The 144,179-nt window shown below is 44.0% G+C and overlaps 1 protein-coding gene and 1 non-coding gene across 2 annotated transcripts; one reads left to right on the top strand and one right to left on the bottom strand.

Moving 5' to 3' along the window:
* The first annotated feature begins 67,190 nt into the window (after positions 1 to 67,190).
* LOC126102086 (chymase-like) lies at positions 67,191 to 134,083 on the top strand. Its single transcript, XM_049912325.1, has 5 exons — positions 67,191 to 67,276; positions 102,078 to 102,282; positions 117,831 to 118,126; positions 125,354 to 125,546; positions 133,925 to 134,083. Exons 1-5 carry the CDS (start codon positions 67,191 to 67,193, stop codon positions 134,081 to 134,083), a joined length of 939 nt encoding a protein of 312 aa, XP_049768282.1.
* Positions 112,820 to 112,901, bottom strand: Trnaa-ugc (transfer RNA alanine (anticodon UGC)). Its single transcript has one exon. It is a non-coding gene; the product is annotated as a tRNA-Ala (tRNA).
* Positions 134,084 to 144,179: the final 10,096 nt, after the last annotated feature.

Genomic DNA, 144,179 nt, shown 5'->3' with positions numbered 1-144,179 from the left:
CCTACCTTCCAAACTTAACAGAAGCTCTCCTTGAGAGCTAGCATTCCTGAAAAAAAGGATATTGCGGAGACCTGGCTTGGCCACAGCCTGGGGGTAGAGCACTTGCCCGCGAAAGGCAAAGGTCCCGAGTTCGAGTCTCGGTCCGGCACACAGTTTTAATCTGACAGGAAGCTTCGTTTCCGTATTGTCTGTCTGCATGATATGGAAACGTAGATGTGCATTTTCAAATGTCCTGGGATAGATCAGAGAAGTTTATTTCCCTCAGAACGTAGCGATAACAATATTCGAATTGAAGCTCCAACAGTCCAGCTCGCACTCCAGAAAAAATTTCTAGTAAAGCAGTATGGCGCGAATCCTAAGCGTTCCCGCTATCGTTTCACTCAACCGGCTGAGCTCCCTTTGCAAAAAAACGGGCATCGTCCTCAACGGACACACAGAGGCTATTTCCCTTGGAGACACTCTTTTAGCAGGCTTCGAGGTGTGAGTACAGATATTTCCCTGGAACATGGTCTTGATATAAGTTGAGATGCTTTTTGTGAGTTACGATGTTACTAGGCAGGAACGTATCAGCATTTTCATGGTCAGTTAATGACCAATAATGCCTCTTCAAGAATATTCGCTTTTGGATATAGATAGATTCGTGTTTAACATAAGATCTTGTACGCATGCTTTGCTCTTCATCAGTATCCATCTATGTAATCCTCTAATGCAACCTATTGATAAGCTCCGTGTTACATGAGTTGTTTGATTATCCAGTGCTGTTGGTCTCTAGAAGTGTTAACTGAGCGAAATACTTGATGATATCGAAATTTTACCATTGTAGACGATATGGCGTCTTTCTCGAGTGGTAGTCTCACATGTTGTTTCTTTGTAACTTTTAGTTCTGATTATTACTTCCTCTTCCCATCGCCGTCAGTGAGCCTAACTATTATAGTTCAAATTGCCCCTTTTAATTATTGTCAAGGCAATATTTTTAGAAGAATCATGCCTGTTCTTTGTTTGACTTTGGACACTACGCGGCGTCGAACCCATCCTTTTCGGTTAATAATCCCAACGAGAATTCTATGAGCATATTGAATACAACCATCAGCAATATCAATTTCTTATAACGAATTTTACAGGAATTAACGTATTTTACTTTTGTCATTGGTCCTGTTCCTTTATCAGCTCTTAGCTCGCAATCTAAACACATACTACTACTCATTGTGAGTAAATTGAATGCTCACACGTATGATAATATTTCCCTTGGGTAGGAGTTGTCGGAATAGTTAAATTTTTAGCTGGCACGTTAGGCTTGTATTACCTATCCCCCTACCCCACATCCCTACTTTGTGTGATCGATTGTGGGACAATCTAGCATTCCAGTGGTATCCTTCTTTCATAACTTTCAATCATATCTTCCCAAGTTTTGCCAGAGATGTGTTTGTGCTGATCCATTAAATCACTTTAACAAAAGTCTTTTTCGTGTGCGTAAGCGATCTTAGTAAACTAAAATTTGTCCCTGATGTTCAGATCATTTTTTTGTGCTGCATTGGAATTTTATGTAATAAATAATTGTTTTTATGGGAATTAATCTTTAGTTTGATTCAACCCTGAAAGGCATGCACAATGCAAAAGTATCCGCGAGATGCGCTAAATTCCGATTCGTGCAATGAATCCAATAGAATCTTTCGCCACCGTAGGCCGTACAGTTTTACAAGTGTTTTCGTTGCGTACCCTTGTTATGAATGTGAAGCACATTACGGTTTCATCCTTCATGTTACAACGATTGAATACTTCCTTTGCACGTACGGAGACCGGCTTTCCAATCCAATAAGAATTTTCAGATGTCAGATTTCTTATTACGATTGTCGGAATTACCTCGGCAACCGGACAAAGAAACATATTTGATATGGTGAAGCAGTAAAGGCCCTAGAAAATGGTTGTCGAGGACTATAGCAGTGTAAGGCCAACATTCTCGATACCCTACCTAATTATAAACGAGTAAAAGCAGATAGGGATCGTTTTGTTGCTTCACGACTGTTGGTAGCAAAGCCTTACCGAAGAAAAAATGTGTACCTCTTTTAACGTGACGCAGTCAGTTGCTGGTAACTTGACATTTATTTGGAGCCAATAAGCTGTTGTGCAACTAGTAGATTCTGCAGGTTCTACAACCACGTGAGCTCACTAGACAAAATGGACCATGCGGCGATGAACTATACACGTGCGTTCACTGACTCTTATGCTTGATAATTTCTGGAGTCATGACTCAAAACTCTGACGGAAGGGATACGGAACAGTCTTGACTGACAAGGTGGCCCCATTTAACGAACAGTCGAAAACACAACTATACTGTTTACACTAGTCCCTTACGGACACAGAATGGAAGGATGGATCACATTAGCTAGCGTGGGAATTCAGAACGAAAAACATTTGGGACAATGTCTACTAGGATGAAACCAAAGTCAGACATTTATAGAGTGCCTGATACTTTATATTATTTAAAAAGACAAGAAAAAAGTTAAAGTCTTTTCCATAATTACTGACATAAAGAAAATTCATTTCTTACAACACGACATACTGCGTGGTAGTGTAAAGCAACAAAAGAAGTTAATAGTTCACAGAGTACCATAATATTAGACTCATGAACTTAAAATGGTGAGATTTACAGAGTACGGCACCTAGCTTACATCCTTCATATCTCTATCGGGTATAGAACAAGTCAACACAGAAAAATGCAACATCTTGTTTCTTGTAATTGCATGAAACAATAATACACAGTGACATCCGAATAAGATATTGTAAATACGACAGAACGTCGTGCATTTGGCTCATGCTCATGTTGAAATATACGAAAAGTATAAGAAATGTTAGTAGGTCGCTAATAATAGGTGACAGATGTTACTTGAAGTTATTTAATACACTATGCATTTCGAGCGTAACCCGTGATCTAATGATATGTCAAAACATATTTCGCTATGTCCACATTGCAACGTAGGTAGTACAAGTCGTACGTACCAAGAAACAATGTTGATGAAATAACTTTGAACACAGATGTGACACGTATCAGATCACGACTGAGAGCTATTACTGTCAAGTGATCAAGAAAAAAGTCAATACACATTTGAAGGAAATACACTACTGGCCATTAAAATTGCTACACCAAGATGAAATGCTGATGATAAACGGGTATTCATTGGACAAATATATTATACTAGAACTGACATGTGATTACATTTTCACGCAATTTGGGTGCATAGATCCTGAGAAATCAGTACCCAAAACAACCACCTCTGGCCGTAATAACGGCCTTGATACCCCTGGGCATTGAGTCAAACAGAGATTGGATGGCGTGTACCTTCAACACGATACCACAGTTCATCAAAAGTAGTGACTGGAGTATTGTGACGAGCCAGTTGCTCGGCCACCATTGACCAGACGTTTTCAATTGGTGGGAGATCTGGAGAATGTGCTGGCCAGGGCAGCAGTGGAATATTTTCTGTATCCAGAAAAGCCCTTACAGGACCTGCAACATGCGGTCGTGCATTATCCTGCTGAAATGTAGGATTTCACAGGGATCGAATGAAGGGTAGAACCACGGGTCGTAACACATCTGAAATGTAACGTCCACTGTTCAAAGTGCTGTCGATACGAACAAGAGGTGACCGAGACGTGTAACCAATGGCATCCCATACCATCACGCCGGGTGATACGCCAGTATGACGATGACGAATACACGCTTCCAATGTGCGTTCACCGCGATGTCGCCAAACAAGGATGCGACCATCATGTTACTGTAAGCAGAACCTACATTAATCCGAAAAAATGACGTTTTGCCATTGGTGCACCCAGGCTCGTCTTTGAATGCACCATCGCAAGCGCTCCTGTCTGTGACGCAGCGTCAAAAGTAACCGCAGCCATGGTCTCCGAGCTGATAGTCCATGCTGCTACAAACGTCGTCGAACTGTTCTTGCAGATGGTTGTTGTCTTGCAAACGTCCCCATCTGTTGACTCAGGAATCGAGACGTGGCTGCACGATCCGTTGCAGCCATGCGGATAAGATGCCTGTCATGTCGACTGCTAGTGATAAGAGGCCGTTTAGATCCAGCACGGCGTTCCGTATTACCCTCCTGAACCCATCGATTCCATATTTTGTTAACAGTCATTGGATCTCGACCGACAAGAGCAGCAGTGTCGCGATACGACAAACCGCAATCGCGATAGGCTACAATCGGACGTTTATCAAAGTCGGAAACGTGATGGTACGCATTTCTCCTCCTTACGCGAGCCATCACAACAACGTTTCACCAGGCAACGCCGGTCAACTGTCGTTTGTGTATGAGAAATCGGTTGGAAACGTTACTCATGTCAGCACGTTGTAGATGTCGCTACCGGCGCCAACCTTGTGCGAATGCTCTGAAAAGCAAATCATTTGCATATCGCAGCATCTTCTTCCTGTCGGTTTAATTTCGCGTCTGTAGCACGTCATCTTCGTGGTGTAGCATTTTAATGGCCAGTAGTGTATTTCCTCTAAATCTGGACACTCGACTTGGCGTGACGACTGGTGGCGTTAAATAAGCCCATGCAGGGAATTTCCATTTTTTTAAAAAAAAAATATTCGTTACATTTGACTGCAGAATGTCACGGTTCATTACAAATAAACAAGGGAAACAACCATACACGGGTGGACGGCAAACAACTGATAGAAGAGGAAAGTAACTACAATGCTAATAGCACTCTTCGTGGCATAATCTGGATGACGGTACTGATTAGTTTAAACACTGATGTGTTTACAGAATCACATGTGGCTCTTCTGATGGTATTTATGTGGGCCACAGGCAGGGAGTCTTCAACACGATTTAAGGAGCACACTTACAAAAACAGTAGTGCTGTTGTAGCCTTTGTCGCAGATCGCCTGCAATCCAAACCTTTTTCGCATTGTATTTAACGTGCGTTGCGTCCAAGACCCATGATGCTGTTGATGCCGGTAGGATCTGATTTGTTTCTCACCTAACAATTCCGGAACACCGAGCAATTTATTACTTTCTGCACTAGGCAGCCCAGTTAAACTTCTCGTGCACAACTGTGTCCCAGTTGTCATTGTATTGTATTGTATTCTATGTTAGCCAGGGACCTAGAAGCGACGGAGAGGCTCCGTCCCCGCCGCAGCCGCAGTGGTCCACAACCCCAAGACGACTACCGCAGTCCACTGCGCCCCTCCGCCGCCCCACACAGAACCCAGGGTTATTGCGCGGTTCGGTCCCCGATGGACCACCCAGGGAACGTCTCACACCAGACGAGTGTAACCCCTATGTTTGCGTGGTAGAGTACTGGTGGTGTACGCGTACGTGGAGAACTTGTTTGCGCAGCAATCGCGACATAGTGTAACTGAGGTGGAATAAGGGGAACCAGCCCGCATTCGCCGAGGCAGATGGAAGACTGCCTAAAAACCATCCACAGACTGGCCGGTTCGCCGGACCTCGACACTAATCCGCCGGGCGGATTCGTGCCGGGGACCAGGTGCTCCTTCCCGCCCGTAAAGCCGTGCATTAGACTGCACGGCCGCAGTTGTCATGATTTTCACATCGCGATGAAAAACTTTACTATACAGAGAAATGTACCATAACTGCCGCTTATTATTTCGTGAAGTTACTCTAATCTGCACTCACACGAAATTTGACATATTCAAGAAAATATTCTTCAAATGGTACAAATGGCTCTAAGCACTATGGGACTTAACATCTGAGGTCATCAGTCCCATAGACTCAGAAGCCGGCGGTAATTCTTCCAAAAGACACACAATGCAACACACAAGCCCGACGGCATAAATCAGAAGGTAACCACGATATCAAGATTATGTGGCAGGATCGCCTTACGGAAGGAGGGTATATTTAATTGCCATCTGTAGTATCGTAGTCTATTGATAATGACGGAGCCGGCGCCTCGAAGATTTCTATGGGCGCCGCTAGCTGCGCTTTGGACATCGCCATCAACGAAGAACCACCAGACGATCGTCCAATGAAGACCGCCAGAACGGTGTTAAAAGCGGCGTGCACCTGGGCACCAGTCTTCTAGTCCAGATTACTTCGAGTTGCTGGCTGGCGTCGAATTAAACCCAATTGTTCATAGGTTACTTTACCGGCAAACATTCAGTGTACTAAGATTCATGCCCGCTTTGGGCCTCGGCTTATAGCCAAATACGTCTGGCACATGTGTCAACAGCGTGGCGTTTCTTCGCCCACTAGCTTAATACAATATATTTATTCAAAGTGCACACGGCCGGCCTTGGTGGCCGAGCGGTTCTAGGCACTTCAGTCTGAAACCGCGCGACCGCTACGCTCGCAGGTTCGAATCCTGCCTCGGGCATGGATGTGTGTAATGTCTTTAGGTTAGTTAAGTTTAAGTTGTTCTAAGTTCTAGGGGACTGATGACCTGAAGGTGTTAAGTCCCATAGTGCTCAGAGCCATTTGATCCATTTGAACCAAAGTGCACTTGTGTCGACTAATCTTTTGCTTGCCTGCCCAGATTCCTACAGCGACAGATGCTTTGGCCACCTTCCACCCATTTACCGTTAGCACCGAAGTCGTTAACATTCGGCTCCTCGGAACTTAAGTTACCAACTGGCACCATAACAACAGCTGCTTCTCATCTATATTTCCGTTTTGAAAGTCTAACAGTTTCGCTGCCAGTAAAGGAAGGAGTAGCTCGTCTTCGGCTTGGAATCTCATTGACTGAAGCAGAATTATCTTCAGTGATGAGCCCCACTTCGAACTGAGCCCTGGACAGTGGCGAGTTGCCAACCTGATTGTCGCCCGCCATACGACGCCACAACCAGTTGTATTAGTGTGGGGTGTCATTTCTTTCCATAGCTGGACTCCTTTGCTTGTGATCCGTGGCACTCTTACAACACAGCAGTACGTCGACGATCTACGCACCGTTTTATTGACCTTCATGGCTAGCCGTCTTGGGCTTACATTTCAGCAAAATAATGGCCGCCAGCACAGGTCGAGAGTTTCCGCTGCTGCCCTCGTGCCTGTCAAACCCTATTTTGGCTGGCAAGGTCGTCGTATCTTTCCCCAGTTGAGAATGTTTGGAATACTGTGGTAGGGCCCACCAAAGAGCTCAGGATATTGCCGGTCTAACGCGCCAGTTGGACAGAATTTGGCACAATATCCCTCAGGAGGACACACAAAAACTCTGTCAATCAATGCCAAGCCATATAACAGCTTGCTTAAGTGCCACAAGTGGAACATCGCCTTAATGACTTGCTCAGTTTGTGAAGCTCTTTCTATTGAATAAACCATCCCATTTTTTTGAAATTATTGTCATTTGTTTGTCTGTCCATGTACATCACATCTACAGATTTCAGTACCATTCGGATAATTGCTTCGTGGAGCGTCGTTTTCTTTTGTCTTAGACTATATGTTCAAAAGTGCATCTCTCGCGGGCTTTCCATATTTTGGTCCAGCCCCTGTATTTTACCTGCTACAAGACAATAAGTAAGCAGATTTCCAAAGACAAATTCATTACAGCGGTAATCGAGGAAGTTGCCGCGTAAATTAGTACTTCCACATAATACTTCGTTGTTACGGGATACCGAAGCTGACCGCCATTTTCTTACTAAGCTGAAACTAAAGATCGTGATTTTTATCTGCGTAGTCATCGAGCCATCGCATTCGTTTCTACTAATAGACGTGAATCCAAACAATCAATTGGTACATTGATTAAGCATGGTTAATCATGGGAAGATAGGTAAACAAAAAGGATGCGACCCCAGTCTCAACACTGGAAAGAACCAACTGTGACACTATCATCGAAATGTATTATGCGCTACAGATTTACTAGTAATTATGCAAGCAAATATTTTACGGTGAAATCCAAGACAAACAATGGAACAATATTATTTCCTTCAAGGTATCATTGGTTAGCAAAAACAGCAATTTAAAAATGGTGACTAATGTGATGATTTCGCCTTATACATCTCGTGGTTTGAAAGATGGCTGCTCTCACAGGCGAAATTGTGGCGACGATTCCCCAGGAACACACATTGGCAGTTTTATTCAGAATGTCTGACTATGTCGAAACGAATATGTGGTTTGTATCCTCTAGTCGTTGGCAGAAACGTCTTAAAGATACACTCCCTCTCATATGAATGGCTGACTACTTAATCACAAAACAGAGGAGGAGCTATACCCTCAGAGCTCATTGAATTTGTCTTTCTGACAGCTTAGGCAGACTGTCAGTTCAAAGAGCTTAAATGCGTGCTCTACAGATGTTCTTCTCAGATAGGAAGGCATCGAACCTGAAGGTTGCCCTTATATCAGCACTTAAAAACACTTGTTGTTAAATTACGTTGTACGGAAAGGCGTATCCCTCAGGGTTCACATACTGCTGGACCTGCTCATTGGAGAAGGAAACGTGTCTCAGTGGATCTTTCATTGATGTCAGTTTACTTGACCGCAGTTTGTTGTTTACCAGCTCGAGTCACTCACCTTCCTACTGGCTCGTAATCCTTCTTTAACTTCAGTCCATGACATTTAGGCTGGTGAACCGTCCAATCTTTGAGCAGATGTTCAGGAATGGATCACATCTGCGCCTACATCTGCACGGATACTCTGAAAATCACACTTAAGAGCCTGCCAGAGGGTTCATCGAACCTTTCGAAATTCTCTATTATTCCACTCTCGAAGAGGGCGTGGAAGCAACGAACACCTACATCGTCCCGTACGAGCTCCTTGTTTTGTTAAGACGATCGTTTCTCCCTATGTAGGTCGACGTCAACAGAATTTTTTCGTATTCGAAGGTTGGTAATTGAAATTTTGCGAAAAGATTCCGTCGCAACGAAAAACGCCTTTATTTCAATGATGTCCGCCCCAAATCCTGTATCATGTCAGTGACACTCTCTCCCTCTATTTCCCCATAATACAAAACGTACTGCTCTTCTTTGAACTCTCTCCATGTACTCTGTTAGTAGAGGAGATTAGTGTTTAACGTCCCGTCGACAACGAGGTCATTAGAGATGGCGCACAAGCTCGGATGAGGGAAGGGAATCGGCCGTGCCCTGTCAAACGAACCATCCCGGCATTTGCCTGAAACGATTTAGGGAAATCACGGATAACCTAAATCATTATGGCCGTACGCAGGATTGAACTGTCGTCCTCCCGAATGGGAGTCCAGTGTGCTAACCGCTGCACCACCCCTCTGGGTCTTCTATTAGTCTGTCTAGTAAGGATGCCACGTCGCGCAGCAGTAATCCAAAACAGGACGGACAAGCTTAGTGCACGCCGCCTACTAGATAGATCTGTTGCTTCTTCTAAGTGTTCTGCCAATAGATCGCAGTCTTTGGTTCACCTTCCCCACAACATTTTATATGTACTCCTTCCCATTTAAGCTGTTCATAATTCTAATTCCTGGGTGTTTAGTTGAATTTACGGCCTTTAGATTTGATTGATTTATGGTGTAACCGACGTTTAACGGATTCCTTTTCGAACTCATATGGATGACCTCACACTTTTCATTATTTGGGGTCGATTGTCAGCTTTCGAACCATACAGATATAATATCAAAATCGTTCTGCAATTGGTTTTTATCATCTGATAACTTTACTAGACGATAAACGGCGGCATCATCTGAAAGCAACCTAAGATGGCTGCTTAGGTTGTCTCCTAAATCGTTTATATAGATAAAGAACAACAGAGGACCTGTAATACTACATTGGGGAACGCCAGAAATCACTTGTTTTACTCGATAACATTCCGTCAGTTACTACGAACTGTGACTTCTCTGACAGGAAATCACGAATGCATAACTCAGACGATGTTCCGTAAGTACGCAATTTGCTTACAAGCCGCTTGTTAGGTACAGTGTCAAAAGCCTTCTGGAAATTTAGAAATAAGGAACAATTTGAAATCCATTGCAAATAGTACTCAACACTTCGTGTGAGTAAAGTGCTAGTTGCGTTTCACAAGAACGACGATTTCTTAATCCTTATTGACTATGAGTCAATAGACCGTCCTCTTCGAGGTAATTCATAATGTTCGAATACAGTAGCCCACATGTTCCAAAACCCTGCTGCATATCGACGTTAATGATGTAGGCGTGTAATTTAGTGGATTACTCCTACTATCTTTCTTGAATATTGGTGTGACCTGTGCAGCTTTCCAGTCTTTGGGTACGGGTCTTTTGTCGAACGAGCGGTTATATATGATTGTTAAGTATGGGGTTACTACATCAGCATACTCTGAAAGGAACCTAATTGGTACGCAGTCTGGACCCGAGGACTTGCTTTTATTAAGTGATTTAAGTTGCTTCACTACTCCGAGGATTTCTACTTCTAAGTTACTCATGTTGCCAGCTGTTCTTGATTCGAATTCTGGAATTTTTACTTCGTCTTTTTTAGTGAAAGAATTTCGGAAGGCTGTGTTTAGTAACTCTGCTTTTGCAGCACTGTCATCAGAGAAGGCAATGACTGTGTCTTGTCACTAATATACTTTACATACAAATCTCTTTGGATTTTCTGCCAGGTTTCGAAGCAAAGTTTCATTGTAGAAACTATTATAAGCATCTCGCAATGAAGTCCGTGCAAAATAGCGGGCTTTTGTAAAAGATCAACAATCTTGTGATTTTGTGTTTGTTTAAATTTGGCATGCTTTTTTCGTTGTTTCTGCAACAATGTTCCGACCAGTTTTGTGCACCAAGAGGGATCAACTCCGTCGTTTGTTAATTTATTTGGTGTACATCTCTCAACTGTTGTCGATACTATTTCTTTGAATTAAAGCAATAACTGGTCTATACTTATGTTGTTAATTTGGAAGGAATGGTGGTTGTCTTTCAGAAAAGCTGAAGGGAATTTTTATCTGCTTTCTTGAATAGGTGTAATTTTCGTTTATTTTTGGAGGATTTGGCAGTTACGATATCCAGTCTCGCTATGACAATCTTGTGTTTATAGCCTCTGTATACGTTTTGATGCTCCTTATTTGATCAGGATTCTTTGCTGCTAAGAGGTCAAGTGTGCTATCACAACCGTTTACTGTTCGAGTGTTCTCATGAACTATCTGCTCGACATAATTTTGAGAGTATGCCTTTAGCACGACTTCGAATTATGTGTTATGCGTACCTCCGGTTTGAAACACGTATTTTCGCCAACGTATCGAAGGTATATTAAAGCCAACATTAACTATAACTGCACGAGTCGGGTACATGTTTGAAGTTAGACTCAAGTTCTCTTTGAACCTTTCAGCAATTGCGTCATCTGAGTTGAGAGGTCGGTAAAAAGATCCAGTTAATACTTTATTCCGGTTGCCAAGAATGACCTCTACCCATACTAACTCACAGGAACTATCTACTTCAATTTCGCTAGAAGATAAACTACTTCTAATAGCAACAAAAACGCCACCGCCAACTGTGTTTAGTCCATCCATTCTGAAAATTTCGGCTGGACTTACCTCCGGCTTTAGCAACCAGGCTGTTCGGTATACACACAGAACAAAGAGACAAGGATGGAAAAAATTGCCGTTTCCAGACACGCAAAGTGGTTTAAAGTTGACAGAGTGCACAAAGATCTTGTATACCAGACCACATTTTTTAAAGTTTGTTTTCTTGAGTTTTAAGACTTCTTCCACATTTTATCGTTATACATAGGGTTTAACTATAATGGGTAGAAACAAACGGGGTGAGTAGAAGATGATGAAATAAGCAGATGATCTAAAGCAGTGGTTCCCAACAGGTGCTCCGCGGACCCCCAGGGGTCCGCCAGCTATGCCAGAGGGGTCCGCAAGATGCTATTAGAATAAAAAATATACTAAATATATTTCGTATGATAACAGATTTTTTTGCTGTGGCCGCTTCCTGCATGAAAGAGCTTTAGCGAACGCTAGCTTCTGCGTCTAGCGTCTTCCTAGAGCCAACTGACATTAGCACACTCCGACACAAAACTAGAATTAGGTATAGGTAAATAGTTCTGCTGTATGCCGTTAGATTGCGCGCGCTGCCTCTTTGCAGCTGACAGCTGACAGTCATCTCATTAAGAACTGAAAATTAAAACTAACTGTATACTGATGGAGTACTCTGTTGTAACTGTATTTTTTCAAATAAATAATACCTTGTATGAAATTATTAGTTTCTTATTTTTCACATATGTCTACTCAATGCAATCTCAAGTGTAGTACACTTGAAAGACCAATACACTCAGTTTTCATTTTTTCCTGTCATTTTCACTTCATACTCAATTTTAATTTTTTTAGGGAATTTGTTATACTAAACACTCAGATTTGAAGACAAAAATTTTGAGCAATAATCAAAAATTTAACAATAACAATTATGGCTAAATTGAAATTGTTTTAAGCTCAATATTTTTTCAATAATGAATATGTCAATGTTTTTTCTTAGTACCAAAAATATAAAACGTATAAAAAGACTCTTAATTTGGCTTTTTTAGGTACTTGATACTGTGATATGACAAGGTACCAGTCACGCTCGATGAGGGGGTCCTAGAGAAAATTTTCTTGGGAACCCCTGATCTAAAGGACTTGGAGTTACCAGAGAGGGTCATCCAGAAACTGTTACCACAAAGACATGTACTACACATATTTTTAGACTCCCCAAGGCTTACAAAGGCGGGCTGCCGTTACAACCCATTGTCAGCAACGTCAGGGCTCCAACATTTTAGCCGGCAAAATATCTGACAGAAATACTAAACACTTATGTTGGCAAATGGCGACATCAGATCCCCAGTTCTGTGAAATTTGTGAAACACCTCAACAATTTCTGGTGGAAGGACTTACATATCATGGTGAGCTACGACGTAGTTTCGTTTTTCATTCGGGTTTATCTAGGAGAATCACTAGAACAAACTGATCAAAAATTTTACGGGAAGACCACCGAATTTTCAAGTATGTCCTAACCGGACAAACTGAGGGAGCCGCAATGGGCAGCCCGCTCTTGCCAGTGGTTGTGCATATCTATAGGGAGCACTTCGAGGAAGCAGCTCCGACGTCACCCAAATGAGAACCCACTTGCTTTTACCGTCATGTGGATGACACGTTCATCATCTGGCGCCATGGTAGAGACCAGCTCATTGACTCCATACTTCCCAACATCAAATTCACTTCGAAGACCGAAGAAGAAGGAAAACTACCATTCCTGGAGCTCATGATCAAGAGAATGGCGCCCTTGACGACTGTATGCATCGAAATAAAACGCACACTATCCAATGTTTGCACATAAACAGCTGCCACCACGCGGCGCAGAGGAAAGTTGTACTAAAAACATCTCAGATGCAGAGTGTCTGCTCCAGAAAAAACTTACTCAGAATAGCAGATTAAGAGCCCTCTTTGCGCACTACTGCAGTACAGCGTGTGGAGGCGTAAGAAGTCACGGCGGAAGAGTTAGCCACAACTACTGGGAAAAGTCGGACGCTTCCTGAAAAAACACCGAGTGAGAATTGCCCAATAAAACACTGGCACTATTGGTAAATCTCAAAGAAGACATCAGTTTGCGGAAGATCGGGGCATATCGGAATACATGCCAATGTGGCATGACATGTACTGGACAAACAGTGCACACCATCGAATGCCAAGAACACCGGTGGCACAAACGACATATTTTTCCCAACAAGTCGGCGGTACCACAAGGACTGCTGCAGTATCTAAGCGTTTCGGCCTTCATCATATGGCGGATATTTCTACAGGGCAGCTATATCCATATTATGAACAAAGTGTGCACCTGATTTTAGTACCCGGGATGCCTTCTGCAGATGGATCCTTACACAATTTTGAAACGATCGGCAGTTCCTCACGCACGTGTTACATGATGCATACTTCACCGAAGACGGTGTTATGAACATCCACAATGCACGCATGTGGCTTTATGAGAACCCACATGCTAGTATTCAGACAGCATATTGGCACAGCTTTTCCGTTAACTTTTGGGCAGCTGTCTTTGGCAATGGACAGATATTTGGATGACTTTCCTTATGGTGAAAGGATGCATACGCCATACGTACATAATGGTGCACATGCAAAATTTCATGTGACTGTTTAGGAATACGTAGCACGAACTTCGACAAGAAATGCATCAGTCGTGGCTTGCCAACGGCATGGTCTCCCATGATCCATAAACTGAAATCGTTAGATCTTTTACGTGGAGATATTTCAAAATTTTGGAGTATTCCAGCCCTAATGATAGCATTGAACAATAGGAACGTATTTTTGATGACTGTCAGTGCATTATGAACATCCATAGGATTTTTGAATGCTTATGGACATCGATGAGGACTCGCGCGAATGGCTCTCCACACGAACGGTGGACAGGTGATGCTGAGGGAATTAGATTAGGTAGTTGGTTGGTTGATTTGGGGGAAGGGACCAAACAACAGTGTAATCGGTCCCATCGGATTAGGAAGGATGGTGAAGGAACTCGGCCGTGCCTTTCCAAAGGAAACATCCCAGCATTTGCCTGAAACGATTTAGGGAAATCACGGAAAACTTGAATAAGGAAGGCCAGACGCGCGTTTAAACCGTGGTCCCCCCCCCTATGCGAGTCCAGTGTGCTATCCACTGCGTCACCTCGCTCGGTAACGGTGGCCAAGCTGAACATATCTTGTAAAGTGTTTTCCCTAATGTGCCTATCTGCAGTTTGGATCCTCAGGGACTCTGTTATGAGGTGTTCACGTACTCACTCACAATACATCGTACATCATATCGGAGAAATCATTGGTTTCTGGACCTATGTTTACTAGCATTATTTTCTTGTTTCACTCTCCTCTATTCGTTTTTCAAACACCCAGTCAAACACCTAATGAAACACCCAGTCAAACACCATGTATGTACGGATGGATCCAAGCAATCGGTTGTTCAACTGTCTTTCCTGATAGGATGTTCAGAGTTCGCTTCCTGGAACACCTTATAAAGCATAGTATACTGAGTTCTGAGGTTACTGGAGTAGGTGAGGCACCATTTTCAGCGAAAGTTTCTCATCTTCTCTGACTCTCTCATTGCCATTCAGTCTCTGCAACTAGCGAGCCCAGCAGAAAAAGTTATTCACAGTGTCGTTGATACGTTTCAGGAAATGCAAAACCGAGACAAAGACTGCTTTTGTGCTGGGTACAGAGACAAATTGAAATACAGGGAATTGATGCTGCCGATAATGTAGCGAAATATGCGTTTAAAACACGAATAATATTCTTATATTTGGGAAAGCTGTACAAGTTGAGAAAAACAAGTCTGACCTGGAAAATACTGTGTTTCATGCGCCTTAAGGTAGGAAATTTACGTTATTCATTAAAAACAGTCTTGGTTGCAATTTTAGTTTTTTATTTTTCAACGACGCGTTTCGCCTTATTTAGGCGTCTTCAAGTTATCTTAATTTGGTATTTCTTAAAAGAATCCTTTAGTCAGTCTAGCCAAAGGGCATCGTCAAAAGTATCAGGCCAACATCGCCTTCGTAAACTCAGTAAAGCTTTTCTAGATGGACGCGAGTGACACCAAGATCTGCATAACGCGTTCCCGTTCACAGGAGCAACAGAGTAAGATGGGGGCTCAGATAGTAAGCATATGCTTACGGGAACGCGTTACGCAGATCTTGGTGTCACTCGCGTCCATCTAGAAAAGTGTTACTGAGTTTAACGAAGGCGATGTTGGCCCGATATTTTCGACGATGCCCTTTGGCTACAGTGACTGAAGGATTCTTTTAAGAAATACCAAATTGAGATAACTTGAAGACGCCTAAATAAGGCGAAACGCCTCGTTGAAAAATAAAAACTAAAACTGCAACCAAGACTGTTTTTAATCAATACTGTTAAACACTGATTTGCTGTATGCCACATATGGATTGGAAGAACTACTTTAGGCAACTTACATTATACGCTCCGGGAGTCGATAATGTAAGTTGTGACTATACATACGAATACCTGTATTCGATGGAGAGACCTCGAAAAACCACATTCCCCAACTTAACCGTATTCCAGTAAACTAACAAAGACTGCACGTCCTTGAGAACATCTTAAATGTTAGGTAGGACTTCGGCATCCCTGATTTAGGATAATATACAATATTATACATTAAGACCAATGTAACTTACTCGCAGGAGTTTCCGAGAAATTCCGTGGTGTTTGCCTAGGCAGATACTCTCTGGATACCGCCTTCTATTTCACCGCACCAGGGCTTTCGTGGGAGACAATGTTAACGAGAAAACATTTCAGCCTCGAACTGTTGATGGATAATGACATGCTGATCTTCTTCGAACGCAGGATTCGCGAGGGACATCGCCAGTGCGTTCAACTGCTCTTCCAAGTCCTTTGCTCTCTCCGACAGAATTACAGTGTCATCGGTAAACCAAAAAGGTTTTATTTCTTCTCCCTGAACTTTAATTCCAACTCCAAATTTTTCTTTGGTTTCCTTTACTGCCTGCTCAATATACAGATCGAACACCATCGGGGATAGACTACGATTCTATCTCATTCCCTTCTCAACCACTGCTTCCCTTTCGTGCCCTTCGACTCATAACTGCCATCTGGTTTTTGTACAAATTGTAAATAGCCTTCCCCTTCCTGTATTTTAGCCCTACCACACTCAGAATTTCAAAGAACGTATTCCAGTCAACATTGCTAAAAGCTTGCTCGAAGTCCACAAATCCTATAAAAGTAAGTTTGCTCTTTCTTAACCTATCTTATAACAGAAGTAGTAGTGTCAGTGCCTCGCGTGTTCCCGTATTTCTCGGGAATGAAATGTGTGTGTTCAAATGTGTGTCAATTCCTAAGGGACCAAACTGCTACGGTCATCGGTCCCTAGACTTACACACTACTTAAACTAACTTATGCTAAGAACAACACACACACCCATGCCCGAGGGAGGACCTGAACCTCAGGCGGGAGATGTCGCACAATCCGTGACGTAGCGTCCACGACCACGCGGCCACTCCGCGCGGCTCTCCGGAATCCAAACTGGTCTTCCCGAGATCGGCTGCTACCAGTTTTTCCATTATTCTGTAAAGAATTCGTGTTAGTATTTTGCAACTATGACTTATTAAACTGACAGTTCCGTAATTTTCATACCTATAAGCACCTGCTTTCTTTGGAACTGAAATTATCCCGACCATCTACAGCGAGCACGAAGCAAGAGAGAAAGTAAGTAAAGCATATTTTGTTGGTAATTGTTTCCTGCCAGTGACGATTAAGCAGTGAAAGAATGGTGAATACTTGCACATAAAATGCACTAATTTTGATCCATATTTAACTTTTGATTACTGATTGGGATAAAATATTAAAAAAGTGCAATATCTGTTGTGGGTTGGCAGGAGAGCCAACACCGGTATGAGAGGAAGCCGAAAGGCACGCGTTTTAGCTCACGCAGGCTGGCATGAGGTCTGGAACAGGACAAGGAAATTAGACTTTAGCAAAAAACGTATGTAGATGCTGGAATACTTAACTTTAATCCATAAATGGTGAGCGTCGCTCTTGACGGTACATGTTTTACAGCATCAATAGTAACTGGTAATGGCGCCTTGCTAGGTCGTAGCAAATGACGTAGCTGAAGGCTATGCTAACTATCGTCTCGGCAAATGAGAGCGTATTTTGTCAGTGAACCATCGCTAGCAAAGTCGGTTGTACCACTGGGGCGAGTGCTAGGAAGTCTCTCTAGACCTGCCGTGTGGCGGCGCTCGGTCAGCAATCACTGATAGTGGCGACATGCTGACTATCGTCTCGGCAAATGAGAGCGTATTTTGCCAGTGAACCATCTCTAGCAAAGTCGGTTGTACCACTGGGGCGAGTGCTAGGAAGTCTCTCTAGACCTGCCGTGTGGCGGCGCTCGGTCTGCAATCACTGATTGTGGCGACATGCGGGTCCGACGTATACTAGCGGACCGCGGTCGATTTAAAGGCTACCACCTAGCAAGTGTGGTGTCTGGCTGTGACACCACAATATCCTACTATGTCTTCTTGGTGGAAAGTCAAGTCCATCACCATTTAGGCGACGCCTGAGTTAGCAAGAACTTTCCGTTTGTAGTATATCTGCGAGCAAGCAATGCGAAGCTCCGCATTCCGGTTCAGAGGGACCAATCGCGACTGACTGACGGCCGTATCATCTTCTAGCAAAGGCGTTATTCAGAAACGATATTGAGGGCCTGGTGTCAGCATACCGCTCTCCTGGCCGTTGTCGGCTTTCTTGCCTCGCAGCCGCTACACCTTTGCAAAGTAGCTGCTCAGCTAGCATCACGGAGCCTGAGTTCGCTCCGTTACTGTCTTTCTACTAAGGAAAAATCCCTGACACCACCGGAAATCGAAACCGGTCACTCCGCATAGCCGCTAGACGCGCTGACCACTGCACTATAGAGGCGGGCGATGTACACTGATGTGAAGAAAGTCATGGGATACCTCCTCATATATTGCCGGACCTTCTTTTGCCCCACCTAATGCAACAAGTCGCCGTTGCGTGGGCTCAACAAGTCGTTGAAAGTCCCATGCAGAGGTACTGAGCCATGCTGCATCTATAGCGGTCCATAACTGGGAAATTATGAGTGGACGACCAAGAACGAAGTGCTCGGATTAAAGAGGGTGTAAGACAGGGGTGTAGTCTATCGCTCCTATTGTTCAAACTGGACATCGAAGAAGCAATGATGGAAATATAAAAAAGGTTAGAAGTGGGAACGATATCCGTGATAGGTGACAGGATATCTATCAGTGGTATGATTCGAGTGATGCCATTGCTATCCTGAGTGAAAAGGAAGAAGAATTACAGTATCTGCCGAATGGAATGGTCTGTTGAGTACAGAATACGGATTCAGAGTAAATAAAAAAAAGACGAAAATAATGAGAAGTAGCAGAAATGACAACTTCGAGAAACTTAACTTCAGGATTGATGGTCACCAAGTAAATGAAGTTAAGGAATTCTAGTGATTAGACAGCAAAATAACCAATGACAGACGGAGCAAGGAGGACATCAAAAGCAGGGTGGCACTGGCAAAAAGGGCACTCCTGGCCAAGAGAAGTTCGTATCAAACATAGGCCTTAACTTGAGGAAGAAATTTGTGAGGATGTACGTTTGGAGTACAGCATTGTATGGTAGTGAAAGATGGACTGTGGGAAAACCGGAACGGAACAGAAGAGAAGCGTCTGAGATGTGGTGCTACAGACGAATGTTGACAGTTAGGTGGACTGATAAGGTATGGAATGAGGAGGTTCTGCGCATAGCTGGAGAGGAAAGGAATATGTGGAAAACATTGACAAGGAGAAGGAGCAAGATGATAGGACATCTGTTATGACATCAGGCAATGACTTTTCATCGGTATTAGAGGGAGCGGTAGAGGGCAAAAACTGTAGAGGAAGACAGAGATTGGAATACATCCAGCGAATGGCTGAGGACGTAGGTTGCAAGTGCTACTCTGAGGTGGAGAGATTGGCACAGGAGAGGAATTCGTGGCGGCCCGTATCAAACTAGTCAGAAGACCGATGACTCAAAGAAACAAATAAAATTTGGAAAGCGTTGCCATGTAGAATTTTGTGCGCGAACTGACCTCTCGATTATGTCCCATAAATATTCGATGGGATTCATGTCGAGTGATCTAGGTGGGTGGCCAAATTATTCTCTCGCATTGTCCAGAACGTTCTGTAAAATAAATTTGGGCCTGGTGACATGCCGCATTGTCATCCATAAAAATGGTTCAAATGGCTCTGAGCACTATGGGACTCAACATCTTAGGTCATAAGTCCCCTAGAACTTAGACCTACTTAAACCTAACTAACCTAAGGACATCACACACACCCATGCCCGAGGCAGGATTCGAACCTGCGACCGTAGCAGTCCCGCGGTTCCGGACTGCAGCGCCAGAACCGCTAGACCACCGCGGCCGGCTGTCATCCATAAAAATTGCGTCGCCGTCTAGGAATATGAAGTCCATGAATGGCTGAAGATGGTCTCCAGGTAGCCGATAATAACCATTTGCGTTAATGAACTGTTTAGCTGTATCTCGGAATACTGATTTTCATGTAAACACAGCCCATACTATTATGGCGGCACCACCAGTTTCCACAGCGCCTTGTTGACAACTTGGGTGTACGGTTTCTTGGGGTCTGTGGCTCACCCAGACCCTACCATTATCTCGCACGGTTTCTTGGGGTCTGTGGCTCACCCAGACCCTACCATTATCTCTTGCCAACTGTCATCGGGACTGTTCTGGCCAGGCCACAGTTTTTCAATAGTCTAGGGTCCAACCGATATGGTCACGAGTCTTGGAGAGACGCTGCAGGCGCTGTCGTGCTGTTAGCAAATGCATTCACGTCGGTCGTCTGCTGCCATAGTCCATTAACGCCAGATTTTGCCCCACTGTCCTAACGAATAGTTCGTCTAAAGTCCCACAGTAACTGCTGCGGTTATATCCCGCTGTATTGCTTGTCTGTTAGCACCGACAACTTCATGCAAACGCCGCTCCTCTCTGTCGATAAGAGAAGGACGTTGGCCACTGCATTGGCCGTGTTGAGGAGTAATGCCTGAAATTTGGCACACTGTTGACACTGCGGATCTCGGACTACTGAATTTTCTGACCATTTACGAAATGGAATGTTCCGAGCACCTCAAATTCTATTAATTCCCGTCGGGCGGCCGTAATCACGTAAGAAACCGTTTCACATGAATCACCCGAGTACAAATGACAGCTCCGCCAATGCACTGTCATTTTATACCTTGTGTACACGATACTACCGGTATCTACATACCGCTATCCCAAGACTTTTGTCACATCAGTCTATATCTGCAGTGCATCGGAAAATGTTCGGTTGCGATGCTGACCTGTGTTGATAAAATTTTCTTATTATTAATTGGACTAAGGACTCCCCCTGGTCTGAGAACGGTAGCGCAGTGACCAAACCTCCTCACAGGATCTAGTTTCCGGTGGCTCCCAACTAATACGCAGAACTTCGTCGAAATATGGTATCTGCTTAATACATTAGCCTTGCTAGTATGACAAAGCACGTTGTATTGACTGACACTTGGCGGTTTTGAGAGTTAGGGTGCGTGGCGCGGCTCTGTGTTGACAGCTGCGCGCCGTGCGCTGAGTACACGAATGGCACGTGGGCTTCCTTCGGAGACGCCCGCTAACGAGGAGACACAACCATGCACAGTGCCGCGTGTTGTCAGACAAAACACTGCTGGCAAACACAGACCGACCGTGGCTAAGATGATGACGAGAGACGGTCGAGGAGAGGGCAAGTTTGCGTGGAAGTGGCCTCTTCACTGATCTGTGGTGTGCCCTTCCATGGCACGTTCAAACTAAGACCAGGGCGGTACCGTGGGTGTGGCGAGGTAGATCGCTGTCAAGAGCGCAGGAGTTTGAGATAGTCGTGCGGAGTCACGTTTGTGCGGAGATGGGGTGTGTTGACATTTCTGAGGAGTGCAACACACTTCAGGTAGTTTATCACTTTCGCTTTCGTCGTATTCGCCAACTCAAAGCCAAACTGCCACATAACAACCTAACCTAGACGTCGTGCTGTTACTGACCAGTCTGTCACTGCAAATACGATTTTTTGCTGACGGAATTTATTTCTGTCGTTGCAACTACAAGAAAATCAGTGGTTTTTTTTCACTTGATGGTTTTCGCTGGAGGTAAAGCATCATCAGTGGCCTGTAATTAAAGATATTTACAATTTGATTTGTTTTTAAGATCGAAAAACATTTCGATAACAATATATTGCTTTTAACTTACAGTGATTTTCGCTTACTTTCTCGGCTACGGCAGGACATGACGTCTGCTTCTTTGGTGTCTTTCTTCATTAGACACTGATACTTGTAGTCTAAATTCGAGTTTTTCTGCAAAACTATGCATTTCTTATGTTTTACACGGCACACTTTTTCGCACACCACTGTTTTCCGGTTATTTTTATACTTAGAAGTGTGTATTGTGGTTTGTGTTTTGTAATTTTGCCAACACAACATTGCCACTAGTTTGTATTTTCCCTATACTTTTTAATTTTTTTAAATTTCAGTTAATTGAACATGTCTAATTCTAATTAATTATGCTGTTCTGTATTTATATACTGTGCAAGGGTAGTGAAGGAATAGTGGTGGATTATTTTTTAGCTGGGGGGATAATGGGGGATAATGAGTGGTCATGAGTGTATGGTAGTCTGATGTGTGATGGTGCGTGAGTTGCAGGGGATGTGAGGAGTAAGAAGTAAAATTGGCAGGGGTTGGGTGGAAGAGGGTGAACGATGGAATAGGCTCTTTTCTTTTTCATGTAATTTCTCCAGTTATTTCATATTGTGTCTGGTTTACAAAATTAGAGTCGAGGGACATGAAAGGGAAGCAGTGGTTGGGAACGGAGTGAGACAGGGTTGTAGCCTCTCCCCGATGTTATTCAATCTGTATGTTGAGCAAGCTGTAGAGGAAACAAAAGAAAAATTCGGAGTAGGTATTAAAATCCATGGAGAAGAAATAAAAACTTTAAGGTTCGCCGATGACATTGTAATTCTGTCAGAGACAGCAAAGGACTTGTAAGGGCAGTTGAACGGAATGGACAGTGTCTTGAAAGGAGGATATAAGATGAACATCAACAAAAGCAAAACGAGGATAATGGAATGTAGTCGAATTAAGTCGGGCGATGCTGAGGGAATTAGATTAGGAAATGAGACACTTAAAGTAGTAAAGGAGTTTTGCTATTTGGGGAGCAAAGTAACTGATGATGGTCGAAGTAGAGAGGATATAAAATGTAGACTGGCAATGGCAAGGAAAGCGTTTCTGAAGAAGAGAAATTTGTTAACATCGAGTATAGATATAAATGGCAGGAAGTCGTTTCTGAAAGTATTTGTATGGAGTGTAGCCATGTATGGAAGTGAAACATGGACGATAAATAGTTTGGACAAGAAGAGAATAGAAGCCTTTGAAATGTGGTGCTACAGAAGAATGCCGAAGATTAGATGGGTAGATCTTGTAACTAATGAGGAATTATTGAACAGGATTTGGGAGAAGATGAGTTTGTGGCACAACTTGACAAGAAGAAGGGATCGGTTGGTAGAACATGTTCTGAGGCATCAAGGGATCACCAATTTAGTATTGGAGGGCAGCGTGGAGGGTAAAAATCGTAGAGGGAGACCAAGAGATGAATACACTAAACAGATTCAGAAGGATGTAGGCTGCAGTACGTATTGGGAGATGAAGAAGCTTGCACAGGATAGAGTAGCATGGAGAGCTGCATCAAACCAGTCTCAGGGCTGAACATTTGGTCATCGAGCAACTGTCTGTGGTAATACTTTGCATATGTTGAAATTTTCTTGGAAAGGAAGGAGGTCCTGCTTTCCTGATTCTTATGATGTTCATATCTTTTCCAGTATTGCTTGCCGCCTTGATGAAAACAAAAGAAAACGACACGCATTCTATTGCAGTTGCAACGACAAAACGAAAATACCGTCACGAATTGTAAAGCAACTACGGAAAATATGGCCACAGAAATGAAGAATCTAATGATTGTTTTCATCCACATTCGTTAGTTTCGCCAACTCACAGGTCCTGAGAGTCAAAGGGAATGAGTGGGAGGCTGCGACTGAGATAGGACTGCAGACTGTCTCCCATCAAGGCAGTAAAGGAAACCAAGAAAAAGTTTATCAGAGTTGCTAGTTAGAAGACAAAGAAAAAGTTTATCAAAGTTGCTAGTGAGAAGACATAAAAATTTTAAGGTTCATCGATGACACTGTAATTCTGTCTGTGACGGAAAAGGACTTGAATGATCATTTGACCGGAAAGGATAGTAACTCGAAAAGAAAATATGAGATGAACTTCAACAAAAGCCAAAAGAAGCGAGTGGAAAGTAGTTGAATTAAATCGAGTGTTATTGAGGAACTTAGATTAAAGAATTGGATACTAAAAAAAGCCTACGTGTTTCATTATTCCGGCAACAATATAACGGAAGATGGCCGAGATTAAATGCACATAAAGTGCACTGGCAATAACAAAACAACAATTTCTTGAAAAGAGAAATGTGTTGACATCGAATATAAACTGAAGTCCAACTTCTTTCCTCAAAGCGTCAACATGTATGTTGCAGTGATACTTATGGTACTTAAATGTTGTTCCTTTGTGAGGAGTCTTATATTGCTAATCGCTCTGATTTACCTTATATATGTTCAGGAACAGCATATTCCCATGTCTGAAGATGATCACCATTGACTGAAATTAACAACTTGATTGATGAACATTTATGGTCCATTTCTGGAATTCTACTAAAATTAATAAATTTAAGTGATATATATTTATTTCTGAAACTAAAAAACGGCGGTGGTCCTTTGTGTCGAAGTGAAAAGTGGTGTTACAGAAGACTGGTGTATATTAGATAGGTTGGTTCCAATGACTGATTAAGTTATTCAGACGGAATTTTGCTTTGTGTATCTAAGTGTTGCTTTCGTTAAAATCTTTTATGTTATCGGAAAAATGTAAATTTTATAGGTGTGTGAAGGGACATGAGTGTATAGTATGTCCTGAATAATCATGGAGACAGTTCAAGGAATACAGGACTGGGAGAGAAGAAAAATGGCACTTGTCGGATAGATTGGTGGCAAACTGTACGAGAGGCATACAATTTAACAGTAAAGGGAACTAGGAGTTAATCGTCGACGTGGAATGTGAGCGCCTGCACCGAGAAAGTATTTGAAGGAACTCTCCAGGCAACAAGACCATTGAGCCGACCTCGTACGAGGTGGAAAGATGACATAGAGAAGGACATCGCAGCATTAGGAATATCCGCAGGGTGGAGAGAGGCTGCGAGGGATAGAAGGCGGTGGAAGCAGATCGTTGATGCAGCGCGTGGTCTACAGGGCCTATGATCGCTGAGAAGAGAGAGAGAGAGAGAGAGAGAGAGTAACAAGCGACGAAAATCTGACTTGGTGGATCGGTTTCGTCATTAAAATGGTGGATCGAGTTTTTCATTTAAAGTGACACAATGTCGTTTCACCACAACCTGTAGTGGAAAAAGACCGTCATAGTTATGGGAGGGAAGCTTAGATGTTTATCTGTAGTGTTCCAGTAAGTGAGTATAGACAAGACAGTTTGGCCTGTTGCAACTGAGGTGGCGAGGGCAGATGTTACAGTGGATGACAGAAAACAATGAATTGTGTAGAGCACTGGAATGCACGGGGGGGCGGGAGGGGGCGGGGGCACGCTATGAAGAGTAAAGGTATATGGAAAGATGAAGGGAATGAGGGTGTAAGACTTACGTGGGAAGTGGTAGGGAGGGAAGAGTTCGAGCTGGTAGACTGATGAATATCACGGCGAATTTAATTTCATATGAAACAGAATTGGTGGAGAGAATATAGATTGTCTGTAGGGTTAGGGTGAGTGGGTAGCGTCGATATAGGTGCGACAACTTAGCAAGTACGTCAAAAAAATGGCTCTGAGCACTATGGGATTTAATATCTGAGGTTATCAGTCCCCTAGAACTTAGAACTACCCAAACCCAACCAACCTAAGGACGTCACACACATCCATGCCCGAGGCAGGATTCGAACCTGCGACACGAGCGGTCACGTGGTTCTAGACTGAAGCGCCTAGAACCGCTCGGCCACACAGGCTGGCTAGCAGGAATGTCGCTGACAACTTCTGGAGACCTGAAATCCGCTTAGTTAGCGAGCAGTTAGTGAGAACTCCAGACCAAAGTTGTCAGCTGCATCAGCGGAGCAGAGGTCAAACGCCGGTCGGTAGTCCTCGCAGTTTTTTGCGGCCCGCTTTATTTTGGTGCTGTGAGCCAATCAAAGACGCGTCTTGTGCGGACTTCAATTACTGGCCGAACGTATCGGGTGTGGCTGACGCACGCGCAGTATAGCGCACGCGCTGCTAACGAGCCCTGTCAGCTAGCAGACCAACAGCTGCCGGCATGAAACTTCGGATCCGTCCACACAGGCCGCTCCGTCGTGACGTAACGAGCTTCTTCAGACGGCTCTTTCATCTCGCCGCCGCGTTGGAGCTCACTTGGCGCTTCATTTGATCCTCAGGAGCCAAAAACCTCATCATTCACACCTGACTCTACACAGGGTGACTCAAAGATATGCAGATATTGTAATATATTATTCTACAAGTAAAACTAAAGTAAAAAGTTCATATAAACACTGGTCCGCAAATGTTAAGTTACTGAGTTACTGCTAATAAAAGATTTTGCCTGAAATTTAACAACTTCGCTAGTGTGAAGCCATTGGAAAACTGTACAAGGTTAAAGTGAAGCACGATTTCCATTGATTTTGTTGTTATTGGTTTGGTGAATCTAATAAAACATGTTCATACAGTAGTTTTCCAGGATATCCAGAGAAGCAAAGTTAACTATACAAGTAAATTTGTTTACTTTCCATTAAGAATGTAGAAACGTTTATGCCATTGTTGACAACCGTTAACCTTGAAACGAGTCAGTCTTCTGTATTGTTCAGTGAAAGAACATAATAACAACAGTGTACGTAAGTGAAACCACATAGTAACTGTTATAGCCGGCCGGAGTGGCCGCGCGGTTAAAGGCGCTACAGTCTGGAACCGCACGACCACTACGGTCGCAGGTTCGAATCCTGCCTCGGGCATGGATGTGTGTGATGTCCTTAGGTTAGTTAGGTTTAAGTAGTTCTAAGTTCTAGGGGACTTACGACCACAGCAGTTGATTCCCATAGTGCTCAGAGCCATTTGAATTTTTAGCAACTGTTATAGTTTGTACATAATGAAGTAGAGATGCCTTTCAAATTTACGAGACAGGAATACGCTGATATGGTGTTTATTTATGGCAAATGTGATGGTAATGCTACGGCTGCAGTTAACAAATATCGCGTACGTTATCCAACTCGGAGTATCCCGATAGCACGAACCATTAGTGGAGTTTTTCGAATGTTACGGGAGACAGGTTCTCTTCCCAGCGTACGTAATCAGTACGAGCGCTCGATACGAGAATACGATGATGAGGGTATTAAGGATGCTGTTCAACGTAGCGCGGATACCAGTACCCGACGTATCTCTCAAAGATTAGGCATTTCACAATTTAAGGTATGGCGTACACTGAAGTACAATAATCTGTATCCTTACGATAAAAAAAATGCATCATTCACATCCGGGAGATCCTGCTCTTCGCTTGGAGCTGTGCAACTGGTTAAATACTAATGGGCAGTTACACAAGTACATTTATTTACTGATGAGGCGCAATTTACTCGAGATGGTATAAACAATTCATAACGAGCTCGTATGGTCTGAAGCAAACCCACATGCAACAAACGCAATTTCCAGCAGCGATTTAGAATAGATGTGAGGTGTAGTATAATCGACACTCAATTTACTGGACCATTCACTTTCCCAGAACGTCTAACTGGCAAGACGTACTGACAATTCCTTCAAGAAGAAATGCCCCGCTTGCTCGAAGATGTTCCACTTGCTACGCGATTGCAAATGTATTTTCAACATGCCTGTGCGCCTCCACATTTCACCAACGCCGTTACTCATTTAAATGAACGTTTTACCCGGAAATGGATTGTTCGTGGTGCTATACGTCTGTGGCCACCCAGATCACCCGATTTAATAGCAATGGATTTTTGTGTATCGGGATGGATGAAAGACATAGTTTATGAGGACAAAGTCAATACACGTGAGGCATTACTTGCTCGCATTATGAATGCAATAGGCAAAATGAAGAACAACACTTGGAAACTGAAACGAGCAACAAAATCTGTTCATACACGTGTTTCTCAATGCACTGAACACGGTAGAGACATTTTTGAACATTTATTGTGAAAGTGTAAGTACAGTGTACGACTTCCTTAACACGGAGCTCTGTTTTTTCTGGTTTAACATGAATTCGCGTGTTCTATGGCATTGATATCTGACACATTCATACAGTTTCAGCTACTTTTTTATCATCATTTTTCCAAAATGAAATTCTCTACAACTTCTGTTGAAAACTTTATGCAATTGTCTGGAATTTAAAAATCAAATTCGGCCAGGTAGTTAATAAATTAAAAATTTTACGAAATTTCTTCTTTGGATGTTCTAGAAAACTGCTGCAGATACACGTCTGGGACGTGTTTTATTAGATCCACCAGACCAATAACAACAAAATAAACGGAATTAACCTCGTGCAGTTTTGCGATGGCTTCGTATTAGCGAAGTTGCTAAATTTCAGGCAAAATCTTTTACGAGCCGTAACTCTGGAAGTAAACATTTGTGGACCTATGTTGATATGAACATTTTCCTTTAGTTTTACTTGTAGAATAACGTATTAAAATCTTCGTGAATCACCCTGTATGTTAGTTCAGTAATGTGATCCACAAAACTGCAATACTGGACACAAAAGTGTTAATATTCGTAGTTGTCATAACATGCCCAGCGTGTAGACGTCAGTGGCTGTAAAAAGAATAAAAACGGATTATTACGCGAACGCAGTGCACGTGTATGCGCGTACAGACCCGACCATCTAGAATAGCCATCGTTCGTGATTCGGACTATAGCAGATGTAATTTCACCTAAAGCATGACAACAACTGAAATACAGACGCCAACCCCTATAATAAAATATAGTACGGTGAGCTTTTATCGTAATTAATGAATCATTACTGTTTCAATTATACATGAAATAGATATGAAAGGGTGAAATCAGGAATACCACATTCTCTTAGAATATTATTAATGGAAGCACGTGAACGATGGAATCTATTTTGTACTTTTGAAGATTTGCAAACAGATGGTAGTACTGTTTGATTTCGGAGTCTATGATCTGTGGCGGAGGAATAAATAAATGACGGCCAGTATCTTAAGAGTGTGAAAACAACCGAGGAATCAGGAATACCACATTCTCGTAGAATATTATTAATGGAAGCACGTGAACGATGGAATCTATTTTGTACTTTTGCAGATTTGCAAACAGATGGTAGTACTGTTTGATTTCGGAGTCTATGATCTGTGGCGGAGGAATAAATAAATGACGACGAGTATCTTAAGAGTGTGAAAACAACCGAGGATGGGGAATTGTTATCTGCATTATTTGCAGAAAAATTTCAACTGACACGGAAAAGTCGCACAACTATGAGGTTCCTTCAATAAATACTACCAGGACTGAGAGACCAGACAAAATGACGGTGTACACGCTGTCGAATGACCTGCGTCAGAGGTTCTCAAACAGTATTCATCGGGGCCTACCTTCACAAGGGAAAACAGTACGTCCCCCAGCCTATTTTATTAATAAAAGGAGTACTTTTTATATTTTCTTTTTTATTATTCTCTGCACATGATTGCTTGGCAATTCACACAGTGAACAGTTTTTAGAAACAAGTGTTGAAGCTATTAACATAAAGCTGAATGAAATGTCCAATTCTTCGCTGTAGCTGTATTTGTTCAGGTCGATTATAAACCGGTTTCACAACTTTAAAGTTGTACCTTCTGGTGCAAATATAAAAGCTGCGTGAGAGGTCACGGAATGCCGCAGAGTAACAATTGGCGTGGTTAGGTAATGTTGTCAGACCTCCCCAACCGATAAAAAACCATCGTCATTTGAGATGATGAATGTGATGTCTGTGTTAAGTCAGACTTAACGCGGACATAACATTCGTCATTCACTGAGGTCTTTTTGTCAACCTACGATGGCTTTTTAGCACCTGAGGAGGTCTGAGAACATGACCAAGCCACGCCGATCGTTAATCAGCGTTATTCTGTAACATACGACATAGAACATTTATATTTGCACCGGAACGTGCAACTTAAAAGTGCATGTACAAATACAGCTACGGTGGACCATTGGACATTTCATTTAGTTTCATTTTTCTACTTTTCACACCTGTTTTTAGAGAACTGTTCAATGCATGAATTGTCAAGCAGTCATGTGTAACTATTTTAGCTGCGGTTGCCCCAGTTTTAAAATTATCTTATTCTCTGTTCCACCAAATTCAATTTAGAAGGATTTTACGCAACAGAAATGAAAACTACATGAACTTCTAAAACGAAAATGTTACACAAATTCTTTATCTTTATCACATTTTCATTTATTCAAAAACTGTGAAATGAACAATATTAACATTTCAGCGTTAAAAATTGAAATTACAAAGTTAATTTAGATGGATGAGCTTGATTTTGAGAAGGAAGCTTCTCAGGTTGTAGTGTAATTGCAGAAACAGCCACTCGAAGCGTTGTGCTTTCATTTACCCTTCGACGGTAGTGCGACTTCATAGATGCCAAAGCTGAAAAGCCAGTCTTGTACAAGTACGCTGTTGCAAAAGGAGTCACAATCTTCGTTGCATTTTCTATCCTTCTATATTTAGACATGGTGGTAAACGAGCGTTTCTGAATGGATTTTTAATCCAGTTAAATTAATCAAAATAGTTACTGAAATGCTTTTGGAAGCGAACTTTTAACGTTTCAGGATGATGAAGAAGGCAGTCTTTCACCTCCATCGGATAACCTGTGTCCTCTAATAGTGATAGTGTATTAGGGACCATATCTAGCATACCGCTTCCCATTTGGTTTTGCCACAGCTCTAATTCCTTTATGAAAGCCTTCACTTCCGCATTCCAAGAGAGTACAGTTTCCTGATTACCTTGACGTGAAACGTTAAGAATATTTGTAAGGTCGAGTAACATAAATGTGACCACCGCCTCTGTTCGACATTAACTTGAGATGGCCACTCACAGGCGGCAGGTGGCAGCACTAAGAGTGGAGGGTATATAGGGCATGTGGAAGGGGGGGGGGGAGCGTGGTTGCACTGTAGTAGCCGTTGGGTAATCCAGAAACGGAGCGATTTATCTGACGTTCAAAAGGGCATGATCTTTGGCTTTCGGGCCAAGGGTGGAAGAATCTCCGAAAAGACTAAGTCTGTTAACTGTTCATGAGGGTACATCGTTAAAATATACTGTGCATGGCAGAATTGCGCTATCGGAAACGGGCGCCGAGGCAACTGTGGGGCAACACGGGCAAAACATGACTGGTGTGAACAACGGCTGCGGGGATATGTATCTGCAGCTGTTGAGCAACTGATCGCTCAGATGAATCAAGGAGCCATCAACACTGCCTCCTCAACGTCCGTTCAGCAAACGCTACTGCATATGGGCCTGGTTAATGCACCCATGCTACCTGAAGTCCATCAGCGACGAAGACTGGGCATCAACTGAGTGGCGACAGGTGACCTTTTCAGATGTATCACCTTTTATGCTCCATCGACATGAAACGGCCGAAAGCAAAAACCCTGCAACAATCGTCGGAAGGGTCCAGGCCAAGGGAGAAGAGTTATGGTCTGGGAAATGTTGTGACTTTCAGTGGGTGATCTCGTCATTCTGGAAACTACAATGGATCAACGCAATCATGCATCTATCCTTGGGGACATGTCCTTAGTTAGCTACATGCAGTTTGTGTTTCCTCTCCACAATGGCATCTACCAGAAGGACAGCGCAACGCCTACTCACACTGTACGTGAGTCTTTCGGAAAGCACCAGGATGAGTTTACCGAACTCCTCTGGCCAACAAACTCCCTGCATTTAAAACCTGTAGAAAATCTGTGGGACCATCTCCTCAGCCGAGAAACCTAGCGCAGCTGGCCACATCACTGGATTCGGCATTGCTCCACACCCCTATCAGTTCATTCCAGAGCCTCATTCTCTCTCTTTCTGCACGTCTTGCAGCGATCCGCTCTGCAAAAGGCGGTTATTCATTCTTCGGATAGGAGTTCACGTTAATATTTCTTGCATTTATCAATACCAAGTGAAAGGTAACAGGCTAACAGGGCCTTAGAAGTCCGAGTCATCGTATTAGCAAAGTTTTTCTGGGCAGACAATAAAACATTTAGTTTCCTGACAAAAAATACTTTTTGTTTTCTCGTTAATTCAAGATCGTTAAGCTTTATGCCACCAACAGCTACAGTCTTTAAATAATATTCACACTGCGTTACGTTCTTCAACACTGACTGTAGTTTTCGTGTTGCCCAGCAGTAGACAGTTCTCGTCATACCTTCTCGTTTTCGCCTTCTAAGTATCTCTCTCCCCTCCGCCAGTTGAGGGTCACTAGTGTCTTCATGTCTGTCGGTGACCAGGAACCGCTTCATACTGCAGTTAGGTCTCACTCGCAAACTCTGAAAGACTGTTAGAAGGCGTCGTGATACGCGACTCAAGGCCTGCACTATGTGTGATCGTTAAGAATAGTCACAGTGCAGCCGACAACAGGAGATTCTACCGTCTGCGGAAGTCGCCCAGCTCGCACGATAATTTTAACCCGCGTTAAAAATGTGACCGCGGTTTCATTGTCTTCAACCGCGTCGAAAGTGACACTGACTGTCGCGCGAAATTCAATCCATATCAACGGCTTAGTCTTTGTTGCAAACGAAAATATAAACGTTATTATTTGTAAGTAAGATTTTTATTTATTTTTATAACATACCGCGTCTCTCTTGCACGCCATCGTCCCCGACACCCCCTCCCTTGGTTGTTGCGTCTTTTCAGTGTGAGAACCACCGACGTGTATGAAGCAGCAATGACACCTAAAAAGACTGAGCAATTTCATCAATACTGACGGCCAAACAACAAAACGTACCAAATCGAGGTGTTTCTCTATGCAGAGGTTGGGTCATTTACCGCCGGATGCTAAATGAAACAAATTTGCCTTATCTCTTAGAAGATATAAGAGGTAACATTTAAAATAAGAAGTATCGATTCATAAGAAGTTCTGCACCACTGTCATACCTTCCAGAGTTACTTCAAATTGTGGGGCGGCGGGTGGATGTTAAATATTGGTCGCCGTGTTCACAAGAGCCTATTTTTGCGGCCAGAAAGAAAGCGATTGAGAACATACTGGCCATAATCTCCAGTCTGCAAGTGCACGTTATTCTTGTGTTCACTGATAGGAAATGTTCTGTCCCGCAATTTACTCAGCGGGATTAGGAGCTATGACTATGAATAAAAGTTTTTAGTTCTAACTGATTAATATATTCAGTAAACGTTCACGCATACAAACATAATAATATTCCAGATAATAATAATATCCCTATCAGAGACAGCACTATTAGCAGTACAGAGGCGACCTCTACAGTAAGTTCCAAGTAAATGGTCTGTCGCACACTTCTAATCTTCAAAGTTAATTGCTGGCAACAATAGTGGAGAATAAAATCACCAACTGCCACTCGATTTCGTCAACATTACGGGCGGCAAGTGTACAGTCCTCGCGAGTTCACTTCTACTTTTACGGAAAACGTTTCTGATAGGTGCCTAGCTCTGACTAGAGATGAGCAAACTCGTTCATGCCGGCCGGGGAGGCCGAGTTATTCTAAGCGCTACAGTCTGGAACCGCGCGACCGCTACAGTCGCAGGTTCGAAATCTGTCACGGGCATGGATGTGTGTGATGTTCTTAGGTTAGTTAGGTTTAAGTAGTTCTAAGTTCTAGGGGACTGATAAAGTTAAGTCCCATAGTGCTCAGAGCCATTTGAAGCATTTGAAACTCGTTCACGCTTGGGAACCAGTTCACTGGTGATAGCTCTTTTTTTTTTTTTTTTTTTTTTTGGGAACCTCTCATTTTTACTCGTTCACCGTTCATTTGTGCTTGGTATATGATTCATATGAAAAATTGGAATTTAGTAGCATAGGGACTGAAGATGGAAGGAGCCAAGAGGGGGCACTTGCCTCCCTCCTGGAGTACAGAATTCTTATTCGTAACAGAATTCTCACACACTTGTAATTTTAATGATTCTGCAAAACCTCTCGTTTAGCCAAGTGAAATAATATTAGGTGGCGCACGAAGAACCGGCCCCAAATACAGACTGCTCACCAATTACGGACGATTTGTTGACCGCTACGAGTAGAATAGATAAACATGTAATAATTAGGCAGTGAAGAAACAACAAATAGGCTAATGCAACAACAACTTCGAAACAATAGATGACGATTGGTAAGCGACAATGAGCAGTCTAGTACTTGGGGCCGATTTTTCGTGCGACACCCTGTGCCACTGAAATTATACTGTAGAAGTTATAATATTATCTTTACAAAATGTGACACCAGACACTATTATGGAGCGCGGGATTCATTCTGTTGATAGTCGATCTGCCTGCCATAACAATGAACATGTTCATTTACCTTGGACAAAAAAAAAAAAAGACGGAAAATGGCCACTCGTGTGTGCCGTGCCGACTTCCTTTGCATGTCTAACAACAACAAAATTTTGCCTTTTTACAAGTATTTCTTCTGCTGTTTACCGAAATAGTAAAGTAAGCTGATATGCCGTTTTGTTACCTGAGAAGATGTATATATTACATACCACGTAATTTTTATGTAATTTACTTAATTAAAAAACATTTTAATTACCGGCCATGGACGCTGAATAGAATACGAAGAGAATCAGAAATTCGCAGTTCATAAAAGGTTTGAAACAGATCTAGAATGGGCGTGCGCAGCGAACGAAACGAAGAACAAGACGATACTGAACTATAGGCAGTCGGCAGTGGAACTAGTGGAACTGCGACGAGTGGCCACGCGAAGGAGGACGAGTCCGCCCGAACGGGACCGAGAAGACGGGAACGGGACCGAGGCTGGAACGAGACCGTCCGACGTGCCGCTGCGGGGACGAGACCGAACGTTCCCGTTCCCGGGAACTATAAGTAGAAAGCCGCGACCGAAGTGGACTACGAAAGACCGTTCCTTAGAATTCGTTCCTCGCTCGTTCCGTTCATCTTTATGAACCGTTACTTTGGACCCGTTAGTTCGCGAACGACCCATCTCTAGCTCTTACGGCATCCGAGGCAGAGCGTATGTCGGCGTTTGACTGACGCAGACAGGCCGATAGCTCAGTGCGAAGTGTCTCTGTCAAATCTACGATCCAGGACGGTGTACAACCTTCTCGAGATCACTTCCTACTTTTATCGAAAACATGCGTTTGGTAGGTCCATAACTCTGACGTCATCCGAGGGCAGATTGATAGATCGGTGCGAACTGCCTCGTCACTGCCTCTGTGGCCTTATTTATACATGGGCGCAGCGGACTGCCGAACGGAACATCTGCTATCAACTGCTGTAAGCACAGGGTGCAGCATCTCAATGGCTCCTCTCACACAAGTATTAATTAATATCTCTGTTGTGTAATAATTTCCAACCTTCATAATTATTATAGAATTAAAATTAAGTTGGCTTTAGTTACTACAAAAGTTTTAGCTCTCTGAACTACCTCATTAAGAGTCCTTGTATTGATTGTTATTTACACTAAAGTCTTGAAACTTGATGCTGCTGTATTATTTAATGAATGTAATCAAGTGCTGTAATTAGGACTTCCTATCATAAATACAAATGATACTTGATATGCTATGAATAAGGATGTTTTAGTTCCAAATTTAGGTTTTAGTAAATTAGTTGGAAACTATTAGAGGTAACTTGATGGAGTCACATAGTTAATGTTTTTATGTCAAATTGAGGCTACGTACGAATTTTCATCTTTCTGAGCCTAATATTTAGCCCCTTCAAGTTTTTGTAAAATTTTGACCAAAATGTTGCACCGATCAAGTTGGGACTCGTAGCTTTTGATTTGACATACATTTGCACATTCTGAACAATTTTTGGCTTTCTAATGTCATTATTTAGCAGTACTTATTTTCTTGGTAAAATAATATATTTAGCAAAGCCTAGTCATCTGATCATTCCGAGACTTCACAGTGTGAACATTAAGACACTAAAGCATGCGCTGACACAGTTTGGAAAAGCTATTTCGGTTTTTAATTTCACTCTTAGATTATGGTGTAATACTTTGCCTGCTACGCGCAGGCGCGTTATCATGACGTGATGCTAGTAGTAGTGAACTGGGGTAAGTCCCGGCACGCTAGCTCGCCTCTATGTGTCTCACAATGATGCAGCGCTTCTTTCGACACTAAACCTTTTTCTTAATATTCCCTGAACGACAAGAAATCGCTCGCAATGGAAATAAAAGAAAGCAGAAAACCTGCATTCTCAGTGCAGTAAAGGAGAGCGAGTTTTGTGTCCAATCGGGAAAGAGGCAGTACTACTCACGCACATTGTTGAGCCTGTCACCGCGCCCCGCAGCGTGAATACAAGTTTTTACGGTGCGCACGTTTCATAAGGCCCAGTGAAATGAAAAACGAACACAGGCAACAAAGGGACCGGTTCGAATAGCTGTAGGCCGTCCTGCCTCAAGTAAATCAGGCCTTATGACACCCTACAGTTCCGAATATGTGCATTTATTCAGGCCAGAGGTAGTGGGACGTCATAAGTGAGTTGATGGAACTATTAATTTCTCGAATTTGTAATCAATGAAGTACGATCACATGGCCTCTCAATCCATGAAGATTCCTTTCGATTCCTTGTCCCTTTCTGGGAGCCGTATGTGTTCTAAGTTTGTACGAACCTGCTTCGAGCATTACTGAAATCTGAGTAACATGTAAACACATATAAGAAGAGCTATGCACGGCTGGAATTTTGCGAAGAGCATTGAATCGTTACATGCCGCATCCATTGCACTAGTGCGTGGCATGGCAAACAGGTTCAGTAATATCCTCGCCAATTACAATTTAACTGAAAAAATTCATTTTGCATCTGTGTAGCAACATACAGATATTTGAAACAATCTACACAATATAAAAGCTATAAATGGCACCTATGTTAGTGTACAGGCACTCATGGATAACACAGGAATGGAAATTTATGGCAGCAAAACAAAATAAATAAAAAGAATAAATAAAAAAATACTGAACTTCTTTTACAAATGTTCCTTCACAGAGGAACATCCAAGAGTACCACCTCTGTTTCATTGTCGCACAACTGCAAAGATGAATGGTATAGACATTAGCGTGGGTGATGATGGGAAACAGCTAAAATTCGTTAAACTGAACAAGGCCTCAGAGACTAGTGGAATCCCTGTCAGATATTGTATAGAATCTTCAGCTCAAATACTTCCTCTCTTAACTAGATAATACGCCGTAGGTTTCGTGAACAAAATCCGTGACCAGTGACTGAAAGAAACACAGCCCAGAGAACAGAAGTGGTATGCGAACTACTGCGCAATATTAGTGACACCTATCTGTTGTAGAATCTGAAAACATATGCTCAAAGAAAGTAATGAGATGTCTTAAACAAATTGACTTCCTCCATACTAATCAGCCCGTGTCCCGAAACCCAACTTGCACCTTTTTGCAAGATACCCTGAAAGACGTAGCTCAAGACAATCGGATGGAGACCAATCTCCCGACTTCCGAGAAGCAATGGTCTCGGTACCTCACAAACGTTCAGTAAAGAAAGTAGGATATCTTGAGGTGTCAAATGAGATTCGTGAATTAACTGAAGATTTGGATGAAGGGTCGTTGAGAAACTTGGAACTTACTTTAGGCGTGTCGCAGGGAAGAGTTTTGAAACTATTGCCACTCATTCTGTGTATTGATTCACTAGCAGACACTATTAACAGTGACTTCATAGTTTTCGCAGTTGATGTTGTAATAATATATAATGAATAATTGTCAGAAATAAATTGTCATTCTTTTTTCATCTTAATCTTAGTGCACTAAAAGAGTATTTTTACCAGACGCTTTTTGCTTTTATTTATAAAGCACCTTCTGCAGCCATTCTTGAAATATGGTACTGTATACATAGTTCTGTGTCCTGTCCTTATCACTGTAGGCTTTTGCCACGGGAAGTAAGGAGATGATGTTGGTTGGTGGCCCGTATCCTCTTCCTATAACACCAACTGCATGCTTATATTAACTGGGTTCTTTATTCATAAGAATAGAAAATTACTGAACTCAACCGCGGGACTGCTACGGTCGCAGGTTCGAATCCTGCCTCGGGCATGGGTGTGTGTGATGTCCTTAGGTTAGTTAGATTTAAGTAGTTCTAAGTTCTAGGGGACTTATGGCCTAAGATGTTGAGTCCCATAGTGCTCAGAGCCATTTGAACCATTTTTGAACTGAACTCAAGGTAGTCCAGGTGTTGTGGTACAAGCTCTCCGTAATAGACCACGTTGGCCTCACTGCTGGTGTAGTACAAGTCCGCTTTGTGCACTACTCTGGTCGCTATGTGCTGCCTGTGACTGTCTACGACTGCAAGTGACTGGACTGCGACTGATGACTAGATGACTCCCTGGATGACAGACTGGAACTCACTGGCTGTCTTAGACTGGTCCTCTGGTCTGCGGCGACGATCTAAATACTGGCGGCCGAGAGTGCGTTGGCAGCGCGTTTCTTGAGAGTCTGCCTTTGGCCTCTATCGATCTACTCCCAACGTCTTTGCCTCATGATGTGCTGGCGCCAACTTACTCCATCACAAGTAATATGGTCCTGTATTTTGATATTTATAAATCAGAAAAAGCATTCGTTTACAAAGTTGGTGTCCAATTTACTTACAGCAGTTTTGCGTCTTCTTACATATAAAAAAAGAGAAGAAATCTATTTTTGAACTCTATGTATCAAAATATAAAGATATACAGAAGCATATTTACAGATTAACTAAGAAGAATGCTTTATATTAAAGGCAAAATGCGCCTGGTAAAAAATACTATTTAATTGCGGTTAATCTTAAGTTAAAAGCATCAATAAAATATATTACAAAACATGCTTCTGAGGATGGTTATGCAAGCACACAATAAGAAAAATTTGCACAAACATCCCGTCATATCTTGATAATATTTCAAAGTGTTACAAATATCAGAAATTTGTTTTACACATTCAAAAACAGAACGTAATGTCCAGTGACAACAGTATTTAAGATAACCCACATGCTGGCTAGAACCCAGCCTGGTTAGAGTTCGAGATGTGGGAGGTAAGAGTTGTCTTGCGTGAGGCAGGTCGATGTGAGAGGTGACAGAAGGGACTTTCAGGGCCAGCCAAGCGTTCACCGACAAAGGGTGACCAGATGCAGCTAAACGACATTTTTTACCAAGGAAGTTATGGCCAGGATGAGCTTCTGTTTGGCCGCAGGCACAATCTGTTTTAAGAGGCGTTTACAGTGGCGGCATTTGTTACACGCTGGAAGATGATGACATTGCACTATATATTAATTCTGTAATAATTCGATGTTTAATTATAGCGTGAAGCCTATCATATCAGAGTATTCACGCTAATAAACTGGTATAAGCATGCGTATTTAAATACGGAGATATGTAGACAGGCAGAATACGGCGCTGTGGTCGGCAACACCTATAGAAAACGACAAGATGGTTCAAATGGCTCTGAGCACTATGGTACTTAACTTCTGAGGTCGTCAGTCCCCTAAAACTTAGAACTACTTAAACCTAACTAACCTAACTACATCACACACATCCATGCCCGAGGCAGGATTCGAGCCTGTGACCGTAGCGGTCGCGCGGTTCCAGACTGTAGCTCCTAGAACCGCTCGGCCACCCTGGCCGGCGAAAACGACAAGTGTCTGGCGGAGTTGTTATATCCGTTACTGCTGATACAGCGGTAGGTTATCAAGACTTACGTGAGTTTGAAGGTGCTGTAGTCGGTCCAAGAACGATGGAACATAGCACCTCCGAGGCAGCGATGAAGTGGGGATTTTCCCGTACGACCATTTCACGAGTGTACTGTGGATATCAGGAATCCGGTGAAACATTAAATCTCCGACATTGCTCTGGCTGAAAGAAGATTCTGGAAGAATGGGAGCAACAACGACTGAAGAGAATTATTCAGCGTGACAGAAGTGCAACCCTTCCGCAAATTGCTGCAGATTTCAATGCTGGGTCATCAACGAAACATCATCGATTTGGGCTTTCGGAAACGAAGACCCACTCGTGTATCCTTGATGACTGCACATGGACCCGTCAAAACCGACATTGGATTGTTGATGACTAGAAACACGTTGCCTCGTCGGAAGAGTCTTGTTTCGAATTATGTCGAGCAGATGGACGTGTACGGGTATGGAGACAACCTCATGAATCCAAGGACTCTGTATTCCAGCAGAGGACTGTTCAAGCTGGTGGAGGCTTTCAAATGGTGCGGAGCGTGTACAGCAGAAGTGATATGGAACCCTTGATACGTCTAGATACGACTCTGATAGGTGACACGTACGTAATTATACTGTCTTGTCATGTGAATCCATTCATGTCCATTGTGCATTCCCACGGATTTGGGCAATTCCAGCAGGACAATGCGACACCCCACTCGTCCATAATTGCTACAGATTGGTTCCAGGAGCACTCTTCTGAGTTTCAACACTTCCGCTGGCCACTGTACTCCCCATATATGAACATTATTAAGCATATCTGGAATGCGTTGCAACGTGCTGTTCCGAAGAGATCTCCTTCCCCTCGTACTCTTACGGATTTATGGATAGCCCTGCAGGATTCCCAGCACTACAAAGTCGAGTCCATGCCACGTCGTGTTGCGGCACTTCTACGTGTTCGCTGGGGCCCTACACGACATTTGGCTCCTGTGTGACGAACTCATCATTTTCGCATGCACAAAAATTGGAAACTACACTAAAACAATTGAGTTCCCCCTTTGTAAAAGCACTCCTGGTTTTACTCAGTGCGCTCTCCACCTGCTTACACTACCGTAAAATGGCACCGGTATCTACTGTATTGTCTGATTTTTGGACCGCGGGCCGCGTTCCCCCTCCTTAGGGCCCCTTTACACGACGCCATCTAGAAACTATACTCTGCTCATGCATTCAAACGTCCAGGCGACACATGCCGCCACTGAGATCAGGTTCAGCTGTTGCTGTGAGCAGTTTGATATTGCCGCTACTGCTGCTGTTTTCGCTGTCGTCTCGTGCGGCTACCGGCTGCTTGGACGGTCAACAGCAAGTCCCAGAGGCATCTACATCTACATCTACATTTATACTCCGCAAGCCACCCAACGGTGTGTGGCGGAGGGCACTTTACGTGCCACTGTCATTATCTCCCTTTCCTGTTCCAGTCGCGTATGGTTCGCGGGAAGAACGACTGTCTGAAAGCCTCTGTGCGCGCTCTAATCTCTCTAATTTTACATTCGTGATCTCCTCGGGAGGTATAAGTAGGGGGAAGCAATATATTCGATACCTCATCCAGAAACGCACCCTCTCGAAACCTGTCGAGCAAGCTACACCGCGATGCAGAGCGCCTCTCTTGCAGAGTCTGCCACTTGAGTTTGTTAAACATCTCCGTAACGCTATCACGGTTACCAAATAACCCTGTGACGAAACGCGCCGCTCTTCTTTGGATCTTCTCTATCTCCTCCGTCAACCCGATCTGGTACGGATCCCACACTGATGAGCAATACTCAAGTATAGGCCGAACGAGTGTTTTGTGAGCCACCTCCTTTGTTGATGGACTACATTTTCTAAGGACTCTCCCAATGAATCTCAACCTGGTACCCGCCTTACCAACAATTAATTTTATATGATCATTCCACTTCAAATCGTTCCGCACGCATACTCCCAGATATTTTACAGAAGTAACTGCTACCAGTGTTTGTTCCGCTATCATATAATCATACAATAAAGGATCCTTGTTTCTATGTATTCGCAATACATTACATTTGTCTATGTTAAGGGTCAGTTGCCACTCCCTGCACCAAGTGCCTATCCGCTGCAGATCTTCCTGCATTTCGCTACAATTTTCTAATGCTGCAACTTCTCTGTATACTACAGCATCATCCGCGAAAAGCCGCATGGAACTTCCGACACTATCTACTAGGTCATTTATATATATTGTGAAAAGCAATGGTCCCATAACACTCCCCTGTGGCACGCCAGAGGTTACTTTAATCCAAAGAAGAGCGGCGCGTTTCGTCACAGGGTTATTTGGTAACCGTGATAGCGTTACGGAGATGTTTAACATCGTGTGAAGGCCGCTATTGGGAGCAATGTTCCGCGTACTCATACGGTCTGAAACAGACTGCCATAGCTCAACAAGAAATGTCACCATGTGTACTGTAACTAACGCCGCAATAATAACTCCGACTTTGCATGCAGACAGCAAACGAACAATCACTGACCGCACCATGTGCGAAACGTTTCGAGACGATATTTTGGTCTTCGTAATGTATAAGTGCGACAAAAATTACTGTGGAGGAGTAAAATTATAGCGTAAAAATGTGAAAACGTATAAATGGAAAACTTGATAGTTGGGTAACTTTGCATGCAAAATCGAGAAAGTGTATAGTATACAACATACAAGTGCGGAAAACGTAGAGCTAAGAAACGTATAAATGCGGTTTCACTGAATTTGTTAGTAGATTCAGCGGCATATGTGTATACTGTCTGCGAAATACCTTACGAAAAGTGTTAGTAGCAATGGAGTAATAAATTTGTAAGTAGGCTGTTTATGTTTTCTTATTGGCAACGTTACGTAGCGCTCTGTATGAAAATCACTGGCTGTGCTGTGTGCAGTCTGTGGCTAGTTTGCATTGTTGTCTGCCATTGTAGTGTTGGGCAGCTGGATGTTAACAGCGCATAGCGTTTCGCAGTTGGAGGTGAGCCGCCAGCAGTGGTGGATGTGGGGAGAGAAATGGCGGAATTTTGAAATTTGTAAGGCTGGATGTCATGAACTGCTATATATATTATGACTTTTGATGATTATTAAGGTAAATACATTGTTTGTTCTCTATTAAAATCTTTCATTTGCTAACTATGCCTATCAGTAGTTAGTGCCTTCAGTAGTTTGAATATTTTATTTAGCTGGCAGTAGTGGCGCTCGCTGTATTGCAGTAGTTTGAGTAACGAAGATTTTTGGTGAGGCTGTTTGCCAGGCATAATGTTACTGAATTTGACTTTGTATTACGCTGTTAAGCCAGTTTTACTACGGATTTATTTCTCTTGTTTGCTGCACAGTGCTTTATATTAGTTGTAATATTGTTGCTTACTTTGCCAATTTAAATTTTTTGTCATTGATGTTTGTGTTAATTGTTTTGTGCTGCTGCATTGCCTCGTCCCTTAGTTTAGCATCTGAGCTCAGTAGATTTAAGTTAGCTTAAGAGGGGGTAGCCTATAAGAGAATGAGTTGCGATGAATTTGAAGAAATGCACTGAGACGTTATACGAGAAAAATACAGAAAGCATGCTTGGATAGGATTTTTTTTTGGTGGAAGCAAAGGTTGAAATAAGACGAAAGATCTATGGAATGAAGTTTTGGGTTGGACTGCAGTACCAAATGTTACACTGAAAACGAACCCTGTCCTTTCCTTTTGTGTTATCCCACTATGTGTTTGTGTGCCCTTGTGTATTTGTTTTCTTCCTGTCTCTGTGTAGTTTCATAGAATTTTTTCTTCTTCTAGTACTAAGCTACATTCACTATGATGAGGAATACTGTTATCCTCAACTATAATTGGCATTAATAATATGTTATTTACTTTGTAAAGATGTTTAGACATTATTTATTCTGTTTTGTTTTAATGCTCATGTGTGAAGTTGATGTTTCAAAATTTATTCTGATATTTTATGTATCTACTTATCTCATAATTCCTGTAACATTGATGTATATGTTTATTTCGATTCTTTTGTAAAGCCTGTATTACTACAAATGTTATCTATACTATTATGTTCTTAGTGTTGTATTTTGTACCTTTGTTATTGTATTCTTATGTTACAAAATTGTAATTGACACCAGTTCATCATATTAGTAACTTGTAAGTCACATTTCACTGCACACGTTTCTGTTGGTCATAGTATATGGACAATATGTGAGAAGTAGGGACTGTTAGTGGATAACAGCATTGCTGGTTCTAAGGACAATTCCAAAAAACTTTGTGAGTGCACAAGTGGTGGTTTATGGACTTGCTATATTCTCCGCAAGACTCTTCGATGGTGATTGTGCACCTGCACAGTCGCAACAGATGGCTGCTGGCCGTCTCTACAAGGACTACAGTGGGTCTGCATCTTTGATGGCCCACAAATACCATTATCCCTACAAGGACTACAGTGGGACTGCATCTTTGATGACTCACGAATACCATAATTTCTACAAGGACTGTAGTGGATCTACACCTTTGCTAACTCACCAATACCATACTCTCTACCAAGACTATAGTGGGTCTGCTCTGTGATGACCTACCTACCAATATTCTTCAAAACGTCGCATGACTCTGCTGTGGGTTTGGTCTGTTGTGGCCCATTACCGGTCAGCATGTCAAGAGTCAGCACTGTCTTTCCGTTGGAAGTACAACACTACTTCTTCAAGACTGCATGGAAATCCACTACTTCCGTGTGCATTGTCTTTTACTGCTCAGACTTTGAGAAAAACACTGCAATTTTACTGTAATGAACAATCTGGACTGTCTTTATGGACTGTGAGAAAATTTTAGCTTTTGACCAACATTGTATCAATAAGTGTGTGCATTTGATATCTTTGTTATTGTAATTATGAAAAATTTTATCAAATCATTATTGGCCACTGCCCAAAACAATTTGTAAAATTTTATGTGGAGAGCATGGGGGCTATGTAAGTAGGCTGTTTATGTTTTCTTATTGGCAACGTTACGTAGCGCTCTGTATGAAAATCACTGGCTGTGCTGTGTGCAGTCTGTGGCTAGTTTGCATTGTTGTCTGCCATTGTAGTGTTGGGCAGCTGGATGTTAACAGCGCATAGCGTTTCGCAGTTGGAGGTGAGCCGCCAGCAGTGGTGGATGTGGGGAGAGAAATGGCGGAATTTTGAAATTTGTAAGGCTGGATGTTATGAACTGCTATATATATTATGACTTTTGATGATTATTAAGGTAAATACATTGTTTGTTCTCTATTAAAATCTGTCATTTGCTAACTATGGCTATCAGTAGTTAGTGCCTTCAGTAGTTTGAATCTTTTATTTAGCTGGCAGTAGTGGCGCTCGCTGTATTGCAGCAGTTCGAGTAACGAAGATTTTTGGTGAGGTAAGTGATTTGTGAAAGGTATAGGTTAATGTTAGTCAGGGCCATTCTTTTGTAGGGATTTTTGAAAGTCAGATTGCGTTGCGCTAAAAATATTGTGTGTCAGTTTAAGCTCAGTCCTGTACAATTTTTCAAAGGGGAAGTTTCATATTTAAACACCAAGAATTTTGTGACAGTTTTCACACATCTCACTGTTTATGATGTCATATTGCCTGATATATTTGTCATACAATATGATCTTGTATGTATACTGTTGTCCAAATTTAAAGCAAAAAAAAAAAATATTTCCCCGCCCAGCGTCTACTTTACAGTACAGACTGTCAACCAGATGTCCATAAAATCGTTTTCTGCACTGACGATGGCATTCCAGTTAACGGACAACCATGTCAACGACGACATCAAGTCATCTATGAAACGAGATAGCGTTAGCCAGGTAGTCCCACATCCACAATCTCTGCGTACACAGTCACAGGCGGTGCACTATGGAACAGAAAGATGCCTACCAGACTCTCTGTGGTGGATGGCCATATAAACATAGGAAGCAGAACAGTCACAAACTGGCGTGGCCTGATGTGAATCGTTCTGTTGCTTCTCGGATGTGTCGAAAGTTAATATAGACCAAAACTGTATCCCGAAGACCAGGGCAGGGCCGACCACGTGTGACCTCAGAAAAGAGGACCGTTATTTGGTTGCGAGGGCATGACAGTACCTCCTTAGCACTACACGGCAACTGACTTGCGATCTTTCAGCATCCACAGAACGTGTTGTATCGAGGCAAATGGTATGCAGAAGGCTTCGGCAGTGTGGTTCTTACTGTCGGGGACCTGCTGTTTAACTATCTCTGATACGTCTTCACAGAAGGTGTGGCATCCTGCCCACTCATTTAATATTGCGTGCCTAGGAAACTGTTTTCTGAGATAGCTAGCCAACATACAAGCAAATCTTATCAATGGAGTTTTTTACAGGAAATTAAATTGACAGTACTTAATCATGCGTATTTACAAAGATGGGTCGCAAGCAAATGGCTCGTCTTGCAGTGCAGCTCTTCTAGTGCGCCATCTAGCTGGAGCTACGCTTATATTCTCTTCGTATTGGTGTCGCTCCTGTCGTGGCGCGGTCCTAGTCAGCATTCTATTGGCTGACGTCACCTCACAGCCTTCTCTGCTGTATCTTTCAGGCCGACGTGCCAGCGCTTGATGTTACGCCGGAACATTCCTCCCTCCCTCCAAAGCGACGGACCGTCGTCGCGTAGGGAGCGGGGCTACGACTTGGGAGGCTGCAGGGTGGACGGAAACTGTGGCTGCAGGGGACATCAAGCTTCCAGTCGTACACCGCCATCCGGTGCGGGCTGATCCAGCTCCATGGGTAGGACGAGCGGAGGCGGCGGAGGCGAAGGTTCCGTCCTCATGGGGTGGCGAAGACACCCTCTGGCGGCTGCTGAGGTCGCGCTGTCCCCTGGACCCTTGAATCTGGGGGAAGAGAGACTGAAAGATCATAGTGTACATGACAGAGGCAAAGTTGATTTTGATAGCTGCGCTGCAAACCATCTAGATCGGAAAGAAGACTGTTGTGAATTAGCAGGAGCCAATTCACGGAGTTTGGAGGAAGGCGAAAGGCACGCGATTAAGCTCACGCAGGCTGGCGTGAGGTCTGGAACAGGTCAGAGAAATAAGACTAGCAAAACAAGAGTAACTGGTAGAATACTTAACTTTAATCCACAATTGGTGAACATCTCTCGTTACTGTACAGGCTTCACAATAATAATTATCAAATGCTATGGCGCCTTGCTAGGTCGTAGCAAATGACGTAGCTGAAGGCTATGCTAACTATCGTCTCGGCAAATGAGAACGTATTTGTCAGTGTAGCTTCGCTAGCAAAGTCGGCTGTCCAACTGGGGCGAGTGCTAGGACGTGTCTCTAGACCTGCCGTGTGGTGGCACTCGGTCTGCAATCACTGACAGTGGCGACACGCAGGTCCGACGTATACTAACGGACCGCGGCCGATCTAAAGGCTACTACCTAGCAAGTGTGGTGTCTGGCGGTGACACCACATTCCTCCGCCGCAAATCGGCGTACGGTTGTATTATAAGGCTTCCGCCCGCCGTGGGGAGGACCCCATGTTGACGTATGCGACGAGGTGGGGAGCCTAACAACAGGCGAGGCTGTGCCACCCGCACCCAGCCATTCGGTCCGAGGGGAGCTAGGAAACGCCTGGAAACCTAGTCCAGGGTGCACGCCAACATGCGGTGTATGCGCCCGTAGATAGTCAGGAGGAGCCGAAGGGTCGACCTCCATCGAGTCGGAGCACCTGACTGGCGAAGACGACATCTGGTCCGGAGCGGGCAAGAGTTCCATGTCGGAGGACAACCGGTCACGGGAAGCGATCGGCGGCGCGTGGCCCAGGGAGGCGCTGGGCGGCTGCAGCGACGCGTCCACTGCGGGCGGCGCCGGCGAGAGAACAGGCGGCGGCGGCGGTGGCGGCACATCGCCATGGGGCAAAATGGAAGGCAGTGTCGGTAACACCTGGGGATGAGGCGAGCCAGTAGATGGATCCCCAGGGCGCTGACCGGACGGCACCGTCGCTGAAAGCAGACGGGGAGCGGCAGATCCCGTGCGACGACAGAGGCGCAGCTGATTGAGATGCCGACGCACCTCACCAGAGGCCCCCAAAACTAGATACATCGCGCGGCCGAGGCAGCGAAGAATGCGCCCTGCGCGCCAACGCCGTGAACCTCGATAGTTGCGATAGTATACAACGTCGCCTGGAGCAAAAGCAGGTGTCTGCCGCTGCACCGGAACCTGATGCGGCGGATGTAGCAAAGACATCAAGGTTCAATGAGGACGACGATGGAGCAACTCAGCCGGCGAGCGACCATCTCGGGGCTGAGGGCGATACGAGGACGTGTCTCTAGACCTTCCGTGTGGTGGCGCTTGGTCTGCAATCACTGAAAGTGGCGATACGCGGGTCCGACGTATACTAACGGACCGCGGCCGATTTAAAGGCTACCACCTAGCAAGTGTGGTGTCTGGCGGTGACACCACAAAGACACATGCAAGCGCCAGGTCGACGAACGATCTCGCCTCGCGCCCACCTTGTGCTGACGCTAAAAGCCCTGTAAAAGATAATATCATGCGGCGCGAAGCGATAGATGCGGCCTTCGTTCGGGGCCGGATGCTGAGGAGGGTGGAGCTGGTGGAGCAATGTCCCGTGGAGGCGGCCGTGAAGCAGTTCCGCAGGCGATGGTCCATCTCGTGGGTGTGAACGATAGGAGGCGAGAAACAGTTGCAATGCTTGATCCCTGGTGTATGCGGAGCGACGTTTGGCCATATGCTGCTGGAAGGTCCTGACAAAACTTTCCGCTTCACCGTTAGACTGTGGATGGGATGGCACACTAGTTACATGCTGTATGCCAGTGCGTTTACAGAATGTTTCGAATTCATTTCACGTGAATTGAGGACCGCTGTCTGACACTATGACTTCAGGTAAACCTTCGACGTAAAAACAAAGAACAATACCTGAATTGTGCTACTTGATGTTGTCGAGTTCAAGGAAACTTGCTATATGCGCCAAACACAATCAACCAGCGATTGTTCCAAGAAGGTCCTGCGAAGTCTATGTGCACACGTTCCCATGGTGATTGCGACCTAGGCCAAGCAGAAAATTTTTGTGGCGGAGCGGACTGATTTTCCGCACATGCGTGACACTGTAATGTCATCCTTTTATTTGGATGTCCGTACCATGCCAAGTACTGTGTCGACGCGCTAATCGTTTCATATGAACAATCCCCCAATATCCTTGGTGAAGTAACTGCAACACTTATTTTTTTTTCAAAGCTTTAGGGATCAACATACGTGACTGTTCACTGTCATTTTACAGGAATCACTCTTTTCTGTACAGCAAGGCTATGCCAACGTGCAGAGTATCAGCGCACTACAGAATTCTTTATCCTATGCGAGGAACGAGGCCAAGATGTGCCAAAGCATATTTGATGAATGTTCAAATCTGAATCAGCTTCCGTGGTCTTTGCAATTTTCCCATAGATCAGCGGAAAAGAGTGAAGCAATTCAGAATCCTGAGCATCGATGTGACAACAAGATGCAGCAGAACCGTCAAAGTCGGTATCAGAGCAAATCGGAAGACGTGAAAGTGCGTCCACATTACCATGTTGAGCTGTCGGACGATACACAATCTCGCACTGGTATTGTGGCAACAACAAAGCCCATCTTTGCAATTTCTGGGCAGTTCGTACAGGAACTGGTTTCCTTGGATGAATCAAGGACTGCAAAGTTTTGTGATCCGTTACTAAGCAGAATTTTCTGCCATACATACAGTGGTGGAATTTGGTGACACCACACACAATAGCCAAAGCCTCTTTCTCAATTTGGACAAGACTTTTGATGCGAAATCTGTAGGCCTGTCTTTATCACCAATTCTGTGAGAAAGCACTGCACCGATTTCGTAAGAGGAAGCATCAACTTGCAACACAAGTGGTTGGTCAGGATCAAAGTGAACTAAGCATCTATCACTGAGAAATGCACCTTAAAGTTTTTGAAACGTTTCTTGGCTCTCATCCGTCCAAACAAAGGAGACGTTCTTGCGACGCAAGCAGTGCAATAGAGCTGAGATTTGTGCAGCATTCGGTATGAAGCGAATGTAATAGTCAATTTTCCCTAAGACTGACTGCAATTCCTCGACATTGAGAGGAACTGGCAAATCTCATATGGATATCAAATGCGACTGAAGAGGATCTGCACTTTGACTGTTTATGCCATGATCAAGATACTGAAACTCAGGTTTAAAAAAATCGCACTTGTCCAATATACACTTCAGTCCTCCATGAGATATCACACGAAACAAAACACGCAAATTTGCAATATGTTCTTCAGGTGTAAGACCTGCTACGACAATATCGTTCAAATAGTTTGAACAGTTTGTTATTTGCACAGTCAGCTGTTCCAAATATCGTTGGAAAATGGCAGGCGCAGAAGAACTGCCAAAAGGCAAACGCAAATATCTAAGCAAGCCCAAATGAGTATTTGCTACACACACTTTTTAAGATTCTTCATCGAGTGGTATTTGAAGATACGCATCGCCCAAATATATCTTTGAAAAGTTGCGACCAGTGCCTAATCTGCCCATGAGATCCTCTGGGCGTGGCAATGGATAAGTATCAATGACAGTTTGTGGGTGGACTGTAGACAAAGTCAACACAGAGGCGAATGGGACCTGAGGGTTTGGGTAGCAAAACCAGTGGACTTGCCCACTGACTAGCTGATATGGGCGCAATAGCGCTGTTGTCTTGCAGTTCTTTAAGTTCAGCAGCAACTTTGTCCAATAATGCAATGGAAACCGTTCTGGCCAGGCAAAATTTCTGCTGAGCATTGCCTTTAATAGTAATATGTTGTTGTTGTGGTCTTCAGTCCAGAGACTGGTCTGATGCAGCTCTCCATGCTACTCTATCCTGTGCAAGCTTCTTCATCTCCCAGTACCTACTGCAACCTACATCCTTCTGAATCTGCATAGTGTATTCATCTCTTGGTCTTGCTCTACGATTTTTACCTTCCACGCTGCCCTCCAGTACTAAATTGGTGATCCCTTGATGCCTCAGAATATGCCCTACCAACCGATCCCTTCTTCTAGTCTAGTCTATTCAATACCTCCTCATTAGTAATGTGATCTACCCATCTAATTTTCAGCATTCTTCGGTAGCACCACATTTCGAAAGCTTCTATTCTCTTCTTGTCTAAACTATTTATCGTCCATGTTTCACTTCCATACATGGCTACACTCCATACAAATACTTTCAGAAACGACTTACTGACACTTAAATCTATTCTCGACGTTAACAAATTTCTCTTCTTCAGAAATGCTTTCCTTCCATTGCCAGTCTACATTTGATATCCTCTCTACTTCGACCATAATCAGTTATTTTGCTCCCCAAATAGCAATACCCATTTATTAATTTAAGTGTCTCATTTCCTAATCTAATTCCCGCAGCATCTCCAGATTTAATTGGACTATATTCCATTATTCTCGTCTTGCTTTTGTTGATGTTCATCTTATATCCTCCTTTCAAGACCATGTCCATTCCGTTCAGCTGCTCTTCCAGGTCATTTGCTGTCTCTGACAGAATTACAATGTCATCGGCGAACCTCAAAGTTTTTATTTCTTCTCCATGGATTTTAATTCCTACTCCAAATTTTTCTTTTGTTTCCTTTACTGCTTGCTCAATATACAGATTGAATAACATCGGGGAGAGGCTACAACCATGTCTCACTCCCTTCCCAACCTCTGCTTCCCTTTCATGTCCCTCGACTCTTATAACTGCCATCTGGTTTCTGTACAAATTGTAAATAGCCTTTCGCTCCCTGTATTTTACCCCTGCCACCTTCAGAATTTGAAAGAGAGTATTTCAGTCAAGATTTTCAAAAGCTTTCTCTAAGTCCACAAATGCTAGAAACATTAGTTTGTCTTTCCTTAATCTATTTTCTAAGATAAGTCGTAGGGTCAGTATTGCCTCACGTGTTCCAACATTTCTACGGAATCCAAACTGATCTTCCCCGAGGTCGGCTTCTACCAGTTTTTCCATTCATCTGTAGGGAATTCGTGTTAGTATTTTCCAGCAGTGGCTTATTAAAGTGATACTTCGGTAATTTTCACATCTGTCAACACCTGATTTCTTTGGGATTGGAATTATTATATTCCTCTTGAAGTCTGAGGCTATTTCGCCTGTCTCATACATGTTGCTCACCAGATGGTAGAGTTTTGTCAGAACTGGCACTCCCAAGGCTGTCAGAAGTTCTAATGGAATGTTGTCTACTCCCGGGACCTTGTTTCGACTTAGGTCTTTCAGTGTGCTCTGTCAAACTCTTCACGCTGTATCGTATCTCCCATTTCATCTTCATCCTCTTCCATTTCCATAACATTGTCCTCAAGTACATCGCCCTTGTATAGACCCTCTATATACTCCTTCCACCTTTCTGCTTTCCCTTCTTTGCTTAGAACTGGGTTTCCATCTGAGCTCTTGATATTCATACAAGTGGTTCACATTTCTTGAAAGGTCTCTTTAATTTTCCTGTAGGCAGTATCTATCTTACCCCTAGTGAGATAAGCCTCAGCATCCTTAAATTTGTCCTCTACCCATCCCTGCTTAGCCATTTTGCACTTCCTGTCGACCTCATTTTTGAGACGTTTGTATTCCTTTTTGCCTGCTTCATTTACTGCATTTTTATCATCAATTAAATTCAATATCTCTTCTGTTACCCAAGGATTTCTATTAGCCCTCGCCTTTTTAGCTACTTGATCCTCTGCTACCTTCACTATTTCGTCTCTCAATGCTACCCATTCTTCTTCTACTGTATTTCTTTCCCCCATTCTTGTCAATCGTTCCCTAATGCTCTCCCTGAAGCTCTCAGTTTATCCAGGTCCCATCTCCTCAAATTACCAACTTTTTGCAGTTTCTTCAGTTTTATTCTACAGGTCAGAACCAATAGATTGTGGTCAGAGTCCACATCTGCCCCTGGAAATTTCTTACAATTTAAAACCTGGTTCCTGAAACTCTGTCTTACCAATATATAATCTATCTGAAACCTGTCAGTATCTCCAGGCTTCTTCCACGTATACAACCTTCTTTTATGATTCTTGAACCAAGTGTTAGCTATGATTCAGTTATTCTCTGCGCAAAATTCTACCAGGCGGCTTCCTCTTTCATTTCTTCCCCCCAATCCATATTCACCTACTACGTTTCCTTCTCTCCCTTTTTCTACTATCGAATTCCAGTCACCCATGACTATTAAATTTTCGTCTCACTTCACTATCTGAATAATTTCTTTTATCTCATCATACATTTCATCAATCTCTTCGTCCTCTGCGGAGCTAGTTGGCATATAAACTTGTACTACTGCGGTGGGCGTGGGCTTCGTATCTATTTTGGCCACAATAATGCGTTCACCATGCTGTTTGTAGTAGCTTACCCGCATTCCTATTTTCCTATTCATTATTAAACCTACTCCTGCATTACCCCTATCTAATTTTGTATTTATAACCCTGTATTTACCTGACCAGAAGCCTTGTTCCTCCTTCCTCCGAACTTCGCTAATTCCCACTATATCTAACTCTAATCTATCCATTTCCCTTTTTAAATTTTCTAACATACCTGCCCGATTAAGGAATCTGACATTCCACGCTCCGATCCGTAGAATGCCAGTTTTCTTTCTCCTGATAACAACGTTCTCCTGAGTAGTCTCCGCCCGGAGATTCGAATGGGGGACTATTTTACCTCCGAAATATTTTACCCAAGAGGACGCCATCATCATTTAACCATACAGTAAAGCTGCATGCCATCGGGAAAAATTACGGCTGTAGTTTTCCCTTGCCCTCAGCCGTTCGCAGTACCAGCACAGCAAAGCCGTTTTGGTTAGTGTTTCAAGGCCAGATCAGTCAATCATCCAGACTGTTGCCTCTGCAAATACTGAAAAGGCTACTGCTCCTCTTCAGGAACAATACGTTTGTCTGGTCTCTCAACAGATACCCCTCCGTTGTGGTTGCACCTACGGTACGGCTATCTGTATCGCTGAGGCACGCAAGCCTTCCCACCAGTGGCAAAGTCCATGGTTCATGGGTGTGGGGGAATAGTAATATGTGCAACAAAATTGTTAGCCCTGCCTAAACCTTCAGAAAATAGTTTAGTAAATTCTTTCAGCAAGGTAACAACAGTGTCTTTTGTACTGAATGCAGTCACTGACAATTAAGTTAGCATGAACAAAAGTCTAACCGGCACGAAGTGTAGGGGAGTGTGTTCTACTTCGGTATACTTTTCAGACTTTCGTCTAGTCAGCCCTGTAACAGAAGTTTAATGTATTTTCTTACTCCAGTTTTTAAACAATGGCATTCACTTCCTCTTCAGGAACCACACGTTTGTCTGGCCTCTCAACAGATACCCCTCCGTTGTGCTTGCACCTACGGTACGGCTATCTGTAGCGCTGAGGCACGCAAGCCTCCCCACCAGCGGCCAAGTCCATGGTTCATGGGGGGGAATAGTAATATGTGCAACAAAATTGTTAGCCCAGCCTAAACCTTCAGAAAATAGTTTAGGAAATTCTTTCAGCAAGCTAGCAACACTGTCTCTTGCACTGAATGCAGTCACTGACAACACATTGTTCTAAATTTGAAAGCCAAATAACTCAAGAGAATCAAGGTCAAATACGTTCTCACAATCGCGTGACTGTAGCTCAGTGGAAGTTACAGTTCGTGTATGCGAGCGATACATGGCAGATAAAGTACGTTTACCGAGAATGTATATCACTCCTACCTGTTACTGCTATACCATAACCTCGAAACTGGAGGCAGTTTGCAAAACAGAATTATTTTGTTAGAGTGATAATGGTATAAAGCAACAGAGCAGTGTTACCCTCTGAGAGGAATTTTGTTATGTTGACCGTGTTGTGCCTAACGGAGGTGGCTTATCGGAAGTGAAAGTCAGAATTACGTAAATATTTGAACAGTAACAAACAAAATTTTGCCTATCTGCACTGTTTAACTGATAGAGAAAACGGTCGCCAGCCTAACTAGGCAAGAGAATGATTAACATTCTCGTTCAAGAAAATAGTTATTAGTAACTTTAACGGATAAACACAACCTATACTTTGTCACACGCGAGTGCAGTGAACTCTGACACATACATATGTTTACGGTAAGATTGAAACTAACAGTTAGAGCAGCACCAACTATTTGCAAAATTATAACAGATACCGAAACACACTATTACTTTCAGGGCTTACACAAACTGAGCTGTCTTTTATAACATTACCATTAACATTCCCTCCAGGATCATAGATTGGACATAGGTTAAGTCTCTCTCAGTTAAATACTTTATTATTTAAAATGGAAGTTAATTGGAATCCACTAACAGGTTGCTTCTCACTATCATTTGAATAAAGAAATTATGGTTTTCGTAATTAGTGGTCTTCCCATTACTTGTTACCTAGCATTAACATAATAGACAAACTGTGAATCCTGTTATATTATTAATATGCACTTCCAATACACAAGAGAGACAAACACTTAGCAATCATGAATATATAATTTTCTATTATTGCAGTTTCCCACTTTTACTACAGCGAAACACAATGTTGACAAAATTGCAAGAAACTGACTCACCTTTTAGAATTTACTACAGACAACAATGTGATCATTTACTTTATAAGCCTCAGTCTTAAGAACTTTTAATTTTGAAGTTGGCAACAGCACTTTAATAAACAGTTTTAATAGGAATATTTTCAGCAAACAACATTTACTTTAACTCACTCTCTTGCCACATTAACTTTAACTTTCTTTTTACTATGTTGAAGAGGCATTAATGAGCAAAATATTGGGCTTTAATGTTCTTTTAGTAAGGACACTCGGATATCACTTTAGCTCAAACGGAGAGGAACCTGAGAGGTGTTATGATGATGAGAAAAATCAGGGTAGGTACATAAACTCAGATATAAATTACCTTATATTTGAGCACACTAACACATCCAAGAAGCTGATCCTTCACTGTACATTATTATAGCATTTCGATACAGTGATTGCGCAATGTGGTGGCAACTGCATGTTGGTAGGTGGATTTGCAGGCAGAATTGCTGGACTCTGTCCCTTCTTGGTGGCGATAATTCCAGAATCGTTCCAGCTATTTATCCATCCATCCGAGGCATTGGAAAGTAGCAGAAAAAGCCTCTCTCGGCACCAGCATAATATGCATCTTTTACACGGCAGTGCACAGTTTCGTAGCTCGTTCCCGACTCGTAGCTTGTCCCCGACTGACTAACAGTTCCACCTTTTCTACCTAGGCCAACCACAATTTGCGCGCGCTACACAGTTCCGTTCCCGAGGGGAACCACAACAATCTTTTACATACAAACTAACTAAGAACTCTAAGTGAGGATCAGCAGTTTACATAACAGCAACCAAATACATTAATTAAAACAGAACATTTGCACATATTGACATTTCTACCAAAAATTATTCACACAAAATTACAATCATATACAGTAAGTTTTGTTCCCTCCAAATGGGACAAAGCATTTAAACGACAGATATACTACATTGCATAGAACCAAACCATGACATCAAAGTTTGTACAAAGAAAGGAGTATACAATTCTGTGTTATCTATTCAATCAAACACATTTGCAGAAGCTCAATGATGTAACATTAAATGAAACAAAAGCAAAATAAATCCGTACAGCATAAGAGCTATGGTTTTACAAATGGGAATGTCTTGTTCATTATAAGCCATCAATTGCGTACTATTTTAGACAGGCGTGGGGAACTTAACAGTTCATATGTGCGATGATTTAGCAATGTGACCGATTCATCCGTTTCCAACTGAAATTTCCCACGTTTCCCACAAAGAAGCAATTGAACAAAAGGTTTGTTGGACTGGCGTACCATTGAAGAAACAGCATGCTTGCTAGTTTTGCGAATGCTTGTTGCAGATTTTGATTATCTGCATTAATATGGGCCTCGTGACTAGATTTTTGTGAATGGGCCGAATTCTTATGTTTGTTCTGCTGCAAACATGTGGACTGTACATGTCCTTTTCTGCCACGAGCGAAACACTGAGCTTCTTGTGAGGGGTAGTCTTGGCGTATGTGCCGTGATAAACACCGAAGGCATGACATAATTCTGTTCACGTGTGTTGCAGCCTGTTTATGGAGCTGCTTACGCAGGATGGAGCATTGTTTCCTCAGTGTGGGGAGCGCAAGCTGTCACTGCAGAATGGGTCAGTCGCAAACAAGGGACTCAACCCGACAAATAGCTGACTGCTCAATTTTCTCGCCGACAGGGCACCTGAATCGTGCTGATCTAGTATTTGCACTACCTGCTGAAATGGTGGATTGGAGTGTTTCAAAGCCTGTTCTCTGAGTTTGACATCAGGTACAATGTACATAATCGCATCACAAAACATAACCCAGAATATAAAGCACTGCAAGCACATTTGAATTTGCATTTCCTTGTCATATCGTGCAAATCTGTTACCCACTGGCTATAAGTTTGTTGTGGCCGTTTTTTGCAATTATAGAATTGATACTTAGCGGATACCAAAATCACTTGTTGGTTGTAATAGACAGTCAGCGAATCTACAACCTGTTCATACCAAAGTTCAGTTGGACTGGCGTTACGGGACAGTTTGTTTACAAATCAGAACACTACTCTACCTACTGCTGAGAGAAAGTAATAGCTTTTCACAGAACAGGGTACGTGGTGAGCAATTACATGGGCTTCAAACTGTTGCAACCACTCAAGCCAGTCCACTTCTTGTTCACAAAACTGTCGAAAAGGCGGTGTAGCTGTAGGTGTTCCTGTAGGTGGTGCTTGTTCCGTCGGGCACACAGCGTTGGAAAGCAGCTACTGCACCGTGTTGATCAGTGTAGATATTTGCTGTGTTTGGGACTGAAACAGCGCAATTATCTATGTTATATCTAACACAGACAGCTGTGGGGCCTGAGCAGGGGTGAGATAGGTAGGGTGGGGATTTTCGAAGAGACAAATGCAAGAAACAGACAAGGCAAGCAAAAAAAGAAGTGCAAAGGCAAAGAAAATTACTGCGACGCCCATCTGAAAACACTAAAAAAAAAGTGATAAGAGACTATTAAAGCAAGTAAACGCCCCTGTAAAGTAAAGACAAGAGAGAGGTAAGGCGCCAGTAAAACATAAAGAAAATTCCGTCGCCGCCGGGCACTGGATTCTTCTTATAACTCTCCGCCAATGTGGTGTCCTGTCGACTCGTCTAATATAGTGTGCCTAGGAAGCTGTTTCCTGAGACAGCTAGACAACATACAAGCAAATCTTATTAATGGAGTTCATCACAGAAAACTAAATTGACAGTACTTAACTTTGCCTTTTTACAATGAGGTGTTGCAAGCAATGGGCGACATGCAAATAATCAATGTCCTTCGATGTATACAATTTCCATGCAAGCAAATCACACAAGTTCATAAGTCACTGCTAGAGAGTTTATATCACTGCTCGTCTTCCAGTGCCGCTCTTCTAGTGCATCGTCTAGCTGGAGCGGCGCTTACATTCTGTTCGTATAGGTGGCGCTCCTGTCGCGGTGCGGTCCTAGACAGCGTTCTACTAGCTGACGTCATCTCACAGCCTTCTCTGCTGTTTGCTTCAGGCCGGCGTGCCGGCACTTGATGTTATTCCGGAACAGAAGGGAATCTATAGGTCAGAGTCATCAACATGCCACCTGGATGGTCGGACAGTGAGCCTACATCGTTTTCACAGATGAGACGTGATTTAGTCTGGAGAGTGATGCTCGATGGATTCACATCTGGAGGGAACGTGGTACACGATTTTGGGATCTAAGCATTGTGGAAAGAGATTTGATATCGAGGAGGATCCGTAACGATGTTGACCACTCGAACTCCTCTTTATCGAACTGAACGGGTTAATCGGCAAGTTTTAACTGCTGTCGGTATCGTGACGAGATCTTGGGACCTCATTTGCTGGTGTTGTGAGGTGCTGTGGGCCCAGACTTCGTAATGACGGACGATAATGCTCGACCTCATAGAGCACAGATGGTTGATTTTTTCTTGGAAATGGAAGACACTACACGCATGGCATGACCTGCTCGCTCCCCCGATTTGAATCCCACAGAACGTGCTTGCATCGCGTCAGCATCCACTAACCACTCTCCAAGACTCGCGAGCAGCTCTACAGGAAGAATTGGCGTTACTGTCTGAACATGAGACTGACGACATCATTCACGGCATGCCCCGTCGTTGACAGGTTTGTGTTGCTGCCAGAGGTGGTCACACCCCATACTGAGCAAATTAGCCAGTTGTCGGAATGTCTGTGCAGATTCGTTAAGTTGAAAAAAACCAAGAACATTTAAGTCCACTGTTATGTATGTTGCAGTTGTTTACGTTCTGCATTCTTTACATTGTTTCTACTTTACTATCACCTGTTTGTACTGTTTTGTGACAAAATAAAAGCAATATTACAAAATTTCAGTTTGTTGCTTTAATTTTGGACTCCAGTGCACATTCAGTAACACATGTAGATATTGTCCGCAGTATCTGTTGACAACAGAATTAGCAGAAAGTAAGTGATACATTTAAACATCATGCACAATGCTGTAGTTTTTCACACATCTCAGTGTTTAAGACGTTATATCTCCTTAACTATCTGTGGTATCATGCTATAATTTTATAGATGAATTTAGCGGTATGTGTGGATACTGTGTGCGAAATTTATTGTGAATACAGGTAGTACCACAAAAGCAAAACATTTAAACATCGTACATGTCGTGGCAGTTTTTCACACATCTCATTATCTGAGCTATGTTTAGTAGGTGGTTCTTAATTTCATACCGATTGTCTCGTTTGGTTGAAATCGATCCAGTGGTTTAGGAGGAGATGCGAAACACACACACACACACACACACACACACACACACACACACACACACACACAAACATACATACATATGTACATTTTTAAAGTATGAAGGAATTACATTTGTACAGATTAATTGCTTTCTCTCTTATTTAACTGAAGGTTTGTTTGACCAGTATTGAAACAATTGTAACACAAAAACGGTAAGTTATCCGTAAGTGGTGTATCATTAGGCTGAATGCGAAAAGACACGCATCAATTGAGCATTCCATGTTTATCATTTCATATGTTTTAACTATGTTATCTGTCATAAGCGCGTATGCGCTAGCTCCATGGTTAATTATTTACGTCTAAACTTTTATTTATCTGTCCGTGCGCGACTCTGCATGGTACCAATATGGTCCAAAGAGCAGCGCGCGAACATGTGATTTTTTGAGAGTTTATATATATCGCATTCTATTTATCACAGAGATAAGGGCTGAAGTGTTTTGGATATCCCTTGGCCTAGCGACTACTTGTGTACCTATTAGAAGAAAGTGGCCTACTGTACCTGTGCTACATTACAGAGTCGAAATTTAAATGTTACAAACTTCTTCCAGCCGAGGCAAATTTAGCAAATAGGCTAATTCTTTTGCATTAGCTGTAGCCTAGGATGGAACTTTGGCGGCATATAAAAGCACCATTTGCTCATGGGCAATTCCTGAAAAACCCGAAACTTTCTTGGGTACGAAAAGTACCCGAAATTTTCTTGGGTACGAAAAGTATCAATTGTAGCGATGTACACTTCCTTAATTACCGTTCATGGCAGACAGTAGCAATTTTTCCGTATATTCTGAAGATGATATTCTCTTCTAACTTAGAAACTTTTTCGATATTATTATCCGTTACCGAGATCTACAGGTTCAAAGTGACCGTACTTAACCAGAATACCTCAAGACCTGGCTTTTAGCCGTTCTTCCACCGTATGCCGTCATTACCTAATTCACTAACCATAGAAAGTGGTTCAGATTTTGACGTGACATTCTCTAATATTTTATCTAGCAACGACATTTCGAAAATCCGTAGCCGTTACCAACACACACCCAAAAATCCATGATTTTTTATTACAAAAGCACAGTTCTGAAGATGACCACTTCTATGATTCTTTCTCATGGCAAATAGTCAAAATGTTTACTATATAGTCTTAACGTGATGATCTCGGGTAACCTAGAAAATTTTTTCGATGTCATTATCCGTCAGCGAGATCCAGATGTTCAAAGACACCGTATTTATGTACGTAAAATATGCACGTAATATTCGGTGTGGGGCTTAAATGTCAAAGGTTCTACGACCATTGCAAGGGTTCTGAGGTAAGCAAATTATGTTTTTAAGTCAGCATTTTTTCACCAATAAAAGTTTATAGACCGATGCTAATGGGCACTTCACGCCAACACAGATATGTCCAAAGTGGCACTGCAGAGACAAAATAAGGTCTAAAAAGGTCTTAACATGCATGAAAAGATCTTAAATGGTTCAAATGGCTCTGAGCACTATGGGACTCAACTGCTGTGGTCATAAGTCCCCTAGAACTTAGAACTACTTAAACCTAACTAACCTAAGGATATCACACACATCCACGCCCGAGGCAGGATTCGAACCTGCGACCGTAGCGGTCGTGCGGTTCCAGGCTGTAGCCCCTTTAACCGCTCGGCGATCTTAAATTAAATGCCAAAAATTAGGTAAATCTGCAAAGGCTATAAATTCACTAAAGTACTGCTAATACAATTTTTACTCTTTTAAGATACTAATCATAAGCTATATATTTTCGATGAACTGTGATCGGTGAGCAAAACAGCCAGAAAAAATATAAAAAAGCTATTTTGGTTTAACCTTATATTATTGGTACTTATCTGTTGTTTATACAGGATGACAATTACTGAACTATATAAACAAAAAACGTAAATTAGTTACAAACTGCGATATGCGCACAGTTTATTCAACATGTAAACGTCGCTACAGATATTCGGATTTAGGTTGTGACATATTCGATATGCATTCTATCTGCATGACCCGGTGAAGTGTCGAAATATCGATGACTTCGATGATCTCCTGAATGGCTGTTTACAGCAATGGTTTTGGGGTTATTACTGTACACCTTGTGTTAAATATAGTCCCATACATCAACCACATCTTGTCGAAATCAGAGTCAATTTGGAAAATTGGGTTGAATCATTTTCCAAAACCTTCACGTACCATTCTACAATCACTGTGCCATCAAGGAATATCGCACCGATTACTCCACAACTCTGCCTCGGGCATGGATGTGTGTGATTTCCTTAGGTTGGTTAGGTTTAAGTAGTTCTAAGTCTAGGTGACTGATGACCTCAGCTGTTAAGTCCCATAAGTGGTTAGAGCCATTTGAACCATTCCACGACTGGATATTGCACACCACACAGTCACCCGTTGAGGGTGAAGAGACTTATCGATCGCGATATGTGGATTCTCAGTTCCCCAAATGCGCCAATTTTGCTAACTGACGATCCTAAACGAATGGAAGCGAGCTTCGTCGCAACGTCAAACGATACCGTGTACACTGCTGTATCCGCGAAAAGAGGCGAAACAGTTGAACAATTCTCATATCGAAGAAGGAAAAAACGAATACGTTCCTCTTTAAAAGTCCCTGACAGAAAATTGGGAGCCTGATGTCTCAATCCTCATTCCCGTGTTTCTCTCCAAAAATTTTGGGATGCGAACATATCTGCGCTTTTTTTTTTTGCTGAAAGAGAGCGTTACAGTGATAGCGACGGTGAAAGCGAAGATAGTGAGAAAGAAAGAGACAGGACACAGTCATGGTGAAAGAGAGAAAATGACAGTCAAAGAGAGAGATGGGTGAAGACAATAGTTACGGAAGCAGGAGAGAGACGAGATACTGATGCCCAGCGAGGGACAGTTTCATTAGAAGAGAAATATAGTATGGAGGTAAACTCAGTGGAAGCACACGAAAGAGGAGACAGTGAAATAAAAAATGCAGGTTGCTGGAGGCAATTCATTTGCTTGGGGGGGCGGGGGGGTTGCCCATCCCAGAATACCGAACTTGTTAACACATAGGAACAGGGGAGGGCACATTAAAAAAAATGTTAAGTCCCGCAAAATTTTGGAGCTGCCGAGGTATGGCAAAGACAATAGCAGTGGGAAAAAATGACGAGAGGAGACAGTGTAAGAGAGAGAGAGGAGATAAGGTGGCAGTGAGATATATAGTAAATCTATGGGAGAAAAAGGATGTAGTGGAAGAGAGGGTGTTTCCATAAGAGAGTGCAAAAATGTAGCAGGACATAGAGAATGCTCCATTGAACAATTTGAGGTAGGGAACGCGAGGTCGGAGAAGCCAGCTTAAGGAGATATGGAAGTAAACTTGTCTTCAACTTTGTCTAGCATTACTGGTTTCCAGCTTATTTTCAACTAACACGCATACAAGCTAACAGGCAATGTGCTGTTTATTTTCATGTACATTCTCTATTTCCTGCACGGAAGCAAGGAAAACGAGCTTCATTACCAGGAAGTCATGATGCAGGTTTTGTTTACTCTACTTGTCCATACGGTAGCTCTGTTGTATCGTATTTACAATGTCCCATGACAGAACGTGCTATGAATTAACGACAAAACCATTTATTACACAGTGCTATTCAGAGACAATTATACGATGGAGTAGTACCGGTAGGTTATTTCTTGGCCGCTGGATTTGAAGGAGAGGTCCTATTCCGTGGTCTGCGTGGTCACCTGAGGTGAATGCCCTTGCTTGTTTCTATGGGGACATCTAAAATCACTTGTGTATGAATCCCAGTGGATGCGGAGATGGAATTAGTTGCCAGAATTGTAGCTGCCTGTGATGTGATTCGAAATACACCAGGGATATTTCTCAGGGTGCATCAGAATCTTGTTCGCCGATGTCATGCTTGTATTGAGGCCGATGGTCGTCAGTTTCAGCACATTTTGTAAGATACAGAACGTATGGTACGTTCATTGTATCAATGATGGTATGTGCAGTGAACTGTAGCTAACGCGTCTTGCCGAAGTGCTGCACATAGAGATACTCCGCAAATATCTGTGGATCATGTCTTGAATCACTTAACTTTTACAATTATCTGAGTGTATCAGTTTGTGGGAATACGTAACGGAATGACCACATACTATCACTCATAGATAAAACAGGTGTCAGACTTCGGTTCAATGGCAGCGTACTGGATAGATGCGATCTGCTGACAAATTAAAGCACTTACACATTTCAGAATATTGGAACCCATACAAAATACGAATAACAGGGAATGTTTGACAAATACAAAGAATGACAGCACGAGTAGTGTCAGGTTTCTTTGCATCGCTGGAGAGCCTGACGAATGTGCTGAAATACCTGAAATGGCAGCCGTTCGAGGAAAGATTTCAATTACCTATCGAAAGTCAACTTCAAAATTTCGAGAACCAGTACTAAATAGTGTGGTGTCACCGCCAGACACCACACTTGCTTTGTCCGCCGCTCGTGGTCTCGTGGTAGCGTTCTCGCTTCCCGAGCACGGGGTCCCGGGTTCGATTCCCGGCGGGGTCAGGGATTTTCACCTGCCTCGAGATGACTGGGTGTTTGTGTTGTCCTCATCATTTCATCATCATCCAGGAAAGTGGCGCAATTGGACTGAGCAAAGATCGGGTAATTGTACGGGCGCTGATAACCACGCTGTTGAGCGCCCCACAAACCAAACATCATCATCATCTCACCACACTTGCTAGGTGGTAGCATTTAAATCGGCCGCGGTCCGCTAGTATACGACGGACGAGCGTGTCGCCACTGTCAGTAATTGCAGACCGAGCGCCACCACACGGCAGGTCTAAAGAGACACTGACTAGCACTCGCCCCAGTTGTACAGCCGACTTTGCAAGGAACGGTTCACTGACAACTACGCTCTCATTTGCCGAGACGATAGTTAGCATAGCCTTCAGCTACATTTGCTACGACCTAGCAAGGCGCCGTATTCAATTGATATTGAGATTCTATTAATGTATCATCAAGAGCGATGTTCTACAAATGTGGATTAAAGTTAAGTATTCCAGAAGCTACGTACTTTTCTTTATAGCATTCATTACGTATCCTGTTTCAGACCTCACGCCAGCCTTCGTGAGTTTAAGCGCGTGCCTTTCGGCTTCCTCTCATTGTGTCTAGGCTGTCTTGTCTAGACACAACAAATAGGAATACACCTATGTGATAAAAGTCATGGAATACCTCCTTAAACCGTGTCAGACCTCCTTTGGCTCGGCATAGTGCAGCAACTCGACGTTACATGGACTCAGCAAGTCGATGGAGGTCCCCTGCAACAGTATTGATCAACTCTGCGTCTCCAACCATACGTAATTAACGGTAGTGTTTCCGATATACGATCTAGTGGACGGACTGACTTCTCGATTATGTCCCATAAATATTCAATGGGATTCATGTCGGGCGACGTGAGTGTCTAAATCATTCGGTCGAATTGTGCAGGACGTTCTGATATGGCGCAATGCCATCCATAAAAATTCCATCGTTGTCTTGCAACATGTGGTCCATGAATGGCTGAAAACTGTCTCCAAGCTGCCGTACTTAAGCTTTTCCAGTAAATTATCGGTTAAGTTGGACCAGAGGACTCAGATCATTACACGTAAACACAGCCCGAAAAGTTACGGAGCCATCACCAGATTGCACAGTGTCTTGTTGGCAACTTGGGCCCATGGCTTAGTGGGGTCTGCGCGACACTCGAATCCTATCACCAGCTCTCACAAACCGAAATAAGGACTCATCTGAGTAGACCACGATTCTCCGGTCCTCTAGGGCCCAAGCGATATGGTTACGAACCCAGGTGAGGCGCTGCAGGTGATGTGGTGTTAGCAAGAGCATTAGAGACGGTCGTCTGCTGACATATCCCCATTAACGGTAAATTTTACGGTACTGTTCTAACGTATACGTTCGTCGTACGACCCCAGTTGATTTCTGCGGTTATTTCACGCAGTGTTGCTTGTGTGTTATCACTGACAATCATGCGCAAACGCCGCCGCTCTCGATCGTTAACTGTAAGCCATCGGCCACTGCGTTGCCCGTAGTGAGAAGTAACGCCTGAAACTTGGTATTGTTGTCACATCCTCGATAATGTTGATCTTCGGATATATTCAATTCCCTAACGATTTCCGAAATGGAATGTCCCATGCGTCTAAATTCAACTAGCATTCAGCGTTCAAAGTACAGGGTGATTCAAAAAGAATACCACAACTTTAAAAATGTGTATTTAATGAAAGAAACATAATACAACCTTCTGTTATACATCATTACAAAGAGTATTTAAAAAGGTTTTTTTTCACTCAAAAGCAAGTTCAGAGATGTTCAATATGGCCCCCTCCAGACACTCGAGCAATATTAACCCGATACTCCAACTCGTTCCACACTCTCTGTAGCATATCAGGCGTAACAGTTTGGATAGCTGCTGTTATTTCTCGTTTCAAATCATCAATGGTGGCTGGGAGAGGTGGCCGAAACACCATATCCTTAACATACCCCCATAAGAAAAAATCGCAGGGCTTCTTGGAGGCCAGTGATGAAGTGCTCTGTCACGGGCTGCCTGGTGGCCGATCCATCGCCTCGGGTAGTTGACGTTCAGGTAGTTACGGACAGATAAGTGCCAATGTAGTGGCGCTCCATACAGTTCATTGTGGAATTTGCAGCTCTCTGCTAGCTCTGCGAGTCGATTTTCCTGGGCTGCGAACAAATGCTTGCTGGATGCGTGCTACATTTTCATCACTCGTTCTCGGCCGTCCAGAACTTTTCCCTTTGCACGAACACCCATTCTCTGTAAACTGTTTATACCAACGTTTAATACACCACCTATCAGGAGGTTTAACACCATACTTGGTTCGAAACGCACGCTGAACAACTGTCGTCGATTCACTTCTGCCATACTCAATAACACAAAAGGCTTTCTGTTGAGCGGTCGCCATCTTAGCATCAACTGACGCTGACGCCTAGTCAACAGCGCCTCAAGCGAACAAATGTACAACTAAATGAAACTTTATAGCTCCCTTAATTCGCCGACAGATAGTGCTTAGCTCTGCCTTTTGTCGTTGCAGAGTTTTAAATTCCTAAAGTTGTGGTATTCTTTTTGAATCACCCTGTATATTAATTCCCGCCGTGCCACCACAATCATGTCGGAAAACTTTTCACACGAATCACCTGAGTACAAACGACAGCTCCGCCAATGCACTGCTCCGTTATACCTTATGTAGGCGATACTACCGCCATGTGTATACGAGCATATCGCTATCCCGTGAGCGTTGGCATCTCAGTGAATGGTAATACGCTACGGTCCCGAACGCATGACTCCCACAGTAACCACACAGAGATTAATCATAGCATTCACAAAGGCATTTAAGCAGTAATTTTTCTCTGACTGCATTACTTGAACGGAATGAGCAGCAACGTTGGTGTCCTATTCACCTCTCAGCTTTAAGTGTAATCAGACACTAAAATTTATCGAACGCAGAAACGCTAATATGTAGGGCAATATTAGTAAGTATTCTCTGCCACGCACATCAAAGTGGTTTTCAGAGTATGGGTGTAGATTTTGATTTAAATTTAAAGCTATAAACCCAGTTGTGTTACTTCTTTCATACACGCACGCTTGCGGGCGCACACGCGAACGCGTGCACACACACACACACACACACACACACACACACACACATGTATTTGTAAACGTGGACTTAAAAAGTAAAATTCAAGTTTTCTTCATTGAAAGATGACCCGTACTTCAACTACAAATGAATGTTAATAAGTCTGCATACTCGAAAGAAAGTACGGGCCTTTGGGAAACAAACGAAGTTCGAGAGTTGCAGTTTGTTTATATAAGCCGTGGATGTTTCCGTGGTAACCGAGGGGAAGAAACAAATGCAGCCGTAGCTCCCGGACCTACTCGCCTCAGCGATCTGTCTGCTTGAGCTTTATATTACGGTGAGTTCATCTCTTCTTCTGAAATGGAAAGTGACACGTAAAAGGAAGGATGTTGATTAGCTGTTCGGAATTCATTTCGCAGCTGCTGCGAAGGCAAGATGTCGTCGTTGTGTGTGGTGCTTATCTTGATGGCTTTCGCAGAGAGACTGAATGTGTACGGCGTGGAGCCACCTTATCCTATAAGGTAAGTGCTTTCTCTGGTCAGCGCCAGAGATAAATGACGATTCTGTGTTTACTGATTTCACTACACTGACATAACGCCCGTGTCTGTGTGTACGTATAGTGTGTCTAAATGTCAAAGCAGCGAATAATTCAAACGTATCCCCAATTTAAAGATATCGAAAGGCAGTTTCTTGCTAATAGTAGTACACAGACGGCCACGTAATTTTGTTGTATGATTAATAATATCAACTGTTGTATCAACAGAGAGCAAACATTTTAAAAGAGGGTTGTACACGTGTTCTAACGTTATTTTAAATTTTATAAAGTGGCGCGTCTAGTAAATTGAAAAGAGTGTTTATATTTAAATCCTTACTTTGTAAATTACTGCGAAGCGCATGGCAGGGAGTACACCCATTTGAGTTGTTTAACTGAGTTTCATTTAGTTCCATTCACTTATGGCACTCGGGAAGAATGATTACTTAAACACTTCCGTGGGTTCTGTAATTAAGTGTGTCTTGTCTACACAGTTTGTACGGTTCCGATGCTTGGAGACGGCAGTACATTTGGGGATTTGTCACTTCGTATTTAGTCTCCAAACTTAGCACGTAGGCTTCCGTGGGGGTACCCCCTCAAGCCATTCTGCCAGCTATGGTTTTAGAGCATATCGGAGCGAAAGAAGAAACCTGTGGCCATTCGTGTTGCCCCATCTGTACAAGTTCAATGTTTCCTGTTAGTGCTATCTGATATTGGTCACACACAATTCTGCAATTTTCTAACAAGGGGAGGCCACGACGTCTGGATCAGAGATTTACATCAAACTTTGTACAGCTTTAGTAGGCCGTTAAAACAAAATAACGATCAAGTAGTAAGCTGCACTATTGGGCAATTTCGAGAAAATCGCAAGAGAAGTTTTACGTGTCTATTATGTAACTGATGCATCTGTGCGTAGAGGCCTGTCGTAAAAAGTCTTTCTGGTCAAGTGGTTACGGTTAACGTTTTGCTAGAAGGTCGTGGACGCGTCGAAGGTTCGAATATCGCCAATATTTATTATTTAATCTATATTTTTTCATTACTGGTCACATTATTTAATTTATATGATATTTGAGAGGCAATATAATGAAAAAACCACGTGCTTTTCCACGAAGTGTTATATGACTCTTTACTATTTGTAATTAAATTTTCAAGGACGAGGGACAGGCTTGGGAAGTCCTAGTCAAACCTCGATAAATAATAATGCGAACGACATTATTCACAGTAAGTAATATAGCAAGTCACGAAGTGCCATATCACAAGGGTGATGTACAATTACTCGTTGAGTGTGTTCTCGACATCAAACGTTGCAGGATGGTATTTGTCACACAGACACGGGGAACATAAATTGAAACTTCATGCAAATACGCATGTTTTTTTCATTATATTACCTCTCAAATGTCATATAATTGAAACAATATGACCAGTGATGAAAAAATTAAATTACTACGTTTCATCGGGAGTCAAACCATCGCTTCTAACGCCTTCGTCTTATAAAGCTCGAATGTTAACCACTCGACCGACCACCGTGGATCCTGCTGTAAGGCACCTACGCACATAATCTGATACAGAGAGCATATAATAGACGCGCTAAACGTCTGTCGCAATTTTCTCTTAATTGTCACCTTTCTATTCTCACATTATGTTGTTTTAATGGCCTACTAAATCTGTACAAAGTTTGAAGTAAATCTGTGATCCCAATGTCGTGGCTTCCACTTGCAACGTAAATCGCACGGGCAATCTCCATTCGAGACTGACGCATTTCCGCAATACTCTACCGAGGAACGTGAGTGAGTCAACAACATTGACAACGAGTGAGCTTGTATAATCATTGCATACAGTACCCTCACAAACTGTTACATCCAGGTGTGTGTATAAGTTGACTGATTCCAGTTATGACTCATTGATATTGTAGTCATGGGAAATAAATTTTATACGTTTTGTGCAAGACATAGTTTTACATTTCTAAAGTTTTAGAAGAAATTACTATCAAGACCCCTGTGGATATTTCTACCAATTTTGATATAGTACTTAATTTTGGATAGCTGCATCATCCACAAAAAGACTGATGTCACTACCAGTATTATCCAGTAGGTTATTAATATACAATACAATCAGTAAGAGCCCAAATGCACTTCCCTGTGGTACTCTGCTCCGACATCTGTCGACATCTTTCAGTCCAAGATAAAACGTTACGTACTCAGACCGATTCAAATTTCGTTTGATACCCAGTACGGTCTCAGTTTCCTCAATAAACGTGATGTGATACTTAGTCAAATGCTTTTGGAATTCAAGACATATATACTATGTAAACTGAAAGTGGAGGAGTGAGAGGGGAAAGGGAAGGGAAGGAACTGAAGATATTAGCTGCATCTGACTCTATGCGGAATCAACGACAACGAGTGAAACTGTGTGCTGCGCCGGAACTCGAAACCGGTTCAAATGGTTCAAATGGCTCTGAGCACTATGGGACTCAACTGCTGTGGTCATAAGTCCCCTAGAACTTAGAACTACTTAAACCTAACTAACCTAAGGACAGCACACAACACCCAGCCATCACGAGGCAGAGAAAATCCCTGACCCCGCCGGGAATCGAACCCGGGAACCCGGGCGTGGGAAGCGAGAACGCTACCGCACGACCACGAGATGCGGGCGAACGCGAAAACCGGGATTTCACAAATGCACAGACCATCTCGACAGACTCCCCCGACAACACACATTCCCATCCAATGCCACCAGTCCGCAGTATCCATCCATGTCCTCCATTCTCTCTAGTTTTAGATTCCCGCTGGACATCGGACGGTATTATGCTTCCGCACTAGAGGTAGTTGATTCACTGCCCAGCGAAGCGAATCAGTTACATGGTGCATTCACATAACATGACATATATCATCTACATGATCACGTTGACCCATGGATTTCAGAACATTACTGTTCGAAAATAAATCCTAAAAGTGTGCCGAAACTGAGAGGAGTCACCAGCAGCGAGGTTATCATGGCAGGCTGCGTCGGATTTTAAACCTTTCGGCTGTTTACTTGCATACACTGACGTCTAGCAGGAAATGTGTTGTGTGTCGTTTGACTTCTGTCATGCGAAAACTCACTTCAGCACGTTTCTTGTGCGCAGACATGTGTACCAGTGAGGATATGTTAGATATACTTCTTTTATGGGCGAATTTTAGGAAGACGTATCAACGATAGGAGTGATGTATTCTGTTCTCCCATGTCCGACTTGCCACGCTCTTGCGTGTGAATGGTTAAAATGGCCCTCCAGGTGAGGCCTGAGAAGAAGACTGCAAACTGACAGAGTGCGTGAATAAACTGCCCTCATCGCTTCCAACAGTGGCACGAAATGTACCTCCAGTAAAATTTTAGTCATCTTGTATTGGACTTACAAAAATTTCACACCTTTCACATGTTGTTACGTCAGACACTCGAAGTTCACGAGTCGGAACTTCGTGAGTTTTTTTTTTTTTTTGTTTTTTGGTTTTTTCTTCGACACTTACGACACGAAGATAGATTTTCGGCATCAAGAAAAATTTGCTGTACTACTCGTCGAATTGACCCATGACGCAATGGTAATGGCTATTGTGAGGTGCCGACCGCAGTGGCCGAGCGGTTATAAGCGCTTCAGTCCGAAACGGTGCTGCTGCTACGGTCGCAGGTTCGAACCCTGCCTCGGGCGTGGACGTGTGTGATGTTCTTACGTTAGTTATTTTTAAGTACTTCTGAGTCTAGGTGACTGATGACCTCAGATGTTAAGTCCCGTAGTGCTTAGAGCCATTTGAACCATTTGTTGTGAGATAACTTCTTGCTGGATATTTCTAACGTGCTTCTATTGTGCGTCATATGTGTCAGCATTGTCACAGATTTCGAAACATGTTACTATTTAATCTGTGTATCGGAAAAAGTACTTGATTTTTGTGTTTCGTTGGTAATTATAAGGCTTAATTACCATTCATTTTCTCTGCGGAATACTGACTTGTTCGCAGCTTAGAGTATTATGTTCGATTCTGCTTGTGTTATTGAAGATAGCTGAATCATGGATCGCGAAGTGCTTTTTGGCTGTTGAGAACGAGCATTCGTTTTATTAAATACTTCTACTTACGCATTACGTACCCGTCGGACCAAGTTTTGACGCAAAGACCCAATTCAATGCAATGGTTGTCGAGTAACAGTCATAATGGATCGTGTTATAAAGCCTTGTGTTTTATACGCTGAAGAGCGATGCCTTCGGGATTTGGCGATGAAGAGACGACAGTTAGAAAACTTTTGAAATTTTGAGCGGTGTCAGAGCTGCTCTCCACATTCATTGGACGGAGAATTTTAATTTCTTTCAGAATGGCCGATTCATTTTACGAGAGTAATCCCAATAGTGAGATCTCCTATTGTTTTAATAAGTACATAGACCAATCTATTTCTACAATGGTTTATATCAGTCTACAGATTGAACATTTAGCATTCTGTTGATGCATTTTTGTAGACGATGTGGCAGTTTTTGTATGTCAATATCATACCAGCTCGCCGCTGTTGTGGGTTGGCAGGAGAGCCAACACCGAGTACTAGAGGAAGCCGAAAGGCACGCCTTTTAGCTCACGCAGGCTGGCGTGTGGTCTGGAACAGGACAAGGAAATTAGACTTTAGAAAAACGGACGTAGCTGGTGGAATACTTAACTTTAATCCATAAATGGTGAGCGTCGCTCTTGACGGTACATGTTTTACAGTATCAATAGTAACTGGTAATGGCGCCTTGCTAGGTCGTAGCAAATGACGTAGCTGAAGGCTATGCTAACTATCGTCTCGGCAAATGAGAGCGTAATTTGTCAGTGAACCATCGCTAGCAAAGTCGGTTGTACAACTGGGACGAGTCCTAGTACGTCTCTCTAGACCTGCCGTGTGGTGGCGCTCGGTCTGTAATTACTGACAGTGGCGACACGCGGGTCCGACATGTACTAATGGACCGCGGCCGATTTAAAGCTACCACCTAGCAAGTGTGGTGTCTTGCGGCGACACCACATTCCTCCCCCGCAAATCGGCGAACGGACGTGTGATAAGGCTTCCGCCCGCCGTGGAGAGGGCCCCATGTTGACGTATGCGATGAGGTGGGGAGCCTAACAACAGGCGAGGCTGTGCCACCCGCACCCGGCCATTCGGTCCGAGGGGAGCTAGGAAACGCCTGAAAACCTAGTCCAGGGTGCACGTCAACATGCGGTGTATGCGCCCGTAAAGAGACAAGAGGCGCTGAAGGGTCGACCTCCATTGCGTCGGGGAACCGACGGGCGATGACGCCATGTGGTCCGGAGCGGGCAAGAGTTCCATGGCGGAGGACGGCTGGTCACGGGACGCGATCGGTGGCGCGTGACCCAGGGAGGCGCTTGGCGGCTGCAGCGAAGCGTCCACTGCCGGCGGCGCCGGCGGGAGAACAGGCGGAGGCGGCGGCGGCGCGTCGCCATGGGGCAAAATGGAAGGGATCGTCGGTAACACCTGGGGATGAGGCGAGCCAGTAGATGTGTCCCCAGGGCGCTGACCGGACGGCACCGTCGCTGAAAGCAGACGGGGAGCGGCAGAACCCATGTGACGACAGAGGCGCAGCTGATTGAGATGCCGACGCACCTCATCAGAGGCCCCCAAAACCAAATATATCGCGCGGCCGAGGCAGCGAAGAATGCGTCCTGCGAGCCAACGCCGTGAACCGCGACAGTTGCGATAGAATACAACGTCGCCTGGAGAAAAAGCAGGAGTCTGCCGCTGCATAGGAACCGGATGCGGCGGATGCAGCAAAGACATCAAGGTTCGATGAGGACGACCGTGGAGCAACTCAGCCGGCGAGCGACCATCTCGGGGCTGAGAGCGATACGAAGACAAAAAAAGCAACAACGCGTCCTCCCGAGAACGCGACTCTTTTAATTTCAACATCTGTGACTTGAAAGTCCGGACCAAACGTTCAGCGGCACCGTTTGACTAAGGCGAAAACGGCGCGGATGTCATATGTTGAATACCATTGGCCTTGCAGAATGACTGAAATTCTGCGGACATGAATTGTGGGCCATTGTCGGAAACAATAGTCTGTGGAAGACCTTCAATGCAAAAGATAGCAGACAACGCTTGGATGGTGGCAGATGACGTCGTGGAAGACATCCGGACAACAAAAGGAAAATTACTGAATGAATCGACAACAACCAACCATCGAGCATTCCAGAATGGACCAGCAAAATCGATATGTAAGCGTTGCCAAGGGGAAGTGGCTTTCGGCCATGCAAAGAATTGCCGCGGTGGTGCGGATTGTTGTTCGGCACACGCAATGCAAGAAGAGCACATATTCGTAATCGCAGCATCGATTCCGAACCAAGTACATTTCCGACGAGCAAGTTGTTTCGTACGCACTATACCCCAATGTCCGTGGTGGAGAAGCTGTAAGACAGAGGACTGTAACGAACGTGGGACCACGACCCTGGACTGATCATTATCAGAACGCAACAGCAAAACACCACGTCGAACAAAAAGTCTCTCCTTGTGAGCAAAAAATCGGCGAACCAACGGATCCTCGATCCGGGACTTGGACAAGGGGCATTGCGTAGCAACAAAACGCAAAACGGTGGCAAGGACAGGGTCAGCTGCGGTGGCTGTAGCTACACGACGAAAATCAATCGGAAACGATTCGACCACGTCATCAGTTTCCGCATCAATGAACATGCAAGCAAGCTCAGAAGAATCGAATGCTTTATCCTCAGCAACAGGCAAACGGGACAACGCATCGGCGTTTCCGTGCTTAGCAGTGGACCGATACAAGATATCGTAGCGGTACTGCGAGAGGAAAATAGACCAGCGAATGAATTTCTTCGCTGTACGTGGAGGTACAGGCTTGGTCGGATGAAAAAGCGATGTCAAAGGTTTGTGGTCTGTGATGATGCTAAAGGGACGACCATACAAAAAATCATGAAACTTTGTAACACCAAACACGAGAGCCAAAGCTTCTTTCTCTATCTGGGAATAATTTCTTTGCGCAGACGACAGCAATTTGGACGCAAAGGCAATAGGGCGATCATGCGAACCATCTTTGTGCGCAAGCGCAGCACCGATCCCGAAATCCGAGGCATCGACCATCAACAAAAGGGGTTTCTGGGAATCGAATGGCGTAAGGCAAGTATTAGAAAGCAACGCCGATTGCAACTGGCGAAAGATGCGTGTTAACCACCAAGACGCGCTGGGATTCTGCGTCCACCGGTATTTGCAAGTACACATCTGCTAGGTCCAACTTTGAAAAATATTTTCCCGGGCACAGTTTCTCAAAAAGATCTTCCGGGTGGGGCAAAGGAAAAGTTGCAGTCACAAGTTGTGGATTCACAGTTGCCTTGAATTCCACGCAAAGTCTCAATTTTCCGGAAGGTTTTTGCAAAATTACTAAGGGTGAGGCCCAGAGAGAAGCCTGCACACGTTCAATTACACCTTATGATTCTAAATCATTTAATGTTCTTGCGACCTCATCACTCAATGCGTGGGGAACATTGCGCGCTCTGAAAAATTTCGGTTGCGCATTTACTTTCGGTTCCAAATGTGCTTCATAGTTCTTAGCGCAACCAAGGCCCGGTGCAAAAATGTCTGCAAATTCCTCACATAGACGAGAAACACTGGCGGAAGGCACAGTACGGTTCACTGATAGGACCTGATTTACGATAGACAAGTTAAACAACTGAAATAAATCTAAACCAAACAAGTTCACTGCAGCAGAAGAACGAAGAACGTAAAATGACACAAGTTTTGTTTGTCCCTTGTATGTTGCAAGAAGGCTGCACTGTCCTAACACAGGGATATGCTGTCCGGAATAACTAGTGAGCTGAACATTTGCGGCACGCAACGGAGGTGCGCCCAGTTGTTGGTACGTGGCGTGATTGAGTAGTGAAACTGCAGCTCCGGTATCGAGCTGGAATGGTATCATTCTACAAAAAGTTTACTGTCCTGCTGACGACAAGAGCGACTGTCTCGTGCAACGTGAACTGACACTGGTACAAAATCACTTGCGACTTCACGGGAGTGCCGGCGACGTCGACGCACACTATTTGTGGAACAAACACAGTGACTGTTAGAGAGAGTGCCACTGGGCAGAGTGGAATGAACTACATGAATTTCCATGGGCGAAGTGTCGCGAGCTTGAGTATCCTTGGTTCGATTTCGATTCCGGCGCGAAGCAAAGGGCCTGGAATGGTTTTGAGCTTCCGATCTGAGCTTTTTCTGGCAAACACTTTGAACATGTCCTTTTTATTACAGTAAAAGCAAATAGCTTGGTGTGACGGGCAATTCTCATGCGAATGTCTAGTAGCACACCGCAGGCTTGATTATAGCACTGCATTTTCTTGCCGGCACGGTACACGTGGCTGAAAGCCTGGCGGCAGTGGCGCGGTCAGGTGCAAGGACTGTTTACTGTTCCGTGCAGCTCGCCCGGCGGGCCGGTTAACCTGACACACGGGTGGCGACATTTCAAATGATTCCTGAACAAAGTCAAGTGTGTCCAGCTGATCCATGTCCATCACCTGTTGAATGGAGGGATTGACTAGTTTCAAAATCTGTTCCCGTATACAAACATCAGAAACGTTCTGTGCAATTGCATCACATACCATAGTATCTGAATAAGGGAGTCCACATTGACACTAAAAAGCACAATCCCTAGTAAGGCCTTGCAAGGTTGCAACCCTCACCCAATTAGTCTGACCTGCCGTACGTTTTGTACGAAAGAAGGTATACCAATTGGCAACTACATTGACTGATTCTTTGAAATATGCATCTAATGCAGACAAAATTTCTTCGTAGGACAGAGTTGCTATGTCGCGTCGGGGAAATAATTTGACTATCACACGGTACATGTGCACCCCTACGGAGGATAATAAAAAAGGCTGCCGCTCGTTACCTTGAATTCTGTAGGCGGCGAGATGGAATCAAAATTGGCGTGACCACTCCGTCCAGCTTTCCAGTGCAGCATCAAAGTAGGTGCAACTGCGTGTTGTGGCTGTGTTAGCGGTGGAGCGGCGGCTGCCGCATCGTGTTGCAGCTTACGTTGACCCTGGACGAGCTGTCCCAGGGCATCCAGTAAGGCCTGCGTCTGCTGATTCTGTAAGCAATAAAATTCGGACAGTACATCTGGAGATGGTGGCGAAGCCATTACACAAGTAAATCAGGGCAGTATAGTTACGAACGCGGTGTTGCCTCGTCGCCAATGTTGTGGGTTGGCAGGAGAGCCAACACCGAGTACTAGAGGAAGCCGAAAGGCACGAGTTTTAGCTCACGCAGGCTGGCGTGAGGTCTGGAACAGGACAAGGAAATTAGACTTTAGAAAAACGGACGTAGCTGTGGAATACTTAACTTTAATCCATAAATGGTGAGCGTCGCTCTTGACGGTACATGTTTTACAGTATTAGTAGTAACTGGTAATGGCGCCTTGCTAGGTCGTAGCAAATGACATAGCTGAAGGCTATGCTAACTATCGTCTCAGCAAATGAAAGCGTAATTTGTCAGCGAACCATCGCTAGCAAAGTCGGTTGTACAAGTGGGGCGAGTGCTAGGAAGTCTCTCTTGACCTGCCATGTGGCGGCGCTCGGTCTGCAATCACTGATAGTGGCGACACGCGGGTCCGACTTATACTAACGGACCGCGGCCGATTTAAAGGCTACCACCTAGCAAGTGTGGTGTCTGGCGGTGACACCACAGCCGCCATGCTGCGAAGAAGGATGCAACCACTGGCGTGATTGTTGCTTGGTCTCAGGTGTAAAGTGGTATGCCCAGGTTTCGTCACCCGTGACATTTGAGTCCAGAAAGTTGTCCTGTTCGGCTGTAAGGTGGTGAAGAAAGGCATCAACTCGTTGCCGCATGTGGTCCTCAGTCAGCATGCGTGGCACCCATCTTGGGCACACCTTCCAGTAGTTCAATGATCCCGTTAAAATTCTGTGAGCGGTGCTTCGGGAGACCTCAGGAACCAGGGTGATGCGTCGATCTTCACGCATGCTTTCCTCAACCTTCAACACTGTCTCCTCAGAAATTGACGGTCTCCCGCTCCTTTGTTCGTCGTTAATTTCGGTCCGACCAGCTGAAGACTCTCTACATTACTTACGCACAATATTTGACATCCATGCGCGACTCACCATACACTTCCGTCAACTGGCGATGGATTTCAATCGGCGCAGTGCCCTTTGCGTTCAAAAACCGAATAACTGCGCGCAATTCGCACTTGGCGGTAACATCCAACGGGAGCTCCATTCTCAACGGCTGCCAAGCCAAGACTGAGCGCTTCAGCGCGGCGTGCGCATGTTTACACACAGCGCCTGAAGCACTCTTCGTAACAATGTGACGAACTGCCACACAAACAGAGTTCTGTACTTGTAAGAAAATAGTAGACCTTACTTTTGGGATTACCCTCGAAGTAACTACACGAACAGTTAGCCGTGTTTACATGCTAACATATTTTATCAGGTCAATATTTTCGATATTTTAAATGAGGACCACAGCTATAAAGGATGTCTCATAATAAAAAGGGTAAATGTGTACAGTTGAAAGTACACGACAAAAAGGCTCAATAAACATGGGCTATAAAAAGGCATTAGCTATGGCCCCTTCTTTATCTTCGATACCGTGAAACAAATCTCTTCTACTGCAAGCTCACTTATTTCCATATTTTGACAGGTGTCTAGTAACGAGGCTCCAAAGTGCATACCTCAAGAACTATGAAGTGGTGTTCAGTAAAAGAGGTTTGTTTCATAGTACAGAAGATGATGAGGTGTTCGTAGCTCTTAAGGTATGCCTTTTAGAGCCCATGTTTGGCGAGACTTTTTTGTTTTTAGTGTCGTGTACTTTTCATGTGTATGCGTTTACGCCACTAATTATGGTACAGCCTTTATAGCTCTCTTCACACATGGGCCTTAACAGGGGTGCTCGGTTGTTTTTGCTGGCCGCGCAGTTGTGACGAGACCTGGTTTCCTACAGAATTCATTGATTTAGAAGCCGATGTTGCGATGATATGCGTTACGGCTGGTAATTCCTTACCTGTTCTTACTCCTTGAGTGTACTTCATACTGTACAACCCGTACGTAGCAGGTACAGTAGTCCCTTCTCTGGGTACAGAGCCGCCAGAAGGAAGTGTCATTCTGCTGGACACCAGGAAGAATGGTTATTCAGGGAAACGGATAAGCAGTTGCAGTAGCCGAGGTGCGCGTGTGCCTACCACTCATATGCTATTATCTCGCTGTTCAGATACAGTCATGAGAAGGGGGAAAAAGAGTAGATGGAAGTAAAGTCAACAGCCCGGCCATGGTGTACCGGCTCCCAGCCACACATACGAGATGGAGTCCTTCTCACTTACTACGTAGCCCTGTTGTGCGTGACTTCTTTTTCCAGCTAGAAGATCCTACAATGCGTGATGCTTGTGCTGTGCAGATCACAGTGCGCAACATTTTAGTTGATTGTGCTTTATATTCAGACAAGAGATTTGCAGCTAATTCACGTAAAGTTTTCCCATCCATTTTAACACAGTGAGAAGCATGTGCTACATGTTTTGAGATTCTGTGAAAAGTTCGAGTTGTTGCATAGAATTGTTGTGAGTAGTTTTTAATGCGTTATTAGGGTGGCTGGATCATCCAAGATTTTTTTAGTGACCTGCCAACAGTATGAAATGGAAATGAAGTCCCATGCTTCTTTACAGAGCGTAGGGGAACGATGCGGGAGACCCGCACCGCCTTACTAGGCAAGGTCCTAACGGAGGTGGTTTGCCGTTGCCTTCCTCCGACCGTAATGGGGATGAATGATGATGATGAAGACGACACAACAACACCCAGTCATCTCGAGGCAGGAAAAATCCCTGACCCCGCCGGGAATCGAACCCGGGACCACGTGCTCGGGAAGCGAGAACGCTACCGCGAGACCACGAGGGGCGGACCGCCAACAGTACTCAACTATGTAATTATTTTAGCTCTCTTCATGTGTTAGTGGAGTGCCTGACAAAAAGGCAACGTTAAGGTATTCCTAATTTTTAAGCAGAGTAGCAATAGACGGCAATGTATAGATACGTGATTACAATGTACAGCTATTGGAGTATAATACGAAATAGATGAATCACCTTAGAATCAAACTAAGTACTTCAAGGAATTCAATTTTCACAAAGTTGCAAGGCGGTGTAAATCAGGCTGCACAGTTTTGCCGATTTGGCCGACAGCAGGGGTAAAGTGGCCACTTACCTTTACATTAAACAATAATGGATAATGGATAAAAAGGTGTTAGCATGTGGACGTAATGTGCTGTTCCAGTCTCTTCTGTACCTAAGGTCCATCACCGTTCCCTTTGGATCCCTATGTAATTCGGTGCTCTCCGATACACACTATCGAACAGCGGAGGAGTGGTACTCAAGCGTCAACTTTAGGTTACAATATCTCCGGATGTAATTAACATTTTAGAATGCAACAAACGGCACTGATTACGTATTTGTTTATATGTTCTGATGTGCTAAAAAAACTAACGTGGTTCCATTTAAAAAAAACGTAGGTTTGTGTTAAAAAACATACTTCCGTGCATTTTTTTATGGCTTGTATTAAACAATTACACTAGCCCCTCTCCTCACGTTCTGTCTGTGGAATCGGTTCGTCAGTATTTGATGTGGTTTACGATATATATCCAGCGGTAACGTTAGGTGACTCACCCTGTATATTCCAGACTCCTGCTGCATATCGACGTTAATGATATGGACCTGCAATTTAGTGGATTACTCCCACTGCCGTTCTTGAATATTGGCGTGACTTACCCAACTTTCCAGTCTTTGGGTATGGACCCGTCGTCGAGCGAGTGGTTGTATACGATTGTTAAGTATGGGGCTATTGGATCAGCATACTCTGAAAGGAACGTAATTGGTACACAGTTTGAGCCGTAAGACTCGCTTTTATTAAGTGATTTAAGTTGCTTCACTACGGTGCGTTACTCATTTTGGCAGCTGTTGAGAGGCGTGACTCTCCAACACCTTGTCGGCTACTCGTAGTTCTTCAACCACTTTCGGCTGATGTAACCATGCGAACAGTAGAACATCCTCGACGTTTCCGAGACGCTCGTTCGCAAGCAGTAGGTCATACCCGACTGTTCTTTGTCAAAGTCGCTTACGTCAGGGTATTTTCTACCTGTCACACGTGCAATCACTGGACCGATTCCCCATTTACCTCTGCTCCGCTTACGTGCTTTCCTTGTCACATCAGATGCTGAGCGGCATTCAGTCTCACTATGCTGACATATAATAACAGGAAACCGTATCTTATAGTATAATAGCAGGAAACTTGTATCACTGCGGAAGTTATAAATTTTGTAGTACGGAAAGCCAAAAAGGCCTTACTGCAGTGGTAACACCGGTTCCCGTCAGTTCACCGAAGTTAAGTGCTATCGGGCTTGGCTAGCAACTGGATGGGTCACCGTTCAAGTCTACCGAGTGTTGGAGGCAAGTGGGGTGAACTGAGCCCTCATGAAGCCAATTGAGGAGTTAATTGACTGAGAAACAGCGACACCAGTCACGAAAACTGATAACGATCGGGAGAGCGGTGTGCTGACCACGTGCCGCTCCGTATCTGCATCCGGCGACGCCTTAGGCCTGAGGATGAGAGTGCGGCCGGTCAGTACTGCTGGGCCTTCAAGGCCTGTTACGACGGTGTTTGTTATAGGAATCAAGCACCGGTGGATGTATCTCTCGCCAGTCGTTCTGCGACCCTCGGTTCTAATGGACCTAGAGGCTGTTTCAGCGAGGGGGGGTCAAACGTTTCATGTGCTGTGTGCAAAAAAAAAAAAAAAAAAAAGGTTCAAATGGCTCTGAGCACTATGGGACTTAACTACTGAGGTCATCAGTCCCCTAGAACTTAGAACTACTTAAACCTAACTAACCTAAGGACATCACACACATCCATGCCCGAGGCAGGATTCGAACCTGCGACCGTAGCGGTCACGCGGTTCCAAACTGAAGCGCTTTTTTTTTATAATACCTTTATTAAAAAAACAATGTTACCCATTCCAAATACATACTAAGTTATACATACATGAAGTTATTTAAACAAAACGGTTTGATCATTTCAATTGCGCTGACATAAAAGGAAAGACAACAGAAGATTGTGTTAGCGACTAAATCACCAGAAAGAATTAAATTAAACATAAATACTTGAGAATGGCGGAAAGGAGATATTTAATAAAGTTGACTAGCCTTTCAACTACACTTTCTGGACATTAATTGAATCTAAGTATTTGAAGTGATCAGATCTATATAATCAGTCTTTCACTGCAATAATGAACAGGGCAATGTGCCAGCCATTGAATATTACATTTATCAGATAGAATCTTATGGTTTTAACCAATCGATAAGGAGATTTCTATAAAAACTGTCTATTTCCAAATTTCTAGTATAAGCCAATAATGCACCTTTCATGTTTTGTGTTTGGCACTATTAGACACACAATCTCAATGTCACATAAGTTCTGTACATTAGCTTATAAATTTCAAAAAACTACTCTCTGAAGTAGAAAAAGCACACATCATAAATATATTGTAAAATCTTAAATAGTATCCTTAAGGTAACTACAATACATCACTGTCAACACAGTGTTCTTTTTTATATTAACCAATGCCCATTCTTTCAAATACAATTTTTAGCATATTACCGAACTTTTTCTTGTGATTCGAACAGCTTCTAATTTTGTGGAACTCACACAGCATGTGTACCTTGAACTCTATGATGCTATCGGATCCTAATTTGTTAAGGACGTAGTTAACAAAATTTCCCACCAACCAGTACACGGCGTTATTTTTTGCTTCTGGGAAATAGCGTGCTTCAGGCCTGTGTATCAATGACAGCGATATATACTCAGGGGATGTTCTTGTAATCAGAGCTATTTGCTCCCGGATCCACTTCCAACTATTCATGTGGCCACTGCAAGTATATCGATGAATTACTGTGTCAACTAGATGGCATTGTTGACATAAATTTGTTTCACAGAGTCCGATTGCGCGCAGTCTTTCATTGGTGCTAACTGCGCTTAGAACCGCACGGCCACACCGGCCGGCTGCTGTTTGCACCAACAATATGCTCCTAGACGCGATACTGATGGCGCTGCTTGTCTGTCGCGAACTGGGCTCAGAATACACATTATACGAGGTGAAGTACTGCGTGCCACACTGGATACGTATTCGAATGGCGCTAAACTGTTTTTGTAGCTAATTTTGACTAACGTTGATGTCCATAAATCACTTTATGCGAATGCCATTACAACTGTTGGAAAGGGTGGTATAGCCACTCCCAGTCGTCCAACTGTCACTGCGTGTCACTTCTGCTGGTCTCAGAATTAACAGCAAGTTAAAATATATTACACACAGCTCAGACATCTCAGCATGTGACTTAGAGCTTTTTGTTGCGTGAACCATTTAAGAGCGAGGCCAGTTAAGCCAGCGATTTGTGCTAATTCTGACCATGCGCTACGCGTGAAACTGAGTTACAAAGTGAGCCTAAAAACTGGATAACGAGAACGTAGTCACGAAGAGCCCATACAGCGCCATACTTCTTCCCATCATACTGCTGTTTTTTAGTGGAGTGGGGAGTCATTACTCTTCTGACTAGCTCGATGCTGCCCACCACGAATTCCTATCTTGTGCCAACCTCTTCATCTCTTGCACCCAACGTCCTCAATTATTTGTTGGATACTTTCCAATATCTGTCTCCCTATACAGTTTCTACCTTCTACAGTTCCCTTTAGTACTGTGGAAATCATTCTCTGATGTCTTAACACAAGACCTACCATCCTGTTCCTTCTTGTCACTGTCTTCCATATATTCCATTTCTCGTTGTTTCCGCTGAGAACCTCCTCATTCCTTACCTTACCAGACCACCTAATTTTTAACATTCTTCCTTAACATCACACATCATACGATTTGACTCTCTTCTCTCGTGATTTCGCCACAGTCCACGATTACCTACCATAGAATTCTGTGTTTAGAAAGCACAATCTCAGAAATTCCTTCCACATATTAAGACCGATTTTTATACTAAGAGACTTCACTTGATGAGGATTGCACTTTTTGGCTGCGCTGATCTCCTTTTTATTCCTCCTTTCTTGATCTATCATGTATTATTTTGCTCCCAATATAACAGAATTCCTAATATCGTCGACTTCGTGATTCCTAATATTGCTGTTTGTCGCTAATTTCGCTTCTGTTATAACTCATTACTTCCATTTTTATTTAGTTTACGCAGTATTCCGTACTCATTAGACTGCGTATTCCATTCAACACGTCCTGTATTATTCTTTTTCACTTTCAGTGTGGAGAGTAACGCCATCAGTGACTCTTTATCATTGATACGCTTTTATCCCGGTTTTCAGATTCCTGAATATTCTCTCGGTTACCGACAGTGCGTCTTCTATGTCTAGATTGCACGGTAGGGCGAAGGATTACGTCCCTATGTTACACCCTTTTTCATCTGAGCACTGTTCTTGGTCTTCCACTCTTAATATTTCCTCTTCGTTCTTTTAGATATTGTACAGTATACATCTTTCTTGTTTACTGAACACGAAACGCTTATGCAAAAACATAACAGGTCATTCACGATTAACTCTTATCAAGGTGTCAATAATGCACCACATATCTTTGATGGATGTGTGTGGGACGATAAGCAAATGCCAATAAACAAAAAAAAAAATCAATATTTTCTGTTCCTTTACATACTCCTAGAATTTAGACAGAACTAGTGAATTGTCTGATCTTCAGAATTATTCTTACTTCTAAGTGTACATGATCTTTCATAGCCTGGAACCCACAGTGAAGACAGGGTACTCCCAATGTAGCACAGAACAGAGTTCTAGGGTTCCTTCCCTTTCTATTCGCGTGTGTAGCGTGGGAATAATGCTTTAATGCCTCTGTGCGCTCTGTAATTAGTTCAGTGTTGTCTTTTCGGTCAACACAGGAGCGGTATTTAAGTGGCTGAAGTGTGTTGCTAGGTCTTCACTTAATGACGGTTGTTGGTCTACCCTCAGGCGTCTCACGTGAATCACACAATAATTTGTCTATTCGTGATGCCCTTCTTAGTAAACATTTAATAAATTTAGATAGTCCTATTTGGTTCAGATTGAATACAACTGAGCAATGTTGCGGGATGGGTCACACAGATAGTTTGTAAGCAATATCCGTTGTAGGCTGACAGCATTTTCTTAGCCTCTTACGAATGAACCGCAGTCTATGAATGAACGTGCAGCTCAGCATATGTGGTCAATACATTTCATATCTCCAAAAATTGTTACACCCAGACGTTCGCCTGTCGACTGACTACAGTTGTGGCTCGTTAATATTTTGGTCGAAGGATATTATGCTTTGCGTCTCGTGAAATGTATAGTTTTACGTTTCTCTACGTTTTAAGCAATCTGGCGCTCTTAGTATTACTCTGAAATCTTATACAGTTCTGTCCGGATACTTGTGAGGTTTTTTTTGTGAGAAAATTCTTCATTATAGATAACTGTACGACCTGCAAAATGCCTGAGCCAATTATTAATACAGAGTGGTTAAAAATGAGTGGGACAAAAGAAAGTTCTTCTGTGATTACAGCAATGACTTTATTTCAGAAATAAACATATAGACTGAAAGGTTACCTCTCACAGTTTATGTTTATAGCAGTGAAACAGTGGAAAATCGCCGTTGTTTTTCGTCACTGATGTTAGTATTCAGAATAGTGGCATCCGCAATGGAAAAGCTTTATTGCGTCATAGAAAATTCAAAAAAACATCGTCGATAATCATTGTTCAAAGACATTTTCGGTCCACGTTTAATGAAGTGGCACCACACCCTCCCAACGTTGTTAGATAAGCGAAGCAGTTCGAGGCGACTGGATGCACATGCAAGAAGAAAGCCACAGAATATCCATCCATCGAGATTGAAGTAGTGGAAAACATACATACCATCAACGAAAGAAGACCCAGTAAATCCACATTTCCTTCTAGCGGAGAACTGAATGTGGCGTACTCAGGAATGTGGCGTTGTGTACCGCCTGCGTTTGCAGTTCAAGGCTTACAGAATTAAAATGTTGCTGGTCTTAAAACAAGCCAATAAACCAAAACAGAGAGAATAATGCATTTACTTTCAAGCTTGGGTGGATGTGGATGGTTTTGCGTACAGACTTGAGTTCTCTGACGAAGCCACATTCACTTAAAAGGCAAAGCGAAGAAGCATAATATGAGAATGTGGGGTACAGAAAACCTACATGGCTCTCTGAAACAGGAACGTGATTCTTCAAACTTATCGTTTTCTGAGTCATAGGCAACAACAGAGTCTTTGGTCCTATCTTCTTCGTAGAACCTATCGTTACAGGCATAACCTGCCATGATATGAGCAAGAGAAAAAGGCAGTGTGAGGAAAGAGAGAGACACACTGGTAGTGGAACATAGTTGCCAGTGACAGAACGGTGTTCGGAAAAGAGTGAAGGAGATAGTGTTAGTGGGAAAGGAGCAAAGAGAAGGAGAAAATGGAAGTGGGAGAGAGACAGTGATAGTGAGAGACAGTGTCTGCAGCAGAGTCAAGGAGGAAGAGAGAGATGTGACACTGAGAAGAGACAGTGGTAATGAATGAATGAGATAGTAGTAGTAAGAGAGAGCAAGAGGGAGACAGCGCCATTGAAAGGAGACAGGACGAAGAAAACTGTGGTTATGAGACAGGAGACAGTGGCAGAAAGACACAAACAAACAATGACAACGAGTCGGGCTGAATGAGTGAGTGAGAAACGTGATGACTGGGTGTTGTGTGATGTCCTTAGGTTAGTTAGGTTTAAGTAGTTCTAAGTCTAGGGGACTGATGACCTCAGATGTTAGGTCCCATAGTGCTCAGAGCCATTTGAACCATTTTGAACCATAATGTGTGCCGAAGTTAGACTGTGGCACGAACTACTGCTCCTCCGTCAGGAGAAGATGTTGCACGAACACCTACTCCCATTGTACCAACTGAAAGCAAAAGCGTAAGTCAGATAGGGTTCGTGTATTCACCCGAACGCTTGAAGCCCATTAGTCTGTGATTTGCTGTGTAGCGATTAGACAACATTTTATAGTGTTTTGCAAAGACAGATCGTAGGGGCTTGAGCTGTCAGGAAAGCTTTAAGCACTCAACCGCAGTGCTATTCTAACAGGTTGGCGCCATCTGCCATAAACGAAAACAATATCTACTTCCCTTGACAGTCGTACACATTGTGAAAATCTGTCTGTCTTCAAGAGCAGATTTTGTGTTGGCTATAACTGCAGTGCACACGCTGATGAACTTGAAGCGCACAGGTTGCAACACGAACCGTACTTGTTTCCTTACACTTAGTACACTATGGCAGGCGTCTGTTACAGCGCTTCTTCCAACGGCGGGACAGTGGTCTTCAACGCTGATATCTTGTTATTGTTGTTGTTATGGTCTTCAGTATGAAGACGAGTTTGATGCAGCTCTCCATGCTACTCTATCCTGTGCAAGCCTTTTCCTCTCCGAGTAACAACTGCAACCTACATCCTTTAAATCGGCGTACCATATTCCTTCTATGATTTTTACCTCCTAAATTTCCCTTCAGTACTAAAATGTTGATCCCTTGATGTCTCAGAATGCGTCCTATCATCCGATTCTATCATCCAGTCAGGTTGTGCCACAAATTTCTTGTTTCCCAAATTCCGTTCTGTACTCATTAGTTGCGCGATCTACCCATCTGATCTTCAGCATTCATCTGTAGCATCACATTACCAAAGCTTCTATTCTGTTCTTGTCTAAACTGTTTATTGTCCATGTTTCACTTCCATACATGGATACACTCTATACAAGTACTTTGGGAAAAGATTTCGTAACACTTAAATCTATATTCAGTATTAACATATTTCTCTTCTTCAGAAAAGCTTTTCTTGTCATTGTCCGTGTACATTTATATGCACCTGCTTCAGGCATCATCACTTATTTAGCTGCCCCGATAGCAAAAATCATGTACTACTTTTAGTACTTCGTTTCCTAATCTAATTCCCTCAGCATCATGTGGTTTAATTCAACTACATTCCATTAACCCTATTTTACTTTTATTGATGTTCATCTTATATTCACCTTTGCAGACGCTGTCCATTCCGTTCGACTACTCTTCCAAGTCCTTCTCTGTCTCTGACAGAATTACAATGTCATCGGCGAACTTCAATGTTCTTGAAACTTCAATGTTCTTATTTCTTTTCCCTCAACTTTAATTCATACTCCAAGTTTTTCCTTCGTTTCCTTTACTACTTGCTCCGTGTACTGACTGAATAACACGGGGAATAGGTTACAGCCTTGTCTCATCCCGTTCTCAGCCACCGGTTCCCTTTCGTGCCCTTCCACTGTTGTAAGTGCCGTCTGGCTTCTGTACGAGCTGTAAATAGCCTTTCGCTCTCTTTATTTTACCGTGCTACCTTCAGGATTTCAAAGACAGTACTCCAGTCAGCATTGTCAAAACTTACTCTGAGTCTACAAATGCTATAAACTTAGGTTTTCCTTTCCTTAACCTATCTCTGACTGAATTTACTGGGTCATGTTCCTCCAGTTCCCCGGAATCCAAACTAATCCTTTCCGAGATTCGCTGCTACCAGTTTTTCCATTCATCCGTAAAGAATTTGTATTAATATTTTGTTACCATTATTTATCAGTCTGTTAGTTCGGTAATATTCACATCTGTCGACAACACCTTTGTTTCGAATTTCGAATTACATTCCTTTTCAAGTTCGAGGGTATTTCTCCTGTCTCATAAACCTTTCATACGAGAGGGAAGGCTCTCATAGTTCTGAAGAAATGTCGTCTACTGGCGGCACATTTTCTCGATTTAGGTCTTTCAGTACTCTATCGAATACATCTCGCAGTATCATATCTCCATTTCTACAATATTGCCTTCATCTCCCTTGTGTAGACGCTCTTATACTTTTTCCACCTTTCAAGTTTCCCTTCCTTACATTTGTCCTCTAGCCATTCCTGCATACAAATTTTGCACTTCCTGTCAGTCTCATTTTTTAGATGATTGTGTTCCCTTTCGCCTGCTTTATGTACTGGATTTTTACCTTTTCTCCCTTCATCAATTAAATTCAGGATCTCCTTAAATATCCTAGGATATCTACCTGGCCTCATCTTTTTACCTACTTGATCCTCTGCTGACTTCATTGATTCATCTCTCAAAGTTACCCATCCGTCTACTACTACAATCCTTTCCCCTCTTCTAGCCAATCCTTGCCTAGTGCTTCCTCTGAAACTCTCAACAAACTTTCGTTCCGTCAACTTATCCAGGTCATATCTACTTAATTGCCGAGCTTCTTGCAGTTTATTCAGTTTCAGTCTATACTTCATAACCATTAAATCGTAGTCAGAGTCCAAATCCGCTTCTGGAAACGTCTTACCATTTAAAATCTGGTTCCGGATCTCCGTATCTGTATTAAACCTTCCAGTATATCAATATCTCTTCCATGTATACTATCTTCTTACGTAATTCTTGAACCAAGTGTTAGCAATGATTAAATTATGCTCTATGCAAAAATTCTTCCAGACGGCTTGCTCTTTCACCCCTTTCCTCGAGTGAACATCCGGCTAATTTCCTCAATCTCAGCCTTTCCCGACTATCGAATTCCAGTCCCCCATCAGAATTAAATTTTCCTTAACTGTCTGAATATTTTTTTTATCTCATACATTTCTTCAATCTCTGCGGAGCTAGTTGGCACAGATAGGTGTGGTCTACGATATTACAATCTAACATTCCACGCTTGTTATTGTTTGAATAAATTCTACTCTTTTTATGTTATTTAAGTTGTTTTGGAAGGCTCTTCCCAATAGCACAGGAAGTAGCATGTTGTTGTCGTTGTTGTTGTAGTCTTCAGTCCACAGACTGGTCTGATGCAGCTCTCCATGCTACTGTATCCTGTGTAAGCTTCTTCATCTCCCAGTACCTACTGCAATCTACAGCCTTCTGAATATGTTTAGTATATTCATCTCTACATTTACATCTACATCTACATCTATACTCCGCGAGCCACCTTACGGTGTGTGGCGGAGGGTACTTATTGTACCACTATCTGATCCCCCCTTCCCTGTTCCATTCACGAATTGTGCGTGGGAAGAACGACTGCTTGTAAGTCTCCGTATTTGCTCTAATTTCTCGGATCTTTTCGTTGTGATCATTACGCGAGATATATGTGGGCGGTAGTAATATGTTGCCCATCTCTTCCCGGAATGTGCTCTCTCGTAATTTCGATAATAAACCTCTCCGTATTGCGTAACGCCTTTCTTGAAGTGTCCGCCACTGGAGCTTGTTCAGCATCTCCGTAACGCTCTCGCGCTGACTAAATGTCCCCATGACGAATCGCGCTGCTTTTCGCTGGATCATGTCTATCTCTTCTATTAATCCAACCTGGTAAGGGTCCCATACTGATGAGCAATACTCAAGAATCGGACGAACAAGCGTTTTGTAAGCTACTTCTTTCGTCGATGAGTCACATTTTCTTAGAATTCTTCCTATGAATCTCAACCTGGCGCCTGCTTTTCCCACTATTTGTTTTATGTGATCATTCCACTTCAGATCGCTCCGGATAGTAACTCCTAAGTATTTTACGGTCGTTACCGCTTCCAATGATTTACCACCTATGGCATAATCGTACTGGAATGGATTTCTGCCCCTATGTATGCGCATTATATTACATTTATCTACGTTTAGGGAAAGCTGCCAGCTGTCGCACCATGCATTAATCCTCTGCAGGTCTTCCTGGAGTACGTACGAGTCTTCTGATGTTGCTACTTTCTTGTAGACAACCGTGTCATCTGCAAATAGCCTCACGGAGCTACCGATGTTGTCAACTAAGTCATTTATGTATATTGTAAACAATAAAGGTCCTATCACGCTTCCTTGCGGTACTCCCGAAATTACCTCTACATCTGCAGATTTTGAACCGTTAAGAATGACATGTTGTGTTCTTTCTTCTAGGAAATCCTGAATCCAATCACAAACCTGGTCCGATATTCCGTAAGCTCGTATTTTTTTCACTAAACGTAAGTGCGGAACCGTATCAAATGCCTTCCTGAAGTCCAGGAATACGGCATCAATCTGCTCGCCAGTGTCTACGGCACTGTGAATTTCTTGGGCAAATAGGGCGAGCTGAGTTTCACATGATCTCTGTTTGCGGAATCCATGTTGGTTATGATGAAGGAGATTTGTATTATCTAAGAACGTCATAATACGAGAACACAAAACATGTTCCATTATTCTACAACAGATTGACGTAAGCGAAATAGGCCTATAATTATTCGCATCTGATTTATGACCCTTCTTGAAAATGGGAACGACCTGCGCTTTCTTCCAGTCGCTAGGTACTTTACGTTCTTCCAGCGATCTACGATAAATTGCTGATAGAAAGGGGGCAAGTTCTTTAGCATAATCACTGTAGAATCTTAAGGGTATCTCGTCTGGTCCGGATGCTTTTCCGCTACTAAGTGATAGCAGTTGTTTTTCAATTCCGATATCGTTTATTTCAATATTTTCCATTTTGGCGTCCGTGCGACGGCTGAAGTCAGGGACCGTGTTACGATTTTCCGCAGTGAAACAGTTTCGGAACACTGAATTCAGTATTTCTGCCTTTCTTCGGTCGTCCTCTGTTTCGGTGCCATCGTGGTCAACGAGTGACTGAATAGGGGATTTAGATCCGCTTACCGATTTTACATATGACCAAAACTTTTTAGGGTTCTTGTTTAGATTGTTTGCCAATGTTTTATGTTCGAATTCGTTGAATGCTTCTCTCATTGCTCTCTTTACGCTCTTTTTCGCTTCGTTCAGCTTTTCCTTATCAGCTATGATTCGACTACTCTTAAACCTATGATGAAGCTTTCTTTGTTTCCGTAATACCTTTCGTACATGATTGTTATACCACGGTGGATCTTTCCCCTCGCTTTGGACCTTAGTCGGTACGAACTTATCTAAGGCGTACTGGACGATGTTTCTGAATTTTTTCCATTTTTGTTCCACATCCTCTTCCTCAGAAATGAACGTTTGATGGTGGTCACTCAGATATTCTGCGATTTGTGCCCTATCACTCTTGTTAAGCAAATATATTTTCCTTCCTTTCTTGGCATTTCTTATTACACTTGTAGTCATTGATGCAACCACTGACTTATGATCACTGATACCCTCTTCTACATTCACGGAGTCGAAAAGTTCCGGTCTATTTGTTGCTATGAGGTCTAAAACGTTAGCTTCACGAGTTGGTTCTCTAACTATCTGCTCGAAGTAATTCTCGGACAAGGCAGTCAGGATAATGTCACAAGAGTCTCTGTCCCTGGCTCCAGTTCTGATTGTGTGACTATCCCATTCTATACCTGGTAGATTGAAGTCTCCCCCTATTACAATAGTACGATCACGAAACTTCTTCACGACGTTCTGCAGGTTCTCTCTGAGGCGCTCAACTACTACGGTTGCTGATGCAGGTGGTCTATAGAAGCATCCGACTATCATATCTGACCCACCTTTGATACTTAGCTTAACCCAGATTATTTCACATTCGCATTCGCTAATAACTTCACTGGATATTATTGAATTCTTTACTGCTATAAATACTCCTCCACCATTGGCGTTTATCCTATCCTTGCGGTATATATTCCATTCTGTGTCTAGGATTTCGTTACTGTTCACTTCCGGTTTTAACCAACTTTCCGTTCCTAATACTATATGCGCACTATTTCCTTCAATAAGAGATACTAATTCAGGAACCTTGCCCTGGATACTCCTGCAGTTTACCAATATTACGTTAACTTTTCCTGTTTTTGGTCTCTGAGGACGGACGTTCTTTATCAACGATGATAATGTCCTCTCTGGTAAGCCGTCAGGTATTTTATCGTTTCGCCCAAGGGGGGGGGGGGTCCCTCTAACCTAAAAAACCCCCGTGTGCACGCCACACGTACTCTGCTACCCTAGTAGCTGCTTCCGGTGTGTAGTGCACGCCTGACCTGTCTAGGGGGGCCCTACAGTTCTCCACCCAATAACGGAGGTCGATGAATTTGCAACCATTATAGTCGCAGAGTCGTCTGAGCCTCTGGTTTAGACCCTCCACACGGCTCCAAACCAGAGGACCGCGATCGACTCTGGGCACTATGCTGCAGATATTAAGCTCAGCTTGCACTCCGCGTGCGATGCTGGTTGTCTTCACCAAATCAGCCAGCCGCCGGAAGGAACCAAGGATGGCCTCAGAACCCAAGCGGCAGGCGTCATTCGTTCCGACATGTGCTACTATCTGCAGCCGGTCACACCCAGTGCGTTCAATAGCTGCCGGAAGGGCCTCCTCCACATTACGGACGAGACCCCCCGGCAAGCACACCGAGTGCACACTGGCATTCTTCCCCGACCTACCCGCTATTTTCCTGAGGGGCTCCATAACCCGCCTAACGTTGGAGCTCCCTATAACTAATAGGCCCGCCCTCTGTGACTGTCGGGACCTTGCCGGAGAATCGGCCACTGGCCCAACAGGCGAGGCATCCTGTGGTGGCTCGGAAACGATGTCATCACCACTAGGAAGCACCCCGTACCTGTTGGAAAGGGGTAAGGCAGCTGCCACGCGGCCAGATCCCACCTTCGCCTTTCGGCCAGGCACGCGCGAGCCCACTACTGTCCGCCATTCACCCTGGAGTGATGGCTGACCGGTAAGATGCTCACTGCCGGAAGACGCAGCGACATCAGGGGTTCCATGTGATTCCAAGGCCACCGAAGTAGGCATAGGTCTCACCACAGTTGCCCCAACGCCACTACGTGCCGACGCCTGCGCCTCGAGCTCGATGAGCCTAACAGACAAAGCCTCCACCTGCCCCCGAAGAGTGGCCAATTCTCCTTGCGTCCGCTCACAACAACCACAGTCCCTACACATGACTATGTTTACCCTACTCTATACGGTGACAAATTCCCAAGATAATCTTCTGATGAGCTACTCTGATAATCAAGAAACACTCACTGAAATACGAGACGCGAAAACTACGCTAGGTTTTCCCAGAAAAACTATTTAAAAGCTAAGCGCAGCAAATAAGTACAAAAACGCTTTATACAAACAGTACTCGCTGCTGCTGGTGCTCTCGCTCTGGCTGTCACAAGACAACTGCTGATTCAAGTGACTAGTGGCTAACGGCCGCGAAACAAACAAAGACGGTTTTAGAGCGCTTTCTGTTCTAAACGATCAAGAAAACACTAAGAAATCTAACACGAAAACTACGTAAAGTTTTATCAAGAACTGTTAGTTACTATGCAGAGCAGATAAACACAAATAGAATCCCTTCCTTAGTGGAAGGTCCTAAACAAAATGCAAAATAAACGCTTTATACAAACAGTACTCGCTGCTACTGGTGCTCTCGCTCTGGCTGTCACAAGACAACTCTTGGTCTCCCTCTACGATTTTTACTCTCCGCGCTGCCCTCCAATACTCAATTGGTCATACCTTGATGAATCAGAATATGCCCTACCAACTGATCCCTTCTTCTAGTCAAGTTGTGCCACAAATTTCTCTTCTCCCCAATTCTGTTCAGTAGTACCTCCTCATTAGTTTTGTGATCTACTCATCTAATCTTGAGCATCCTTCTGTAGCACCACATTTCGAAAGCTTCTATTCTCTATTCGTGTAAACTATTTATCGGCCACGTTTCACTTCCATACATGGCTACACTCCATACAAATACTTTCAGAAAAGACTTCCTGACACTTAAATCTATACTCGATGTTAACAAATTTCTCTTCTTCAGAAACGCTTTCCTTGCCATTGCCAGTCTACATTTTACATCGTCTCTGCTTCGACCATCATTAGTTATTTTGCTCCCCATATAGCAAAGCTCATTTACTACTTTAAGCGTCTCATTTACTAATCTAATTCCCTCACCATCACCCGATTTAATTTGAATACATTCCATTATCCTCATTTTGCTTTTGTTGATGTTCATCTTATATCCTCCGGCAAAGGTCCCAAGTCGAGTCTCGGTCGGGAACACAGTTTTAATCTGCCAGGAAGTTTCATATCAGCGCACACTCCGCTGCAGAGTGAAAATCTCATTCTGGAAACATCCCCCAGGCTGTGGATAAGCCATGTCTCCGCAGTATCCTTTCTTTCAGGAGTGCTAGTTCTGCAAGGTTCGCAGGAGAGCTTCTGTAAAATTTGGGAGGTAGGAGACGAGATACTGGCAGAAGTAAAGCTGTGAGTACCGGGCGTGAGTCGTGCTTCGGTAGCTCAGATGGTAGAGCACTTGCCCGAGTGAGGCAAAGGGCCCGAGTTCGAGTCTCGGTAGGGCACACAGTTTTAATCTGCCAGGAAGTCTCAACGTTTTAATTTCTTCTCCATGGATTTTAATTTCTACTCCGAATTTTTCATTTGTTTCCTTTACTGCGTGCTCAATATACAGACTGAATAACCTCGGGGATAGGCTACAACCCTGTCTCTGTTATTCCATCGAAAAGTAATAACATATGTGTCACTGAACTTCTATGGAAGTTAAGAATTAATTACGTTCGTCAGAGAAATCACCACGTGCCCGCTGCAACTTAGCGAATACACCAACTGCATATAATCTAGTGTGCAAAACGTAATGAGGAAAGTTACTTTCGCATGATGTGACACTGCCAAGAAATATTGTTCGATGAAACTTGGACCATACATAGCAAGAACTGCTACCGTCTAGTACAAAAGGTAACTAAAGGAAATAGTCACTAATGCCAACAGAAATGACACTTTTATTCAAAACCAATAATTACACTGAAGACACCGCGAGTTATGATGGCGGTGCCCAGGACATTACAAAAGGCGGGACGTGGTTGTTAATAGGATGCGTGATCAGCACGGATGGCAACGCACGCTGACCACAACGTTGGCAAGGAGTTCTTGTGATTGGGCTTTTCAGTCATCCACTAGAGCGTTTGACAAGTGCTGGACGGTTTGGTATATGTAGATGTGCTGTAGTACGTCTCCCCAACGCATCTGATACGTACTCCAAGGGGTGGGCATAAGTCGGGGAAACGGACAGGCCGGACAATCCGCCAAAAATAGTCTCGTTTCAAGAGCTCCACCAACTGAACTGTTGGATGCGATCGCTCATTATCAGAGCCGAGTGCATCCCTGAAAGGATGCACTTGCGGAAGGAGTACAGTGTCATAATAACGAAGGAGTACAGTGTCATAATAACGTTGGCCGGTGTGTGTGCCATGTTCACAAAGAGTTGGAGGTCAGTACGCTAATGCAGCATTATTCCTCACTACATCATAATACTGACTGCCCCTATAAGTGAATAGTCAGTGGGACTAACTACCATGTAGGGGTCCCGAGCTCGATTCTCGGTGCTGCTAGGAATTTTACCTTGGTATGCGACTGTTACGGGGTGCAGCGGCACTCACCCTCCTGAGGCCAAATGAGGAGCTTCTCGACCGATCAGTGGCAGTTTAAAAATCAAGAAACCCGACGACAATCGGGAGAGCGGTGAGTTGACCACATGACTCACCGTACCGCATCCGATGAAGCCAGTGGTACACAATGTCACACCAGTCGGTCACGCCACGTGGGCATTTGACCCGATTGGGCCGTCTAGGGTCTGAAAGACGTGGATCGCCAAAACGATCATTTTCGACAGGTTTCGACATTCCCACTTCTCACCACATGAGGGTCCGTCTAGAATCTCTACTGAGACTGAATCTCCTCAGGTCTGAGAAGAGCACGTGACTTCACTCTTCACTGGTCCAGTCCGCTTTTGACACATCGTAAACGGTGCCGCCAGTGAGCGGTTGTCACCGCGGAACAAAACGTACTGGTCGTCAGACAAAGAAGCCTTCGTCATACAGTTGCCGAGCGTGTGGCGTAGTAGTCTTGTTGAATGTGGCTGCAGTTGTACCTGCAATTTGACTTGAGTCCCTATTAGCCCACTCCACTACGCAGCAGTCATCTGCTGGTGTAATTGAGCGTGGTCGACCAGCTCGTCTCCTTCGGACACCAGCGCCTCTCCTACGGAACGCTCCTGATGCACCTCGAACAATAGTGTGATTAGTACCAAACTCCTAGGCTATACCCGACACACTTCGTCCTTCTTCCAGTTTCCCGATTATTCTGCCCCATGCGAAGTTGTACTCACGTTGTCTCTGGGCCATGCTGAGATGAAGATCATCACCGCAGTGCGCTCTAACTGCTGATTAACGAAGACTATGTTTTTCCGTTCTTTCAGCTGTCTCGTGTCGGGATGGCAGTTTCATTTAGCGCTATAGTCGCGCTGACCTATCGCCATGTCACTTCAAACATTTTTCACACGATTGGGAGTAATTAATATGGTACGTTACTTAATCTAGAAGTGTATATACTCGCTCTGGAAGTATCTGTGTATCTGTCCCTCTATACAGGGGTTAAAAAATGGCTCTTAGCGTTATGGGACTTAACATCTGAGGTCATCAGTCCCCTAGACTTAGAAACTACTTAAACCTAACTAACCTAAGGACATCACACACATCCATGCCCGAGGCAGGATTCGAACCTGCGACTGTAGCGGTTGCGCGGTTTCAGACTGAAGCTCCCAGAAGCGCTCGGCCACACCGGCCGGCTGCAGCAGCTAAAGTTCACCACTGTCGTGTTGGCGGTACGGGTTCAAGTCGTGCGCGTATCATTAAATAATGTATGCCAAGCAACATTTGTTCAGAAACAGTAATTTTCGCCGTCGTACCTCCATTCATTAATTGATCACTACAGCACGCGTTTTGCAAATGTGTATTCCGTTTGTGGTTCGTAGCTAAAATTCTAAATATCTGGACAGCTCCAAGGAATTCACAACGACGAACGAAGTATTAGCGGCTGTGGAAAGATCCCACATAGAGATGGCAACTAAGGGTTTCGATTTAATTGTTACTTCATTCTAGAGAAGCTGCATGGTCATAAATCGTATCTGTTCTTTCTGGAACAGGTAACATCTTCATATATTCCCATGTTTTTTTAAGTATGCGAGAACCATCCGGAAATTTTGGTTGGAATGGAAGAGTTGTCTCACAAATTAATAAATGTAATTGTGACCTGCATGAAATTAGGGAATTTTACGAAAGTACTGTGTGAAGGGTTTTTAAAATCTCTCTTTCTTCCGTACGTAGGATAATAATTCTTTACGTTACTAGTTCGTGGGTAGAGCATACTGATGAGATATTTTGTGATCTCATCTTTGTAGAAGAAAGGGAAGCATTCACTTGCACCGTAAAAATTACCCACCAAAATGTACTCCGCTTTAGCAACTCTTGATGTTTATTTTTGCAGGCGGGTTAAAATTTTCATAACACAGGTTTTCTAATTGCTAAAGACACGTAGAGAAACCGTTTCGAGGGAAGATTCCATAATAGTAAATTATTTAATTCAGCAGCTATTTTGTAAACCTGCATTCACGGGAATGACCATATACGCGTGGTTCGCATCGAAGTTGGTCGAAGAAAGAACAATCTTTTGGAATTCAAACGAGTTGCATTGTCCGGTATAGGTTCTGAAAAATCTGTGTGTCTGCAAGGTAGTAGCTTTCATGCTCTACTAATTTGCGTTTCGGTTGCTTCCACGACAAAGGATCCGTTCTATCACAGTAAGCGATGAAAGCAATAGAAAATAGGTCGATTCTGTAATGTATTCTGTAACAAATGGAATAGAAATTTTAAGACAGTCTCCTATAATGGTTGATTTATTAATGGAATTACTGCAGCAAAAAACGACTATTTCAGAAAAATTTTGCTTGGCATACGTTATTTAATTACTATATCCTGTACGCTGAAACTGAAAAAAAGAAGGTATACGGGAAAAATTTGAAACCGTACTAACAGCATGGCAGTTGTTAACCTTAACCTTGGTGCTGCGCTCACTGGGTTGAAAGGTAACTAACGTTAAGATGCAGGAGGTACGGATAAAATATCCACGTCGATTTGCGTGGAAACTAGAACTGGCATAAAAAGTCGCTAGCCAGGTATTGAGGTATTTACAACGTACCTAAGAATCATTAAAATCCTTGATTAAGAGATGTGATGGTACGCTGAATACATTGGTTGATGAGGTTTATGATGTACTCATGGCACAACTTTGACCTTACAGAGAGAGTTATATGTAGCTAGAAAGTATCAGTCTGTTAGTAAAGGGTTTGCTTCACCAGACGCAGCATTCTCCGCACTCGTGTGTCACTTAGCATACATTTCTAGAGACGGAACAGTAAGCTACTTCCCCTTCCCTTCGCTATCGTTTCGAAAACAAGAGACGTTAGAAGGGAAATGTTTATTGTTGCACGTCGTAGACGTTTCTCCGGCAACAGACGGGAAGGGAAGGGAAGATTGTACTGCAAGCTCTAGGAGTGGCAGCTCCGCCAGTCAGGTCTGCCTCATCTTGGTTAGTTGGAAGTGACGGTTGAAGGGAGTTACGCTGATTATCTGCTCGGAATGTTTTCGGCAGCAACGCCGACGGCTGTGTGTGTTTGTGGCATTTTATTATATTGACAACTTTCGACGAGCGGATGCAGCTTTTCTGTAAGGTAAGTGAATCACCTGGACAACTGCGGTGACGTTCTCAATTATGTGCTACTACTTCTGAGAGTCAAGCTATTTCGGTTGGTAATAATTGTATTTGGAGGAAATAACCCCCAGAAATATACATACTGTTACTTTGTACCATCTCCATATCTGGAAAGATGGGTGGGCAAAGATTCGAGTGGAGGAGGAGCGTTGTTGTTGTTGTTGTGGTCTTCAGTCCTGAGACTGGTTTGATGCAGCTCTCCATGCTACTCTATCCTGAGCAAGCTTCTTCATCTCCCAGTACCTACTGCAACCTACATCCTTCTGAATCTGCTTGGCGTATTCATCTCTTGGTCTCCCTCTACGATTTTTACCCTCCACGCTGCCCTCCAATGCTAAATTGGTGATCCCTTGATGGCGTTAGGAATTTAAAAAAATAACTTCATTTGGACATAAAACCAAAACGATACTCGAAGCAATGTCAATATGTTCGCCGATACATGTGTTTCAAGGCCTGTGAAGTGAAATTATGATGCTGGATACCAATAAAAGCCGTGATGCACCATCCTGAGCATTATCGCTTGTCCACAAGTATCTACATTTACATCTAAATCTACATGGCTACTCTGCAAATCACGTTTAAGTGCCTGGCAGAGGGTTCATCGAACCACCTTTACAATAACTCTACTATTCCACTCTCGAACAGCGCGCGGAAGAAACGAACACCTATATCTACCCGCACGAACTCAGATTTCCCTTATTTTATCGTGGTGATTGTTTCTCCCTATGTAGGTCGGTGTCAACAACATATTTTCGTATTCGGAGGAGAAAGTTGGTGATTGGAATTTCATGAGAAGATTCCGTCATAACAAAGCCTGTATCATTTCAGTGACATTCTCTCCCATACTTCACAATGATACAAAACGCGCTGCCGTCTTTGAACTTGTTCGATGTATTCCGTCAGTCCTGTCTGGCAAGGGTCCCACACCGCGCAGCAGTGTTCTAAAAGAGGATGGGCAAGCGTAGTGTAGGCAGTCTCCTTAGTAGATCTGTTACATTTTCTAAGTGTCCTGCAAATAAAACACAGTCTTTGGTTAGTCTTCCCCACAACATTTTCTATGTGTTTGCTCAAAGTTGGCTCACTCCACTCTTCATTGGTGGCCCAGGGTGTAAGGAGGCGCCGGCCGCGGTGGTCTAGCGGTTCTGGCGCTGCAGTCCGGAACCGCGGGACTGCTACGGTCGCAGGTTCGAATCCTGCCTCGGGCATGGGTGTGTGTGATGTCCTTAGGTTAGTTAGGTTTAAGTAGTTCTAAGTTCTAGGGGACTTATGACCTAAGATGTTGAGTCCCATAGTGCTCAGAGCCATTTTGTAAGGAGGCTCCCTGTGACGAAGTACCGCAAATTTAAACTGCTCAATGGTGTTCTTGTCAGCTGATAGTGCAGAACATCCTATTCGTTTGAATGAACCTTCTTGGAGTAAGCGTTCACACAGCGGCAAAGAGCGCTTGCTCATACCGGCCTGAAAGATGGACGTATCGCCGAAACGTTGACTGTAGGGTTGAACTATAGTAGCAGTCTCCTTTCTCGATACTGCAAACTCGATAATTACCCCAGATCGCTGAACCATCTGCTCATGATATCAACCAGAAACAAAAGCGGCCTTGCTGTCTGTGAAATTCGTGTAGCTGAATACTTGCACTGGTAGCCTACTTCTCCGACTCCACCCCTTTCTACGACGATCACAAGATGGCTGGAAAAACCTCCCCTAGTCTGTGAAGAGAACTATCGAGTCAAGCTCCGTCCAGGTGATCTTCTGGTCACCTTCTTCGACTGCCACGCTGCTGAGCGTTCCGCTGTTGTTCGTAATTGACCCCTAGCGCCCAAACTGATAGTGTGGAGAAGTTATGCGGTGTCTGGATGAACATAAACCTCCGAGTGGCCTCCAAAACGGCAGTGCGCAATTATGTGACGTTTGCCTTAGCTAAGCTACAAACTTTAAATTGTAGATAGCGAACATAACCTCGCTCGATCACCACGAGGCAGATGATCAATCTGTTGTGCTTCACAAAAGCGGTTGAATATTCACGTGTCGTAGCTGGCGAGTATATCAATTTGACGTGCAACTTCTTCTGCTAGAGTAACAATAAGCCTAAACTTGAAATGGCCCAACGCCTGGTGGCTGCTGCTTCAGTGAGGTATTTCTGTAATTTTTCCTCTGTATCCCCTAGAAAACAAAAGAAAAATTCGGAGTAGGTATTAAAATTCATGGAGAAGAAATAAAAACTTTGAGGTTCGCCGATTACATTGTAATTCTGTCAGAGACAGCAAAGGACTTGGAAGAGCAGTTGATCGGAATGGACAGTGTCTTGAAAGGAGGATATAAGATGAACATCAACAAAAGCAAAATGAGGATAATGGCATGTACTCGAATTAAGTCGGGTGATGCTGAGGGAATTAGATTAGGAAATGAGACACTTAAAGTAGTAAAGGAGTTTTGCTATTTGGGGAGCAAAATAACTGATGATGGTCGAAGTAGAGAGGATATAAAATGTAGACTGCCAATGGCAAGGAAAGCGTTTCTGAAGAAGAGAAATTTGTTAACATCGAGTATAGATTTAAGTGTCAGGAAGTCGTTTCTGAAAGTATTTGTATGGAGTGTAGCCATGTATGGAAGTGGAACATGGACGATAAATAGTTTAGACAAGAAGAGAATAGAAGCTTTCGAAATGTGGTGCTACAGAAGAATGCTGAAGATTAGATGAGTAGATCACATAACTAATGAGAAAGTATTGAACAGGATTGGGGAGAAGAGAAGTTAGTGGCACAACTTAACCAGAAGAAGGGATCGGTTGGTAGGACATGTTCTGAGGCATCAAGGGATCACCAATCTAGTATTGGAGGGCAGCGTGGAGGGTAAAAATCGTAGAGGGAGACCAAGAGATGAATACACTAAGCAGATTCAGGAGGATGTAGGTTGCAGTAGGTACTGGGAGATGAAGAAGCTTGCACAGGATAGAGTAGCATGGAGAGCTGCATCAAACCAGTCTCAGGACTGAAGACCACAACAAAACATCCCCTCGAATTTCTTTATAGTCTGAGCCCCCTCCAGCCACCCAGTGCCACCCGTCTCGCTACCCCCGCCATTTCACCCAAAATTCCTTATGAAATTCGTAGAATGAATCTTTCTTGATAGAAGTGATGTTATGGTGTGCTAGAATCTGGTTTCTAAACTGGTGACATGGAAGCCATACCGAATGACTGCAGTGAGTGCTGAGGCGTTCTGGTGTGCCGACAGTGGCGGCAGTCGGCTAATGGGCGGCCAGTTGGAGAACCTGCCCTTCATGGTGATGTTGGTGGTGCGGCGGGTCGGGGTCTGCAGCGGCTCGCTGGTCTCCATGCAGTGGGTGGTCACGGCGGCCCACTGCATTGAGCACTCGCGCCGCTCCGACATCCAGCTGAAGGCCGGTTACCGTGAGCCCACGGACGACGACGAACAACAGGTGCGTGGTCACTACGCTACCCTACTACTGCCTGTATACTCAGCAAAATATGGGACGCGTGAGTTCAGCAAGACAAATGTACTACCAAGTAATGGGAGAACAGGGTCACAGCAGTGTGTCATAAAAATAATGCGACTATGAATACTGCGTACGAACCAAAAAAGCTGTTGAATCACCTCTTCGTAGAAGAGTTACATTGAATCCTGTCCTTGATTCGTTAGTAGTGTTACAGCTTGCTGCAGTTGCTTCGCGAGTGTTCAGGGTATTTGAAGTGATTTGTCAAGTACGCTACTGGCCATTAAAATTGATACATCACGAAGATGACGCGCTAGAGACGCGAAATTTAACCGACGGGAAGAAGATGCTGTGATATGCAAATGGTTAGCTTTTCAGAGAATTCACACAAGGTGGGTGCCGGTGGCGACACCTACAACGTGCTGACATGAGGAAAGTTTCCAACCGATTTCTCAGCAGTTGACCGGCGTTGCCTGGTGAAACCTTGTGTAAGGCGGAGAAATGCGTACCATCACGTTTCCGACTTTGATAAAGGGCGGATTGTAGCCTATCGCGACTGCGGTTTATCGTATCGCGACATTGCCGCTCGCGTTGGTCGAGATCCAATGACTGTTAGCAGAATATGGAATCGGTGGGTTCAGGAGGGTAATACGGAACGCCGTGCTGGATCACAACGGCCTCGTATCACTAGCAGTCGCGATGACAGGCATCTTATCCACATGGCTGTAACGGATCGTGCAGCCACATCTCGATCCGTGAGTCAACAGATGGGGACGTTTGCAAGACAACAACCATCTGCACGAACAGTCCGACGACGTTTGTAGCAGCATGGACTATCAGCTCGGAGACCATGGCTGCGGTTACCCTTGACGCTGCATCACAGACAGGAGCGCCTGCGATGGTGTACTCAACGACGAAGCTGGGTACACGAATGGCAAAACGTCATTTTTTCTAGGATGAAACCAGGTTCTGTTTACAGCATCATGATGGTCGCATCCGTGTTAGTCGACATCGCGGTGAACGCACATTGGAAGTGAATATTCGTCATCGCCATACTGGCGTATCACCCAGAGTAATGGTATGGGGTGCCATTGGTTACACGTTTCGGTCACCTCTTGTTCGCATTGACGGCACTTTGAACAGTGGACGTTACATTTCAGATGTGTTACGACTCGTGGCTCTATCCTTCATTCGATCCCAGCGAAACTTTACATTTCAACAGGATAACGCACAACCTCATGTTGCAGGTCCTGTACGGGCCTTTCTGGATACAGAGAAAGTTAGACTGCTGCCCTGGCCAGCACATTCTCCAGATCTCTCACCAATTGAAAACGTCTGGTGAATGGTGGCCGAGCAACTGTCTCGTCACAATACGCCAGCCACTACTCTTGATGAACTGTGGTATCGTGTTGAAGCTGCATGGGCAGCTGTACCTGTACACGCCATCTAAGCTCTGTTTGACTCAATACCCAGGCGTATCAAGGCCGTTATTACGGCCTAAGGTGGTTGTTCTGGGTACTGCTTTCTCAGGATCCATGTACTCAAATTGCATGAAAATGTTATCACATGTCAGTTCTACCATTATATATTTGTCCAATGAATACCCGTTTATCATCTGCATTTCTTCTTGGTGTAGCAATTTTAATGACCAGTAGTGTACTTTGCGAACATGCGCTGAATACGGAGAACACTAAGGCTTTAAGATTTTGGATGGACCTTGGCGAAACCACTGCTGTGGCTTACGAGAAGTTCCAGGGCTTATGGCGACCGTTATCTACTCATAGTACAAGTAATCAAGCCGCACTATTCCTGTTTAGGAGACCAAGAAGAGGCAGGAAACTAAGCTTGTTGCTGAAGACCTCTACATCTACTTACATACTCTGCAAGGTATCGTATGATGCACGGTGAAGGGTACTTTGTACCACGACTAATCCTTCCTTTCCCTATTTCACTGGAAGATAGAACGAAGGGAAAACGGCTGTCCATATGCCTCCCCTAAGAGCCGTAATTTCTTTTATCTTATGTTCATGGTTCTTGCGCGAAATGTACATTGGCCGCAGCAGAATCGTCATGCAGCCAGCTTCAAGTCCTCTCGTGAAAAGAACGTCATCTTCCTTCCATGGATTCCCATTTGAGTTAACGAAGCATTTCCTTAACACTTGTGTATTTATCGAACCTAACGGTAACAGTTCTAGCAGCGCTACAACGTCTGGTAGTGACGAATTGCTGTTGGTCGACATGTGTCACCCTACTGCTCTGCTTGAAGGACATCAAAGTATATCAACTTTTATATTCATTTTTGTTAGAAGAACAGATCAAATTTAAATATCAATCTACAGTAATTTTATGTTTATGTTGGAGTACAATGTATTCAACTAGATGCGTACCTTGCTCCATATCTACATCTCTATCCAACAAACCACTATGAAAGAGTTTTTCTCCTGGTGCCTTAACGTATGGAGCGCAGGATGAATGGTTGTTCCAGTGCCACCGTGAATGCGGTAATTATTCTAATCTTGTCCTCAAAAACGCTGCGAGAGCGATACGTAAGGGGTTGTAATATATTCCTATTGTCATCATTTAACGCCGATTCTTGGAACTTTGTAGGTAGGATTTCACTGGACTGTTTACGTCTGCCTTCGAGAGCCCGCCAGTTCAGTTTCTTCAGCATTTCTGTGACGCTCTCCTAGGGATCACACAAACCTGCGACCATTCGTGCTGCCATTACCCGTATACAGTCAGTACCTCCCGTTACCCCTACTTCGTACGGATGCCACACGTCTGAACAGTATTGTAGGATGGGTCACACGAGTGGTCTGTAAGCAATCTCCTTTGCAGTCTGAATGCATTTCCCCAGTATTCTACCAATAAATCAAAGTCTGTTTTACTCACGACTGAGCCTAAGTGCTCATTCCATTTCACATCCTACAAACTGTTACACTTACGTATATGTATGATGAACTGATTCCAAATGTGGCTCGTCGATATCATTATCATACGATACTACAATTTTGTTTTGTTTTGCGAAGTGCACAATGTTACGTTTTTGAACACTGAAAGCAAGTTGCCAATATTTGCACCACTTTGAAATCTTTTCAAGGTCTGACAATACTTGTTATCCGCGAGGTCATTAATATACAACATGGACAGCAGGGATCCCAACACACATCCCTGGGCCACAACCAAGGTCACTGCTAGGTGTCTCCATCTAAGACAACTTTCTGCTTCCTACCTACCAAAAAATCTCTATCCAGGCATAATTTTCGCTTGACACCCCATACGACCGTACTTTTCATGGTAAACGTGGATACGGCACAGGGGCAAATGCTTTTCGGAAATCGAGAAATGCTGCATCTACCTGACACCCTTGATCCAAAGCTTTCAGTATGTCACGTGAGAAAAGTGTGTACTGGGTTCCACATGCTCGTTGTTTCCGGAATCCATGCTGGTTTGCGTTGAGGAGGTCATTCTATTCGAGATAGCTCATCACGTGTAAGTTCAGAATATGTTGTAATACTCTACAATAAATCGATACCACAGATGTTGGGCGATAGTTTTCTGGATCACTTGTACCAGTCTTCTTGTAAAAGACGGGCTAACTCAACTGCAAATTCAGTATAGAATCTAACAGGGGTTCCATCTGACCCTGAACTTTGTTCCATTTTAATGACTTCAGCTGTTGCTCAGCATCTCGAACATATTTTTCACTATTCTTTTCGGTGGTACGAGGAACTCCCCTGGGATTTCCATTGTAAAGGGACGTTTCAAAACAGAGCTAAATATTTCTGCTTATTCTTTGCCACCCTCAATTTCAGTTCCTGCATGCAAGTCCAAAGGAACTTTGCATCGTAATCAGAATAAGACAGGCACTGCAATATCGTATGTATCTGCCGAAACCGGACAAGCGACTTTCAATTACAACGTCTGACGTGTACGGGAATACACATAATGGATCTACGAGAACAGGTCGTAGACGTATGGCTGACGACATATGGAGGTTTGGGGCTGGCCGTGAGTCGTACACTGATAGCGAAATGATGAGCCGAAATCTCGCTATAAGAGGGAATTCCTGGTTCGACTCCAGGTCCGGCACAAATTTTCACTGTCGTCAATCCATTCTACAGCTCCAGTATGAGATTTTCACTCTGCAGCGGAGTGTGCGCTGATATGAAACTTCCTGGCAGATTAAAACTGTGTGCCCGACCGAGACTCGAACTCGGGACCTTTGCCTTTCGCGGGCAAGTGCTCTACCAACTGAGCTACCCAAGCACGACTCACGCCCCGTCCTCACAGCTTTCTTTCAGGAGTGCTAGTTCTGCATGGTTCGCAGGAGAGCTTCTGTAAAGTTTGGAAGGTAGGAGGCGAGGTACTGGCAGAAGTAAAGATGTGAGGACGGGGCGTGAATCGTATTTGGGTAGCTCAGTTGGTAGAGCACTTGCCCGCGAAAGGTAAAGGTCCGAGTTCGAGTCTCGGTCCGGCACACAGTTTTAATCTGCCAGGAAGTTTCATTCTACAGCTGATGATTGTCCTCATTCGCACTTGCGAATCCATTTAATGTATTTCATAACGACTGTACTCGCCGCAGTGCCTGTTCCTTTGGACGTTTGGACATTTTAGATTCTATCTTCTCACGCGATTCCTGAACCCAGAGAGCATGGGATATGTCACCATCCTTCCACCCGACTGCTAGTGGCAAACCGGCCGGTGTGGCCGAGCGGTTCTAGGCGCTTCAGTCTGGCACCGCGCGACCGCTACGGTCGCAGGTTCGAACCCTGCCTCGGGCATGGATGTGCGTGATGTCCTTAGGATAGTTAGGTTTAAGTAGTTCTAAGTTCTATGGGACTGATGACCTCAGATGTTAAGTCCCACAGTGCTCAGAGCCATTTGGCCCATTGTTTGCTAGTGGCATGCCAGTGATTTGTATATCAGTCCTGTACACGGTAGACAGGGAGTAAGGGGGACTCAGGGTCCCCCCTAATCAACGGGTTCGAGGTGGTATCTTCGACTGAAACTGAAGCTGAGCCACAGCAAATCTGCTTTGTTCTGTGTCAAGAGGAGGCAAACACCGAAAGATTGAGGTCTACTCGTCGGCAGTTGAAACATTTGGCGAATAACCGTAACCCATAGGGAAATGGCAGCAGGACACAGGAAGAAATACCAGGTGCACCAGTGAGTACGCCCAGGGGCCTCATTGTGCATGTTGAAGAGGCTATCCTGGCAGCCATTGGGGGAACAGGGTGCAATCAACTGCAGATTGTGGCTCACGTTGATACAAACGATATCGGTCGTCCAGGCTCCGAGGGCATACTTTGATCGTACTAGCGACTCGCAGAAAAGGTTGAGAAGACAAGCCTGGAGCACAGACTTTCAACGAAGCTCACAATTTGCAGCACTGTCCCCAGAACTGATCGTGGCTCCCTGGTTCTGAATCGAGTAGAAGGATTGAACAAGAGACTTCGGAAGCTCTGTGACAAGCTAAGTCTTGCGCCATACGCTTGAGAAATGCAGGGCCCTCCTACACGGATCATGTGAGCACTACACATCAGAAGCTGCTACCCAAGAAGCGCTGTGTGTGGAGTGGCGAGTCTCCATCCAGTCCAGATAACGATAATTGTAGGAGTGCCGAAAGTATAAGTGTACGACCCAAAGGAACGCCCTCCCCCCCCCTCCCCTCCACCACCACCACAACAGAGAGAATTAAAATCCTAGTAGCATTCGAAACAAAGTGCCATAAATTGAAGTGCTCCTGAAACGCAGTGAATCTCACACAATACTGGGTACAGAAAGCTGGTGAAAACATGAAGTAGATAGTGCGGCTTCGGCAGCACTTTCAAATACGCGCGCCGTCAGTTACGCCGCCGCGTTTCGCACAGCCGTCACCTGCCACACGAGGGCGCTACCACGAACGATTACGCCGCTGCCAATGAGATGCAAGCATCCCCTCTGCGGAACTTCGGCGGCGGGCATACATAAGTTCGAACATTTATCCACTGCGCATATTTACTGAATTTGCCAGCTGAGTAACATTTACAGACTCTTGTAGCGGCCAGGGTTCGACATCTTCGGAATATAAATTACATCGAAGAGAGACAGATTTATAAATCTTTTGTATCTGTCTAGATTTCTGCGTTCAAATCTACTGTTAGCAACTGTCGCTACAACTTCAGCAACGAAGTTGTGTACTACTTTTAGTGTTTGATATTAGATGTAGAATAGATTAATATCTGAATTCTCTGTTTATGATCAGCATTTGTTCCTTGCTCAAATATCCACTAAAGAACCTCACAGAGTGTAAAGGAAGACAAAACAGACAGCAGTGAGATTTTTGGGGAAAATTTTGTGTGTATATTGCCAAGGGCAGGCTAATGGGAAATAGAGGTGGGGTTTTTGTTGTAGTAAACAAGAAACTCTAATCCATCGAGGTAGAAATTGAAGCTGCGTGCGAGATTGTTTGTCAACACAGTACCATCTGTGGGCATGAACCGACCACCTGTCTCACCTCTAGATGTAACCGCAAACTTCAGGGAAAATCTCAGTTTGCCTGTACGTAACATTCCCAATCATACTGTGATCGTTAGTGGAGACCTTAATCATCTAACAATGAATTGAGAACAGATTTGTTAGTGGGCGTGCCAAGACATCCTTCGGTTCATTACTACATGCCTTCTTTGAAAACTACATAGAACACATATTTCGCAGCACCACTCATGACAGAAACATACGATCTAATATTAGTAACGGAAAGAGCAGATCTCTTTGAACATGTCCACATCGAAACTGGTAACAGCGACCATGAGGTGGCTGTGGCAACAATGACTACAAAAGTATAAAGGACACCCAAAACAAGTAAAGTAGAAAGATATATACGTCCAACAACGAAGATAAAAAAAGCCGTAGTGTCATATCTCAATGAAGAATTTGAAACTTTTAGCACAGGACACGAGCATTTAGAGAAATTGTGGATCAAATCTACGACTACCGTCTTGACTACTTGTCAAATGATCTTTCACTAAACCGAAAGAAATTCTGATCGTATGTAAAGGTTGTTACTGGATCAAAGGTAAGGTCTAGTCACTCGTGGATGATACAGGAACTGAAAGTGAAGGCGGCAAATAAAAAACATAAATACTTAACTCTGTTTTGTAATATTCCCTTAAAACGGAAAATCGAGGAGTGTTGATCCTTTTTAATCCTCGTACCACTGAAAAAAATCCCTGTCAGATTCTGCACTGAATTTGCAGCTGAGTAAGCCCATCTTTTACAAGGAGGTTGATTCGAGTGAATCACAAAACTACCGTCCAGAATCCGTGGCATCGATTTGTTACAGAATCTTATCTTACAACATATTCTGACCTCAGATATAACGAGGTATCTCGAACAGAATGACGTCCTTCACGCACCATCATGGATTCCGGAAACATGATCGTCTGAAACCCAACTCACACTTTTGTCGCATGATATACTGAAAGCTTTGGACCAAGGGTGTCAATTAGATGCATTATATCTTGAACTCCTAAAAGTGTTTAACTCTGTGGCATGTCTACGCTTATTATCAAAAGTGCGCTCGTATGGGGTATCAAGCGAAATTTGTGACTGGATAGCGGATTTTTTGCTAGGTAGGACGCAGCAAGTTATCTTTGATGGAGAGCCATTAGCAGAATACATAGAAGTAACTCCGCGTGTGGCCCAGGGAAGTGTGTTGGGACCATTGCTGTTCACGTTCTATATTAATGACCTCGAGGATAATATTAATAGATTTTTGCAGAAGACGGAGTTATCTACGATGAAAGACGCTGCAAAAATAACGTCAAACCTTGAAAAGATTTCAAAGTGGTTGTGGAATGATTGGCACTTGCCTCAAATGTTCAGAAACGTAACATTGTACACTTCATAAAAAAACAACGTAGTATCGTATGACTATAACATTAATGTGCCACAGTTGTAATCGGTTAATTCATGCGTATACGTAAGTGTAACAGTTTGTAGGGATGTGAAATAGAATGAGCGCATAGGCTTAGCTGTGGATAAAGCTTACTGGTCTTCGGTTCATTGGTAGAATACTGAGGAAATACAATCAGTGTACAAAGGAGATTGCTTGCAAACCACTCGTGTGACCCATCCTAGAATACTGCTCAAGTTTGTGCGATTCGTACGATGTTAGTCTGAGGGGAGAAGTTGACCGTACACGGAAAAGGGCAGCACGAACTGTCATAGGGTTGTTTGATTCGTGAGAGAGTCTCACAGAAACGCTGAAAGAACTGAACTGGCGAGCTCTCGAAGATAGACGTAAACAGTCCCGTGAAATCCTGCTTATAAAGTTTCAAGAATCGGCGTTAAATGATGACAATAGGAATATACTACAACCCCTTACGTATCACTCTCGCAGCGATTGTGAGGACAAGATTAGAATAATTACAGCATTCACGGTGGCACAGAAACAACCATACATCCTTCGCTCCATGCGTTAATGGAACAGGAAAACGGTACGATGGGAAATACCCTCTGCCATGCATTTCATAGTGGTTTTTTGAGTATACATGTAGATACGGGAAAACGTACACATCTAGTACTATACATTGACACTAACATAAACATAAAATTATTGTTTCTAGGGCTCTCGGGTGTCCAGCCGGATGCGATCGTTGAAGTCCCACACCTCCACACCCCCGATCACATAACATAAAATTATAGTACAATGCTATTAAAAATTGACCCGTTCTTCTAACAAATACGCATATAAAAGTTGATATACTCTGAAGTCATTCAAGCAGAGCAGTACGGTGACACATGTCTACCAACATCAATCCGTGACTACCAGACTCTGTCGCAGGTAACATGTAGCGTTTGTTTGGGCAGCCGGTAAAAAAAATGTGATTGATATCCTGTTTCTCACTGCAGGCGCACAATTAGAGATGGGACCAGACCAATACGGTGTAGATGCTTCGTGTAGCAGCAATGTATGAATGTTAGATGCCATGTAATGTTCGTGAGTCTCCTGGGACATCGATGTTTCTCGTGCCAGGAATCTATAACCACAATGACACAACATTTGTCTTTGTATTTAGAGCTCTCTTGTCGTTCCATTTCCCTCTGATTAGTAATCTAACGATTAAAATGTCTGTAGCTGATAATTTCGTGTGTCCCCTTGCTCTGTCATAGACGGCTGATTTGTTCAGATTTTCTATTGTTTCATAACAGGAATGTCCGTGCTTTCACCTCAGCACATGGTAACTTGCTTGTGATAAGCACAGGCCACAGGAAACGCACTCTAGCCTCGTAGCTGTCCTCTATGAATTTTTTGGAATCCAGTAACGGGGCTATGAACATTGGCGGGAGAACGTGCTGTTGGCGTAGAGATGTGTGAACTAAGGTCGCAACGTTGAGATGAATGCTTTTTGGTGGTAGGAATGTTGTCAATGGAGGCTGGAAAAGACGCGATATTTTTGACGAAATTCTCGCTCAGAGGGAATCTTCGTGATTGGGCTGCAGTGGTTTCTAATTATGCGGTTGGCGACTGGCAGCTTCTGGTGACTAGGATCACAGAGGGTGCAAATGAGAGCCGCAAGAGAGACTCTTGAACTTAGGATGCAAGGGTCACTGGTTCGACATTCCGGTAGGACGCGAGGATGCACTGATCGACTTGGCGTAGTAGCGCCACACCTTGGAGTCCTGCGAAGACGCTGAGAACTGCATCATCCCGAAGGCTGGCAGCACTTCCGCAGCGCACAGCTCGTACTACGTCATACTATGGTGTGTTTACACCTGTGAGCCTTGAGCCTAGTCGCCATGAGAATGTGCTTGCTCCTCACGCAAGTAGAGGCACGCATGCAGATTGCATGCCTCTTCCTCAAAATGTGCGTGCGAGTGATTCCATTTCCAGCAATCTTCACACTGGGCGAATCTACTTCGGTGTGGGGCAAGGTATAGCAACGCGACGACTTGCAGCAAGGCGCATACGTACTAGGGCTATTCCGAGAGTAAGGTCTGATCGATGGCGAAATGGAAACTACTACGAAAATTAAAAATGCTTTATTTGCAACAGTTGGCTACACCTTCCAGGTACTTCTCTACATAGTTGCCGCTCCGACTTCGGCATTTGTCGTAACGTTGAACCAATATTCCATTACCCGTCACACGGGCCAGCCGCCTGCACTTTACGACACTTCTCTACGCTGGTGCACAGCTCGTTGTCTGTGCCAAAATGTTATCTTAATCGCCAGCTGTTCATGTGAGCAGTCATGAAACTCGGGAGGAGCCAATTAGGGTCTGCATTGAGGGTAATAAAGCACTTAACATCGAAAGCGCTATAGGAGCATCTTCATTCCCCCTGGAGAGTGCGGCCGAGAATTGTCATGAAGAACGAAACGCATGACAGTTATGTTGTGCGGGCTGCATATCATCAGGAGAAATCTCTCACCAGGATTTCATACTTGATGGGAGACACTTTTGAAATTACAATGAAATTCGGACCTTTAGGTGCTTTCAAGCGTTGATAAATATCAATAGGGCAGTTGAAAAAATGTGCCCTGGCTGGGACTCGAACCCAGGATCTCCTGCTTGCATGGCAGACGCTCTATCCATCTGAGCCATCGAGGACCCAGAGCATAGTGTTATTGCAGGGAATTATCTCTGTACACTCCCAGTGAGACCCTCATTTCCAACTTACTGTCCACACATTGCATTTGTAGTGCCCGCTGCCCACTATACTCATTACTCGCCCAGTTCTTTCAGACATATGGAGACACTTTTGTCCTTGGAATATTCGTTCTCACTGTGCGCTCAGAACTGAAACGAGCGACTTGACGCGATCGACGGGTATACAAGAGATACTGCCCAACATTATACACTCTTGGAAATGGAAAAAAGAGCACATTGACACCGGTGTGTCAGACCCACCATACTTGCTCCGGACACTGCGAGAGGGCTGTGCAAGCAATGATCACACGCACGGCACAGCGGACACACCAGGAACCGCGGTGTTGGCCGTCGAATGGCGCTAGCTGCGCAGCATTTGTGCACCGCCGCCGTCAGTGTCAGCCAGTTTGCCGTGGCATACGGAGCTCCATCGCAGTCTTTAACACTGGTAGCATGCCGCGACAGCGTGGACGTGAACCGTATGTGCAGTTGACGGACTTTGAGCGAGGGCGTATAGTGGGCATGCGGGAGGCCGGGTGGACGTACCGCCGAATTGCTCAACACGTGGGGCGTGAGGTCTCCACAGTACATCGATGTTGTCGCCAGTGGTCGGCGGAAGGTGCACGTGCCCGTCGACCTGGGACCGGACCGCAGCGACGCACGAATGCACGCCAAGACCGTAGGATCCTACGCAGTGCCGTAGGGGACCGCACCGCCACTTCCCAGCAAATTAGGGACACTGTTGCTCCTGGGGTATCGGCGAGGACCATTCGCAACCGTCTCCATGAAGCTGGGCCACGGTCCCGCACACCGTTAGGCCGTCTTCCGCTCACTCCCCAACATCGTGCAGCCCGCCTCCAGTGGTGTCGCGACAGGCGTGAATGGAGGGACGAATGGAGACGTGTCGTCTTCAGCGATGAGAGTCGCTTCTGCCTTGGTGCCAATGATGGTCGTATGCGTGTTTGGCGCCGTGCAGGTGAGCGCCACAATCAGAACTGCATACGACCGAGGCACACAGGGCCAACACCCGGCATCATGGTGTGGGGAGCGATCTCCTACACTGGCCATACACCACTGGTGATCGTCGAGGGGACACTGAATAGTACACGGTACATCCAAACTGTCATCGAACCCATCGTTCTACCATTCCTAGACCGGCAAGGGAACTTGCTGTTCCAACAGGACAATGCACGTCCGCATGTATCCCGTGCCACCCAACGTGCTCTAGAAGGTGTAAGTCAACTACCCTGGCCAGCAAGATCTCCGGATCTGTCCCCCATTGAGCATGTTTGGGACTGGATGAAGCGTCGTCTCACGCGGTCTGCACGTCCAGCACGAACGCTGGTCCAACTGAGGCGCCAGGTGGAAATGGCATGGCAAGCCGTTCCACAGGACTACATCCAGCATCTCTACGATCGTCTCCGTGGGAGAATAGCAGCCTGCATTGCTGCGAAAGGTGGATATACACTGTACTAGTGCCGACATTGTGCATGCTCTGTTGCCTGTGTCTATGTGCCTGTGGTTCTGTCAGTGTGATCATGTGATGTATCTGACCCCAGGAATGTGTCAATAAAGTTTCCCCTTCCTGGGACAATGAATTCACGGTGTTCTTATTTCAATTTCCAGGAGTGTATGTAAAGCTTCATCGGATTTTGCACTGTGGTTTCCACTTCGCGCCCTAACGGATCTTACTTCCCTCGTATAAACACTCTCTTACGGTGACCATATTTGGCAGCACCGGCAGAGTAAATGGTTCAAATCGGTCTAAGCACTATGGGACTCAACATCTGAGTTCATCAGTCCTCTAGACTTAGAACTACTTAAACCTAACTAACCTAAGGGCATCACACACATCCATGCCCGAGGCAGGATTCGAACCTGCGACCGTAGCAGCAGCGCGGTTGCTGACTGAAGCACCTAGAACCGCACGGCCACAGCGACCGGCACCGGCAGAATAGTTCAATTTCATTTCACACTTGTGGAATCCAAGTCGATCGCCTGTCTCATCTCCTTTTGCACTGGTGCTGAATGTGTGGCTTAGTCGACAACTTTCAGTCATTGTTCCGATGGAGCATTACGGGATTAAATAGTTGCCAGTCATCTCGAACACCGAGAGAGAGTAAATTCTTAAGAGGGCAAGAAGTAATTCGAGTGACAGGAGGGCGACACTGCTTTGCATTTAATCTTAATGCAAAAATGGATGGTACGGTTGTTATAGGTTTTGGATTATTCAATTTTTTGTTGGTCCCATAATTGTGTTTATGAATAAATTGGACTATTGAATTTATGTTGTATACCTGGAGGAATCATGGAGATACTAGTAGGTATCAGATAGATTATATAATGGTAAGACAGAGATTTAGGAACCAGGTTTTAAATTGTAAGACATTTCCTGGGGCAGATGTGGATTCTGACCACAATCTATTGGTTATGAACTGCAGATTGAAACTGAAGAAACTGCAAAAAGGTGGGAATTTAAGGAGATGGGACCTGGATAAACTGAAAGAACCAGAGGTTGTAGAGAGTTTCAGGGAGAGCATAAGGGAACAATTGACAGGAATGGGGGAAAGAAATACAGTAGAAGAAGAATGGGTAGCTCTGAGGGATGAAGTAGTGAAGGCAGCAGAGGATCAAGTAGGTAAAAAGACGACGGCTAATAGAAATCCTTGGGTAACAGAAGAAATATTGAATTTAATTGATGAAAGGAGAAAATATAGAAATGCAGTAAGTGAAGCAGGCAAAAAGGAATACAAACTTCTCAAAAATGAGATTGACAGGAAGTGCAAAATGGCTAAGCAGGGATGGCTAGAGTTCAAATGTAAGGATGTAGAGGCTTGTCTCACTAGGGGTAAGATAGATACTGCCTATAGGAAAATTAAAGAGACGTTTGGAGAGAAGAGAACCACTTGTATGAATATCAAGAGCTCAGATGGCAACCCAGTTCTAAGCAAAGAAGGGAAGGCAGAAAGGTGGAAGGAGTATATAGAGGGTCTATACAAGGGAGATGTACTTGAGGACAATATTATGGAAATGGAAGAAGACGTAGATGAAGACGAAATGGGAGATAAGATACTGCGTGAAGAGTTTGACAGAGCACTGAAAGACCTGAGTCGAAACAAGGCCCCGGGAGTAGACAACATTCCATTTGAACTACTGATGGCCTCGGGAGAGCCAGTCATGACAAAACTCTACCATCTGGTGAGCACGATGTATGTGACAGGCGAAATACCCGCAGACTTCAAGAAGAATATAATAATTCCAATCCCAAAGAAAGCAGGTGTTGACAGATGTGAAAATTACCGAACTATCAGTTTAATAAGTCACAGCTGCAAAATACTAACGCAAATTCTTTACAGACGAATGGAAAAACTGGTAGAAGCCGACCTCGGGGAAGATCAGTTTGGATTCCGTAGAAATGTTGGAACACGTGAGGCAATACTGACCTTACGACTTATCTTAGAAGAAAGATTAAGAAAAGGCAAACCTACGTTTCTAGCATTTGTAGACTTAGAGAAAGCTTTTGACAATGTTAACTGGAATACTCTCTCTCAAATTCTGAAGGTGGCAGGGGTAAAATACAGGGAGCGAAAGGCTATTTACAGTTTTTACAGAAACCAGATGGCAGTTATTAGAGTCGAGGGGCATGAAAGGGAAGCAGTGGTTGGGAAAGGAGTAAGACAGGGTTGTAGCCTCTCCCCGATGTTATTCAATCTGTATATTGAGCAAGCAGTAAAGGAAACAAAAGAAAAATTCGGAGTAGGTATTAAAATTCATGGAGAAGAAGTAAAAACTTTGAGGTTCGCCGATGACATTGTAATTCTGTCAGAGACAGCAAAGGACTTGGAAGAGCAGTTGAACGGAATGGACAGTGTCTTGAAAGGAGGATATAAGCTGAACATCAACAAAAGCAAAACGAGGATAATGGAATGTAGTCAAATTAAGTCGGGCGATGCTGAGGGAATTAGATTAGGAAATGAGACACTTAAAGTAGTAAAGGAGTTTTGCTATTTAGGGAGTAAAATAACCGATGATGGTCGAAGTAGAGAGGATATAAAATGTAGACTGGCAATGGCAAGGAAAGCGTTTCTCAAGAAGAGGAATTTGTTAACATCGAGTATAGATTTAAGTGTCAGGAAGTCGTTTCTGAAAGTATTTGTATGGAGTGTAGCCATGTATGGAAGTGAAACATGGACGATAACTAGTTTGGACAAGAAGAGAATAGAAGCTTTCGAAATGTGGTGCTACAGAAGAATGCTGAAGATAAGGTGGGTAGATCACGTAACTAATGAGGAGGTATTGAATAGGATTGGGGAGAAGAGAAGTTTGTGGCACAACTTGACTAGAAGAAGGGATCGGTTGGTAGGACATGTTTTGAGGCATCAAGGGATCACAAATTTAGCATTGGAGGGCAGTGTGGAGGGTAAAAATCGTAGAGGGAGACCAAGAGATGAATACACTAAGCAGATTCAGAAGGATGTAGGTTGCAGTAGATACTGGGAGATGAAGAAGCTTGCACAGGATAGAGTAGCATGGAGAGCTGCATCAAACCAGTCTCAGGACTGAAGATCACAACAACAACATTGAATTTATCATTGTTTCTCTTCGACCTCTTCACTTATTTTAAGTTGTAGGCGCGTGGTCTGTGTCCAGGGAGATATTAGCCACCAGGACAAAATCTTAACCAACATGTTACTCCAGTTAGATACCGTCAGTCAGAGTGAGCTACTTGATTTCAGATTTCCTCGCTTTAATAGCTGTGCCTAGGGCCGTAATTTTTGTATCATCCTTTCAACTATGCTCACAATCATTTACAGGTTAGTTCTTAAAGAAGTGAGCTGCCCACAGTTAGTTTCGGAAGGTTAAGGTAGTTCTACACCGCGAGATTTTGCAACTTCCAGCAGTGGGAGCAGGAGCGCGAATGCAGCGAGCTCGTGGTCTTCCCGTCACACGTGCGGCTGCTGTTCGACATGGGACTGGTCAGGTCGCTCCACCCCTTCCGCGAGTCTTTGCTGGTGAATTCTCTGCCGCTGGGCCGAAACTGGCGCTTCCCGCGTCGGGGGGAGCTGTGCATGGCCGCCGGCTGGCAGCGGGCCAACGTCACCGAGCGCAGCACGCTCTACCTGTTGCGATACGTCCTGGTGCACGTCCTCAACAGCCGCCTCTGCCAACGCCACTACGGTGTGCGTCTCCACAGGTACTGACAAAGCATCACACTCACATTACTTACAAATAACAGTTTCTCGTAGTTTATGTATAGCGTTCAGTCTTAGTCTGAGGAACTTTTCTGTGAAAGAACTCTAAAATAAAGAAATAAATAAATAATAAGTGAATAAAATAAAAAGACGCACCACGAAGGGATTATTTGCACGGAACGTAAATCGGTAGATGTGATCTACACGCACAGACAAACAGATGATTGGAAATGGATGTTTTATTGAAGATAAGAGCTCCAAAAATTTGCCAATAACGCACTGGTCCACATCTGGCCATTATGCAAGTAGTTACTCGGCTTGGCATTTATTGGGAGAGTTGTTCGATGTGCTCCTGCAGCATAACGTGCCAAAGTCTGTCCAATTGGCTCGTTAGATCGTCTAAATCCCAAGACGGCTGGAGAATCATGCCCATGATGCTCCAAACTTTCTCAACTGGGCAGAGATCCACCGACCTTGGTGGCCAAGGTAGCGTTTGGAAAGCAGTAAAGACGCTCGTAGTATGCGGGCGGGCATTATCTTCCTGAAATGTAAGCCCACGATGCCTTGCCACGAAGGGCGACATAACGGGACGTAGAATATCGTCGACACACCGCCGTGCTGTATGAGTACTGCGGATGACAATCGAAGGGGTCTTTCTATGAGAAAAAGTGGCAGCCCAGGCCAGTCCTCCTGGTTATCGGTTGGTATGGTAGGCGACAGTCTGGTTGGTATCCCGTCTGGGCGTCTGCAGACACATCTTCGGCCTGGAATCTCTCTGACTGGAGTAGAATAGTCTTCAGTGACGAGTCCCGCTTCGAATCGAACTCCGAATGCCAGCAGGACCCGTTTGCGTTGTCATCTGCGTCACCCTTACATCACAGCGGTGCGTCGACCATATTCTACGCTCCATTTGGTTGGCCTTCATGGCAAACCAACCTGGACATACATTTCAGCAGGATAATGCCCGATCGCACACGGCAAGAGTTTCTACTATTTGCCAAACACAGCCTTCGTCAGCAAACTCGCTGGATCTCTCCTCAGTTGAGAATATTTTGAGCATTATAGGCAGAGCCCTCCAACCAGCTCGTGATTCTGACGACCTGACGCGCCACGTTGACAGAATTGGGCGCGATATTCCTCAGGAGGACATCCAACAACTCTGTCAATCAATACCAAGCCGAATAACTGCCTGTACGAGGGCCAGGTGTGGACGAAGTGGTTACCGAATTGGTCAATTTGTGAAGCTCTTTCTCTTGAATACATTATCCAATTTTTCTGACGTTGTAATCATTTGTGTGTGTGGACATATACATCACGTCTGATGTTCGTTTCATTCGTATAATTCCTTGTTGGTGCGTCGTTTTTCAGGGATGATGTGTAAGGGTAAATGTATAAATTTGAGGTAAGGGACTCTGGCCTGGAAACGACAATTTTGTATTACTTTTTATCAACTTTTCATGAAATGTTTAAATATTAGCCTATAAAAATTCAAATCATCAGTCAGGTTCACCAAAAAAAGAATTAAAACGCCCAGTAACAGTATTCACAAAACAAGCATCATTTTCCCAAAGTTTGAGACTGTGTAATGTAAATTATTTACTGGAGCATAAAGTGCCCCGTGTGCCTCCTCGACTAATGAAAATGTGGCGCGCCTGCTCGATTGTTAATTAAGTCTGATAAAATGAAGTCAGTTTCAATTTTAATCCTACTTGCACACCGACAAGTCTATTTTTTTGTTTGGTTTTCTGACAGTGTATTAACGAGAAACTGTTGGAGTTCTTAGAAAATTTTCACTAATATTTGGCCTGTGTCAGTTTTTGTATTTTATCGCAAGTTTCCTTCTGAATGATCGTCCTCATTTTACAACGTGATGACTTACTGTCAGTCGGTAGTCTCTGTAACTGATCGTAGTGGAACCGATTTTTTTCGGTATCGGCTTCCGGGATACTGCTCAATATTTACAGCAGAGCTCTTCGTCTTGTATCAGGCCACGCAGTACATCTGGTGACACAGGCTTTTCAATTGGGTCATCTGCTCTGATTCTCCCAGAACCCTTTAAAGCCTCTGTGTGCTGTACACTACTCATTCCTTGGTGCAACGGGTCCAGGAAAGCTGACACTTGCTCACTCTTGATGGAGTCGCTGATGTTTATGTCGATTCCCGATCACGTCGGTCTAACAGGGAACGAAGCCGCTGGCACTGCCGCCAAGGCTGCAGTCTTCGTACCTCAGCCCGCTAGTTCTCACATTCCCTCCGATGATCTCTGTGTTGCCGTCTGACAGCAGTTGGTGTAACTTTGGCATCACCACTGATTCTCCCTTCATGGGAACAAGCTCCGGGTTATTAAGCCTCTCCCAGCGGCTTGGATGCCCTCCTCTCGGCTCTCTTACCGCGAAGAGATCTTTTAACTAGGTTGTGTTGTGGCGTAGCAAGACAGCCACGCCACTCGGAAGTAGCCGAAATGCACGCGTTACACACGCCGCCTGGCGTGATGTCTGAAACAGGATACGTAATGAATGCTATAAAGAAAAGTACGTAGCTTCTTTAAAACTTAACTTTAATCCATCATTTGTATACAGCATTCTTGATGATACAAGTGAGACTCTCTCTAGATATGGTTAATGGCGCCTTGCTAGGTTGTAGCCATGGACTTAGCTGAAGGCTATTCTAACTATCTCTCGGCAAATGAGAGAAAGGCTTCGTCAGTGTAGTCGCTAGCAAAGTCGTCGTACAACTGGGCGAGTGATAGTCCGTCTCTCTAGACCTGCCGTGTGGTGGCGCTCGGTCTGCAATTACTGACAGTGGCGACACGCGGGTCCGATATGTACTAATGGACCGCGGCCGATTTAAAGCTACCACCTAGCAAGTGTGGTATCTGGCGGTGACACCACAGGTTGCGTATTGGGCACTGTCCCCACCACTTTGTGCACACTGCGCTCGACTATTGACAGTCCGCCATTTCCTGATGGCATGCCCTTTTTTTAACAGCTTACGTTCTCGTTTGTGTTTGCCGTCTGCGTTATCGGCCGTTTTAGCGAACGACACGCGGGCTGTCGACCGCTCTTTACTTTTCATTCGTCGTACCAATATGGCGAAGGTCATTTAATTTTTAGCTCTGGACCTATGTTTTTCTATGGCATATTCTATAGACCTGACTTTAGCTGTCTTCTGTTCCGTCGATTGGGATTGACGTATAGTCGTTTTTAATTCCCCTTTGTCTTCGTGTTCTACAGTTTTGACATGGGCGCTTATGGCCCTAGTTGTATTTGCTACCTAAAATAAAACTAACAAACGAACAAACGAACTATTTGTACAGTCTAACGCCTCTCGACCATAATGTGACAATATTTGTGTGCGGGTTTTGTAATACACCTGTGTAAGGGGGGCACAAAAGACGTGGAAGCAAGAGAAGGCATTTTTGCAAACAGTGACCAGACAGGCCACTGGAAGCAACTGGGTTGCTGAGTGTAGATAGAAAGGACCGGTACCAACCGACACGATCTACAAGATCAGTGATAAGCAGTACCCTAGAGGAACCTATCACAGGGGTGCTGTAAGTAGGCTGTTTATGTTTTCTTTATGTAAGTAGGCTGTTTAGGTTCTTATATTGGTAACACCGCCGCCACGTAGCGCTCTCTGTATGAAAATCACTGGCTGTGCTGTGTGCAGTCTGTGGCTAGTTTGCATTGTTGTCTGCCATTGTAGAGGGGCAGCTGGATGTTAACAGCGCATAGCGTTGCGCGGTTAGAGGTGAGCCGCCAGCAGTGGTGGATGTGAGGAGAGAGATGGCGGAGTTTGAAATTACATATATTATGACTTGTGATGATATTAAGGTAAATACATTGTTTGTTCTCTATTAAAATCTTTCATTTGCTAACTATCCCTATCAGTAGTTAGTGCCTTCTGTAGTTTGAATCTTTTATTTAGCTGGTAGTAGTGGCGCTCGCTGTATTGCAGTAGTTCGAGTAATCAAGATTTTTGTGAGGTAAGTGATTTGTGAAAGGTATAGGTTAATGTTACTCAGGGCCATTCTTTTGCAGGGATCTTTGATAGTCAGATTGCGTTCCGCTAAAAATATTAAAATCTTTCATTTGATAACTATCCCTATCAGTAGTTAGTGCCTTCTGTAGTTTGAATCTTTTATTTAGCTGGTAGTGGTGGCGCTCGCTGTATTGCAGTAGTTCGAGTAATCAAGATTTTTGTGAGGTAAGTGATTTGTGAAAGGTATAGGTTAATGTTACTCAGGGCCATTCTTTTGCAGGGATCTTTGATAGTCAGATTGCGTTGCGCTAAAAATATTGTGTGTCACTTTAGTGATTGTTTGAGTACGTTCAGTTTTGCTCAGCTGTTTGAAAAGCAAATAGTGTAAGAGGTTTATCAGCACAGTCGTGTATAAATTGTTCTTAAGGGGACGTTTCAGCGTGACTAGATTTATGACTCAACAGGACATGCAGATTACACATTTGGAAAAAGTAAGTATGTTCTAGAAAGGAACATTTTTGGCTATCGGGTATTCCTTTTGTTTGGTTAAACAGGGTGTCACACAACACCAACGAAAGTTACTAACAAATAATTCGAATGGTGAAACGACGAGACTTACAGAAACATTTGCAAAACTTTGAGGCAAGATAGTCCTGTGTGAGACGCTAGGCCTTCTAGGCCTTAGGTGAAGCATACCAGCATCTGCTGGTCGTTCACTGAAGACATTGGTCTAAGGTTAGGCAGAGACAGCCAGAGTCACTGCCAGTAGGTGCCAGTAGTAGCCCAGCTGAGCACAGCCGTAGCCACCAACCGCACGCGCCTCCTGCCGACGTCAGTCGCAGACACGTGTTACCACAGCGGCCCATGACTACAGACCGACCGCCATGTGGTGACGACAGGCACGAAAACTCTGCAGAAACACTCCGACTGCCAGTACTTTGTTCGTCTGAAAGTCATAACCAACACCCAGGTAAGTGACCCTCAGACAGTTATTAACACAATGCCATATCGTTGTTTTTTATCTCTATGTTTCATAGGAATATGTGAAGTGCTTGAGAGAAACATACTGAGTAACATTCAAACATTGCAAGGATTAAATTCAAGCCGTTTTCAAAGTAGATAAAGTTTTGGTATTGATAACTGCAAATATAACGCACTCTACTTTCCTGCGTCTAGCGTAGCTAATCGTTTTGTATAATATTAACTGTAAAAAATCTGCACCAAATGCGTTACTTATCGTTAAGAAGTCTATGTAATAAATTCATTACCCAGTAAATTAATTTACAGAGTAAATGTAACGAATATCTCTCAACAACTTACGTTGTTGGAGGGGAACAGGTTTCGTTTGTTTTTAAATACGTCTTGCTACTCTATCTGAGAGGATCTCTATAGCTGTAATACAATGCTTAATTTTCTTGTTTACGTTGAAGCTACATATAAATTTTATATCTGCCCTGTTCCTGTCTATAGAAACGTATATCCTGTTTTTGAACATTTTTCCTCCATGTGTAAAACTTAACACACGTTTTCTATCTTGAGTGGTTCATAATATAAAAACGATGATTTCTGCAAATTGTATTAGGCAGAAAGAAACGTATTTTGTTGCACAGTTAATGCTGTTAAGTCTTGTACCAACCAAGACATTGAAACAAAAACCATTTTTAAATGGCATGCGGTACTCCCTTTATCGGCATTGGAAAGAAGAGCGCAGTGATACGGCGTTTCTTGGTATCAAAACATTTCAGAAAAGTACCGGAGAAGTGTTTCATAACTGAGGAACGAGACGGCAGGAATTCGCTGCGGTGGTGTAAATATTGACCAACGGGGCTCCCATACAAGGTTCCACAGTCTTTCTTGATTCACTTCTTACAAGTGTCGCAAATCTCTGTGTCCTTTATTCCCATTTCTTCCAGATCCCCTTGTTCCACTGCGTCCAGCATATGTTGGTTCCCCATGTGGTTGGGGGCTGTGCCCATAATGCTCCAAACATATCCCATTGGGAGACATCCGGCGACGTGGATGACTAAGGTAGGATTTGGCAAGCATGAAGACAAGCAGTGGAAACTCTCCAATAGTGCGGGCAGGTATTATCTTGCTGGAATGTAAGCCCAGGATGGCTTTCCATAAAGGGCATCTAAACGGGGCGCAGAATACCATCGATGTACCGATATGCTGTAAGTGTGCCGCACATGACAACTAAAGAGGTCTTACTATGAAGAGAAATGGCACCATAGACTATCACTCCTGGTTCTAGGGTTGTATAGTGGGCAACAGTTTGGAATCGCACCGGTATCTGGAGCGTCTCTAGACACGTCTTCGGCCTGGAATCTCATTGACTGGTGTAGAACTTTCTTCAGTGATGAGTTACACTTCGAAGTGAGCCCCGATGACCAACGAAGAGTTGTCTGGAGATGCCCCAGACTGTGGTCGGATGCCAACTTGACTGTCGCTCGCCATACTGCCTGACAACCTGGAGTGATGGTCTTGGGTGCCATTTCTTTTCATAGTAGGGTACCTCTGGTTTTCATCTGCGACACCCTTACAGCACTTCGGTACGTCGACCATATTCTACTGGGCTTACATTTCAGCAATATAATTCCCGTCCACACAGGGCGAGAGTTGCTACTGCTTCACTTCGTGCTTGCGAAACCCTACCTTGGCCGGCAAGATCGCCGGATCTTTCCCCAATTGAGAACGTTTGGAGCTTGGGGCTCCGACCACCTAACGCACCAGCTGGACGGAATTGGTCATAGTGTCCCTCAGGAGGACATCCAACAACTGTATCAATCAAGCCAGACTGAATAGCTGCTTGCATAAGGGCCAAACGCGGACCAGTGCGTTACTGAATTGTTGAGTTTTGTGGAGGTCTCTCTCTTGAATAAATCAACAGTTTTTTCTGAAATGTTAGTCATTTGTTTGTCTATACATGTATAGACCACATCTACCGAATTCCATCCCATTCGATTAATTCGTACGGTATGCGTCGTTTGATGTGTTAGAGTGTATCATCTAATGTGTCAGCCTCGCCTAGTCCACTCCAAATATGTGTCCAAAGAGCAAGCTCCTTCTGTTCTTGATCGCTGCCGAAAGCCTCGTTGCGATATCTTCCACATATTGTGATACAAGAGGGCTGCTATGTCTAGCGCGACTCGGCCAGTGTACTCGATCCACAGGTTCGACTACATCCTTGCCGTGTCAAGCTGGAGCGCGTGCCGAATGCCTTGCTGACACCTCTCGTGTGTCTGCAGGAGCATGCTGTGCGCCAAGGCAGAGGAGGGCAAGTCACTGTGCTTCGGGGACGGCGGCGCGCCGCTGGTGTGTCGCGGGCTGCTGCTCGGCGTCTCCAAGGCGCTGGTCGACGCCGACCCGTCGAGGGACGAGCTGCTCAAGAGCCCGGAGCAGCTGCAGCAGGTCGCCTGCGGCGGAAACCGCACCTTCATGGTGAGTCCCAGCCCGTCTCACTCACTATGCAAGCTAATGCATACCACATGGCACAGCTCACTTGCTACCATTGCTAGTCAGTCACAGTCTTCTTCAACAAATAGAGTTAGCGTAAATGATTGACTGAATCTGCATCTGTGTCGGCTAGAGCGTCAGCGAGAGCGTACCGCTAGTTCCTGCTACTAATAACACCATTCGCTTGTTACATATTTTTACGAGCTTCAAACAGGAGCGAATTATTTTCAGTTACCTGGGTAGTTAATAGATTATTTTTGTAAATTCTTGTGTGTTTACCTAGGCACAACCTTTTATTTCAATAACAGTGCAGTGTACAGTACTGCCATTGCTATGGACCCTCGTATCATACAGGCTTTTATTTGTTTGGCTAGAACAGCTCAGTCTCGGTTAGACCGTCAGTGAGAGACCACTTCGATTTGCCGCTGCTAATAAGGCGAGTACACCATTCGTTTGTTGCATATTTCTACAAGCTTCAAACAGGAGCGACTGCAGTAATGGATAGGAACTGTGGTTGTTGCGTACAGACGCGAGTTGAATTGGCGACCCTTCGCTCACAGCTCCAGGCTGCTTTGGCTTCCATCACACAGCTTGAGGCTGCTGCCAAGGGGCGTCACTGTGGGGGATCGAACACGGGGATGCGAGGGACGTCGGGCATGTGCCACGTGTCCTCCGATCGGTCCTCTGCTGTGGCCAACCCCGGTACTGCCTGCACTGAGGTTGACCCCTCACCTGTGGTTGAGTGGGAGATCATTCCAAAGTCTGGCAGGCAGCGAAAAAACATTCCGAGGGGCCAATCATAGAGCCTCCGTGGTTCATTTGATGAACAGGTTTCGGGTGTTATCTGTGTCTGACGATGCCTCTGAGCCAGATGCAGTCGTCCACCCTGTTCCAGAAGAAGCTTCTCGGCCCGCAAGGTCTGGGCATTCACAGAGGGTGGGTTTGCTGGTAGTAGGGAGATCCAACGTTAGGATCGTAATGGGGCCCCTTAGGAACATGGCTGTCAAGGAGGGGAAGGAAGCCAGTGTACACTCCGTGTGCATTCCAGGGGGGAGTCATTCCGGATGTGGAAAGGGTGCTTCTGGATGCCATGAAGAGTACAGGGTGCAGCCAACTACAGGTGGTGGCTCATGTCGGTACCAATGACGTGTGTCGCTTTTGATCGGAGCAGATTCTGTCTGGTTTCGGGCGCCTAGCGGAAATGGTAAAGACTGTCAGTCTTGCTTCCGAGATTAAGGCGGAGCTCACAATCTGCAGCATTGTCGATAGAACCGACTGTGGTCCTTCGGTGCAGAGCCGAGTGAGGGATCTGAATCAGAGGCTCAGGCGGTTCCGTGATGTGTAGGCTGCAGGTTCCTTGACTTGCGCCATCGGGTGGTGGGTTTCCGGGTTTCACTTAATAGGTCAGGAGTCCATTACACACAGGAGGCGGCTACAAGTGTAGCAGGGGTTGTGTGGAAGGGACTTGGAGATTTTTTTAGGTTAGTGGGTCTCAGGGAACCACAGAAGGGACGTCCGTCTAAAAGTGGGCTGGTAAAACACAGTAAGGTAGTTGTAGAAACGATTGGTATTGTAGTTGTAAATTGTCGTAGCTGTGTTGGGAAAGAACCAGAGCTCCAAGCCCTGTAGAAAGCACTGAAGCTCAAATAGTTGTAGGTACAGAAAGCTGGCTAAAGCTTTCAGAGAAAGCTTTCAGCAGAAATTTTTTCAAACGATCTAACAGTGTTCAGAAAGGATAGATTAAATACTGTTGGTTGTGGAGTATTTATTGCTGTCAGAGGTAGTTTGCCTTGTAGCGACACTGAAGTAGATAGTTCGCGTGAAATAGTATGGGTAGAGGTTATACCTGACAATCGGACTAAATTATTAACTGGATCGTTTTACCGACCCCCTGACTGAGAAGATATAGTTGCTGAGCAGTTCAAAGAAAACTTGTCTCATTTCAAATAAGTACCCTGCTCATACAATTATAGTCGGTAGGCACTTCAATCTACCCTCGATATGCTGAAAAAATTATACGTTTAAAACCGGCGGCAGGCATAAAACGTCTTCCGAAGTTGTACTGAATGCATTCTCAGGAAATTATTTTGAACAATTATTTCATGAGCCTACTCGAAGCGAAAATGGTTGCGAAAGCATAATTGACCTCTTAGCAACAAATAATCCTGGACAAATAGTGAGCATTATGACGAATACAGGGATTAGCGACCACAAGCAGTTGCTGCTAGGCTGAATACCGTAACACCTACAGCCATCAAACAGAAATGCAAAGTATATCTTTTTAAAAAATCTGATAAAAATGATCTTAACGCCTTTTTAAGAGACAGTCCTCACTCCTTCCGATCTGATCATGTGAGTGTAAAAAAGTTGTGGAATGTTTTCAAAGAGATAGTATCGACAGCAATTGAGAGACATATAAGACATAAATTAATAAGTGATGGTACTGATCCCCCATGGTACACAAAGCGGGTCAGACCGTTGTTGCAGAAGCAACGAAAAAAACATGCCAAATTTAAAAGAACGCAAAATCCCCAAGAGTGGCAAAGTTTTACAGAAGTTCGAAATTTGACGCGTACTTCAATGTGAGATACATTTAATAATTTCCACAATGAAATTCTGTCTCAATATCTGGCAGAAAACACAAAGAGATTCTGGTCATACATAAAGCACACCAGTGCCAAGACGCAGTCAATACCTTCACTGCGCGATAACAACGGTGCAGTTATGATGACAGTGCCACTAAAGAAGAGTTATTAAACACAGTTTTCCGAAACTCCTTCACCAAAGAAGACGAAGTAAATATTCCTGAATTCCAATCAAGAACAACTGCCAAAATGAGAAACATAGAAGTAGATATCCTCGGTGTAACGAAGCAGCTTAAGTCACTTAATAAAGGCAAGGCCTCCGGTCCAGATTGTAAACCGGTCAAGTTCCTCTCAGAGTATGCTGATAAAATAGCCCCATATTTAGCAATTATATACAACCACTCGCTCGCAGAAAGATCCATACCTAAAGACTGGAAAATTTCTCAAGCCACACCAATACCCAAAAAGGGAAGTAGGAGTAATCCGCTGAATTACAGACCTATATCACTAACGTCGATTTGCAGTAGGGTTTTGAAACGTATACTGTATTCGAACATTATGAAGTACCTCGAAGAAAACGATTTATTGACACATAGTCAGCACTGTTTCAGAAAATATCGTTCTTGTGAAACACAACTAGCTCTTTATACTGATGAAGTAATAAGTGCTATCGACAGAGGATATCAAATTGATTCCATATTTTTAGACTTCCAGAAGGCTTTCGACACCGTTCCTCACAAGCGTCTTCTAACCAAACAGCGTGCCTACGGAGTATCGCCTCAGTTGTGCGACTGGATTCGTGAGTTCCTATCAAAAGGTCACATTTCGTAGTAATAGACGAAAAGTCATCGAGTAAAACAGAAGTATATCCGGCGTTCCCTAGGAAAGTGTTATAGGTCCTCTATTGTTCCTGACATACACTCCTGGAAATTGAAATAAGAACACCGTGAATTCATTGTCCCAGGAAGGGGAAACTTTATTGACACATTCCTGGGGTCAGATACATCACATGATCACACTGACAAAACCACAGGCACATAGACACAGGCAACAGAGCATGCACAATGTCGGCACTAGTACAGTGTATATCCACCTTTCGCAGCAATGCAGGCTGCTATTCTCCCATGGAGACGATCGTAGAGATGCTGGATGTAGTCCTGTGGAACGGCTTGCCATGCCATTTCCACCTGGTGCCTCAGTTGGACCAGCGTTCGTGCTGGACGTGCAGACCGCGTGAGACGACGCTTCATCCAGTCCCAAACATGCTCAATGGGGGACAGATCCGGAGATCTTGCTGGCCAGGGTAGTTGACTTACACCTTCTAGAGCACGTTGGGTGGCACGGGATACATGCGGACGTGCATTGTCCTGTTGGAACAACAAGTTCCCTTGCCGGTCTAGGAATGGTAGAACGATGGGTTCGATGACGGTTTGGATGTACCGTGCACTATTCAGTGTCCCCTCGACGATCACCAGTGGTGTACGGCCAGTGTAGGAGATCGCTCCCCACACCATGATGCCGGGTGTTGGCCCTGTGTGCCTCGGTCGTATGCAGTCCTGATTGTGGCGCTCACCTGCACGGCGCCAAACACGCATACGACCATCATTGGCACCAAGGCAGAAGCGACTCTCATCGCTGAAGACGACACGTCTCCATTCGTCCCTCCATTCACGCCTGTCGCGACACCACTGGAGGCGGGCTGCACGATGTTGGGGCGTGAGCGGAAGACCGCCTAACGGTGTGCGGGACCGTAGCCCAGCTTCATGGAGACGGTTGCGAATGGTCCTCGCCGATACCCCAGGAGCAACAGTGTCCCTACTTTGCTGGGAAGTGGCGGTGCGGTCCCCTACGGCATTGCGTAAGATCCTACGGTCTTGGCGTGCATCCGTGCGTCGCTGCGGTCCGGTCCCAGGTCGACGGGCACGTGCACCTTCCGCCGACCACTGGCAACAACATCGATGTACTGTGGAGACCTCACGCCCCACGTGTTGAGCAATTCGGCGGTACGTCCACCCGGCCTCCCGCATGCCCACTATACGCCCTCGCTCAAAGTCCGTCAACTGCACATACGGTTCACGTCCACGCTGTCGCGGCATGCTACCAGTGTTAAAGACTGCGATGGAGCTCCGTATGCCACGGCAAACTGGCTGACACTGACGGCGGCGGTGCACAAATGCTTCGCAGCTAGCGCCATTCGACGGCCAACACCGCGGTTCCTGGTGTGTCCGCTGTGCCGTGCGTGTGATCATTGCTTGTACAGCCCTCCCGCAGTGTCCGGAGCAAGTATGGTGGGTCTGACACACCGGTGTCAATGTGTTCTTTTTTCCATTTCCAGGAGTGTATATTAACGACATAGGAGACGATCTGAGTAGCCGACTTGGATTGTTTGCAGATGATGCTGTCATTTACCGTCTTGTAAAGTCATCAGATGACCTAAAAGACTTGCAAAATGATTTAGATAAGATATCTGTATGGTGCGAAAAGTGACAATTGACGCTGAATAAAGAAAAGTGCGAAGTTATTCACATGAGTACTAAAAGAAATCAGCTAAATTTCGATTACGCGGTAAGTCACATATATCTGAAGGCTGTAAATTCAACTAAATACTTAGGGATTACAATTACAAATAATCTAGATTGGAACGATCACATAGATAGTGTTGTGGGTAGAGCAAACCAAAGACTGCGATTCATTGGCAGAACACTTAGAAGATGCAACAGGTCTACTAAAGAGACTGCTTACACCACACTTGTCCGCCCTATTCTGGAGTATTGCTGTGCGGTGTGGGTTTCGCATCAGATGGGACTGACGGATGACATCGGAAGAGTACAAAGAAGGGCTCCTCGTTTTGTATTATCGCGAAATAGGGGAGATAGTGTATCAGACATGATACGTGAATTGGAGTGGCAATCATTAAAACAAAGGCGTTTTTCGTTGCGATGGGACCCTCTCATGAAATTTCAGTCACCAGTTTTCTCCTCCGATTGCGAAAACATTCTGTTAGTACCCACCTACATAGGGAGAAATGATCATTGCGATAAAATAAGAAAAATCTGTGCTCGCACAGAAAAATTTAAGTGCTCGTTTTTCCCGCGTGCCGTTCGAGAGTGGAACGGTAGAGAGACAGCTTGAAGGTGGTTCATTGAACCCTCTGCCTGGCACTTTATTGTGAATAGCAGAGTAATCACGTAGATGTAGATGTACACTCTTACCTACACCTACATCTTTACCTATACACTGATTGCTACTTTATATTTTTCGTCATCTACATTTATATGTACTTTCATACTCTTCATGCTACCTGATATTGCATCTACATCTACATCTTCTTCTTAATCTTCATATTCATATTATATTCATCTTCATCTCACAACTACGTCGACATCTACATCTTTATCGATCCTCTGCAAGGTACATTACAGTTCCTCTACATCTCAGTAGGTCGCTGGAGGGGGGTTGACTCCATATCTGCACACAAAAATCACCTAATTTGTGTAAATTACGGGTGACGGTGGGTGGGGGGGATGATGGGGTGGGGTGGGAGACAATGTGCTCTGACGCCACATTGAATCACATTCCAGATATATTCGATTGGGTTCAGATCTGGCGATTTGGGGAGCCAGCACATCAGTTGGAACTCGCCACTGTGTTCCTCGAACCACTCATCACACTCTTGGTCTTGTGACATGGCGCACTATCTCGTTGAAAAATGCCACTGCCGTCAGGAAACCTGATCGTCATGAAGGGGTGTACGTGGTCTTCAACCAGTGTACGATGCTCCTTGGCCGCCATATTGCCTTGCAAGAGCTCCACTGGCCAAATGTCTGCCCACCTGAATGTTCCCCAGAGCATGATGGAGCCGATGCCAGCTTATCTCTCTCCCGGAGTACAGGTGTCAATAAGCTGTCCCCTGGAAGACGACAGGTTCGTGCTCCCACTTCGGCATGATGAAGAAGGTATCGGGATTCATCAGACCAAGCAACGCTATGCCACTGCACCAACGTCCAGTGCCGATGGTCACTTGCCCATTTCAATTGTAATGGCTGATGTCATGGTGTTATCGTTGGCACATGCATCGGTCGTTGTCTCTGGAGGCCTGGCGTTTGTAATGTTCGGTGCACTGTGTGTACAGAAATACTTGTACTCTGCCCAGCCTTAAATTCTGTTGGTTTCACCGTGGTTACGCCACGCGTTGAAGACACTCACCACAACATCCCTCGAACACCCGACAAGTCGTGCGGTTTCTGAAATGCTTGTGCCGGACTTCCGGGTCATCACACTCTGGCCTCAGTCAAACTCACATAGATCCCGCGTCTTCCTCATTCTACACACGGACAGCACCCTCTCTGATGCTACACGCACTAAATGCAACGTGCGTGTGCCTGAGTAGCAGTCGTTCGTCGTCAGGTGGCTCTGCCATCGCCTGGACGGATTTATATCGATAGTAGGTCGGTGGTCATGACGTTCTGAGTGATCAGTGTACATGTCTACGTCTACATCTACATTCGCGTCTACGTCTGTGTCTACCTTCTACAAGCTGCCTTACATTGCATCGACATCTGCATCCAACAATATATCTACACCTGTACCTGCACGGACATTTATATCTACACCTATATCCTGTAATCTACCTTTGCATCTACATCTACATCAGTGCTTTAGTAGTTACTTTGAAGTACACCTTCGTGTTCTTTTTCATCTTTATCATACTATTCATCGCCACCTACACTCTGCGATCCTCTACGATGTGTTGTGGAGGAAACATTTTGTACCACCGTCATTTTCCACTCACTTCCCTGTTCCGTTTGCGATGGGTATGCAGCTGTAACCACTGTCAGAAATTATGTGTATGAGCTCTTAACAGTGTAGGAAAATTAGACCTTCACTGGCCAATAAAAATACACAAGCTGGAAACAATTTTAACGTTAGGTACCGCAGATAAATGTTAAATGAGTATGCAACGATTTCTGGCTTGTGATAAGCTTTTGAGGACCGAAAAACCGCGAAATTTTTCGACTTTTTTCAGTTCTTCGCTTAAAAATCGAAAACGATACAGCCTTCCGAAAATTACTGAAATGCCGGAATAAAAAAACTTAAAATTTCGCGCACTTAAATGTAAAATCGGTTCAGCAGGTTAGCTACAATCGATCGTCAGAGATCGGCAATTTTTACCAACTTAGCGGTAAAGTAAAGTTGTAGAGCATCAAATTCTGCGCAAAAAGAGCTTCCTAAATTTTAAAATTCACTCACTCCTTTGCAAAGGTACAAATAAAGGCGTGAAAGTATTCGTAGCGCTAAATTTCTGCTAAGAGTCTTTTGTAAAATGAAATTATATTCTGTCCTCAACTCATCCACATTTGTCCAAGTATTTATATTTAAGGGCAATTTGATTAGGTACCTACGTACGTATGAAGTTAGCTCAGTGTGTTAAAATTAACTATCGCGGCAGTCGAAGACGATAATAAGCTGGTTTAGTAATAAACAAACGATATGAAATGTTTTATTAATGGAAAAATACTTCAAATTACAATATAAAATAGGTGTGCGACAAATTTTTTACAAACATTTTTGAGGCGATTACATTAGTTTACAGTTCATTTTTTGACGTTTCTCTGTGTTTCTGGGAAGCGGGGAAGAAACATCCAGTCCTTTGTCTTCTTGTGGCAAGGGATCTAACTCGAATTTCTCTTCGACGATGTCAATTATGAGACGACATGCGTCGAATGAAGGAAGATGTCCTCTTCTGTTAGAGACTTAAAATATAAAATCCCCTTGCAGTTGTTGCATATAGCCGAGCACTTTACTGACGCTTTCTTGAAGAAGCAATCTGTTTGCCATCAAACCCTGCGCGTGTGGGATATTGTGATGAGCAGTTTCTGGGGCATGGGCGGTTGGATGGTTGCGCTGCTAGATCTGAATTTGCAAGCAGACCGTTAGGGAGCTCTGACGAGCGGTGGCATCCGTGGGAGGCAAACATACCTAACTGAAGTTGTTATATCTCCACAAACCTCTCTGGCACAGCAGCAGACGTGTTTCATCGAAGTGTTGGAGGCTGCCACTCATGTATAAACACGGAATGAACTTAACTCGTGCCTCAGCGAACTTATCAGGAGTGGCGCTTGGATCCATAAATTCTGAGAGTACGTGTTGGAGTTTGGCGTTATTTTGAAATGTGTGTTTATAAATTCGATTTCACCATGTCTAGGAAATGTAGATGTGATGTCACAGCCATTGAAAACATAAAGAAATAACACATGTTTTTGACTTCTTGAGAAAGCTTACAACTGTTTCCAGCGTAAATGAATGTTTCTTGGCTCCCTTTTCCAGGTTTCATAAGGAAGCTATTGGTGCCGGGCTCTTTACGCTGACTACTATTACTTATGTTGTCAGTTAGCAGCACCAACAAATTAATATGTTCACAACAATGGACGTTACCTCCCTGTCTCGATTTTTCTATGACTGCACCAACAGTCAAGGGGCTTGAGTCCTCATTGAGCTGTTTGGCTCTTCACCATATATTTTTATCGTCAACACCGAGATAAGACGTGTATTGTTAAGTTCGTTTATTAAAAAACATTATTTTGGAATAGTTGGTGACATTCTCTCATCAAATAAAGCAGAAGCAGATGACATAGCAAGGGTTTTTCGCGCACGCTCAGCAAATTTTGTCCTTTTTTTTCTGCTCTCTCCTCAGCGTATCCATCAAACACTATAGTATAATTGAATCCAAAGTGTTCTTTGAGGTAGCATATGTGCTTTTCCAAGATGGAGGGAAACACTTCATCATTATTCCACGCAGGTCGGTGTAAGGCAAACCCAGCGTCAAGGACAAAGTCCGTGTTGCTAGAGATTTTAACATTGACTGGATTGGACAATATAGAGAGATCTGTTTCTGTTGTCTTGTACATTATTTCGTCCTCATCAAAACGAGTTAATGTACATGGCGTTAGTTTTGAGACGAGGCATGACTCGAGCTGTTGTCGTGACTCCATGTGGAACAGGACTGAACGGAAGAATGTACCAGGACTGACAGGGATGAGTCCAACATTTATCTTGACTGTACACTTCACGACTCTTAGAGATACTAATCGGTTCTTCCTCAGGAAATGGACTTACTTAGTTTTCTCTTGAATATTTTCCATGCTTCTTATCCCTTTTGTTGCATACTCCTTGTATGATTACCATAAACACAGTCAATGAACACAAAACACTATAAATTACCCATTTCAATAATTAAAGTAGTAAATGGAGCTAACTGCCTAGGTAGGTAGGCCTCTAACTAAATTGTTCTTAAATTTCAATATTTGGACGAATGAGTATGATTTGGCTATCAGAAGTAATTTAATTTCACAAGAAAGAACGATGAGGAACCAGTGCTTATCTCTGCAAAACAGTGAATCAATTTCAAAATTTAGGAGCCTTTTTTTACGCCGAATTTGACGCTCTACAACTTTCATCTATGAAACTTTTGATTTGATATAACCGTTTCTTGAGTCATGGGCGTTGGAACATGAGCGTAAATCACTTTTCCACCAATATGGTAAAAATTGCCGAATTACGACCATCACTTATGGCTAAGGATAAACCGATTTTAACTTATAAGTAGCTCATTATAGGCTAAATTGTATTCTGTAACATTTAGTTTTTTTTATGTATAGGTTTCGAGTTATAAGCGAAAAACTAAAAAAATTGTGGTTTTTCGGGCATAATAAGTGTAGCGCAAGGCAGAAATCGTGGCAGACTCTTCACTCCTATATGGAATGCCTAACGCCAATTAAAAATATTTCCATCTTGTTCATATTTATTAGTCAACGCGACCTTTTTCTGGTTAAATTTTCTGTGCTATATATCTGGTTTTCTAGTCGTGGAGATGCCACGAAAAGTAATGGCAGGAAACAATATGTTGCCCAACACTTCACAGATCGTGCAGTTTTGGTTATTGTGCACTTGCAAATCGATCTCGTCCTACTGTTGCATGTTACATCTACTTCATCTCTTACATCAATCAAGTGACCCCAATCAATGAAAAATAGCGAAGAAGCTTACAAGTGACGTGCAGTCAACAAATCTGAACTCCTGTGTGAATCTTCCAATGAATATGAGCTTAGGATTTGTTTGTCCTGCAATTAGTCTTATAGGGTCATCTCTCCTTAGATCGACTCAAACTGCTACTTTAGATATTTTCCGGTGGATTCTGCTAACAGTGATTCATTGCGTCAACACACGGAAATCAATTGTAACGGAGACTTATATTTGACTTTAACCTCTGAGTCCACATGGGAAATGCTGTTCCTTTTACTAAAGAAGATACGTTTGGCAAGATACAGGCGGGCTGTGAGAGGAGGAAGAGGCCATTATTTCTCCAATTGAGGTCAAATGTTAAGCAAGGTTTAACGATGAGGACATTAAAAAGAAGTTCCAATTCAGTGTCACACTTGACACAAACATTCATGTGCCACCATATCCTTCACCATTGGTATTCCTTTTGTAAAACGTTTGTGAGTTATACCTAACACGACACAATATCAGCCCGGATATGCCAACAGAGCCTTTAACTCCCCACCGAACGTCCACACTGTCCATCCCACTGCGCAGCATATCAATCCGAATCATACTTGAGGCGATGTCACTCACGGTGACATTAGTCCAAATAATAAAAAGGGTAGCTCTTTTGCCGAAAATGGTGAGAGGAAGGCATGCAGCCTGTAAAAGGAGGAGGAGGAAGAGGCGATCATTTCTCCAGTTTAGGAGAAATGTTAACCTAAGTTGACGCGGAGGGCGTTAGAATGGGTACTCGGATTCAATATTGTTAAATCCCGTTAAAAGTGGTGTACGCTACAAAGAAGAGATGTGACAAGGAAACCGAAATAAGAGTAGAACCTTATTACACAATACCTCAAGCAAATACTACTGAAGCAGGTTCTGAATTACACTACTGGCCATTAAAATTGCTACACCAAGAAGAAATGCAGATGATAAACGGGTACTCATTGGACAAATGTATTATACTAGAACTGTCATGTGATTACATTTTCACGCAATTTGGGTGCATAGATCCTGAGAAATCAGTACCCAGAACAACCACCTCTGGCCGTAATAACGGCCTTGATACGCCTGGGCATTGAGTCAAACAGCACTCGGATGGCGTGTACAGGTACAGCTGCCCATGCAGCTTCAAAACGATACCACAGTTCATCAAGAGTAGTGACTGGCGTATTGTGACGAGCATGTTGCTCGACCACCATTGACCAGACGTTTTCAATTGGTGAGAGATCTAGAGAATGTGCTGGCCAGGACAGCAGTCGAATATTATCTGTATCCAGAAAGGCCCGTACAGGACCTGCAACATGCGGTCGTGCATTATCCTGCCGAAATATAGGGTTTCGCAGGGATCGAATGAAGGGTAGAGCCACGGGTCGTAACACATCTGAAATGTAACGTCCACTGTTGAAAGTGCCGTCAATGCGAACAGGAGGTGACCGAGACGTGTAACAAATGGCACACCATACCATCACGCCGGGTGATACGCCAGTATGGCGATGATGAATACACGCTTCCAATGTGCGTTCACCGCGATGTCGACAAACACGGATGCGACCATCATGATGCTGTAAACAGAACCTGGGTTCATTCGAAAAAATTACGTTTTGCCATTCGTGCACCCAGCTTCGTCGTTGTGTACACCATCGCAGGCGCTCCTGTGTGTGATGCACATTCAAGGGTAACCGCAGCCATGGTCTCCGAGCTGATAGTTCATGCTGCTGCAAACGTCGTCGAACTGTTCGTGCAGATGGTTGTTGTCTTGCAAACGTCCCCATTTGTTGACTCAGGAATCGAGACGTGGCTGCACGATCCGTTACAGCCATGCGGATAAGATGCCTGTTATCTCGACTGCTAGTGATACGAGGCCGTTGGGATTCAGCACGGCGTTCCGTATTACCCTCCTGAACCCACCGATTCCATATTCTGCTAACAGTCATTGGATCTAGACCAACGCGAGCAGCCATGTCGCGATACGATAAACCGCAATCGCGATAGGCTACAATCCGACCCTTATCAAAGTCGGAAACGTAATGGTACGCATTCCTCCTCCTTCACGAGGCATCACAACAATGTTTCACCAGGCAACGCCGGTCAACTGCTGTTTGTGTATGAGAAATCGGTTGGAAACATTCCTCATGTCAGCACGTTGTAGGTGTCGCCACCGGCGCCAACCTTGTGTGAATTCTCTAAAAAGCTAATCATTTCCATATCACAGCATCTTCTGCCTGTCGGTTAAATTTCGCGTCTGTAGCAAGTCATCTTCGTGGTGTAGCAATTTTAATGACCAGTAGTGTAATACAAGTCAAGATAGTCTTGACAAGAAGATAAAAGTATAACACAAACCTAATAACAGTTTCTACATTTCGAAGCAGAGCATATTGTGTGTCCTAGTAGAGTAACACTGACGGATGTCAGAGTCCGTATAGTTCATGGATGAAGCACCTCAGAGGGTTGGACGTGGTTTGTAGAGACGTAAGGACTGACAAACGTAGGGCGTGCTGCGACGAATGAATTTTTGGGAAAGACTTACTCTGTCGGCTCTTAGCCCAGAGAACAGTTACTGTGCACACCCAGTATCGAATGACTGGAGAGCGGCTGGACTGCAACCTGTAAGACCGACCAACAGACGGATGCGCGGAAATCGTGCCAGTGTGAACACGCTTGCGGTGGCGACCTAGTGCCAGAGGTAACATCGGATTTGGTGCCACAAAATACAGCAAGGGCTTCTGCAGGTCTGATGCGCTGCGCCTAGCGATGACGGAAGCTGCGGCACAGAGCTGTGTGGTTGGTGGCTCGTTCCAAAGGCGCCCGCCTTTCCTGCGAAGGAGAGATGGTGGAGCTATCCCAATTTAATATCACAGGGAACATAAACTTTCGTTTGTCACTGTAGTGACTTGGCAAGACAGCCAAGCCACTATGAGGAAGCCGAAAGGCACGCGTTTAAGCTCACGCAGGCTGGTGTGACGTCTGGAACAGTTAAGGAAGTTAGACTTTAGCAAAAAAGGTCGTAGCTGTTGGAATACTTAACTTTAATCCATAATTGGTGAACATCGGTCTGACGGTACATGCATCACAAGATAAATAGCAAATGATAATGGCGCCTTACTAGGTCATAGCTGAAGGCTATGCTAATTATCGTCTCGGCAAATGAGAGCGTAATTTGTCAGTGAAACATCGCTAGCAAAGTCGGCTGTACAACTGGGGCGAGTGCTAGGACGGCTCTCTAGACCTGCCGTGTGGCGGCGCTCGGTCTGCAATCACTGATAGTGGCGACACGCGGGTCTGACGTATACTAACGGACCGCGGCCGATTTAAAGGCTACCACCTAGCAAGTGTGGTGTCTGGCGGTGACACCACAGTCACGATGTGCTGCACGATCCTTATTCCTCTTGTACAAAAGTTCTGAGGGATAATCAGGAATCCTGAGGCGTCCCACTTTCGGCTCAGGAATGTCAGAATTTTTCATAACTTACACCCACCTGACAGCCCAAATCGTTCTTCACACCGCAATTCACAACAAGACGCAAGGTATCTGAGGAGATGTAACACACATTCGCGTTTGACTTAACCTCTGAGTTCAGATCGAGGAGGCTATTGTTATTGCCGAACAAATCGATTTGGTGAGATGAAGGACAGCTGTAAGGGGAGAAGAACGTCAACGTTTCACCAACTAAAAAGATATCTTAAGCTATGTTTCACGCTTAAGTGTTAATAAAGGGATTTAGAGCTTCACATTACAGTGTAAACATTTCCAACCATGTGCTGCACAATTCATGTTACACTTATAAATTATTTTTGAGACATAAACACGTGTCTTGAGACATTTCATTATCAGCCCTGGACTCCCACAATTCTGCAAACCTTCACCCCATCTGAACTCCCAAAATGCCCACCGCGACATACGTCACACCAAAACGAATGGTACTTGAGTAGACGTTATTCTCAGTGCATTTCAACGAATGATTTGGGATCGGAGAAGCTACTGTTATTGCCGATGAGAACATTCACTCTTGAGAGGAAGGAAGGCTGCAACGGGAGGAGGAGGCCGAAATTTCTCCAATAAAGGAGAAACATCAAGCTTGCTTTATCGTTGAGGGCGTTATTTACTGTATTCCAATTTAACATCACAGCGGACACAAATTTTCAGGAGTAACCACGTGCTCCATGACGATACTCCTCTTGTAAAATAGATCTGAGTCACCAATGGCAACCCAATGCTAACGCGTTCCACTATGAGCCCACGAGTTCAATAATTCACCAAATAATAACCTTAGATATCACCCTAAACTGCCCACCCAACTGTTGGTAACACCATGGCGAATGGTACTGGAGGAAATGTGACTCCCATTGGATTTGAACTGTAGCCCCTGAGTACACATACGACACGCTATTGTTACTGCCGAAGAAATCACATTTAGTAAGAGGAAGGAGAGCTGTATGTGGAAGAGGAGGCCCACATTTCTTCAGTGAAAGAGTAATGTCACATTACATTTAACTTTTAAGGGTGATAATAAAAGTATTCCAATTTAATATCACTGTGGACACAAATATTCATTTGACACCATGTTCTGAACAATCCAGGTTCTTCTTGTAAAACGTTTCTGAATCATAAACACTAGTCCTGAGACGACCTACTATCAGCGCAGAAATCTCACAGTCCTTCACACGTTACACCACCCGAAACCATAAGCTGCCCACCACAACGTACATCACACAAAGACACATACTATCTCGGAAAAGCTATTGTTATTGACGAGGAATCTACATTTTGTGAGATGAAGCAGGCTGTAGGGCGACGACGAAGATCACATATCGTTACTTACGGAGAAATATTAAGCTACGTTCATCGCTCATAAAGATACTAATGATATTGCAATCCACTATTCTGGCGTTTGTTTGGACGACACGAGACAGTGTGGTACTGGGGTGCAAGAATCACACGTCTCACGCAGTTGACTCACGTACTGTGTGCAGCTGATCCTCTTCTCTGAGCAATCGGTTACATCGATCTCTAAAAGCTTCTTCTCCGAAGACTATAGCGGGTTACAGGAATTTATTAAACTACGCCTCTAGTCTTGAAATAATTTGTGTACTCGTGGAACACTTTCAGTTCATTCGTGGTATATTTTCAACTCTCAACACAAAGCAACATTTACTCTTTTTCACATAACTATGTGAACTCTTGGAAAGCTAACTCGATAAAACACAAGTACAATATCATAGGCTGTACAATCTAATACTTTAAGGGCATCACATGCGTCCTGCCTCATCCAGAGATAAGACATGAAGTAGGTTGAAAGTATGTAGTCAATTCTTTTCTTTTCTTTTTCTACAATAATCACTTTCACTAACACATCAATGAATACTACATAATTATTCTTTTAGTGTTCATCACGTCTTTTGTGGCGCTGGTGGCAAACACTTGTCGTCGTCAGTGACTCGTCCCTCTTAAAGTCTTCTAATAACAAACTTCCGACCTGTACATAGAAACAGGTGAGTCGGTAGAAACGTTCTCACTCTCCCGCACTCGGGCCTAAAATATCGGGTGTTCGCGACGGAGGAAGGCCGAGTGTTTCTAGAATTTTACATCGAAATTCTTGAGGCACTACACTATCACAGACGATAGAAATTTCCCTTTCACCCCGTGGGCTTCACAATTAAGATTCCTCTTGTAAAATACTTCTGATCCCTAAACATGAGCCCTGATAGGTCCCATTATTAGCTGAGGAATGTCATCACTTCACACACCAATCTGCCCGTCTCACACAACGGCGTACGGTGCTACAGGAGGTGTCTCAAAAAAAAAAAAAAAAAAGGTTCAAATGGCTCTGAGCACTATGGGACTCAACATCTTAGGTCATAAGTCCCCTAGAACTTAGAACTACTTAAACCTAACTAACCTAAGGACATCACACACACCCATGCCCGAGGCAGGATTCGAACCTGCGACCGTAGCAGTCCCGCGGTTCCGGACTGCAGCGCCAGAACCGCTAGACCACCGCGGCCGGCCAGGAGGTGTCTCTCACATTGGCTCTGGCTCTGAGCACTATGGGACTCAACATCTTAGGTCATCAGTCCCCTAGAACTTAGAACTACTTAAACCTAACTAACCTAAGGACATCACACACACCCATGCCCGAGGCAGGATTCGAACCTGCGACCGTAGCAGTCCCGCGGTTCCGGACTGCAGCGCCAGAACCGCTAGACCACCGCGGCCGGCCCTCTCACATTGGCATTAGCCTTCAACCAATGAGATCAGGTCGGACAAACTGATGTTATTCCCTAATAAGACACATTGGGTAAATGGAAGAAGGATTGTAAAGGGAGGAGGGAGATAATATTTCTGCATTTAGCGGGGAAATGTGTAGATGGGTTTAACGCATACGACGCTAAAAAAGAAATTGCAATTTATTATTAGCTGTAATATACATAAAATATATTCCTTTGTCTCCATGCACACAATGACTCATATTCATCTCGTAAAGCATTTCTGAATCATAAACACCGCTCATGTAGCCTCCTTTCTGTCGTGGAGTGTCATAATTCTGTAAACCTTCCCACCCCTTCTCACTGAAAACTGCTCATTGCATCGGACATGACACCAAAGCGAATGGTAATTGAGGCTTATGACTCGCATTGTCATTTGACTTGAAACAATAAATTTCCATCGGAAAAGCTACTGACGTGGCCCACGGAGGAACATTTGCTGATTGATTGGACGCTCACTGAACAGGAAATTTCATTTGTCACCACGTCTTCTATGATTCATACACCTCTTATAAAATACTTCTGAATCATAAACACAACTCCTCTTCCGTCCTGCTATCAGTCGCAAAGTGTCCTACGTCTCGTGACCATCATGCGTTCTCTCACCCAAAACTGCTCATTATACCCAACATTATAGAAAAGCGAATAGTATTTGAGGAGAAGACACCCATGTAGGCTTTTTACTTTAGATCAGATAAGTCTTGTTAATGCCGAAAATAGCACATTTGGTGAGAGGAAGGATTAGTGTAGGGGAGGAGGATGCCTATATTTCTCCTATTAATGAAGAAATGTTAAACAGGATTCTACACTTAGCTGGCTAAAGAAAGGAAATATCACAGTGGACACGAACTTCCATTTGTCACCATGTCCACTGCGATAGATATTCCTCTTGAAGAATATTTCTGAATCTTAAACAGTGCTTCTGTTACGTCCTTCTATCAGTCATGGAGTGTCACAGGGCTCTAAAGCAAGGGTGGCCAACCTTTTCGGCAGGAGAGCCAAATTTTTGAGAAGAGATTTCCCCGCTGGCTGCATTATAAACTTTTGTTTTCTGAACCAAAACAAGCAAGAACTATTTTTCAAACGAATCTTATGAAAGAACATTTATTATACAATTTAATTAATTAAATATAATATTAGTGCGGTGTTTGGCTTTCTGTGACTTATCTAATTGAGTCAGTGTTGATATCAGCTGAAGTTGTTGCTGTATGCAAACAATTTTCCAGATGAACACAGTAATTCGTGTTCTCATTTGTGATCTGATGTAATTCATCAGGCTAAAAATATTTTTACACAGGTGAATGTTTTCAACTGATAAAATCATTTTTAGAGCATGTTTGTAAAACGCTGGATATTTCTTCTTGTCCAAATATGTTTTATAGAACTCTTCCAAACCAACCTGATTAAATTTCTCTTTCAACTGTGCATCACAATGCTTTTCTCTGTCTTCCATTTTCAAATAACATAGAAATGGCATAGAAAATACATAAACAAGCAGACGACGTTTTTATTAAAGCTTGGAATAGTTTTTCGAATTAGTATTTCAAGACAGATATCAAAGAAGCATTGTCAAGCATTATCTGACTGACGTCCGATTTCTTTGATGTGTAGGAAAAAGTGTGTAGTTTTTGTTCGTAACTGTTGTTCCCAAAGGCGAAGTTTCATTTGGACTGCGGAAATTAGATCATGCATGACATCAATGAGATGATCCTTTCCTTGGAGC

The sequence above is a fragment of the Schistocerca cancellata genome, chromosome 1 (assembly GCF_023864275.1).
Source record: "Schistocerca cancellata isolate TAMUIC-IGC-003103 chromosome 1, iqSchCanc2.1, whole genome shotgun sequence".
Lineage (NCBI taxonomy): Eukaryota > Metazoa > Arthropoda > Insecta > Orthoptera > Acrididae > Schistocerca > Schistocerca cancellata.
Note: the sequence above shows the minus strand (reverse complement) of the source record. Positions and strands in the feature narration are given on the sequence as shown.

Excerpts from the sequence above, each read along its gene's own strand:
- LOC126102086 (XM_049912325.1), top strand. The coding sequence starts at position 67,191 with ATGTCGTCGTTGTGTGTGGTGCTTATCTTGATGGCTTTCGCAGAGAGA. Across the intron at positions 67,277-102,077 it reads GAGCCACCTTATCCTATAAG|TGGCGGCAGTCGGCTAATGG; the intron begins GTAAGTGCTTTC and ends GTGTGCCGACAG. Across the intron at positions 102,283-117,830 it reads CGGACGACGACGAACAACAG|CAGTGGGAGCAGGAGCGCGA; the intron begins GTGCGTGGTCAC and ends TGCAACTTCCAG.